General features: G+C 40.9%; 9 protein-coding genes across 13 annotated transcripts; 5 read left to right on the forward strand and 4 right to left on the reverse strand.

The window, feature by feature from the left end:
* Window positions 1-2,409: 2,409 nt before the first annotated feature.
* On the reverse strand, window positions 2,410-7,701 carry LOC120740146 (ubiquitin carboxyl-terminal hydrolase 42-like). Its single transcript, XM_040042286.1, has 10 exons — window positions 6,875-7,701; window positions 6,083-6,289; window positions 5,891-5,980; window positions 5,536-5,635; window positions 3,636-3,703; window positions 3,466-3,536; window positions 3,292-3,374; window positions 3,095-3,206; window positions 2,838-2,978; window positions 2,410-2,600 (listed from the first exon to the last, which is right to left on the reverse strand). The coding sequence occupies exons 1-10, from the start codon at window positions 7,107-7,109 to the stop codon at window positions 2,496-2,498; spliced, it is 1,212 nt and encodes a 403-aa protein (XP_039898220.1). The 5' UTR covers window positions 7,110-7,701; the 3' UTR covers window positions 2,410-2,495.
* Window positions 7,702-7,781: 80 nt separating this feature from the next.
* Window positions 7,782-16,825, forward strand: ivd (isovaleryl-CoA dehydrogenase). Of its 2 annotated transcripts, XM_040042285.1 has the most exons (14): window positions 7,782-7,978; window positions 8,104-8,152; window positions 8,306-8,441; window positions 9,199-9,288; window positions 10,323-10,374; window positions 10,539-10,708; window positions 10,807-10,900; window positions 13,025-13,155; window positions 13,233-13,329; window positions 13,434-13,527; window positions 14,519-14,600; window positions 14,730-14,834; window positions 15,097-15,169; window positions 15,969-16,825. In XM_040042285.1, the coding sequence occupies exons 3-14, from the start codon at window positions 8,310-8,312 to the stop codon at window positions 16,100-16,102; spliced, it is 1,254 nt and encodes a 417-aa protein (XP_039898219.1). In that variant the 5' UTR covers window positions 7,782-7,978; window positions 8,104-8,152; window positions 8,306-8,309; the 3' UTR covers window positions 16,103-16,825. The 2 variants fall into 2 exon arrangements, with proteins under 2 accessions (XP_039898219.1, XP_039898218.1); XM_040042284.1 differs by lacking the exon at window positions 7,782-7,978 and having other exon boundaries at window positions 8,098-8,152.
* An 8,075-nt stretch (window positions 16,826-24,900) lies between these two features.
* bahd1 (bromo adjacent homology domain containing 1) lies at window positions 24,901-59,004 on the forward strand. 2 transcript variants are annotated; one of them, XM_040041816.1, is made up of 7 exons: window positions 24,901-25,325; window positions 44,122-45,879; window positions 49,872-50,281; window positions 50,590-50,749; window positions 50,874-50,953; window positions 53,791-53,882; window positions 53,995-59,004. In XM_040041816.1, exons 2-7 carry the CDS (start codon window positions 44,253-44,255, stop codon window positions 54,185-54,187), a joined length of 2,562 nt encoding a protein of 853 aa, XP_039897750.1. In that variant the 5' UTR covers window positions 24,901-25,325; window positions 44,122-44,252; the 3' UTR covers window positions 54,188-59,004. The 2 variants fall into 2 exon arrangements, with proteins under 2 accessions (XP_039897750.1, XP_039897751.1); XM_040041817.1 differs by lacking the exon at window positions 24,901-25,325 and adding an exon at window positions 34,756-35,767.
* Window positions 59,005-64,617: 5,613 nt separating this feature from the next.
* Window positions 64,618-67,237, reverse strand: prlh2r (prolactin releasing hormone 2 receptor). Its single transcript, XM_040042714.1, has 2 exons — window positions 66,009-67,237; window positions 64,618-65,562 (listed from the first exon to the last, which is right to left on the reverse strand). The coding sequence occupies exons 1-2, from the start codon at window positions 66,948-66,950 to the stop codon at window positions 65,236-65,238; spliced, it is 1,269 nt and encodes a 422-aa protein (XP_039898648.1). The 5' UTR covers window positions 66,951-67,237; the 3' UTR covers window positions 64,618-65,235.
* Window positions 67,238-73,787: 6,550 nt separating this feature from the next.
* ccdc32 (coiled-coil domain containing 32) lies at window positions 73,788-77,014 on the reverse strand. 2 transcript variants are annotated; one of them, XM_040042072.1, is made up of 4 exons: window positions 76,897-77,014; window positions 76,389-76,624; window positions 74,886-75,039; window positions 73,788-74,479 (listed from the first exon to the last, which is right to left on the reverse strand). In XM_040042072.1, the coding sequence occupies exons 2-4, from the start codon at window positions 76,621-76,623 to the stop codon at window positions 74,296-74,298; spliced, it is 573 nt and encodes a 190-aa protein (XP_039898006.1). In that variant the 5' UTR covers window position 76,624; window positions 76,897-77,014; the 3' UTR covers window positions 73,788-74,295. The 2 variants fall into 2 exon arrangements, with proteins under 2 accessions (XP_039898006.1, XP_039898005.1); XM_040042071.1 differs by having other exon boundaries at window positions 76,389-76,636; window positions 76,897-77,010.
* A 70-nt stretch (window positions 77,015-77,084) lies between these two features.
* Window positions 77,085-79,852, forward strand: pcmtl (l-isoaspartyl protein carboxyl methyltransferase, like). 2 transcript variants are annotated; one of them, XM_040042070.1, is made up of 9 exons: window positions 77,085-77,199; window positions 77,514-77,681; window positions 77,850-77,954; window positions 78,113-78,144; window positions 78,232-78,336; window positions 78,453-78,573; window positions 78,679-78,764; window positions 79,060-79,229; window positions 79,322-79,852. In XM_040042070.1, the coding sequence occupies exons 2-9, from the start codon at window positions 77,564-77,566 to the stop codon at window positions 79,332-79,334; spliced, it is 750 nt and encodes a 249-aa protein (XP_039898004.1). In that variant the 5' UTR covers window positions 77,085-77,199; window positions 77,514-77,563; the 3' UTR covers window positions 79,335-79,852. The 2 variants fall into 2 exon arrangements, with proteins under 2 accessions (XP_039898004.1, XP_039898003.1); XM_040042069.1 differs by having other exon boundaries at window positions 79,358-79,852.
* A 317-nt stretch (window positions 79,853-80,169) lies between these two features.
* On the forward strand, window positions 80,170-83,465 carry rpusd2 (RNA pseudouridine synthase domain containing 2). Its single transcript, XM_040042067.1, has 3 exons — window positions 80,170-81,358; window positions 81,848-82,144; window positions 82,229-83,465. Exons 1-3 carry the CDS (start codon window positions 80,732-80,734, stop codon window positions 83,033-83,035), a joined length of 1,731 nt encoding a protein of 576 aa, XP_039898001.1. The 5' UTR covers window positions 80,170-80,731; the 3' UTR covers window positions 83,036-83,465.
* Window positions 83,466-83,686: 221 nt separating this feature from the next.
* On the reverse strand, window positions 83,687-97,571 carry disp2 (dispatched homolog 2 (Drosophila)). The gene is made up of 10 exons (XM_040042066.1): window positions 97,214-97,571; window positions 93,552-93,690; window positions 93,201-93,454; window positions 92,380-92,409; window positions 92,126-92,249; window positions 90,726-90,841; window positions 90,012-90,127; window positions 89,181-89,278; window positions 88,790-88,948; window positions 83,687-88,158 (listed from the first exon to the last, which is right to left on the reverse strand). The coding sequence occupies exons 1-10, from the start codon at window positions 97,306-97,308 to the stop codon at window positions 84,826-84,828; spliced, it is 4,464 nt and encodes a 1,487-aa protein (XP_039898000.1). The 5' UTR covers window positions 97,309-97,571; the 3' UTR covers window positions 83,687-84,825.
* Window positions 97,572-100,464: 2,893 nt separating this feature from the next.
* On the forward strand, window positions 100,465-114,942 carry pkdccb (protein kinase domain containing, cytoplasmic b). The gene is made up of 7 exons (XM_040042444.1): window positions 100,465-101,165; window positions 101,900-102,031; window positions 103,700-103,971; window positions 104,298-104,377; window positions 104,686-104,793; window positions 108,964-109,140; window positions 109,432-114,942. The coding sequence occupies exons 1-7, from the start codon at window positions 100,563-100,565 to the stop codon at window positions 109,536-109,538; spliced, it is 1,479 nt and encodes a 492-aa protein (XP_039898378.1). The 5' UTR covers window positions 100,465-100,562; the 3' UTR covers window positions 109,539-114,942.
* Window positions 114,943-115,544: the final 602 nt, after the last annotated feature.

The following is a 115,544-nucleotide window of genomic DNA, read 5'->3' on the forward strand; positions in this document are numbered from 1 at the left end:
ATGTGGCACTTGGTTGTTTAGGAAGAAGGGGACGTTTTAGGAGTGACACCCGCGACGGAAAGCGGGCGAGCAAAAGAAAGAGAGCGCGAGTTTTCATATGTGAGACATTAGTGACGTTTAGCATGTTTGGAGGCTATAGTTAGTGTGTTGTGTAGTTATTGTTTTGTATTGTGTGTCAGTTATACTGCTGAATGTCACATTTGCTTCAAAAAAAGCCATCAAAAGCAGATTCCAGTGTAAACGCTGTTCCCACATGGAAAACAGAACTGATGCACCTCCTGTTGTCAGACCTGCAGGGTTTAGGCCTTTGGTGTTCTCCTCTGTCTTATACTGAACACAAACTATTTTTTTTTTTGGACTGGCACAAATAATTTGTGTGCCTTCTTATTTGATGCAGAACACCTGATTGTTCTGTAAATAGATTTAAATGGTTATATAAAAAACGCCTGAGGCCTTGGCTGCATTTTTAGGTAAATAGTACCATATAACTTTGTTTGCAAAACTTGTGCATGAAGTTCCCAAATTGATATAAAATTGTTAGATTTCAAAAAGTGTGTCCTCCTGAATGGGATTATAAGCTAACAAGCAGCGCTGTGTGTTTGGCAGATGGCAGGTCATGACGGAGAGTTCAACTCTCATCCCACTTTTTGTTATAAATGCATTCAAAAAATGTTGTCATAAGTGTGCTACATTGGTTGTGCATCAAAATTACTTTAAAAACACTGACAAAACCATGAGCAATTATCTGGAATAACTAATTTTAACATCTTATTTCTTAAGGCTGTATTTTTAGCAACAACACTTAATGTGTTTTAAAAACAAAATGGTAGGTTTATAAATGAGACTGAGTCTTATTTGATTTCCTTGTTTTAGGTCTCAAACATAGTCCAGCATCAACGAACCATCAGTTTGGAAGGGTTACTGATATTTGTTCGCGACGACGAGACCAAACTCTTCTTAACATGTCTGGTGAGTATGCAAATCTACTCAATCTTCAGTTTTGGTTTACAGAGACTTATATGTACTGTTGTTAATTTTGCATAGGATACAGATCCAGTTGAGAGGGCAACCTGAGGTGTTACGGTGGGCATCCTCACTGTTCTGGAGGACTACGTGGGACCCAACTCACAGTCCACAGGGGTCAACACTGCCATTGTTTTGGAAGAGGACATTATTCTTGATGATCTGCCAGACCTTCCCACTGCCTTTGCCTACCTGGCCTACTTTATGGACTCAACATGGAGTTTCCCAAAGAACTCAAGTACACATTTGTTTGCTGTATGGAAACCAGATAGAAGAGTTCACATCCTGCCATCTGATGTTTTGAATCTGTTTGTTAGCATTCTGTCTGACAATACCACACCTTTAAAATTGTAACATTTATTACAAAAATTTGACCTTTTTTTTTTTTTTTTCCCTTTGGGAAAAGGACTTTATTTGTGGCTGAATGTTGTCAGTATGTTAAAAATGGCTCATCTCAAAACATTGTCAGTGGTGCAGTTGTGTTTGAATACAATAAAGTTATTTGAAAATCAACATTGTGTAAACATTCATTAATACAACAGGGAAACTATAAAGGATACTTTTTCTAGACTTTAGGAAATTGATTGGCAAAACAAAAAAATGTTGCGTAAACTAAAACTAATACCTTGTGTAAACTTTAGGAAATACATTGCTTAAAACAATAAAATATGAGAAGAAAAAGCACAGTTATTAATCTTGTAAACACAAAAACATTAGTTGAAGCAACTTTTCTCCTAAACTTGAAATTATAAGTGATCCATCAGAACCTCCATCCATCCATTCGCTTCCGCTTATCCTTTTCAGGGTCGCGGGGGGCGCTGGAGCCTATCCCAGCTGTCATAGGGCGAGAGGCGGGGTACGCTCTGGACAGGTCGCCAGTCTGTCACAGAGCCAACACACAGGGACAGACAACCATTCGCACTCACATTCATTCACACATTCACACCTAGTGGCAATTTGGATTATCCAATTAACCTATCCCCACAAGCTGCATGTCTTTGGACGGTGGGAGGAAGCCGGAGTACCCGGAGGGAACCCACGCAAACACGGGGAGAACATGCAAACTCCACACAGAAAGACCCCGGCCTGATGGTGGAATTGAACTCAGGACCTTCTTGCTGTGCGGCAACGGTGCTAACCACCGTGCCACCGTGCTGCCCCATCCATCAGAACCTAAAAACGTAAATGCAGTGGGTTGCCTTGAGTTAAGTTTTTGCAACTTTGTTTAAAAAAAAAAAAAAAAAAAAAATGTCTTTGCTGAGAGTCCTCTTGCGATTTTGATCCTCTTTGTCTGGAGAGGAAAGGCGAGCCCGTGGTGGGGAGCCCTTGAACTTATAAAAATAAAGACAAGATTTACCTTGTCAGGGCCGCTGTGTCCATTCACTTTGTGATGACCATTGTGGTGCCCATTTTGGCTGGATTTGAAGTCTCCATACGCTAAGCCTAGAATGTTTAAAAATACCGATGTTTACTCACTTGATGTAGAAGAGGACATATGCCTCCTGCTTGAGAACGGTCCTAATGTCACTGACTGACACGGATGAGTCATTCATCTGAAACCACTGCAAATTGCTGGCCTGTGAGACAGAATGAGAGAGATGTGACACAGCAGATTCAGTTTCTGAATTGAATTTGAGCAAAAAAGAAGAATCTTATGGTTATATAGGGGTCTTTTTTTTTTTTTTTCTTTCAATGCATACAAAGTATTTTTCTCTGTTTGCATTCAGTTTTCTGCTGAAATGTGTTGTTTATGGTGTGTGTTTGTTTGTACTAAGCAACAGCAGCATTCAAACAGATTCGGGCACAGCCAGTACCTTAATATAGCAGAAATAGTGTCCAGCATGACAACTCAATCCAGAGTGAACCAGCACAGCATACAGCCTGTAGAGCCGGGGCTCCCCGTGGGACTGAGACATGAAGGGCTGCAGATCCAGATGCTCCAAATACTTCACATCCTGATGACCACCAAACAAAAAATTTCAAACATTTCATGCAAATATCCTGTTTTATAATAAAACAAAGCATCTGTCATGTATCTTTATGACTTAAGCAGACACTATTGGCCATTTGCCTTTGTGATTTTGCCTCCACTGAAGTCTGCAAAGCGTTTGAGTGAGAGGGTGAGCACATTGGCGCTGCGATGGATTGTGAATCTTTTTGAGGCCGTTACCATTTTGTTGCACCTGAAGGAAACAAACATTCAGCTTGTTGACAAAAATCACACCTAAACACTAAAACTCATCATGGTTTGGCATCTCTTTGACTTACTTGGTGCATTTGTAAGTATTTTCGCCACCCAGCTGTTCTGGCTTGACAAACTGCTTCAGAGCTTTGGAGACATTTGGAGCAGTCTATATGAACAGAGAGAGAGAGGAAAAACCTCACACTCCATAATGCAGAGAATACATAGTAGCAACGTCACTTTGAATGTTGTCCAATTACCTTAATTTCCAGAGTGATATCCAAAAAAGGGTCAAATGTATCTGAGACAGCTTTGCAGTTTAAACGTTTAACTGAAACAGAAATCAGTGCTATGAGTATCACACAAGCTGTAAGACATAAAAAGACAAATAAAAGAAAAATAAATCAAACCTTAAAAAACAGTGATTTACCTCTGGATCTTAGGTACCCGCCAAACACTTGATGGATGAAAGAGGTTGCCTGCGTTTGCCTGTCCAATCTATAATAAAAAGATAAAGCACAAAAGTTAACTAATAAGGACAGTGCAACAATTAACTGACTGACCGTTTATTTTTTAGCATTTTGGAACCAGACGATCACTTTACAGTATTCAAGTAGCAGAAAAGACAATAGGAGGAATTGGAGCACGATTAATTACTTAAGAGGCCACCTGCTGCTACACGGGAAGAATTGATTTGATGAGAATTGACACTTTAGGTTCTTAAAAAAATAAATGAATTAATAAATTATTTTTAGGAGTCTAACAAGAAGCACAACACTCAGCCCAGTGCATCTGTTAAACGTGTAGTTTTGGTTAAATGTGCACATAGACTTCGAAGGTCTATAGTAACACATAGAAAAACCTGGATTTTCTGAATTTTGCTGCTGCAATAATAGCACTAATGCCATTAGGGTGAATAAGAGATGAGCTGAGGGGTTGAGTGCTCCTGCTCACACTGCTTACCCTGTTGCCTCAGAAGAAATCTATCCGATTGTTAAGTGATGACGTGACGAATCCTACTTCCGGGCCTAAAGTAGTCTGCGTTTAATATGGCTTTTGTGTTGTTAACATGTTTAATGTTATGTATTTTCTTCTATTTAATCTCAAAAAGCTCCTAAAACAGTCAGTGATCCCTGTTGACCTCCCTCGGCTTTTATTACCGCTAATCATTTATTTAAGCTCAGTTTTTAAAACCTTAGGATGTAACTACAGCCCAGCCCATGCAGCAGTATATGAATGACTAACCTCGTATTGTGGATGGATTATCTCAGTTGTTCTCCTGGCTGAAGTTTGGTCCTTTTACAGCATCCTGCCATGCGATTACATTTGTTCCTGACCACCCAGAACACTCACGTTAACTTTTATCGAGTGCAAAAAAAAGTTAGCTTGTTTATATTATGCTAACATAGCTGTGTCGCTAGCGGTCACGTAGCACATCATTATACCAGCTAGCCAAACTTCAGTAACCCTACAAACGTCACTGCTGTTTAGTTTTCTGTCTTCATTTATGTTGGAAGTGATAACAGAGCTGTACGTTTTAATTTGTTTCCAAAACCCCGCAGTCAGGACATGCTATATTGTATTTAGATAGAAGCTAGCGAGCTAACTCCCTGCTAACTTTAACTCCGTTAAATGTCATAAATTCCGTTTTCATGGATGCCTGGATGTTAAACTCAATTGTTACACCTGGTAGAGCAGAACGCTGATAATTTTATTAAAGATGAAAGACTTTAGACAGTGTTTCAACTCTCAGTAATGCCATAGTGATCGTTTGATATATGGACCTGCAGCGGAGTTTAGGCCCAGACACGGCTAGTGACGTCAGACTGAACAACCGGATACTAGACACTAAGTCTGGCAGCTCTCCCCCATAATCCCAGACACCTGTTTTACTACACGTTTAAGCTGCTTCTGATCTTTTCAAGCCCTGTTACCAAAACAAGCTACCACACCCAGTGTAAGAATACTTTCTGTGTTGGAGCAGTCAAGTTTATTAAAAAACTTGATATAATAATGAGGTATTATATCAAGTGGCTTGCCTAGTATGTAAACTGAGGTGTCAGTCAGGCAAGAGACTGAGGAATCTGCATTTCTGAAAAATACTCTCAGCAATTGAAGCATTAATAGTTAAAAGGAACTAGTATAAACTGCACTTCCTGAAAAACAGGATAAAGGATTTATTTCATATTCTCCTACTGTCACGGTGTTACCTCTACGTAGCTAATTATGGATCTTACTACATAATAAAGTGCAAACACTGTCAAGCCCAAGTAAAACATTTTTGTGTGTTTAATTTGTTTAGAATGCATGCAATGTAAAATGACACTCACTTGGTTCCAGGTAAGCAGGACTTTTGCATAGCATCCACTGTGCACCGCAGGAATTCATGAGCATCTTCCTGGCTTCCATAGCGGAAGTGGTTTGCAATCCCTGTGTGAGGGGAACGAGGAAAAACAGAACCAAAAAACAAAGCAGGAGGTGAATTATTGTAAAGGATAGCACAGTTAAATGCAAGTTTACACTTATTTAAAAACAGAATTCAAAACCCCTCCAGATTATTTCCCTCCAAAATTACAAAAGGTAAACAGACACACAGCGCCTCCTATCATTAAAATATAGGTAAACACTTTGCACAGAGCACAGCATCAACAGTCATCCACTTACTCTTAAGCTCATTGACTACACCAATGGGCTTAATGACATTCCCAGAGTTGGCAAAAACCTGAATGATGTGGTTTTGCATGGTACACATCATACAGAACCCTGGCTCATGACCTGCAGCAGAGACAGAGACAAAATACTGAGTGAGTAAGGAGTGATACAATGTGAGAATCAGCGCAGGACGGCGTAACACCACTGTTGGTGAAATAAACTTACATGTTTTGGAGTGCTCCCGCGTCAGCATGTAGTTTGCTAAAGGAGGGGTGTAGCTGAGACACTGCAGGGCTGAGTTGAGGAAGCAGGTGTTCCCCATGTTCTGGAGGCCTGCACCAATGCGGTGAACCTTGGCCCACTTTAGGCTGAGCCGATCTGGTGAGAACAGCACCTTCTGGGGCAAGTCAATTCCATCGCTACTGCTCATCACTGACACACAGAGCCACAATTATTACTAAAAATCTGTTTCAATACATTTTAAAAAGGACATAATTTAATGCTACCTTACTTATACAACCACACACTGGCACATGGCAAAGTCATGTCAGGACATCACAGTAATAGCTACAACTATTAACAGTTATATAATGTGATTCTGGCCACTGTGAACAACTCCCAAACAGGCTCAGGAAGAAAGACAGGATAGTTTGCCTTCTCCTTTGTTTCTGCTAAACAAGTTGGGCTGCTGGTCTTTATATAAAAACAGCAATTGCATCACGAGCTGAAGTGACTGATCATGCAAAGCTGGATGCATTACATAACTGGATGAATGAACGGAGAAGGGAAGCAGCAACACAACACCCACAAAAGCAGTTGTCAAACTTGTGTGAAAGCAGAAGCAAAAAGATTAGCTGCATGTTACTAAAACCAATTCTGACAAATATGGGTAAATAATGGCTAAAAAGTGTGGTTCCATATTTGCTAAAACAGGTTGGAAAACTATTCTGTCTGACAATAAAAATCTTCAAACAGCTTAAAAAGACATTTTGAAAAAAAGCCAGGCTTTGCTCTGACCTTGGTCCTTGGGCCGGTCCACAGAGGAGGGTGTACTGTTGTACACAGCAGCTCCAGGAGTGGGGGCCAGGCAGCCTACTGGAGAGTCTGGAGAGTCACTGGGTACAGTGGGGCCCACTGCCCAGCTGCTGGAACAACTGCCGTCCATCCCCACGTCTCCACTGGTGAAGGAGGATCGGTTACATCCGGCTGACTCGTGGTCAGACTTTTCTGAAGATCTGTCAACTATGGTCATTGTTCATAGCTGCATTAGGAACAAAGACACATACGTTTATGAACTGAAAACAAAACAAACAAAAAAACAAAGTCGTTGCTAGGTTTGAATTTTCTCATTGTTATTTTGGAAAAAGGGAAAGGGAAAGAAAACTTAAATACTACATCAATCCTACACTGGTTAGGTAGCAGTACAGTGAGTTTGGACAACAACAACTAAATACAAAAGCCACATTAACAGATTATACCCAATTTCGCTGTGCAAGAAACTGCACAATGACAATAAAAAGCTCTAAGTCTCTTATAGCTTATAGTTAAATAACGCTATATTAAACACTGCCCTCATACCATCGACTAAACTTTCAGCAAACAAGTATCAGAAATTGTGTTACATTCACAAACAGACTAGCATAAGTGAGGACCAAATATTTGTTTTTGACACTTTGTTTTTATTTGAATCATCTTGTCAGATTCCTTTTAAATAACAAACACCAGGAGACAAGAGTAACTTTCGACATCTAATTTAACTCTGTCCAACTAACAAACTTAAAATATCGACAAAAATTAGTGTTTAGAAAACTCAAGAGGGGAAATGCCAGATAACCCACTCGACCGAGGAAGTTTCCAAGTCGGAAGCACGTTTACAACAGAAGCAGCTGTTCCCTCCCACCTGCTCTTACAGAGTGGCTCACATTGGCTAAATGACGGCTGCTAGGCCTTTAACACGCAGCGTCGCAAAACCTCAAGAAAACACACAAAAAACCCTGATCATATCAGACGGAGAGCAAGTTGAGAGCTTACCAGTCTTGTCGAATTCCGAGATGTAATGACGTGCACTTAAAGAAGATGCAAAAACCATGGAAACGCCAAACGCAACGTAGCCAGTGGTTTGTAAGTTATAGGTATCGTTATATATTGTATTTACTGGATATCTGATCGATACCAAAATTTGCAGTATCGCACTAGAAGAAGACGAAGTGGAAGATATGATGTGGTTTTATTTTTCACCGGTTCAGGGGGCGGCGGGGTACTTAAGCGCACTCCTGTGCCTGCGCGACCCTTCAGGTAAGAAGAACGACAGCGTGGACTACTTTTGTAGGACTAGGAAATATTGGCGGAGTGAGACCTCTTCCGTTTTATCTGCTACAAGACAGCCAGGCAGGAGACCTCAGACGTTCATCCGTGGTCTAACCTTCGTCCTTGTTATTCTGCAAGCAGCACCATGTTTGCTGTCAGAAATGCACTTCGCCTCGGCTCCAGGTTATTCATCCCTGCGGTGACAAGAAGAGGCTGTGCCGGAGCTGCCATCCCCATAGACGACGTAGTGAACGGACTCACAGAGGAGCAGATACAGGTTAGCCACACTAGCTAGCTAATGCTAGCAAAACAAAGTGCACACTTGTGTCTGTGCGTGTCAACCGCAGGCATTAAAACAATAACATACACTCAGAGACCAACATTTTTAGTGTGTTGTATAGTTTTGTGAATTTTAAGGGCAATAAAAGAAGACAGTTTTGCGAGGACACCGTCCCCCATTACGTGATGACATAAGTTAGCTAACAGCTACAAATGAAATGAAAAAAATCAAAAGCTACCGACTAATACTCGATTAATTTATCTAATTACATTTATCTAATTAGAAAATGGTCTATTTAACTAATTTTACTAGTTACATTATTAAACAATTTTATTAAATTTCCACGTATGACTTTACAAAGTAGGTTGTGGTAATAAATGGTAGTAATGGAGTGACTGATTGTTTACAGTCGATATTAAATCAAATCAAAGGTGACTGCAGGCCGGGTATATTTTTGCGCAAAGTGAAGGAGACTGGACCCGAGGCTGCAAGGAGAGCAGGGGGTGGGTGGGGTTCATATACAGGATCTGATTGGATGGAAGGAGTTGTCTCAGATCCCAGACCTTTTATAAAGTCAAATATACATGCAATGCAGTTAAAACATTTCAGTATGATTGGGCAAACAACACACTTACCTCCATCTCCAGGCAGGTGAAAAGCTTTCTCAAGCCATCACTTTATGATCTTCATCCTCCCAGCACAGTCATTACAGGTATGGTTTTTGCTAAGTAATTGTTTTACGTCCTTTCCACAGCTGAGGCAAACAGTTCGCAAATTCTTTGTAGAAAAACTTGCACCTCATGCCGACGAGATCGATAAGAAGAACGAGTTCCCAGGAATGCGGGTGAGTTGAAATGCACAAGTGACAAAATTCAGAAAGTTGTAGCTGATGTACCAAGTAGTAATGGAACTTGGGGACAGTACTTCTAGGTGGTAAAAGAAAACAACACATTGTTGATACATCTGTTGACATTCTTTACTTGCTGTATCCTGCACCATCACTTCTGAGTATCATAAGCAATCCAGTGAGCTCAGCTGGCTTTTCTAAAGGAATCAGCATTGCTTTTTGAGCTTTAAAAAAGCACTTTTATATCTAATCATATCGGAAAATGTGGTTGTCAAAAGCTTACTGTACTTTTAACGATTTCTTTAAGCTGTTCTTTTTCCAGGGTGGAGCGATTGTAAAGCATACATCTTTAATAACTTTAAAAAACAAGAATTTGGCTCACAAGTTTGAATTTATTTTGGATTTTCTCTAATCCACACAGGCTCAAAAGTATATGTATAGGCTCAAATATATACATAAACCACTGCTAAAACTTTGTTTGGAGCCGGGGCTTCTTTTCAGGGGATTCCAGTTCAGGCTTGAGCTTTGGTGTTTTCTGGGTTGTTCCTGAACCTCCTAACTAGTTTCCTGTCATCTTGGGTGAGAGTTTGGGTCTTCTTCCAGAACTTGGCAAAGTTGTGACACATCCAATTTACTTCTACCTGCATGCAACTGTGTGAACTGACGAATCTGCAATTACTTACAAGTCATTTCTGAGCATTGGTCAAGCCAATGAGTGGAGAATCAAACAAATCCTCTTTGTGCTGCCACAGGAAAACAACCACTTGTATTTTTTTAAGTCACTAAAGATGCTGTACAAGCATTCCTGGAAAGAGAACAGTTCAAAGAAATCATTAAAAGACCAAATTTGTCGTGACGTTCATGCCCATGATGACTGTATGTAAACATCTGACCACAGCTGCATGACACCAATATATGTATATATAGCCAATATCGGCTGTTACTATTGGTTGAGCTCTAGTAGATATGCATGTTCAACTGTACCGTCAGTGTATTGTTTCTACTAACTTTCTGCTTTCCCTCTTAAACAGGATTTTTGGATAGAAATGGGGACGATGGGACTTCTTGGCGTCACTGCTCCAGGTGTGACAGCTGTGATTTTTATGTAGCAGGCAGTTCATACAGTTACAGTTATGTCTAACACATATTTTATGGTTCATGTCAAGGCATAAAGGTTTCTATTTTTTTTTTTTTTTAGCTGTTATTAGGCGAGTTTACACTCAGCTCACACTGTATATCCCTTTCAGTGGAATGTGGAGGCACAGGATTGGGCTACCTAGATCATATAATTGTGATGGAGGAGCTGTCACGAGTGTCAGCAGCCGTCGGTCTCAGTTATGGCGCCCACTCTAACCTTTGCGTTAACCAGCTGGTACGCCACGCCAATGAAAAGCAGAAGGAGAAGTATATGACAAAGGTCAGGATCAAACAATTCATGTTTAAATATTATCGAAAAACATTGAACGTAATGAGCTTGTTTAATTATTTCATTAATCGTGTTATTTCCTTTGCCAGTTACTGACAGGAGAACATGTTGGAGCCCTGGCAATGAGTGAGCCCAATGCTGGCTCTGATGTTGTGTCAATGAAACTCAGAGCAAAGAAAGAAGGTAAGACGCCCAAACTGTGACTCACTTCTCTGTGGTAATGATAAATGTTCAGCTTAATTATACATCCAGTATGTGGAGCACATAAATAAGATCTGCTTTATTAGCTTTCTTGGTCTTACAGATCTGTTTGTTTGTTTTGTGTTTGTTTGTTTTTTGTACTCTTGGTCCGCTTTGCCAGTGTCACGTAGCTTTATTTGTGTGTTTATTGAGTGTTATTAATATCAAGGACTTTACAAGAAGAAGGATTAATTATTCTATTATTTTGTTCACCTCAAAATGATTAAAATCTGAATGCATTATTACATAAGAACATCTTCTGAAAGCTATTATCATGGTATGTTAATAGATATGTGTTGGACACTCTCTTGATGGGGGGGGAAAAAGAGTTTTTAGGGCTTTATTAGCTCAGGGTTTGACAGAAATGCTATTGGCATTTACCACACTGAAAATGTACAAATGAGTCAGACTCAGCAAGGTGTCGTGTGTGTGCTGCATGGCCAGATTGTGAGTATGAGCTGCTTATAGAGGCATAAAATTTGACTGTGTTGTTTATCTGAAAACATTATTTTGATAGTTAATAAGATGTGACAGCAGCAACAAAAAGTCGGGCTTTTTTAAAATGGAGTTTGTGAGGTTATAGACTGTATTATGTAAGTATTGAAGTTAAAAGCTTTTTTTTTTTTTTTTTTTGCGTATGTCATAAACAAGTTATGAATAGAACTATTTGAGCTGCTGTTTTCGCAGCCTGGTTAGCACCATCAGCTCACAGGAAGACAGTTTTGTACCTGCATCAGATTTCTACCTGGTACTTCCTGCCACAGTGCTTGTTAGTTTAGCTGCTGATTCTAAATTGGCAATAGGTGACTGTGTTGTTCAGGTTCACTGATTCAGCCTCTTGATGGAGTGATAACCTGTACAGGTTGCACCCCACTGCTTGCTCAGGGACTGCTGGGGTGGGTTCAAGCTGTGGTGAAGAACATGGATGAATTACTTTTGCTGCCTGGTGCGACATTCGGGGATGGGGAAAAAATTTTCACTTCTGTGAAGCAAAGTTCTCACATGTCTGTGATAGGTTTGTTTCCTTGCAGTGGATGCAGGCAGTGTTTTTTTTTACATAGACTGTATATAAAAGATCAACATGGCTACCATGAGGTCACTCATTGGTGAAGTGATGAGGGAGTGGTGGATCTGATCAAGACCCCGAGGGAAACATGCACACTAACCCTCATCCTAAAGCATACCCTGTGTTATCTTCCTTCTGGACACAAATGGGGAAGATTATTTGTAAAATGTATCGTATTTTATTCATTAAGACTTGAAACTACAAACTAAGAGCATAAACTCATTATAAAATATTGATAATGAAGTCATGGATCGAGGGAGCCAAAGCACTGTACTCCAATGGGCCTCTGTACAGTCAAAGTCGCTGTCTGCTTGCCATTTGAAATAATGCAGGTTTGAGGCACTTCACTTTTCAAACTCAAATGCCATGTCCATCTTTTATATACAGTCTATTGTGTATATTTGACTGAATGACGAGCAGTTTTTCCACTTCAAACTTCAACATAAATAGAAATATTAGAGGTTGTGTGCATAAAAGTTTTAGGACTGTCCATGAAGAGCTTGGCATAAGCCAAAGGCATCAACAAGACCAAAATGCCAAGCACCTATACTGCCCAAGGCCGGTGAAAACAATTGCAAATATATACAAACATGAATTCCAGCAGGAAAATGTGATGCCTTAACAGCAAAAAGATGTGAAGAGACAGATAGTATCTACTGGCAGGCCTAAGAGAACCAAAATAGTATCAGTGCCTTTTGTTTTTTTTTGTTTTTTTATGACAATATCAAATGTCAAATCCTCAAAATTACCAGCTGCACAGCTCTCTAGTGCTTCCACACATGCGCCACTTGGTGAATGAGTGAGATATATCATTGCCATCAGGTGTAAGCCATGAGGTTTGGAGGCAGCATTCATGCTTTGTAAGTACTGCCTTTCAAGCTGTGGGTGATTGTCAGTATTTTGACAAAGCCCAGAGAGAATTTTTAAGTTGTTGGAAAATGCAGTGCCCTGAAATTGTTATATTACAAAGTAACTACTATATGAACATAATCTTTTCACAGGAGACTATTACGTTCTGAATGGGAACAAGTTCTGGATCACGAATGGCCCGGATGCCGATGTGCTTATTGTGTATGCCAAAACGGATCCCGAGGCCTATCAAAAAGGCATCACAGCTTTCATTGTCGAAAAGGTAAATTCAGTAAAAGAAGGTGTACTAATAATAAACAAGTGTCTTTATTTGTGCATTTATATATACACTTTGTGTAGGGAACACCTGGATTCTCGACCGCACAGAAGCTCGACAAACTCGGCATGAGAGGCTCAAGCACCTGTGAGCTCATCTTTGAAGACTGCAAAATCCCAGGTGTGCCTCACTATGCATTGTTACTTTATGTCATCCTAATGCAAACTGATTGACTTTTATCAGCGTGGAATTTATTTTGTTTTCGTTTCTCCTGTCTTTTATAGCGGAGAACATCCTGGGTCCATTAAACAAAGGCGTGTATGTGATGATGAGCGGCTTAGATCTGGAGCGACTGGTGCTTGCATCTGGACCTATTGGGTAAGGTTCACCAGAAGAGGTTGGCTGGTTGGTTTACACTGTCAAGTTATATCTAATCACATATACATGTTGATTTAATTAGAAATGACCAAGTATTTTAGTACATAAATGCTGTATCCAGTGATTCAGTGAGTGTGTGCTTAAGCTTTGAAAGTTACTGGACTTGGTGTGCGAGAAGTTGGTTTATGTGTTGTTCATTAGCATGCTGAGCCTGGTCTGACACAGCCATTTTCCACTATTACCTGCTCAGGTTGGCTCAGCTCCACTTGGTTTTTAGGGTTTTCCATTAAGTGGTAGCACCTGGTACTAGCCACCTTTTTAGTACCCGCTTGGCTGAGATTCCAAGTGATCTGAGGCAATCCAAAAATGTGACTTCAACTGACTGCATGCCACCGATTGGCTAGTCAGTGGCATCACGTGATGCGGCCATTTTTAAAGCCCAGTAAGAAAGGAAATGGCTGCACAAAAAGCAACACTGTGGCCTGCGAGTTGGACGAAAAGCTATACACCGAGCAGCAGGTATATACCGCTGCCTCAACGCCCTCCTTTGTTGTGGTGTTCATGTCGCACACATATGACGTCACCGGACTTTTGCCCATGTTGCTATAACGACTCCATGCATATTAGGTGTTTGCCCATGCTGACTTTGATGAAGTGATATTTTGTGCCGTTTCAAAGCTGAAATTTCACGTCTCTGTATAGTGGTTAATTTAAGTTCATTTGATTTGCAGTATTTGAGTGGCTAATGCAGGAACTCCTTTTATATCATGAGCCACATACAGCTCACCTTAATCTTCAGTGGCCCAGACCAATGAAACTACATGAAAAACGTATACAATTACAGAAAAGTTCTGGTAGTTCATTGGCCAGACTGTCCTGTAATTTAAATTTAGTTAAACATGTTTAACATATGTATTTTTTGAATGTTGCCCTATAACCTTACAGATGTGATACATTTCATTTAATGTAACATCCTCATATTGTGTTTCAGCATCATGCAGGCGGTTCTGGATGCTGCTATTCCCTATCTGCATGTCAGAGAGGCTTTCGGACAGAAGATCGGACACTTTCAGGTTTTGCCTTCATTTTTCACTTTCCTCAGAGAATAAAAATTCAAATATTTTGACGGCCATTGTGTTTAATGATTTGTTTAATTCACGTTTACTCAAGTCAGACTGACCTGATGTTCATCTGTTTGACAGCTGATGCAAGGGAAGATGGCTGACATGTACACCAGGCTGAGCGCCTGTCGGCAGTATTTGTACAGTGTTGCACGTGCTTGTGACAGAGGACACTTCAGCGCAAAGGTGAGAAGTTTGTAATCACGTCTGCTTCTGCAGCACTCAGTCAGTCACTTTAGCCAAGAAGTTTCCTAAATTCATATCCTGTATAATGGCCCCTTTTAAGCATTAAATAAGAATTTTATAGAAAATGTTGTAATATATGTTTAATCTTTTGTTGGATCCTAAAGGTTCTCACTTTCAAGTCTGCATCCAGTTACTTGTTTTTTCCTTTCCGTAGAGACTTTCTTGTCTAAATCAGTGACTGTGATGCTTTGTGTGTTTGCAGGATTGTGCTGGAGTGATCCTGTATTGTGCTGAGAATGCCACTCAGGTTGCTTTGGATGGGATTCAATGTTTGGGTGAGTGCCAAGGACCAGAGCTGAAATGAAATGAGAGTAGATTCTTAAACTGAGGAAATTGTCATGATTTAATCAATGTACAAACAACATATTTCAGGTTACAACCAACACACAGCTGTTAGGAAGGTCTAGTTAACAGAAAGAAAGTTCATAGTAAAATGAGGGATTTCCCCTAAAGCCGGTTTCACACGTAGACTATAGCTGAGCTTTTCTCGGCTTCACCCAGCAAAACTGCACAAAACAAAGATGTCTGTAGCAGTCAGATTATTCATTAAATGAGTGTAACCTTGTTAGTTTACTTGAAAAAGAGTCGAGTGTAGGTCACATGTCTGACTTCTCGCAAATTATTTGCAGACCCTGTAAAACCAGCTGGAGGATTTCTAGTACTGAGAATGTGCCTGAAACGCATATTTTCCCTGTTGTGAGAGGGCAGCACTGTGATCTGTTACCAGCTTAGTTCGCCCGACAATTTGTGGAGTTCATGTGTAAAAACCTCTTACTAATTAGTTGATGTGATAACCCCTTATCCATTACACTGATTCTTTCCTAATAAACAGCAACAACAGTCTGACTTGTTTTAATCCGTTCTGCTCTGACGGTCACTGGCTGCTGGAGCTGACGTAGATCTGTAGAGCGTATTTGCTGAGGTGCCTATATGAAGTCACTTTTTCATTCATTTTGTTTTGGAGACATAGATATCTGATATTCCAACATGGTTTTTGTTGATTAACAGATGGCCACCCTTGAGCTCTGTTACTACTCGGTAACTTTGCACTAACATCTTTATGTCCTTTGTCAGGTGGCAATGGCTACATCAATGACTACCCACTGGGGCGATTTCTGCGTGACGCAAAGCTGTATGAAATTGGTGCCGGGACAAGTGAAGTTCGCAGACTCATCATTGGACGAGCCTTCAACTCCTTGTTCAAATAAAGCTGAGGGGGTGATCACCAAAAGACTGCGAGTGGTTTGCTGTGGATGATAAAAGTTATTCACACACACAAGGCCTTACTGTACAAAAGAACTTGTCACCAAGGATTTTGATTAGTTTCAGTCAAAACAGATCATTATGAAATTGTGATATTAGAACTCGACATAATGAAAAGCAATTTTAACTACATTAAGTGGCCTTTATGTGACTTTTTTTTAGCTACAGTACGAAAATGTTCGTATTCTCCAACCAGGTAGCAAGAAGTTGCTGTGAAATCTGTTGATAAAGGCCCAATCATTTTGGTGATTGGTCACTGAAATGTGTATTCCTTGTGTGGTTGCTGGAGGTTACTGGCAGTCGCTGGTCACAGAGAGGTATACACTAAAAACCCTTCAGCCAACATGTTTCAAATTGTGCAACTTTTACACTCACTGGCTGCATTGAAGAACCGTGTATCATATAGGGGCTCAGTGTTACCTCACTTATTATCACTACAGTTTAAAAAACAAGTCTGATGACGTTGCCGCCATCATTGTCTGAATTTTCTTGATTTGTAAGTGTGAAATCGAATCTAACTGTAGTTCAGATCTTCAGAAACATGATTTCAAAACAAACTGAAATATGTGAAAAGGGCAAATGTCTGTGAATGCTCTGCTAGCATTTGTTTCTTTTTGGGAGCATATGTCACTGTTTGTATACAATAAAAATCAGTCTGTAGAAATCTCTCAGATTTGTCTTCCTTTCTGCAAAGAATTATGTAGTTGTACATTGTGAACGTGTATGAAATGAAATCTTATAAAATAAAAATTGTAATTTTCTATTTCTGTCTGTGTTTATTGCACACATTTATGAAAGATTTGTAATCCACGTTCCATGAACGTTTTTTCTCCTTGCGTTTTGCACTGATTGAGAATTACAGCTGCTGTGAATTATGAGATTAGTCAGGTTTATATGGGTGGGAGAAATATTGCAGGGAAAATAAATCTGCTGTCGAGCTCCATACCTCAATCCATGAAGCCCGGATAAATTTGGTTTAATTCCATTTTATTTCAATTTTGGGGAGAATTATTGTGATATATCTCCTGTGACGCTGGAACAGCATCCTGTCTGTAAAATGCAAGACCTCCAGTTTGCACTGCATAACCTACGATATGTGTTAACTTAACCCCCTGTCCTACATGTTAGAGTAGCCTTAAAACAACCGAGATGAATATTGGATAAGGTTTAGGGATGATTTACATGCCCTAAATTAAAATATAAGTTATAAAAGTCAAATTCATAATCGAGGCTATCAAATGTTAAACTATGAGGACAACGTGTTAGCATAGTTTTGCATTTTTTACATTTTAATCGTTTGAGGGGGAACTCGTTTATTACAGCCTATTATATCTGAACACATCATGAGGTACTCCTGACAGTTACTTTGTTGAAGTTAAATGTGTAATTATACATCTGAACTTTAGAAGCATATAAAACAGCAATAAAAAAAATTTACCTCTTATTTCTGGGTCATCTTACTAAATCTTTAATGATTTCTCTGTGATCCCTGTGGCTTTCCAATCCCTCTCAGTAACTTGTGGCTGAAACTTCTCCATCACCTGTTAACATGATATCATATCTGCTGTATATATATATATATATATATATATATATATATATGTATATATGGAGAGAGAGAGAGATATTTGGATTCAACAAGGTGCAAACATGAACAGTACTTATGAAGACTGTGACGTTTAAACTGTGCTCAAGGGTGCTAGGGGGCTCAAGGTATCCCAAGAAAGGATCTCCCACACTCCACATTGATATTGAGTTCTGACCATCTGGATGTCACAGCAGAAATAAAGTACATGTGGTCTTGAGCTACCCCTCGTTGTCTTGTAATTCTGTAGAAAATGGGAAATATGAGACTTAATGGAAACATAAATGGAAATACAGTATTTATGGGAAAAATCACTTGTACGATTGAGGCCATTTCTGACAAGGCTTTGGAGAAAATTAGATGCTTCAGCTCATGGTTGAATGCGTCTCTCAGGTGCTGTGCCTTTTTAATACTATATGCCGGTAAGCACAAATGATGTATTTTTATGACAAGCTGTTGCTAATAACGTGCCTAAAGCAGGGGTGTCCAACTCCAGGCCTCAAGGGCCGGGAACATCAAGACATGTTGAGGAGGTGGTTTAGCCATTTAAATTAGCTGTGTTGGATCAAGGACACATCTAAAACCTGCAGGACACCGGCCCTTGAAGCCTGAGTTGGACACCCCTGGCCTAAAGATACAATTTAAAATGGATTCTTTTCCAAGTTGTCATCTGTCTGTAAACGTGACATTTTTTTATGGTTAAGTGATTCATAGTTAAAGTAGATCAAAAGCATTCCTCTGAAAATGGTCAGGTACAAGGACTGGACTGAAAATGAGTAAAAGCAGCCAATGTCTGAGGAAAAACTTTAAAAGATCTTCAGAAAACCTGGAGAACTATTGCTCCAGACATTTTGCCTCAAGACTTTTGTACGGTACTGTACCCGGACCAGCCCATCTGGCACCAACAACAATGCCAAAGTCCCTTAAACTACGTTTCTTCCTAGTTCGGATGCTTGGTTTGTAATTTCATAGTTTTCAGTTAAATAATTCTGCAACTGAGGCGGCAACACTGGGACTGTTTGTTTATTCCTGGCAGAACAAGCAAAATTTATGGTCGAAACCACATACTAAACCATTTGAGGAAAAAAATGCTAAATTCAATCCACAAAACTAGAAATATTGGCAGTTAAATGGATACGCTCATTAGTATCAAGCAGGATATAAATTCACACATTCGCCATGTGTATCTGTCCATCCACTCCAATAACTTTGATACTGGGCTAGTAAGTCAGGCAAAAAGATAAAAGATTTTTAGGAAATGTTTGATACTTTGATGTAGTCCTCCTAGCAGGTTGACCACATCCACTTCAAATGAGGTCAGAAGAACTGTCACACTTCCGTGCTGCTTTCGTGTGAATGCGCCGAGTTTTCAGTTTGGCGACATGATAAATCACCTCTGACACGAGGTTGTTGTTGAGGGACTAGGGATGCTTGAACATCTATGACACCTAGCGCACACCTCGTTCATGGTAATACATTTCATATTGCATGTAGTTGAAAAACGTCTTTTTTTTTTTGTCTTCAGTTGTTTTTGCAGTTTTCAGCCATTGTACTTTAAGTCACCCAGAAAAATGTACTGGATTTTTTTTTTTTACCAGAATTGTTCTCCATAATGCTAAATTATGAGGCTTTTTCTGATAAAGAGCACATCTGGGGGAGCACGTGAGTTGTTTCGCTATGGCACACGAAGTTGTTATAACTCAAATAGCCCAAGAATTCACAGCCTTTACAAGTATTCATGTCTGCAGACATTTACATGGCAGACGTGAGTGGGAAGTGAGCTTTGTGCGTTCTAATCATGATATACTACATCAACATGGTGTTTAATTTACAGGTCTTCTCTAACCACATAGTTAGTGCAGGAATTTACACGTTAACTCTGTGTACATCAGTCAATAACAGTCGAGGCCTTAGGAAATCCACATGTCTGTACAAAACACAGTGCCCTCAACCAAACAGGAAATCCGTGATTTTCCACTTTACAGATTTCATCATTTTCAGGCTTTCTATCTTAATGACATCCTCCATATTTGGTCAGTTTAGTCTAAAGACCTCGGGGAAGCTAAATTGCGAGTTTCTGAGTTTTCATTGAAAGGCGTGTCGATGGAACTGTGGTGAATTATGGTGTTTTGTCAAGAAACCTTAACGTGTAATTAACCAGACTTGTAGCATGGAATTAAAACTTCTAGCATGAGGCCACACTCCAAAAAAAACAAAACAAAAAAACATCCCTGACCCTCAGTAAACATGAAGCAATATTTTAAAAAAAGGCGACTGAAATATGAAATGAAAGATTTATTTTTTCAAATAATTGATCACTAAGGAAAATGTGCTTGGTGTAAACTGAATGTGCACCTGTCAAGTGAATTTCAAATAACCAGATTCCATTAAATTTAACATTTTATATTGTACTTATGAAACAATATTACACACATTTTTTTTTAGCGCATATGGATGTGTGGATTTCGATTCAGACCCTCCTCTGTACTGGTGACTAAAACCTACAGATCATGATGATGCAAACGTTTTTCATGCTATGTTTAATAGCATCGCCATCATGTGTCATTACGTACAATACAACTTGAAGATCACAGTGATCCTCATGCCTGAAACACATTTATTACAATTTTCCAAATTTAAGGACTAGCATGGTTGTGTGTTGTTCCTACACAGAAAACACTGAGTCATAATAGACAAAGACCTTCTTTGTAATGAAGTTACACTGTGTGCTTCTCAGGCATAGTGTCATCACCACAGGGCTATGGGTTGTTGGTATTTTTTGGAGGACCGCATGCAAGTATATGTCGTAAGTATGATATAAGCAGTCTGAAGCCATTGAGTTTTGATCATTAGTTCACCCATTGTGACATTTTAGCTCCTTATGGAGAAGAACCAAAATGCAGACACAACCTAAATGACATAAATAACAAAGTACATAAACAAAAATAACCCTTTAATGACTGATTTCCCCCTAAAAAGAAAAGAAAAAATAGGAGAGGATAACAAATAGAAGTAAACACGGGAGATAAAAGGAATGTGTTAAGACAAGGAAGGATTGGATCAGATCAGGGAACTCCTCCTTAGTTTGAATGCTGGTCTCAGCTGTGTCTTCAAAGTTATACACAAAAATGCAAAATTAGCAAATATATGTTGACACTATTACTGTCTATATCGTTACAATGGTAGTCAGTTATGTCTGTAATGCTATTAGTTGCTATAAACACAGTGGTTTTGTTAAACGGTGCTCAGGTAGACTATAAGCTGACACAGTGAACTACCTGACTTAGACAAATTTCTCTATCTTTAGACCTTTTCACTATTTCTTATGTTATTGTATGCAGGGATAGAAGATATTGTTTGATCAGCAAAGCTTCACAGGACACATGGACAATGAGCCAAAATATTTGGGGAAATCAACCCACAGGTTTCTGGGAGGAAACAAGTGAGAGCTGATGGAGCTCCATTTAACTGATGTGTAGCCAGCGGCGGTGAGTTCGGAGTACAGGTAACCCCGGGATTCCAGAATACCCCAGAAAGGAGCGCCTTGAGAACGCCACGGTTTCTAGGGGAACGATGCAGAACGAGCTCATGAGATACTTGTTTTCTCTCGTGAGGGAGGACGTCATCAGCCCCGAGCAGAGCAGGGCTGTTGTGTCAGTCCAGACAGATGAGATCATGGATATTGCCACACAGTACCTGCTTGTGCTTGCGCTGTGTTACGTTGATTGTGAAGGGGAGAATTTTGAGCTCATCCCTCTGTAGTCACCTACAGCTGATTCCATTGCTACAGTGCTAACGGGCTCCATACCGCCATCCTTCTGAGAATAAGAACAATGTGCTCACCTGTGTACCTACAAGGACACTGAGAATTCTGCAGAAATTATTGAAATGTATTTTCCTTAAGCCTTTGAATTTAAACAGAAAGACAGATATACTTATTATATTATTCAATCTTTAATTTTATTTCAGCAGACAGCTAAAATGCAAAGACATTTCCAAACAACCTACTGCAGTAAACACACTCACCGTCGTGCCCAAAGCTTGCTGACACATGCAGAACTTCAAGCTGCTGGACAGCATTGTCTCGTTTCTCCTTTCCTATTGGGCAGCTCCCTTTGGATGAGGGTAAGCCTCTGTTTAGCAGCACGTCTCAGGCATACCTGCTCGACAAGGACCTCACGTTGACCTGAAAGCACCTGCCATTGTAGAGACACGTGACAAAGCAATTCAGCAACCGTGCCCAAGTTTAAAAGGTCTTTTTTTTTTCTTTTTGGATATTCTGAAGTATTACTAATATGAAGCATTTAACACTATGTCCCAAATTTTGTTAAAACTATCACAAATAAATAGAAATGAATTTCAATTTAAAACATTTGATATCAAAAAGCAGTAAAATGGTCAGGGATGGCCTGATCACATCACTGGTGTTATTGGACAGGTCACCAGCCTATCACAGGGTAACTAAAGCTTAGTTAAAAACCTACTGTCTTGACTCGGAGTGATTGCAGTCATCTCCATCTTAACATCGCAAAAACCAATGAGATGGTTTTAGACTTCAGGTGAGGTTGGAGGAGGACCCAACCAACACCTATAACCACCATTAATGTGGTGTTCAGCCACAGATACCTTGATGTGCAGTTGCACATTAAGTTGGACTGGAAGAGCCATATGGAAGCAGTGTACACTGAGGGACAAAGACTATTTAATTTCCTAAGGAGGCTAACATCTGTCAACCTTTGCTCCACAGTGTCTACCACATGGTGGTGATTTGTTTGATGCTGTGGCCTGCTGGGGAGAAAGGGGTCCACACAGCACACAGGAACAGAGTAAACAAACTTATCAAGCAGGTCGGCTCTGTGCTCGGGTCTGAACTTGAGAAAGTCCAGCAGGTGGCAGAGAGAAGGATGCTCTCGAAGCTGAAATCAGTTACCATCAACCCTGCCCACCCTCTTCATGCTCCGGAGGTTATCGACAGTAGCATCTTCACTCAAACACTGATTGCACCAAAGTGCAAGCCTGAGCATCTCAGGAGGTCCTTTATACCCGCTGCTACAGGACTGTTTAATGCACAGTAATGATAAGATGATTTTATCTGCATGTTTGCATATTTGCACATTGGTTATTGGCCAATTTAATTATTTTTATGTTATTAACTGTATTTGGAATTGATATTGTTTAGCTGTTTGGGATGCGTCGACTGTATTAAAGCTGCAGTGGCAATGCAATTTCCTGTGTGAGCACCAGGTTTTATTCCCCTCTTTTGTGCTACTTCTTTTAAAAATCGTAGAATACAAATAAAATAAATTCCATATGTTATACTACCGTTGAGGTCTGGATTGAAAATTGAAAAATATGCCATTCTCTTGAAATAGCGCTGCACAACGCACATTAAATCAGTTTACACAACAATACAAAGAACAAAAAACAAAACATGAGCAAGTCTATCAGCAGTAGGCAGTTTAAATGTTAGTGCAGGTGTGTCAAGGAAGCGAAAACATAAACTACAGAATTATTTTTTGGCTTAAAATTGTAGAAATTACTTTTTAAATGTTAGCCAAAGGCCACAATATAATGCCTGTTTTATTAAGTCAAAGCACTGGGAAGCAGACGTTTAATTAAATTGAATCCATTCATAAATTTTAGAACTGAGCTAACCTTTTTCTCTTCTCTCTCACATTTGCTGAAAGCAAAGACATTTGAGGGGCATTGCTTTTTACACCAAATGAAATCAGCGTCTCGTTAAAAAGCAGTCACATGCTGCTGTAAAGTGAGGTGAAACGGGAGATGAATTGACAAAAGTGTCTGGTTATGAAGGATTCAGTAGCTTAAGTCAAGTCAGAAAGGATTTTGAGTCCATCCCAGGTCACTCTGTTCACACAAAACACTAGAAATGAGCTGCCAACGGTGGCTGGGCTTTCCTTAAGACACAAGAAGAGGAGCTTGGTCAGTCGTGCGCCGGGGGCTCGGGGGGTGTCAGAGTAGAGCCGCTACTCCTTCCACATCAAAAGGAGCTAGTTGAGATGGCTAGACATGTGACTGGGAATGGATGATGATGTGATACTGCGGTATTATGGAGCCTTCTGGTGATGGTATTATTTGACTACATGAAATATTCCAATTCCAGGGGTGAAATTAATGAGTCAAAACATATAGCCTCTGTTGCTCTACACAAATAATTTCCCCAACAAGTGACCAAAATTATTTTTAAAAAATCTATTATCAGTGCTTAAAAACTCATGAAATTTTGCACATCTATCTGAAGTGGTGACAGTTTAATTACTGATCTTGCATGTTGGTATGGCGATGTGGTTCTAACGATGCAATTTTGAGGGATGCTTTTGCCATTTTCAGGTGTTGTATTGTATTTTAATGAACTCTTTCTAGGGCTTATTCTTTTGGAGTTTCTTGATCCACTGGCAATCTGCTACCCTGCCTTTTGAGTTATGATAGCTGGGATAGGCCCCAGCTACCCTGCAACCCTGAATTGTATAAGCAGAAGAAAATCATTGGCTGAATGGATGGATGGGTTTCCTTGAAGAGGAATGTCATTGTGTTATTGTAGATCTGCAGGGTTAGCAGCAACGTGAGGTATAATTAGTGGGTATTCCCCTGATACCTAGTGGGGCTAAAAAGCCATATTGGTGCACCAATCAATAAGAGTCTAGGGCTAAAAACACACCCACATGAAAACCCACAACCACAGCACGTGATTACACATTGCAGATTTTCAAATGTAGTTTACTTGCTGCAAGGTTTTGCTCATTTCTTACAACTTTTTTTTAAAAAAAAAATAGAAGCTTAATTTTACTTTAGAAATTACTCGTTTGTTTAGCTTAAGTCAGTTCATCTAAATTAATCATAACCTTTGTTATTGTTTCCGCGATCACATTCAAATGCTAAAATACTACCCGACGACCAATTTCTGCAAACAAGCCATTTTAAATATCATCGCAAACAAAAGCACAATATAAAAAAAGGGAGACCATAAACTCCATAAATTCTTCACTCAGTGTTCAGCAGCAGAGCCCGACCCTCTCCCCTCAATCCCCCCGCCAGGGTTAAGTTAATACACCCGTCAAAAGGAAAGGGCTTAAATACATTAACTGGGTGAAACCCATCTGTCAGCCACAGCGGGGGCTGCTGGGGACGGTGACATGTGGACGATGCGTCCGTGGCCCTTTAAGAAACTCCATGTTTTCTCTAGGCTACATGATGCGTCAACACAAAAAGCGGATGATGCTGTTATGTAAAAACATGCCAAAGTGAGCCGTAGTTTGCAGGATTTCTGCAGAGTGCCGAGTGCGCCTCGCTCCGTCTTATTAACCTCTGCTTTAGTTCTAAGTTTACCGAGTGGCGATTTTTACGCGTAGAGCGTGGAGCGGCGCAGATCGGAGCAGGAGAGAGGAGAAGAAGAAGAAAAAAAGGCTTCAGCCGATCAACTCAACATGAGTCGCCCTCCGCACGGTTTTCCTCCTTCACTTGCGGGAAGCGTACACCTGACGCATCACTCTCTCTTGCCGTGGAACTGATCTTCCTCTCCAACATATCGACTCCCGCTGGGTTATTTTCCACTTTGCGAAACGGTAAGACGCGAAAGCGTTTCAACTCTTATCGCATTCGAGGCAAAACTGAAAGTGTCAGGCAGGACAGGATCGAGAGAGAGGAGGCAGCTCGGGTTGGAATAATGTGTCAGCTATTGACAGATAGCAGATCCTTCTTGTTGCCGGGGGTCTGTAAAACCCTCGGAGGTAACTTTCGGAGACATCTGTTGTCAGTGGTGTCACTTGTGCAGGTGGCAAAGCTGCCTCTTTTTTTTTAATCGGCCAAACGCTGGGTAGCAAGGCTCGATCGGCTGAGACTCCCAGCTCGTGATCGCAGAAAATGTCACGCAAGCAGCTTCTGTTAGAGTCAAGTTTGAGGCTCGGCTGTGTTGGAGTTTGTATTTGTGGGTTTGTAAGAGCAGGGGGGGACGTGGAGATCCTCTTGGAACATGTAAGGGGTTGTTTTTTTGTTTTTCTAAAGACACGGCTAAAGCATGCCGATTAGTCGAATCTGAGGGGTTAATTAATCTTTTATACACTTTCAAGCTAATGATGCCACCAAAGTAAACATTTAGTGGCGTTTTGGACGGTTTAAACGTTGATTTACTCAGGAAAGATAAAAAAAACTGATGTTAGAGTTTTATGTGGTTTAATCCATCTACTCCAAACAGTTGAAAGTTCTCTGCAGGTTACTTATTTAACAGCCGTAGTTTCTATAGAAGATTATTAATGCTTTGTTCGCCCACTTGTGTGCCTTTTCACTGCGGTTTTGGCACTTTTACTCAGGTAAAACATCTGAATACGTCTTGCATTACCGCTGGTTTGACAGAATAAGCAATCTGAAGGTTTAACTTGGACTGTTTTGCACTTTCCCCTGACATTTCATAGACTAAACAATCAGTAAGTCAAGGAAATGAAATGCCATAATCTGGGAAGAATCATCTCCTGCTGTTAAAGGCCACTGGAAAGTGCAGGCTTTTCATATGACATGAGCTTTATAACACAAGTTGCCTGGTGAGTTCCTGGGCATAATAGTGTTTGTAAAGGCTCTTGTGAGCAGAAGAGCCTGACAATAGAGCGCCAGCTTTGGAGGTCGTGGTAGATTTGTGTCTGGTCGGTTCTCCAGCGTTACCTTGACAGGCTTGCCATAGCAGCATGTTGAAGAGCGTTGCGCTGCCCACACGTGAGCCATAAAGCTGGATATCAATCCAGGACTTAATCCCATTATTGCTGAAGAACTGCCCTGATGTGGCCACGGAGGAAAGACGCACTGACCTCCCAGATGTCCCAGAGGAGACGAATACCTCCAGCCTGCAGTCGGGACACATGTGGTCAGAAGAAGAAGGAGGAGGAGGAGGAGGAGGAGAGGGCAGAAATGAAAAGAATAGCTGTTAGCAGACTAACTGAAACAGTGGCTGTGTTGTCGCCCTGTTATCATCTTTAAAAATATATTTCACTTGTTGAAAAGATCATCTGAAAGTGAAACAATTTCCGCCTACAGCTGCGTAGGAAAAGCACACTGACAAGTCCCAATTTTCCAAAACATCACTGTGTGGTTGTCATCACACTGTAATTCCCCAGAGAGTGATGTTAAATATTGTCTAATAGAAACACCACTTTGGGCTGTTTTTTGGGGTTTTTTTTGTAACGGTTTAGTTTTTTTAATTTGCTTTTTAATCTAATATCTGTTGTTACATTTTCAAGATTTGTTTTCTAGCAGAGAAACTTGTATTTCTAAAGAATTATTTAGGGAGAACATTAGAGAAATCCATTTCCTGTATTTACTTACTTATTTACTAAGTGAAGAACACAAGTCGTTTCTTCATGATCACAGTGCTGTCCAAACCAGCTGAGTTTAAAGAGCACTTTATGTTAAAAATAATCATGCTTATCTGAGTTGCCTTCATGCGCTGAGCTCAGTAAGTGAGCTTTTTTGTTTCTAATACCAAACTTACTTCTTATAAAGCCCTAAAATTAACTTTACATAAAGCAAGAACCAGATATGTTTTCATATAATACATCTAAAGGAACCAGCTGACACACGGAGCTACCTGGGAGCTTTATCCTTAAACCCTGACCCAGCAAAGTTACGAAACCTCAGAGCAGGTGCCCACTGTCCTCTGCAGGTAACCCAGCCTCAGCTGAGATGTGGGTGTATGATGGGATTCCAAAGAAATGCACGTGGAACAGAAAGTAACATCATTATTTTATTTTGTACAAAGCCACAGGTTAGTTGGCCTTATTGGGAAGAAAATAGGGCAAATAGTGAAGTTTAACCCCCAACCACAGCGTTGCACATAGCCAGGCTGACCTGTAATTATGTCTTCATTGACATTATAATGAGGTCAATTGCTGCGATCGTAGATTTCAGCTGTTACTTGACTAAATGCCATCATAACCACAAAAGAAGTGCTTGTTACAGGTTAACATACAATTTACAGAACTTTGCACCTTTTTTTTTTAAATGTTTTACAATGCTAATGAGTTTCCTTCTTATCCCTGTTCACTGGTATGAATATTTCTCTGCACTGAATGAGCAGCGAACCTCGGGATTAGCAAAGCTGCTCTGTAGCCCTTAGTTGTCTAAAAGCCATTAGCCAGCCCATACTGCTCTGCGCTCTCTTTCCCCGACTCACGCTGGCTCAGTTCCAAGACACAGCTGTGAAAATTACAGGCCTGCTTCATGGAAACATAGAAGAAGAGGAGGCAGGGCTGGTGTGGACGGGAGGAGAAGTGGAGCAGAGATCCACAGACTGCTGTCAGCTGTCCACTGGTCCACAGCTGCAGTGGAGATTTTAGAGATGGGGTCTCACTCACTTCTACTTCTGACACACACTGGGATTGTTTACATGTGTGTGTGTGTGTGTGTGTGTGTGTGTGTGTGTGTGTGTGTGTGTGTGTGTGTGTGTGTGTGTGTGTGTGTGTGGGTTTTGATGGAGGCATTACAGTAAATCCTGTTTGGCCGCGACTAAACAGAACAGAAGTCCTCCCTGTGACTGACAAACGTCAGGCTCCTTCAGCGAAAAGCACATGGCACCAAGCGTCCTTCAGTTTGGCAGATGCTAAAAGCATGACTGAGACCCTGGCAGGTGGGCAGGCGGGCACCCCCACCCCCTCCTCACTCACTCCTCAGCTCCTCAGGCCTCCTCTATCAGAGAGTCATTGTTCATGATGATGATGACAATCTCTCACTGTCTCCATTCACCGTGCTATCTCAATCCATCACTCTCTTGTCTCTTGCCTCCTCCCTCCATCGCTGTCTCACACACATTCTCTTAAATATCCCCCCCCCCCCCCCTCTTGTTTTCCCCTGCTCTCTCACAAAGTCTGTGTCAAACGCCTGTATCTCTGAAGAGCTGTCAGGCAAAGAAAAACAGGAAGCTGAATGTGAAAGGAAAAAAAGCCTCTCTGACTTCTACTGAGTTTGACTTTTCTTCTGCTCAGTGAGATGTAAGAGGTGAGATTCTCTCCTCTCCTCTCCTCTCCTCTCCTCTCCTCTCCTCTCCTCTCCTCTCCTCTCCTCTCCTCTCTGTTGCTTCACTTCGATCTTCATCAGTATCTCTCCATCTACTTCTCTTTTTTCCCCCTCTCTCCTCCCCTTTTGCTAGTCAGGCAGCCTGGCATCTTGCCCCGTCTCTTTGAAGCAGAACAGTAGAAGCAGATAATTACACTTCCTGTCCTGTATCTGCTCTGCGTTGCTCAACTGTCATCTTTACATCGGTAGGCTACACGTTGAAGACGATAAACAGCTTACAACCAGTTTTGAGCTCGAAGCGCTGCACTGTGTGCATGACACATTCTCTTTTGAAGCTGCGTTTTGCCTCTGCACGTGTGCAATTAAGATGCTTTTCGTCTATCATGTTTATCAGTTTCTTGGCTGTTTTTTAAAAGCTTCATTGACTGCTCCGTGTATACCCCCCCCCCCGCCTGCGTCAGACTGAATTGTGCACCCTGTCTTCCTATTTCTAACAGAAATGGTCAGATTAAGTTAAAATTGAGTTTAAGATTAGGCTTTAAAATCTTTCCTAACCCATGCAAACACAATCACGTGATAACCAGCTATTTGTCACATTGCTCCTATCAGCCAAGACTGACACAAACACTTCTCTCGCACACACGCTCCCTTTAGAAAGCCCCTGGTAAACAAACAGTCTGCAGCCAAACAATGACAGGTTGTTAAAGTGGTTAGAGAGATATGCCCTGCTGAAAAAGTCCATTTTGTTTTAATGACAGGAGACTGGTGTACACGGCACTTCCTCTTCTGTTCTTAAACTGACTCTTCCCATTCATTAGCACTGCTGGTACTTTTTTATTTTAATCTCTAGGGTGTCACCCAGCTGTTTTATGTGGAGCTTTGTGCGGTTGTATGTGATTTTCATTACATCATTGTTGCATTCAGGCTTTGCTGGTGTGTGTAACAGTCACATTATCTGCTGTGGGTATCACTGTCAGGCTCCGAGCTGCTGTGCAGCCAAAGCACTGTAGGGAAAATGACAAACTGACCATTAGTCTCAAATCAGCCACTTGTAGCTAGCCTGAGAGTGAGGACACCTCGGCTAAGAGTCATAAGAGCTGCAGCGAATAATACCACAAGCAGGTTTTGAGCAACAGTAGAAACTGTATTTGCATCAGCTCCACTGGTACACGATGTTTCAGTCAGTTTGAGCAGGCAAAGCGAGTTGTGGACACAAAACCAGCATTGCGTAGTCAGGCAGCTGGGCAAAGAGCACATGACCGATCTGAATCAAATGCCCCCCCACGGACTGTGTTGAACCCATGTGGTGACATAATAGGTTGAGTGCATAGTTCAACTCAAAAGGCCTAAATCGTACATTTCTGTATCCTGTTTTTTTGCTGCAAGTTCATTCTTAAAGATCTGACCTGAAGGTATTATTTGTGCCTGTGTCACTGTTGTTAGGCAGTGCATTCACATCTAAGTGTGGCTTCCTAACTGCGCTGGCCTTGCCTTGCCAGTCCGCCACAGCAAAGCTTGAGATGTGAAAATCTTCCACAGCCCACCCAAACCTTTAGTCACAACCAACTCAAGTGATTTTATTTTTAAATTCCCAAAGTATTTGATCATATAGAATTTATAACTTAAAACTTTTAATTCTGATTAAATATTCAGTTAAGAGTTTTCTAACTGAATGTTTTAGTGTGTTGTGTGTGTTTATGAGAAATGACCTCTCAGCCCACCTGCAGTACCTTCGCTGCATGATGTCTCATCAGGGCTTCACTCCCTGAACATATTGATGCCTGTCACAAATATTTAGTCTCCTGGTGTAGTGATGTTTTAGTTTGGGGATTTAAAAAAAAAAATAAAAAATTCACATTTGGGTTGCTTCACACTGGTTATATAAAAATATGGCTGTAGGACTGAAGGTGTTGGCTCACAGTTAGTGGGACATGATTGAAAATCTCATAACAATTATTCCAGTCATTAACTAGCTCTTTAAAGCAGCCATAATTAATATTTTTGTTGTAACAACAACAAGTGGCTCAAATGACTGTGTGCAGCCTAACTGCACTGGGACATTATTCTTAGTTTCTAGTATTTATCTGCTAGAAAATGACTCCTCTGAGGACTTGTTGGAGACCAGAAAAGAACAAATAAATGATTTTTTTTGTTTGTTTCAGGCCAGTTTTTTTTTAGAACTGACTAAAAACTCATCTCCAGTGAATGAGTGCTCTGTAAGTACTTTGTGTCTGCTGAGGGTATAAATAAACATTTGGCATGAAAAAAAACCAGTTTGAATTCCAAACTCTTCTTTAAAGAGTTGCTTCAGTTCATTGAGGTTTGTTGGCGTTGGTATATCTTTGTTGTCATTTGGCATTATATAAGTACAATTGAACTGATTCATACGCAGCTCTATTAAGATCCTGTCAAAGCATTTCAGTTGGGCTGAAGTTTGGACTTTCATTGGGCCATTGCAACATCTTGATTATTTAAAGGAGCCGGTCTACAAGAGAATGGCTGTTGGCCTCACATTTGACTCTGTAAATACTTTGGTATACGGAACCATTCAAGGTCAATTCAAAGACTGCGAGATAACCAAGTCCTGCGACTGCAAAACGAGCCTAAACCATCACCCCTCCACCACCATAGTTTTATGAGGTGTTCGTGCTGATATGCTGCGTTAGGTTTTCGTCAAACGTGCTGTGCAATCTTCCGCTTACTGGCAAATGCCTTTAATGTTTTCTACTTGTGAATAATCTTTTGTTTCACTTCAAATTGTTTGTAAATGGTTTTACATCCATTCCCAGATTAACTTTAGATCATCAATCGATCAACGTCTTAACGAGGAAAGACATTAGCCTTTCCAATCTTAGTGAAGCTGACTGACTTTCTGTTGCTGAAAGCACCAGACCTGCAAACTGCCAGAACATCTGCTTTCATAGAGTTGTTCACTTGCTGATGATCAGTTAAATAAGTGCATTTGATTAAGAGTCTGGATGCTACTTATCCAATAATTCCTACAAAAGCAGGAAGGGTGTACTTAGTTTCCACACACTGCTTCTTCTTCATTTTGCTAAATAAGTAATGACACGGTGTAGTATGTCATGTTGTGGTTCATCTGAGGTTGAGTTTACATCATTTCAGATCCTGCTAAGGACCAAATGATTTGTTTGTTTTTTTTGTTTTTTTTAAATTATCTCCTAATATATAAAAGCCTAGTAGTGGAAAAGGATGTACTTCCTCTTTCACATTACAAACGTCTCTTCTGGTAAAATGTTTTGGTGGGTTTGTTTTGTTTTGTTTCTCCTGAAATGATTGAGATGTTTGCTGTATGTCTATAGATCAGCACTGAGCGGGTAAGTGAGTGCATCCTGCATGTAGGAAGCATTTAGCCCTCTAAGTTGTTGCCCTGCACCTCTCCGCAGTGTGTTGCAGCGTGTTTATTGCAGCGCAGGTCACCTCTCAGCAGTCCATTCTCCCTCAGCTCCCCCCGGTGCTCACGCCTCATTAGCTCAACACACTCAGGTCCTTTGCAGCTGTTAATTACACACTGTAAAGCTGATATCAGCGAGGACAGCATTTATCCCAGTTAAGCTTGATTCTGACTTGTCAGTAACTTGACAACATGGTGGCTTTCCAATCAGGCTGTTGTGGAAAAACAAAACTGAACCGTCCGTTAAGCTTTTCTTTAACTTGAACGCCCACTGAGTGAGTCCAGCAGCCGTCGGTGATAGTCCGTAATTTGTGTGTATCGCAACGGGCCGATCTTATCTGTGTTAAGAGGTAATAAATGATGAGCAGCAAATGATCAGTCATGTTTAGATTGAATGTCTCATTAAGAGCAGAGGATACAGTAAATTAGCCTAATTAAGAGGGATACATGCTTCTATTTTTTTGATGTTATTCATGAGAAAAACATTACTAACCTACTACATTAGGCATTAACATGATGGATTTATAGCTCATTGCATAGTCGTCATTACATAATATATCGTATTATTTAGTGTTTTTTCCTGGGGCTCTATGTAAATGTTATCAATGTTGATTAAAATGTCTCTTCTTCTCTAACGAGATCTGTTCAGATGACTTATTTTGTCAACACATGGATGGAAGTTGTGATATTTTGTAGCTTTTACTTAAATGAATACAGTTTAACATGAATGCATTTAATGCAATTCATCTTTGTGCTTCTTTACAGATAAACTGTGCTTCGTATAAAGTCACAGCCACTTTATTAGGCACATCTTGCTCGTGCTGGGTTTTGCATTTAGAACTGCTTTAATTCTTTGTGGTACAGATTGAACAAGGTGCTGGAAACATTCCTGAGAGATTTGGGTCCATATTGTTGCTGTAGATTTGTCGGCTACATATCCAGGACGCGAATTTCCTGTTTCCCCCACATCTCAAAGGTGGTCTATTAGACGGAGAGCTGCTGGTTTTGAAGGCCGCTTGAATACAGTGAACTCATTGTTATATTCATATATTCACATTTGTGACATGGTGTGTCATCCTGCTGGAAGTGGCAAACAGACGATGGGTACACTGTGGTCATAAAGGGATGGGCATGGCCATCAACGATACTGCTCGCTGTGGTGTTGGTCAGTTGGTACTGAGGGGCCCAAAGTGTAACAGGAAAATGTCCCCTACATCATTACACCACCAGCATCGGCCTAAGTTTTGAAACAAGGCAGGATGAAGCCATGCTTTTATGTTGTTTACTTCTAATTCGACCTTAACATTTTAATGAAAGAGAAATCAAGACTCATGAGACAGGAAACATATTTCCGGTCTTCTGCTGTCTAATTTTGACATTTCCTGTTCTTAGCTGACAGGAGTTGCACCTGGTGTGGTCTTCTGCTGCTGTAGCCCACTTGCTTCAAGGCTGGACACGTGATGCGTTCAGAGATGTTTGTCTGCACACTTTGGTTGTATTATAAATGATTTGAGTTAGAATCTGATTCATCTTCATTTGGTTAAGTTTGTTTACACAAACAAAGTTCTTTGCTCTCTGTATAAGAAAATAAATATTTTAAAAACAGACATTTTTTAATAAGCAGATATAAATGGAGACCATAAATACGAAGAGTAGATGAAAAGTAAGAAAAATACAAGTTACAAATTCTTAATCTATACAAACTATAACAAATTACAGCTGGGCCTGAATGATGGATATAAATAGGCTGAACATAAAGCAACGTGGACGAACCCTAGACATTTATTTTAATAGTGCACGCTGTTACTTTCCTACCAGTTGAAGCCGTCTGACTCTCTTCTGTCCTCTGGCATCAACACAGCATTTTCACCCAGAGAACTGCTACTCACTGAATGTTTTCTATTTTCCTGAAGTTCTCTCTAAACTCTAGAGATGGTTACGTGAGAAAATCCCAGGAGATGAACAGTTTTGTGAAATACTTAAACCAGACAACCAACAACCATTCCACACTCAGACTGACTTAAATCACTTTTATTCCCCATTCTAAAGCTTGGCTAGAAGTTTGTCATCTTCAGGTCATCTCAAACAAATCTGTATGACTAAACACGGTGAGTTGCTGCCATGTGATTGGCTGATTCGATATTTGCATTAACAAGCAGTTGAACTGAATGTATCCCTATTTTATTATTAAAAGAAAACCAGAACATAATCCAACCTATAGCAGGGCTGCATGTTAGAATATTCCTGTGCCTTTTGCACCCAAGAAAGTTTTAGTTACTGTAGTTTTATTTTGTTTTATACGCAATGAGTTGTTAAAGCTATTGTAATAAGCATTCTTCTGTATTTGAACAAAGGCTTGTTAAAAATTCAATGAATAGTACCTATTGGCATTATGTGCCTGTATAGAAGCTGTGGGAACATTAAGATGAAACATTTAGATGGACGTATACTTGTATTTTCAGCTGGTTTTAAAACAATTATTCAAATAGTCGTTTGAAACTTGAAATCCTTTATATAGTAAACTACACAAAGGATTTAGTTTGTAGTTGAATTGGGTGATGATATGGTCTTTATGGCTAGAATATTTTAATATTCCACATCTTTTATTCATGCCCACTTGCTTTTATTATGTTTAACTTGCGCTTTTTGTGGATGTGCGGCTTCAAGTTGACCATCTAATGGCTGAAAGTCAGTCAGGTTTCAGTACATTCACTCTTGCTTTGCAGCCAATGAGGCAGAGGGGAAAACTTACTTATCAATAACTCTATTTATTTATTTTTGGGACATAAAATAGAGCTGGTTTCATTTGGTACAAATGCATCATAAAACAGACCGACGTTTGGGAAATGGGGAAATTGCACTTGTCTTTGGCGCATATGCACAGAAGATTTAAAGAATTAAAAAGCAAAGAAAAACCACGAGGAAGTGTGGAAAAAACTGTCACGATGACACCGTTTAGTCCCTGTAGGAATATTACAGTAACGTGACCGTGATTTTACACGGGGATGTCCCGGTGCAACGGCGAATGCGAATGCAGGCAGCGCATGAATATTATCTCCAGCTTGCCACTTCGGAAGTAGGTCACCGCTCACCGATTTGTTCACCATGTCTCCAGCTACTGTGGGCTGTTTGGTCCACGGATCGCTCCCCGGGTCCGCAGCTCTACCGAGTAGAAACTGATCATCGGGAAAAGAAACAAACATCACGGACGGGAGATTTTTATTGTTGTTATTTTATTTAATTTTTTTCAAATTGAGTGGGTGATTATTTCCAACGGGACACGCGAGGTAATGGTGAATCGCTGCTGTGTTTCGGTCACAGTTGGAGATGACAGGGTCGGTGGTTAGGCTGCTTCTAACAACTCGGCTGTAATACGAGCCTCCTAATGATACTGATATTAACTAGCAGCTCCGAAAAAGCCCGATTGAGCGAGGATGGTCGGGTGTTTTCCACTCGTTTCCCCGCTGAGGATCTCTCCTTTTATTTCCTACTTCTCATATCGCAGCCTGCACTCCTGCTACGGCATGCTGTCAGATTAACACTGTCCACCACCACCACCGTGGCCAACTACGATCTTCAAGAGGCGAGTCATTTGTATGTATTTTCTTTATTTTTTTGGACAGTGTGATTATAACGTTAATCGTTTTTTCCTACCCAATATATTCGCGAAACAGTAGTGGATGTGGGTGTTTGTGTAACTGCTGGAGCCCGAACCTGCGTGTAGGAGAAGCGAGGTGTTGGTGTTGGTGGAGGATGGTTAGCGTTTGTTTGGTTGGTGGTGTAAGACTGTGGAACTGCTGATTTGCTCCAGGAAAGTGGAGCTTGGTTATATGCACTATCTGAACCACAGCAGCTTAGGTCCCCGAGAGCTCCAGCCTCGGGGCTGTTTCCCTCATGGTGACAGCGCTACACCATGTCCTTCTTCTGAATGAGCCTGTGAGACAGCCAGGCAGAGCCGCCTCCTCCTTCTCCTAATCCTGTATCTATCGGACTTCTGATGTAGATGAAACTACAGTCTCTTAATGTGCCATCGGCAGGAAAGAGAGTCAAATCAATGGCAAGTAGGTCTGATGTGTGAACTATGCTCCATTTACTTTAAAGATTCACACAGTAGAGCTGCACTGGCATTTGATCATCTGCCGACTAATCTCAGGGTCAAAAGGGAGTCTCAAGATATTTAAAAGGATTTAAAAGGAAAAAAATGACTATATTTTTACTCACTTTTTCTTTATGTTTTCTTTTTCTTGATATTTCTTCACTGCATCAACCAAAGTACTTGATGAAGTACTTGAATAATTCAGTTTTAGTACTTTACATTTAAATATTGAGCTCTTTCCTTTCCTACATTTATTTGGTTGGCGATTTGTGTGCAAATTAAGGTTTTTCTACACAGTAATACTAACAGCTTCTATTGTGTGATGTGTTCCTGCAGGACAAACTGCCTAAAAGCAGATAAATGTGTTGAATCCCAGCAGCAGGTAAATGCAGCTTAGATGTTGGGAGATTAGTAGTAAAACACAGCACTAAACAATATGATATTATGAATGCACCCTTTTACTTTTGAAACTTCGTACTGCAAGATACTAGTTTTAATAGTGTTACTTATGTAACACTTGGAAAGAAGGACTTTAAAATGAATAAATGTTAACATTGCAGCATTTTCAGCTTTTTTAATACTATAAAAATGAAATAGCGTATACTGTATATTCACACTGACACTGTATTCTATAGGTTTGCACATTGAAAATAGTCACCGCCAAAAAAAGGATTACTTAAAATCATCAAATCCTCCTTTTTTGGGCTAAGGAGTCCTTAAAAAAGCATTATAACTGTATAAGAATATAACAGTGTAATACAATATAGCAGTGTATCACATTAAGGAGGTTTTAAAAGATGAAATATTTTTGTAAATGCAGTATGTCGTGGAAAGAGCCTTTAATTCTCAGCTATGGGACACATTTATTTAAAAAACGACAACAAAAGTAATGAGAAAAGCAAAGAAGGCAAAAATGGATTTCCGCCTTTAGTCACTCGATGGCCTTTGACCTCTTTGGATTCATCTGTTAAATCCTTGACCTTTCAAAGTAAACAGATTTAGTCACAGAGATTTGTACTCGGCATGTCTACTGTTGTCTTAAAGTCAGATAGTGGAGAAAAAGGCTTCCTGTGTAAAATAAAGATAAACAGGGTTTAAACATCCTTCACTGTATATAAAGACTCAGTGTTCTCTGTGAATGGGTTATATGGACACGGGGGATGTTAGAAAAAAAAACAAACTGTTGCTAACAGGGATTTTCAAGACTTATGTTTAATGTTCCCTCAAAGAGTCGTAATACAAATGTTAATATTTTCAAACTGTGTGTGTGTGGGTGGCTTTATGCAGCCTACTGGCATTGCTGCTGTGCATAAGGCGGTGTGAGCAAAGCTCATCTAAACTGGCAACGTGTTTTAGTTTGATTTTCGCAACAGCACGAAAGAAAAGTGACCGTAATACTCTGGCATTAATTCCCTCCGCTGAAAGGCCGCGTTCTTTGTTGTGGTCAGCGTGGCGATGCTTTAGCCAGGGGAAACGATGATGCTCTTCAATGAGCTCCTGTCCTTCCACTGTGCACGCTTGTCTTATTCAAATGAAGTAACTTGATTTGATATCCACAGACAGAAACTCAATGTGAGGCTCCCTCTGTCCTCTTGTTATCTGAAAATTAAATTTCTCCCTCATGGATTGCATTTCACGGTTCACCGACTCATCCGCCAATAAGGGCCGTAAGACCGAGCTATGAGATGGTTTCAAAAACGTCCGGGCGGAGTTGTCCGCTCCGGATCTAAGTGGGTTTACATTCGTTTGCCTGGTTAAGCCCGAGTATGTTCCGTGTCGTTATTCATTTTAATGCACTGTGGCTTATAAAAAAATTGTACTCAGGTTTTAGCGCAGAAAGTCTTGCACATATTTTATATTAGCAGACGGGGGGAAAATGACTGGAAAAGCAGAATAAAACTATTCACACTATAATTAAAGAACTCCGAAAGGAGCTACACAAGGTTTTGGTTTAATCAACCTTTCATTAAGTGGGACCTGAGAGCAAGCTGACATAGTAAAAAAATGCACTTTGTTGCACACTTGCTGATAAGGTCAACTCGTGTAAATACTAGAGTGCCTTATGGTTTTTTTAAATATTATTTTACACCATTTATTGTGGGCAATACAGCCTTAAAATGATATTAAAATATTTCAAGATGATGTGCAATGATATTTCTCATGACATAGAAAAAATAGCAAGCTACATTTCAGTGATGCTTGCAGTCAGTGTAAGTAAATAGGGGGATTTTCCTTTTTTTCCAGTGAGCTGCTGTCACTGATGGCACACCTTCTAAATCAAAGTGTGAATCTACTGAAACAAGGTGCCAGCAGAAGCAGCATCAGCAGTATAGTGTGATAGTAGTGGCACAGCAGTATATCCAGTGACATGGCAGAAGTCAAATGTAAGCACAAAAGTGTCCCAGCTAGCTTTTTCCTGGAATTTCTAAGTAAAAATATAGAATAACTGCTTAAAACTTTAGTATATTAAGTTAACCTTAACTTTTTAACCAGCTGCTTAAAGCACTGATTTTCCACCGTGTAACCACATCAGTAATTTCCATCCACCGTTTGCTCTTCCTGCCATATGGAGTGCAACTAGCAGCCGGCGATGCTTGGTTTGAGTCATTTGTTTACTTTTGGGTTGCACATCACCAGCTGCTAGTATCTACTCCTTTGTAGCCCGGTTATAGTTGACGATGTTTTCAGCCTCGAGTGGGAAACTAGTTTGTTGTTTCCACCTTCGGCAGGAACAGTGTTCTTGTTTATTTTGCAAAGCATCGTGCTTTGTTGGAGGTTGCTAAAGTAGCTCGCCTTTTTTAGGTGCATGCCCGGGTTTGTCTCATTATTATGCACACTAAGAACGTGTGGCGTTGCTATAACAGCAATATCACAATGTCGTGGACGATGTTATACGGCACAGCCCTATATGTAGTTTTTTTTTCTTTTAGACTTGTGCTGCCTAATTGTAAAATTTTAAAAATTTAAATCCATAATTAAAGGCAAAATTCAAAGAGACAGCTCATAGTGTGCAGTGTATGAGATCCTTGTTTTGTTTCTCATAACCCTCTCCGGCGCACACACGCATACACTCTCCTTGAATGCCCCCATCACAGCCATTAAAGCCCTGTTGGAACTCCTAAGTGGTTCACTTTAAAAACAGGACAACGGGCAAAAAAGATTACAGCATGATGTGATGCGCTTTGATTTATAGAAAGCCAACATGAGTACAGATAATAAACATCACTTACTGTGGGCTTGTAAGAGCGTTTCACAATACCATCAGCTCCAATCAGTTGTTGTCAATCGTAGCCTTTAGAAAGATGGCAGGCGGTTGTTGCTCGGTGTTCAAAGGGTGAAAGGTTTTTTGTTTTTTCTGGTGATTTATAGGATTTTTTTTTTTCATTAAAGTAAATGAGATAATATGCATATTTCAAATTATTATTAATGTCTCAACAGGGGCATTCTGGACGTAAAAATCCCACTCATATTCTCCATAGAGAGTTTGATGATGAGCCATAATGTTTTAACCATCTAAAGCAGACTTACTGCGACCTAAGACATTGTTAAACGATGGCATGTGCTCCTATCCGGTCGTTAAGTGATGACGTGACGAATCCTACTTCCGGGTCTAAAGTAGTCTGCGTTTAATATGGCTTTTGTGTTTGTTAACATGTTTAATGTTTTGTATTTTCTTCTATTTGATCTCAAAAAGCTCCTGAAACAGTCAGTGATCACTGTTGACCTCCCTCGGCTTTTATTACCGCTAATCATTTATTTAAGCTCAGTTTTTAAAACCTTAGGATGTAACTACAGCCCAGCCCATGCAGCAGTATATGAATGACTAACCTCGTATTGTGGATGGATTATCTCAGTTGTTCTCCTGGCTGAAGTTTGGTCCTTTTACAGCATCCTGCCATGCGATTACAGTTGTTCCTGACCACCGAGAACACTCACGTTAACTTTTATCGAGTGGAAAAAAAGTTAGCTTGTTTATATTATGCTAACATAGCTGTGTCGCTAGCGGTCACGTAGCACATCATTATATACCGGCTAGCCCAACTTCAGTAACCCTACAAACGTCACTGCTGTTTAGTTTTCTGTCTTCATTTATGTTGGAAGTGATAACAGAGCTGTACGTTTTAATTTGTTTCCAAAACTCCGCAATCAGGACATGCTATATTGTATTTAGATGGAAGCTAGCGAGCTAACTTCCTGCTAACTTCTAACTCCGTTAAATGTCATAAATTCCGTTTTCATGGATGCCTGGATGTTAAACTCAATTGTTACACCTGGTAGAGCAGAATGCTGATCATTTTATTAAAGATGAAAGACTTTAGACAGTTTTTCAACTCTCAGTAATGCCATAGTGATCGTTTGATATATGGACCTGCAGCGGAGTTTAGGCCCAGACACGGCTAGTGACGTCAGACTGAACAACCGGATAGAAACCATCAGTCTACATGATATTAACCTTTTTTAACAAGAATACATTTGTTCATGTAAAGAACTACTCTACCTACAACCCTTAATTTAAATGACCTGTGAAAATGTTTCGACCCACTAATGTTAAGACATTCGAGGTGTGATTAATTATACATGCACAGTACAAAAAAAATTATTTAAATAACTATTAACATACAACACTGTTAATAACCATATAAATACTACAGTAAAAATTCAAAGCATTACATTTGAGAAGAAGAAAGGAAGTTGCAAAGTCGCTTGTGGAATCTGGGATTTGTAGTTGTGTATGACATGAGTAGTTCCTTCAACATTAAAAGTAATTGTGCACATTTTTTGTCATTTTCCTTTATTTCTTTTGCCCATATGTCTGTGCCTAAGATCGTAAAAAACAACTTATGCCACATTTACTCTATTTATATGTATATACCCTAAATCTGAAACCTAGCAGTGTTTTGAAGTGAAGAGTTTTTTAGACTCACATTAAATACTGAACAGACCTTTACTAGTGTGGAAATGAAATAGGCTTCCATGATTGGCTGAAATATAGTGATTGAAATGTAGTATCGTTAGCCTCTTAACTCATATCATACACTTACACTGAATCTATTAATAAGAAGCGTGCTCAGAACTTGATCATTTGTGTATGTTTGTGAAAGCTCAGGGATTTTCTCGCTGGAGAGTCACTTATAATAAAAGGACCCATGTTGACTTACTCCTTGGAGGTCAAGTAGCATAATTGTGTTCCAGGGCTGTAGCAAGAAGCACGATCCATCTCCTTCTGCTGCACACACGAGTGTCATTACATAAAGGTCGCTGGAGTTGAGTCATCAGGATATCTAAAGGCTTCTCCTAAGTGAGGTGTTTTTTCCCGTTGAGGGAGCAGAAAGCCGTGAGTTACGGAGGGCCGTAAGTCTTGTTATGCATCGTTTGTTCTAAAGTTACTGGAGCTGCTTTGGTATCAGCCTGTTGACATGGAAACTGAAGAGGCTATTGTGTGACAAGTGTTTCTGCCACCAGTTTTTTTCCCTTTCTTTTCTTTTTTTGTAGAATCGGGATCGATTCATGAGTCATTTGTTCGTGGTACTGTTTGTTTTGTGCCTCTAAGTGTCAGACAATCATTGCTTAATTTCATATCTTACAGTGAATTGAAAGAGTTTGTTGTGTCGTTGACACTATAAATGAGAATATGAGAAGCGAGTGTCTGAGCATCCATCGTATCAAATATTAAACGCATCACTCAAATGCCTCACCTTTTTCTGGTTTTTGGCTTCTGTGTTTTAGCAGTGAGTGGGTGCTTGCAACCCAACAGGCTCTCAGTGACTTGCTTGAGTCATTAATCTGCTTCAATGCGACTTCAAGGCAAAATGGTCTTTTAATACAAAGGATCAAAAGCCAACAGTTCTCTTTTAAAACTCGAATCAAAACAAAAACCGAAACGTGGAAGCTACAGCACATTAAACTAAACATACACTGATCAGCTACAACATTAAAAGAACTTGTGGAATATTGTGCAAGCCTCCCTTGTGCGGCTAAAACAGCTCAGACCCATCAGGGCATGGACACACGGGTCCTCTGGGAGCATCCAGTGCATTCTCATCCCAGGGCATCAAATGCTGCCATTCAGTCAGGTGCAGTGGGGCCACAGTGATACGAACAAGGTGCCCTTTAGCACTGGTGCCTGAACACAACAGCCACAGCAGTATTGGATCCAGAGGCACTGGTTTGTCTGCCAAGAGACCGCAGTTCAAATCATATTTGGGAGCTTTGTGTTTTGCACAGCTTGCTGCTTGTTTAGGTTAAGCAAAAACGGCTTTTACTGCACTGCGGCTCAGAGGTTAGCCACAGTGCTTGCCTAACAGCAACAGGATCCCGGGTTCAAACCAGGACAAACACTTATGTGTGGAGTTTTGTTTTTTTCTTCCTGTGCTTCTGCAGGTTTTCTAGAGGCGCTCTGGTTTCTCCTGCCATATAACATGCTAGGCTAATGCTGCCTATCTTGGCCCAGGATACTCCTGTAAATGTAAATGGCAAGAGTTTCACTTCCTGTTTTGTTTTGTTTTTTTATAAAAAAGGAAATTTGGGTCAGTTTGGCAAATGGACTGGTTTTTAAATAGGGCATTTCTATGTTAACCGAGTTCTCAAAACACTTTACACTTTCTCCCTCATTTATACAAACAGTTCTTTTTCAATGCTTATGTGTTTTCTGTGTAACATTCACATTGTGATGGATGCATCAGGGAGCAGCTTAGGGTTCGGATCTTGCCCAAGGATATTTGGCATGCAGGCAGGAGCAGCCAGGGATCAAACCACAAACCTTCCGATTTGTAGATGATCTGCTCTACCTCCTGAGCTACAACCACCTCTTGTCCTTTTTGTGCATCTTATTTAGGACAAGATGGTGGGTTAGGTCAAAATTCAGCCCTTCTCAATATTAAACCTAAATGTTAAAGTGCCAGCTCAGGAGGCAAAGCAGGTCATCTACTGATCAGAAGATCTACAGTTCAATTCCAGGAGGCTCCAGTCCTCATTGCAATCTGTGCTTTGGCCAAGGAACTGAACTCCATGGATGGATGGATGTACGCCAGGCATAGAATAAAGTGCTGTGTGAGAGTAAAAAAATTTAAAAGGCACTAAGTAAGTATGTGTGCATTTTCTACAAAGGACTGATTTATCTATATGAGCATTTTATGTGAAGAGTTGGCTGTGTGCCCTTTCTCACTGTTGTCATGATCCTGCACATCATGTCACAGATACCACAGTGACCGCTTTTGCAGCATTTTTGTTGTGTTCCTGTTTTTTGTGGGGGGGCTGGCCGCATTGTTCAGCCAGAGGAAAACCACTGCTGTCGAGGTGTGTTGTTCCCATACTACAGGTGTGATGGCAACAGCACACCTGTTGCTCTGGAACAATAAGTTAACAATCAAGAACAGGTTTAGGTAGGCGGTACGTGTCAAAGTAAGATTCACATGAATGGCTAGACCCAAAGTTTCTCAGCTTAACAGTGTATTAATTAATGATACTTAATTATAGTGGTCTTAATGTTGTGGTTATCAGCGTGCTGTGATCAAGATAGTGTAAAAGGAGAAAAATTAAATCTAAAATGCATCTAAAAGAAAAAGGGAGAGCAGTCTGAATGCATAATGTGCGTGCAGCGTGTGATGTGCTTTTGGTGTCTGATCCTCTGTCTTGAGCATGAAGCGTATTTGCATGTTAAGGAGAGGGGTTTCCTAAGTGCTCCTATTCTCTGTGAATGTGGAAAATTGACAGCAAACGGAGTAAAACTGGTTGCTACATAATGCATCAGAAGATCCTGTCTGTTACATTAAGTCACTTTCAGGTTCTGCATGAGTAACATCTGTGTGTGGCTTAAGCTTTAATGTTGAATGTCTGATCTGTGTCTTCTCAGAGAGCCATATGGACCCAGATGATGATCCATGATGATATCCACTGAAAGCCCAGTCTGAGCTGAAACCCTCCACCAATCAGAAACCCGTGGATGAAGACAGTTTAGTGAATCTGCTCCCAGACGCTGAGAATATGGTGAAAGCTCAGCGGTGCCAGACGGCGAAATGCGGAAAGCCCAAGAAGGAGAGGGGAAGTAAGGAAAAGCAAGATGGTGTGAAGAAAGGGAGAGGGGGGATGATTGAGCTGAAAAGGAAGAAAAAGAGGGACAAGAAAGACTTGCACCGAAATAAAAAGAAGAAACTAGCCGTGAGTGATGGGGATGCGTTGGACTGTTGCGTGTTGCTCACCCGTCTGGAGGAGAAAGGAGCTGCTGGTAAAGAGAAGAATGCACTAAAAGCTGGGAAGAAAAGGAGTGTAAAAGTTAAAAAGAAGCAACACTCCATCCAAAGAGGGACCAAACATAGACTCAAGAAAACCTCTGCCGCCAATCAGCAAGCACTGGAACCAAAAAACAACCAATCTGACGCCTTACTCATGATGCCCTCAGCTATGTTTGAGCCCCGCAGAAGGAGAATGGCTTCTCTTAACGCTGAGGCTGTCAACAGCTTGCTGCTCTACAAAGACGACTCACTCATGGCGAATAACGCAAAGAAATGTCAGCCATCCAACGAAGAGCCAGCGAAAGAGCTCACTAAAACTGAACACGGAGATCAGAAAACCAAAAAAGGTTCTTTGGAAGGGAAAGCAGTCCAAAAAGAGAGACCGAAAAAACAAAAGCGTTCCACAGCTGAGGCTCAGAACATCGACTGGTTGAGTTTGCTTGCACCGACACCTCGGCGTCAAGCAGGCCTCACCGCTGCGACGCTGCTCAAACTCACCAGTGCCCCATATGGGGCCAAACGGCAAAGGAAGGTGGAGTCCAAGCCAGGGAGTAGAAGTGAAGCTGCAGCTACGACTCAGGATGGAATGAGTGGTAAGCCTGTGTGCAAAGGAACAACACACACCAAACGAAGAACACATCCCAAACATGAGGGGCAACTAAAGCACAGAAAACAGGGCACAGAAGATCCAGTCCATTCCCAGGTGAGCCCCGCCATCCAGGAATGCTGCAGTTTGTGTAAGACGGAGACTTTGGATCCAGAATGGAAGGGTGCCACAGGGGGGCAGGAGTGTGTCAAGCATCCTCTCCACTGTGGCTCTTCTCTGGGATTCTCCTTAAAAACAATCAAAGAGGAGCAGGTGGAGACGGAGGTGTCTTCCTGTTACTGCTGCTCCCAGGAGAGATGTGTCGAGTACTTTCACAGGCTGGCCCTCTTCCTGGATGACAAAACCTTCAAGGAACCAGAGGACGGCTCACTGTCTGAGGTGTTCCACCACCACCATCATCATCACCACCACCATCACCACCACCATTCTGTCGGCCACCCGGCAGCCATAACCATCAGCCCGCACACGTACACCTGTTTCCCAGGCTACTACGTCCATTTCAGCCACCCGGACAACTCCGCCTCCACCATATCACCCCTCGCTTTATGCCCAAGCGGCAGCAAGAGGCCGAAGCTGCTCCCCAGCACGGGTCCCCAACCCTCAGGGATTAGCCATCCAGTGTACTGCTGCACCTCAGTGAAACCGTGCTACGGAGAGCCCTGCAGGATCAACGGCTACTCTGCTTATACCAGTGTGATTCCAGCAATTAACAGAGGAGCGTGCTCCTCTGGCCCCACAGACTGCATCAAATGTAACCACAGCGTAAAAAGAGGTAAGCGGAGATCACACGGTTTAATTTGCAAGAATTCATTTAGTAGAAATTCCAAGTTAATGAGTTACTTATGGCATTTGTGCAACCAGAATGACATTTTCCTGTCAAAGTTTGCATCAGTATTCTGTTTCCAAATACAAACTGAGATCAGATTTCTTTTAGGCTTCAGAAAGTGCCCTCAAGATTCATAAATGACATTAAAACAGCTGTTTTCACAAGTGGAGTCGTATTTCTGTGACGGGCTCCTTTTATCTAAGTAAGCGTTTTGAAGAAGTATTAAATGTTCGTCAGCACAGTATGGGTATATTATTTTGCATGCAGAGCCCCGCTCATCCAGCTGCCAAAGGAGTACAATGTGCTGAGAATAGCTATTATATGAGCCATTTATATTCTCCCACTTTGGCATGTCACTTGAGTGGGAAGTTGGAAAAAAAAAAAAATCAGATAAAGGGCAAGACCCCTTTTGTCTCCGTTTGAATAAAAGTCATTGGACGGTGAACACGAGGCCTGTGCGGCTGAATACAATTGAGCTGTACGGGCTCGAGTGTCTGCTGTGAGTTTCTGTGTTCAAAGTGAGCGATGTGAGCCTGAACAGGAAAGCACGCTGGGGTTAAACAGTGTCTGAATATGTGGGGGTATGGTTAGAAACACCTGAATGCGATCTCAAAATAACACTAGTTTCACACACGCACTCTCTCTCTGCCACTCTTTGGTCTCTAGCAGTCACAACCAGGTCACGCTGTCTGTGAGGACTTACGCTTTTATCTGCTAGAGAACCAAGTTTAATCTCAGTGGAAATGTTAACTTGGAAAAGAACAGACGTACATAATATAATAAATAATGGCTGAATTTCATTTGGCTGCTTACTTACTGGCTGCTGGTATTGTGTGTGGGGTGTGTTTGTGTCATACTGTCATGGCTTACTAGGAGACCTAAATAGAACAGAGCCATTGTTAATGTCATTAGTACACTTGTGCTTTTCCTGTTGTGACAAGTATGCTGTCAAAGAGGTCTGTGGTCCACCCACACAGGTGTTGCCACTTTTCTGCCTGAACAGACCTCATTACTGTTTGGGTGTATACACCTCCGGTTTTATTGACAGCTTCCTCGCTCTCTTGCTCATTTTGTGGCATCTTTCGAGGTGTGTACAGCTTAAGCTGCATTTCATTTGGCTAATGGGCCCTCTCGCTTCCCTCACTCGTCTCTTCCTCGAATCTCGGCTTCGCCCAGCGGGGGATGCGAGGAAGGAAATGAGGAAGAAGTGCAAGGATGGAGGAAATGCACGTCTCGAAGTGCTCATTCACCCAAGCATCAGTTTTTAAGAAAAGATGGCAATACCTCATGATTCAGAGTCTCAGCAAATGTGCAGGAGGACCTGCTGTTCATCACATAATGCATGAAAAATACAGATGTCTTATCACTATTATAAATAATACAGACATAAATGTATGTAAGTGCAAGAAAAAGGGCTGGTTGGATGTTTGAACGTCTGAAAATTTTACCTTCTTACTATAAAAAATGAATCAGGATTAGTAATTTGGGACACAACCAGTGTTGGTCAAGTTACTTGAAAAAAGTAATCAGTAACTAATTACTGATTACTTCAGCAAAAAAGTAATCCCGTTACTTTACTGATTACTTATTTAGGTAATTAATTACTTAGTTACTTAGTTACTTTTTAAAAACACGATTTACAACCTGAATAGGTAATAAATCGATAGATCTTTCAGCCCAATTCTACTTTTTCTGCATAATCCATCATACAAAATGTAATCAAATGGAAAAGTCTCTTTTTAAAACTTGTTTTATCAGTTTTAATCTTTTAACTTTATGCATCAAGCAAAGATTTAATTATATGCAACATTCTCTGACTTGAATAAATTAGTTTAACATTTAAACCTATTTTCTGCACATTCCAGCACATAAAATAAAATATTTTTTGCGTTTACACTCAGTCTTTCAAATAGATGCAAGTAAAACACAGCAGAAAATAAATAAAGTCAAAGACTAGTGGTCCTGTTGCTCTATTTTCACCTGTAAAGCAGGACCGGAGGTAGGCGGAGGTTTACCCTGGTGCAGGTGTGCCGCGGTCAGTTGAAGAATCCGCGAGTTTCTTTGTGAATTTCCCATTACGTCATAGCTACTCGGTGCTTGTTTGGAAGTTTAGGGGGTTTTTTCGCTGTAAAAAGAAGTTTTCTTCCCACGCACAACGGACACTAATGTTTTTGTCACTTTTTATGGAATCAAACTCAAAGTAAGGTCAGTACTTCCACGCTTTAAACGCTGCACGCTCATACTCTCTCCCACAATCGATATATGATCCATTGTTGATCTGCACACAGCTGTTGTCACCAACGTCGCACTTGCTTACGTCACTGTCATGAGACATTCTCGTAAAAAATCACGGTTTTAGTAACGCAGTAACGCCGCGTAATCTAATTACCGTTTTTGCAATAGTAATCCCTTACTTTACTTGTTAGCTGAAAAAAGTTACTGCCCATCTCTGGACACAACGTCAAATCTTTTTATTGGCTGGTGAAAATATGATAAATAAATTCAAGCAGTCTTTGTAAAGTCCCATTCTTGAGCACACAATAAAACTCATCAGATTGCAGAGGACAGCTTGTGACAATTACTGATTGGTATACAGTTGTATTTCACAATAACTTAAAGTAAAACGTGCAGAATACTAGTTGGATCACAAAAACAGTATATATGAGTAGTAGTTTAATCCGAATGGAACAAAATGATGGACTTTCCAGTAAAAATTCAGGCAAGCAGGATCAGGCAATCTTTGTCTGAAATTTTACTGGGTAGAATTATTAGGACAGCAAAAAAAAAGTGTTAATGTACTCTCAGGGATTCAATGAATGCAGCAGATGAGGTTCAGATTCAGAAAGCCAACAAATAGGTCGGTCAGCAGAGATTTTGACTTGCCATAGCAGGAAAAGCACAGGTGTAATTGACAACATTAAAAATGACTGGATTCTATTTAGGTGAGCGAGCTTGAAGGATCCTGGTAATCTAATCCTCAGCTGTGGCTTCCTGCCTGGGACAGGGACTGCAGCTGAGCCACTGTTAAGAATATTTCCTGCTATGACAAGTGCACAAATCTGCTGTGAAATGGGTTCATTGATCATCACTTCACCTTAATGTCACCACTGCAGCTGTGGCATGGGAGTGTGCACAACCCCCCTCTCACACAGCAGAATGCTTGTCTTGTTTTTCAGTGCCACTGTAGGAGAAACGTCTAGTTTGTGTGCATGGTAAAGACTATAATTGATCTTAATTGAGGCTCTGCCTGTTTGGTTTTTTTGCTACTTCAGCATAAATATTAAGAAACGAAGTATTTGTTGTGCCTCTCATACTGCTCCCCCTGCAATTTATAAGAGAAAAAAAATAAATAAATACTGTCAAAAATTTGCCTGTGACCTCATCATGATGGACCGAAATCTAACTTAATTTATTTTCTTTTTTTTCACAATCACTGTTCAAACATCTTTCAGAGTGAGTGTAAAGGAATAAGTGTCCTTGGTGTCTCCTTACCCATGAAATACCTGTAAAGTACCTGGAAGTTAGACAAGGTTAAGTTACTCCATAATACAGCACGCACCCCGAAAGGTACAGCATACTTACAGTGAAATGATCAGTTACGGCGCCATCAGAAAAGTAGGGCTACCATCTTGCAATGTGACAAATAAACAAAATAAACTAGATTAGGTTGAAGTAAAATAGCTAAAGAAATTTTTTGTCATTCCAGCCAAGCAGAAACTCTGCTTATGTTGCAGCTGAAGCTTGGTTGCGTGATGTTTCCTGCAGATGTTCATCAGCCACGTGAAAGAGGGCGTAGCATGAAAACAAATGGCGAAGAATAAACTGTTTGTCTTGGCTGCGATTCAATAGCTGTTATTGCTCTGAAATCTGCACGCAGGGCTCGTTTCAGTACTCTGTATTCATTTCACATTATCGTACCTTTTCTGTTCCTTCCTCAGATGACTACCCAGCAACCATCAATGACCACCACAGCCCCTCCTCTATCCCCATTTGTCCCAGCCCTCGAATCCTTACTGGCTGCCCCGTTCCCACTGTGCCTCCAGCCGGCCAATCAGTGCCCCACATCCAGACTCCGCTGTCTGACCCCAGCCAACCGCAGCCTCCGCTGAAGGTGGCAAAGGAGTGTCCACAGAGTGCCAAGCAGCCCAGCGGGTCAAGGTCTGGCGCGCGCAGCACCGGCAGCATCAGCTCGGCTGTCTGCCCTCTCAACAGGAACAAGAAACAGAAGCTCAGCTGTGCCAGCGACGGAGGGCAAACGGTTGCCAAGCAGCCGAAGAATGGCCGCCAAAAATCCACCAACGGCTGGAGGCCATTTGGCCTGTCCTTTGAGAAGGAGGTTTTCTCTGTGGTATGTAGAGAAAGTCATTTTGGTGCTTTTTGACACAGCCACAATGGCACCACTTTTAATTAGAGCTGATGTAATTTTACTGAAGTGTCCTGAGAGAGTATGGGGGGTGATTCATAACACCTGTTTCACTGTTGGATCAGGGCTTATTCACTATTTTTTACTACATTTTATCCAGCAACCCCGACAACCAAGGCGCAGAAGCCATTCAATACAAATCACATCCTGCAGCTTTTTACTCCACAGCCTCTCAAAGCTTATCAGTTTCTGACTGCTAGAGGAGTCAGTATTTCCTGCTGCTGTGTTCCCAGGGAGAGGACACTCTGGTGCTGAGGAAGTGCTTTGAGGGAGTCCACAGGGACGGGGAGCTGATTAGAGTCAGAGACACTGTTCTGCTGAAATCTGGACCTAGAAAAAAGTCTCTGCCTTACGTGGCTAAGGTCTCAGCTCTGTGGGAAGAGCCAGAGTCAGGTAGTACGCTCGCTGTACGCAGCATTTACTCAGACCACACGAGAAGACGCATTTATGTGGTAATAACTGGTTTGAGAAGTGAAGTTAAAGACGTGCTATGTTTTACTTTTTTTCTTTCCTTCAGGAGAGCTGATGATGAGTTTGTTTTGGTACTACCGTCCAGAACACACACAGGGAGGACGCAACCCCAGCGTACATTGTGAGGTGAGAAGGCTGACGTGTGTTTCTGAAATGCTTTTTTTTAAACCACGGCTTTCTAATAACTGTCAGGGGTAATTATAGACCAGCAAATCTAAAATATAGCTTGTGTCAACTGCAGCATATTCAGCGCCTGTAATCACGGCTATTAGTGATGCACAGGTCGAGCCAGTTCACGTACGCTTAATAGAAAGCATCACCGGTTCTGGCGCGAGGAGTTAAATAACTCACAGAAACACTGTGTGCAATATGCCAGGCTCTGATTACTACCTTCGTGTCTCCTTTATCTGCATATCTCTCCTTCTCTGAGACATACACTGAAAGGCTCAAGTCCTCCTATGGCCTAACAAAGCTATAAAGTAGCCCAAATGTCTATTAAGATGGGAGAATAAGAGGATCAAAGAGACTCTCTGATACCTTAAGTGCTCATATAATATCCTTTTAATGCTGCTATGATCATTCAGCGCTGCTGAAATTGCACCAGAGGCCAAGCCGCTGCCTCTATAACAAAGTATTTTAGGGGAAACTTGACTTTAGGTCCACATTTTACTGTTTGGTGAAACACACTCTACTCAGAAGCTACAGCGATATATAATTCGAGGTCATGTAACTGCTTTGTAGTGCACTGCGAGGAAGTTTGGAAAATCCTGCCTGCTGCATGTAATTTCCATGTAATTTTTACTCGCCTCTTTGATGCAGTTCTAGTAGCTGGATCAAATGGAATTGTAAAATTAGTGTTGGCGCGGTTAAGGTTACGGCACGGTTCAAGGTGGATCCAGGTGTTTGACTGACACATATTATTGTGGGTTTCCACACTCTCACAACAAGCAGGTTGAGTGCTGTGATTTAAAAAAAAAAAAAGGGGGAAAAAAATTGTAATCCATGCTTAACTAATGGCTGTAATGTGTGCTTCGTGCTGGCTTTCTAAACCAGAAGAGATTTTAGATACTGTTAATGAATATAATGACTCTTATTATAGCGTTAAATGTGTTTTCTATTGTCAACAACACATGTTATGTAAACTTTAAAACACAGAAAGAAAGGGAACACGCTAAAATGCTTCTCTAATTATCCAAAACCTGATGATGTAGTTTATTTTAAATCCTGCTGATTTAATATTTTAAAAATGCACTAAATGTGTATTAATCCAGGGCTGCAGATTGTTCCCAAAAAGTATGCTGTCTACTTCTGTTAAACCACCAGCTGCTTACAAAGTACAGTGAACGGTGTTTTAGGAAAAATTCAGCAGTGTATTTATAGCAGGCTGTAAGCTGTTTCTCACTCAAATACCAGTGTAAGGTGTTCACCTTCACTCTCATTGGCTCATTGTCTTGCCCAAGGACATTAAGTATATTTCTTTGTATTGGGACGCCTTGAACTGTGTTACAGAATAAGAATAACCATTGTATCAAAGCAATGAATGCACAGTTGTACAGTACAGTGCAAAAGTCTTAAATCATCACTATTTTTTGTAAAATTTTTGCTATGAAATTATTTATCACTGCAAAGATTTCTTATGCAAACTTACATGGAAATACAACATATAAGGAAAAAATATAGTTTGGATAATTTTAACAAGCTTTAAAGTCAATATTTGGAACTCTCTTATCCAAGCTTTCCTGTCATTTCTTTAGGAATAGTTCTCCAGGCGTCTTGAAGAACATTCAAAGCTCTTTTTTGTATGTTTGCTGCCTTTTGTTCCGTTACAGATGGCTCTTTTCTCTTTTGGCCTTTTCCTTCTGTTTCCCCGTCTTAAGACTGGCTTCTTGACAGCCACCGTTCCCCTGAGACTATTTCTGATGAGGCTTCAGTGAACAGTAAAGCAACTGTGGGGCCAGATTAATCTCTGAGGTCCTGGGTCAGGTCCTTGCTTTTTTTCCTTTTTCTTTAGGACTTTCAGAGACTGTTCACCTCCTACCACTTTTTCCTTTGTCCTCCAATTGTGCAATTTACTCAGATTTTTTTTAAGGACACATTGCACTGCACCGAGCAGAGGCACATCAAGTTTTTGGCTAATAGCTCTTTGGAAATCACCTTGTTGGTGCAGAAGCACTATTTTTATACCTGTCAGTGTAAGTTATTCTTGGCTTTTTTCACATCTTCAACTAAGAAAATTGGAACAAATTATATGTTTTTGCAATAAGCAGATAGTAACAAAGTGACTGAAGATAACATTTAAAGCGAGTCTTTGTTAACTTTCTGTTATGTGTAAACACAACAATGGTGTATCTCTTGAGTTAGAAGTCTTTTTATTGCAGTGTTAAGTAACTCATCAAACAACAACAACAAAAATTCCTCTGTAAATGGTCAAGTGAAAAAGCAGCTGATGTACAAAGAAAAACTTTGGAAGACCTTCATAAAGCCTGGAAAACCTTTGCTGAAGATAAATCTGACTCCTTAGAAGCAAAAGATAAAGAAATGAAAGGTGGTTTAACACTTTTGCACAGCACTGTACGCTCGCGGACGGAACGCGTCTCTATTGCGTTCACGTCCTGATGTCAGTAATCTCCCAGAGGAACGAGTTCAATTCACTGTCTAGAAACATTAAACCACATGAAGTCTGTCGACTCTCAGCGTGCACTGACAGACAACAAACACATCAGAGCAGCAGTGTGAGAACGGGAACACGGCTTTGTCACAGAGGATGACGTAAAGCATCTTTCTCTGCAAATCGGTTTACGTATCTGGAAGCGAGGGTGAGGCAGGAGGGATTGTTTAAAATTTAGAAGAGAGATTTAGTTTTTAAAGTCCCACCCGCTACTTCTACATGTAAGAGGATATCATGATGGGGTTTGTTTGTTTGGGCTTTTTTGTATGGATCTAACCCGAGTGTCTTTCTCTAGAATGAGGTCTTTGCATCCCGTCACCAGGATGTGAACAGTGTGGCCTGTATTGAAGACAAATGCTATGTCCTAACACTGGCACAGTATTGTCGGTAAGCAGGAAAGCATTTTTACTTTCTGTCGTGTTCTTGATTTCAGGCAGTTTTGAGCCATTAGGGGTGTTTTTGAGGTTAGTTTCTCATGTTGTGTTTGTTTCCTGTCCAGATTTTGTGCCTTGGTAAAACGCCGTAGAGAAGGCGTCAGCGACAGCGCCGCCTCCCTTGTAGTGCCCCCTGTTGTTGGAAACGCCATGCCCACCCACCACTGTGTGCCCGATGACACTGACCCAGAGCTGGTGTTTTTCTGTCGACACGTCTACGACTTCCGCTACGGACGCCTCCTCAAGAACCTGCAGTAGTATCTGACGAGGCATGACATCACATTACACCCCGGTTTCATCTGCCACAGATTCTCACCGGCTGCCTCCGTGAGAGAGGAACTGGAGTTTCGGACGACGGCTTCACAGCTTATTTTCTTTTCAGTCTCACATTCATGCTTACATGTCGCGCATTTATTAAGTAAACTAATGGTCTGACGTAATATATAAGAGTTGCTATGGCAGTGTAAATCTTTTTCTTTTATCATACATGGCTCTCTGGTGTTGTAGCAGCTGTGTGAAGAACCTGGAACGTACTCTGCTGTAGAAAATGCTACTGTAGCTCTTAGAAATGTGAAATTTGATTAGATTGCCGAGAACTCGATGTTTCATGTGAATAATGCTACTATCTGCCTGACAGACAACAGATAACGCAAAGTATCTTGATATGCCATAGATAATGAAAATATGTGGCATATTGTGCCACACCGGATGGTGCAGCTGAAGACTTAATCACATCTTTTTTTCACTCAGTTTATTTCTGCTGCTTTGAGCTGCACTGAGTCCATTTGATAGTGAAAACGTGGCGTTTTCTACTGACACGGCATATAGAAATCTTACTGTAATGCAGCTGTGTTCATGCTGTTCTGAGAAATAGTGATAGTCTGGGAAATGTGCTTGCTTGTGATAAATAAGAAGGAATCAGTTTCATGTCTGTTTAATCAAAATGAAATAATCACCAGCAGCTGGTTAGTATAGCTTAGCATAAAGTCTAAGTCTGACTCTCGGGGCAATGGTCGGATACTATATATGTAATTAGCAGCTGTCAAGGGCAAGAACGCCTGTTCTGTCAGAGGTTTATCGACTGCATGTGACTACAGATCAGTTTTAAAGAAGCTAGGTGTGTTTCAGTAAATCAGCAATCCCTATTTTTCCCCCTCTAAATGCATGCAGTCGAAGCATGCTCAAACATGATTGGTTGATAGAACGTGGGCTACAAGCAGACTACAAATATCTGCATACATATCTTTTTGGAGCGATTGTGCTAAGCTAAGCTTAATTAGCTGCTGGCTCCAGCTGTGTGCTTACAACGTATACAGAGAGTGTTCTCATCCAAATCTCAGCAAGCAAGCATGTGAGGAAGTTTCCCAAATATTGAAATTGACATTTTTGTCTAATGGTGATTGATTTTGGAGAGCTTTGCAGCACGCCCCAAAGACAGCCATGAAAGACATTCTCAGTCAAACGGTTTGATTGAATCTAATTAGCAGTGAAAAAGTATAACAAGAGCAAGCAATTAAAGGTTTTTTGGCTTCTTCTCTACTTAAGTTTTGAGAGAGATGCAGGTTTTATTCCGTATCTGTATCTGTAGTGAAGACTTTCACACGGGCATGCTAACCGCTAAAAGACAGCGAGAGTTCAGTTTGCTTGCTTTCACATTGCGAGGATCAGCCGAGCATTAAAGGGGATTTTTGTTATGCCAATGCCGAGGAATATTTAACTTTTTCAAAGCTGTTTACCAGAGGTGTGATTTGACTCCGGTGTCAGCGTACTGTATATTTGCATTTAAATATCTGGATGGGTGTCTGTTAGTGGCAGATGGCATCAGTTAGTCACGTATATTCTTGTTTCTTCTGATGAGCTGGTGAATAATGTAGTCAGTGTAGCATTTAGATCTGTGATGATGATTCGTTCCTATGTTTGAGAAAAGATATGTATTTATTTCTGTACTGAGAAAATATATAATTTATTTTCAAAAGATCATTTTAAAGAGTTTTAGATGAGTGGCTTGCATTCCTGATTAGAAAGGAGGCTGAAGATGTCTCTCCGTAGCTGCACTGTCTAAGTGTGAGAGTCTTTGCAGCAGTATTTCTGTGTTTCAGCTCGCTTACCCAATACAAGCTCGTGCAATTTTGCTTTGAGACACTGAAGTAGGCAATAGGCAGATTTGAGGACACATATGGAGTATTTGGAAGGATCTCAGATGCGGTTTGAAGGACATGCGCTAACATGTGACCAGAGATGCTAAACCTTGCAGGACCAAAATGTACCCTGGCCTTTTCCAGCTTCCTGTCATCCTCCTTTTCATTTCCCCTGAGATGGTGAAGCTTTGCCTCTTCACCTTTAAATGCCGATTGCTTCACTGATTTTAACTTACCATTAGCCTGTGCCCTGGATCTTTGCTGCCTTATAGAACATTCCCAGCCTTTTATTTAGTAACGTGTATTGATCTCAGTCTGGAGTTATGAAGCTTGTAAGTGTGCTGATCTTGATTCCTAGATGCTTGACATGTATTTCAGTGTTACCTGTGATCTTATATGACCTGAAAGTCCATCTTAATCAACATTTTTATTGAGAGTGATGTTTGGTATCAAACTACTTAACTAGTTGAGAGTAGATGAGGATTTTTTTTTCTTTTTTTGGAGAAACTAACTTTTTACAGAGTGTGGTATTACAATACTGACAATGCTTTCATATCAGTACTTTAAATATAAAGCAGAAGCTAGTTAGCTTAGCGATCTATAACGCTTGGAAGTGGGAGCGGGCGGTAGAAAGCCAGATCCACCCTTATCATCTGTGAGCATAATAGGTAACATTGTGTATGTAATTTGTTTAGTCTGTATAAATCAAAGTGTTATAACAAATTTCTTGTTAGCAAATTTTGTGTAGTTTTTGGTTTTATGCTAGGCTAAGCTAAGCTAAGCTAACCAGCTGGTTACGGATTCATTTCTTACATGCAGACCTTAGAGCATTCTGCCATGGAAAAAAAAATGTTTTTTTGCCATCCATAAGTCACAATTTGGGGTTATTATGCCATTCAATCCAATTCAAGTTAAGAATCTTAACATTTTAATTTATTAATTCAAAAAATATCAGAAAATAACTCAAAATAATTATAAAAAACACCTTCAAACTTGAAGTTAGGTCAAAACTTTGAGATAATAATCCACTTTTTTTTGTACTTATGGATAGCCAAAAATATATATTTTTAAGTGGCATAAACAAGCTTCCATACTGTTTTTTTTCTGTTTGTTTGTTTGTTTTTTGGTAACTCTCCACAAGAAAGCTTTGTTCACAAAATGTCAATCACCTGGGGCCAAGCAGCAATGCAAAATTTGGCACATTGATTGGTGTCACTGATTGTTTTATTCTTTTCATATCACAGCCCATTATTGACTATTTGTGCATTATATTATATATACCTGTTTTTTGTATTTTTTTTGTTTGTTTTTTTAGATTTATGGTCTTTATGAAAAGCCAAGCAGGATATCTTACCATAACTTTGATTTATCCATGCAAAGATCAGTATGTGGATTTGGGATCCCATTTGAAAAAAAAACAACTTGCCCATTGATCATTGGAAGCATTCTAATTAAATAAATTCTTCTTTCTCTTGCAAGTCCCAAAGCTAACCATTTTACTGGAATTTTTCCCAGGTACAAATTCTTTGCAATCCTAACCAAAATTGTCAGTCTTCAGACCGAATATCAAAAAATTTACTAGATGGATTTTCAATTTCTCAAACTGCTTTTCTGACAGAAAGTGGAATCTCATCTCAGCTACTGTTTCATATAATGACACGAAATTTCATTTGGGGACTTTTCATGATTTTTGCTACAATAAGAAAAAGAAAAAAGCCACGTTTTATACTCATATCAAGAGGTTGTTGTGACTTTGTCCTGCTAAACCGCTTGGCTCCCTCCTCACTGCTTTAACTTGGTAATTTAAGCCTTCCTGAAAAACATAATAGTTAGCTTGATTTGTATCATTTCTTATAAACATTAAATGATGCAAGTCATCATGGTGAATAAACTGTGTCAAAATGTCCAGAGAAGCTTCCCTAAACCACGTTATCATAATAAACCTCTCAGTGTATGTTTAATAAGTTCCATAAATACAGATAAAAAGACATTCGGACAAACATACTCAACACGATAACACAAGGACATATGAGCTGACTACAGCTGCTGATCTACATGAAGGAGGCGTTACACCTGACCAACAAGCACAGTTGTATTTGATAGTCAAAATTTTAGGTGGGGTATCACTTTAAAATGCCCACATCCCGCCTACATCTCCTTTGCTCCTTATCCTCTGTAAATGGCATAGACATTTTTTGTTTGTTTGAATTCAGAAATAATTTAAATAGATGTCTCATATTCATTTATTTCTGTTTATTTCAATTCATCTGAATTTAAAACTATTCCATGCTGTTTTAATATGTCCCGATGACTTAAATATTATCATGTCTTTATTCAACAAACGTTTTAAAAAAAATCCTGAATATTGCTTGATGGTGTATGAAGTATAGCCAACTTGAATCAGGTGAAAATATTTGGTTTGATTTGGTTCAACAACTTAAATCCAGAATTAGAAAACCACACCACGCACATTTTATGGCCTTAGGGATCACTCAGCAAACTAATTATGTTTATTCAAGATGTGTGATGCTTGTGTCTTAATTGGTCCTCTGTGCCTGTTCCCATTATCCTGTATTACATGTATTCCAAGAATTTTCCACAAAGAAAAGTACAAATAGTTACTGTAGTTTTTGCGTACCTTTCAAATGCCTTTCACTTTTCATCAGATGACACAGTTCTTGGTATTGAGCTTGAATCACCACAAAGAAATGCTTTCACCAAAAAGACTAAGACTAAAAGAGGGCAGAGGATTAAACCATGAATTGAACTCCATTCCCAGGTGTACTTCTTATGTGAATTTGTTTGTTTCTTTGCATGGCTTTTTTTTTGGAAATATCTTGGAAATATTAATCACAGCACAGATTATTTGTATGGTTTCAAATGGACCTGTAATATAAGAAAAATATTTAATTGTAATAAATAATATATGAGTTTGAACAAGCTTCTGAGTTTTTATTACCTACACGTATGTTATTATGGATGCAGTAATGCTTCTTGCCCACATGGTGGCCCACTTGGACAATTTATTTTTTAAATATCTGATTTGTTTTTTAATAAATTAAAAAGTCATTGCAATAATCAAAGCACAGACTTACTAAAAGGTTTCAGAGATAAATATTAATGTGTAACATGCATATGTGGAAAAAGGTAAACACACAAACCTACATAATCATGGCTGATCTCGTCTCTTTCAGTCTTTTTTTTTTCTTTACTTCAGTTTTTATTGCGTATTTGATTTGATTTGATTGGAAATCACAAGTAAAATATTTTTTACCATGCATAAAAATAATTTAGCCTCAAATCTTTCTCTTTTGTTTGTGCTTTTTGTTTCATTCAATCCCCTTTTTCAACTGAACTGGATACAAGCCCTTTTGTCTGTTGTGCTGCATAGATCATGATGGAAAAGACAAGAGAGGCAGCATCTCGAAAGGAGCCATGAGGAGATATCAGTCATCTAACTTCGATAATTAGGCTTGTGATGAATATGCATGATGCCTCTGGCACAGCTAAATTCGGTTCTGAGATTTTAAATGGCATGAGCAGGTAAGTGATTTGCATCTGTAACAGCAAGCATGTGTGAGTCAGAAAGCTCATCTGCTTCAGCTCACACACTGGGCTATTTAGTGTGATTACATGTCTGTGTGAATGGCATTTATATAGTCATCAGTCTGTATATGATGTGAATTCTCAGTGGTTGTGCAGCAAATTCCTGTTATGACTATGTTACTGTCTTTACTGAATATCTGGACTGACTGTCAGTACAAGATTTATGGTTCCCAAATAAGGCTTAATGCAGTTAGGGAGAGAAATCAGTGGATCTGAAGCAGTTAAATATTAGGAATAAATAGTTTTAGTTTCAAATACACACACAGAGTCAGAAAGGTTTGAAAGGTAATGGATAGACACTTATTGGGTTAAAGCAGCTACAAGTACTAAATTACCAGTTAAATTGCTTTGCAAATAGCACTAGAAATGATTTAGTCAAATGCGAAGCAGTCGAAACAAAAGGGATAAATATAGCTGAACAATTATATGGTGAAAATGTCTAAAATTGACACATTACCAGTTAAAATAGAAGTAGAAAAGGCACTAATTAAATAGGAATGAGAAAATCTGTGGACTCATGGGTCTCTTTCAAGAAACAACTAAAAACCCATCTTTGTAGACTAGCATTTAGTTAACTCTTTTTTTACTGCTCTGGCATTTTGTTGTGAAGCACTTTGTGATCTTTGACTTGAAAGTTGCTATACAAATAAAATTTTACTTGGTGTTAGCTCCCGCTGAGATATCGTATCACTTCCTGTTCCTATTACAGCGCACAGTGGTGTTTTGTGTAGCCTGTTTAATTAAAAAAAAACTTTAGATAACAACATAGTGTCATATCCAGGTGCTTTGTTTAGAGCACACTCTGCTGAATCACCTGCTATTTATATTCACAGTATTCTGTCTGTAAGAATTCGATAGCTTAGCTTAGCTTGTAGCTAAGTCACTAGCAACATGGTTTTTTCACCTGTCCCTTACACACTTTCCTGTTTAGTAGCAGCTGTTAAGCTTATTGTTGTTGTTAAGCTTCCTTATTACAAGCGTCATGTTAGTTATAAATGTAGCCTGTTTACCGTTCTGGAGGACAGGCTCTGTACTCTGGAAAATTCTGAAGCTAGCCACCAACGATAGCAGATTGTCTGGGCCAGGTAGATTTCTTTAAATAACAATTTACGTTAGGGTATTGACACCCAGTTACGTCAGTCGGAGGTCACTAAAATTCATAGTGAACAGGTGTGTAGTTTTGCCAAAACAATGTCTCTCGGACTGTAGTTTTCTCTGGTTTTCTCTGAGTGGTGTCCAAGAAAACACTTTAGAGATAACTGAAAGATTTTCTGGGAAAAAACAGGTCATGTTATGAGAGATGTCAGCCATAACATTTTGGATGCAGCACTCATTTGTAGAAATCTGACTAAATTTGATGACCCCCCAAAAACATGACTATCAAGAGTTGGGACCAGAAAGCAGAGTTGATCCAAAATGCTGCAGCAAGAGTACTGACAGGGACTAGAAAGAGAGAGCATAATCTCCCAGTTGGCTTTTCTTCATTGGCTCCCTGTTAAATCCACTCAAATTTCAAATCCTCTTCTTCACATACAAGGTCTTGAATAATCATAACAATAATAATTCGGCATTTAATCATTAGTAATTATTCATCTCTGGTTGTCTTATGTCTTTTGTCCTGTCTTTCTCATAGTGGACATTTATTTGTTGGGGTATTCTCTGTATTATTATAGGGTCCTGAAATACAGTATAAAGCACCTTGAGGCGACTGTTGTTGTGATTTGGCGCTATATAAGTAAAATTTAACTGAACTGAAAGAAAGTGAAAATTGGAAGGGCAAAAAGTTGAAAGAGTCAAACGCATGTTGGCAGTATTTAATTTATAGAAGCTGACAAAACTCCGTAATAAAAGGTTGTGTGTTAAAACAGTTTAATCATAATGGATCGAGTACCATGCAAAAGTCTTGATCTGCCTATTTTGTGCTAGGACAATAAAAAATAGGCTCATGATTTATTGAAACATGTAAAAACATACATAGAAATGCAGTATATGAGCAAAAACTGAGTTTGTACAGCTCTACTGAGTTTGAACTTTAGTGTGACCATCTTTATTCTTCAACACAGCCTGAACACCTTTAGGTAAGTTTTCTTGTCATTTCTTCAGTGGTCTTCAGGAATAGTTATCTGGGACTTTCAAGCTCTTCTTTGGAAGTTGTTTGTTCCTTTCTCTGTCTGATCCCACAGCACTTCAAAAACATTGACATCTGGGCCCCAGGTGAAGTCAGTCCAAGAATGATACTACTCCACTGTGTATTTTTCTATTCAGGTGTCCTTGCACTGCACTGGCAGTGTGTCTGCGTTCATTGTCATGCTGAAAAATGAAGCTATTGTCAACCAGGCGCTTTCCATGTGGTATTGCATGGTGAGTCAAAATCTGACAAAGACAATGGATAAAATTGTTCTCCAATAATTTGAACTTTTTTGCTTAAAAATCGTCACATTAAACTAATTTACTATGCTTAAATGTCTTTTTCCCCCCGGCTATTTGAATCACAAAAATATTTTAAAAACTAAATCTTAGTGAGTAGTTGAAATTGTTCAAAATGTACAGTTGAACTTGATATTTTGCCAAAGTAGCTGTAAGTTAGTACAAATGTAAACTTTACAAACCCAGTCTAATTATTTAAATGAAAAAAAGGACTTGAGTATAGGTATAAATTAGTACGTAGATGAATCAAAGCTTGGTACAGCCTGACTTAGTCACACCTTTTACGATAACAGGCTGTAGTCAATCACAAAAATGGCCATTTAAGGAACAAGATCAAAGTAAAAAAATGCTTTTTTCTCTAAATTTTCTCCAACAAAAGATTTCCCCTCGTCCCAAAACTGTCCAGAAAGGTAAAGCAATTGCCTCAAATGGGATTTCCTTACTATATATCTTGTCAGATAGCTGCAAGAAATGTGGTAAGAGCAAGTGGATTTTGCTCGAGGTCCTGAGGTGTTTAAATTACACACCTGTAAGGCTTTCCGCTGCCTGACTCAATCCAATTTTGCACTGCTGTCGTGTCTTTTGAACCTTTGTAGTGTTCTGCACTCTGATGTACTGACTCACAGGCACAGGGGCTTCATCTTCTGGAAAGTTCCAGATTATTGTGGCAATTGGTCTTGAGTTGATTCTGCTGAGGGGCAGATTCTCCCAGAATTTATTCAGAGCCTGTTTTTCCTGCTGCTGTTATATCTCTGCAAAATCCTCTTCTAATGGTTACAGAAGCTGCTACTTCTCTGCTCTTCAGCATTTTCTTGCTCCCTAAAAATGCTCAGTGATTCTTTTTTTAAAAAAAACTACTCTCAACATTGCACCCTCCAGGTAAGGATTGTTTTGTTTTGTTTTTTCTCTCTCTCTTTTTTCTAAGAGTCTTGTAAGTCTAGAGAGAAAAAAAGCACAATACAGTAGAAAGTGAAAGCCTGTAAATTGTTTTCTTCAGTTTAAAATGCCCCGAAAGGTTATTTCAGAGTTGTGTCATTTGTTGTATGCTGCTTTTTTTCTTTCTTTCAGTAAGAGCAGACATCAGAACCATATCCTAAAGTCTTTTATAAACCAATTTCTGTTTTCTCTGCATTATTATAGGTCTCAGGATGCAGCTGCTTCATTTTTATTCTGAATATTTCAAATGTATAGAGTTCATTGTAACAATCTTCAGATCATAAGCATGAAAGGGGACCCGGAAATTATAAACACAGTCGATCAATGTCAACAACATGACAAAGATGATTGTAAGGGCAGCACACATTTACATTCAGATGAAGGTCGTCCTTGACACTTCAAGGCTAAGCAGGAAGCACAAAGTTGCAGTGTGCTGCATGTGGACAGTTGTTGCCATTAGCAGAGATGACCACTGTTGTGTTTCTGTGATAAGATGAAAAGCTGTCTCCTCTTTATCTTCACTTGTCAACTCATATATTCACACAGCAGTCTGCTCTTGACATCAGCTGCTAAAATATACACTTTGTGCTCTGCAAATTGCTCTTGAAAAGCACTGTGTAAAGTGTCTAATCAGCCGCTGCACCACCACGAATTGCAAGGCGCTTTTTTTTTTTGTGAGATAAAATCTGAGAAAATGATCTCAAGAAAAGAAGCCATTTAGTTAGTTTTAAATGAGACGCATTAGATGGTTTTCCTTCAATAATCTTGTTTTCAAAAAATCTTTTTAGCTTGGTAAAAGAATATGTGGAAACAAAGAAACTATGTTTGATTAACTTTTCCTTTTGCAGATACCAGTCTGGATAATTGACTGTGCTATTTTCTGATATAATTTCACATTAAAGGCTTTAGACACCAGACACAGTCACAAACACTGCTAATGCTTTTCAGTTGTGTCGGAGGTTTTTTTTTAACAGAAATGTCTTTGTGATGAGACAAAAATCCTTTCTCAAACAATCTTTCAAAAACACGATTTATATTTAATGGCGTTGCTCTTTTTATGAAACATATTTGTTTCATAAACAGTAACTTGGGTGATGAGTAGCATTGCAGTTTTATTATTTTTAATCTAAATAAAAACTCTGTTTCTTTGCTTGATAGGTGATCTCAAAAGCTGTTTGAGAGAAAAGTAAATCAATATTTACCCAATAATGAATTTGGAGCTTCATTTGTGCCAACATTCACACTTTTTATAAGCGGACATCTCTTAAGTAGTCGAGGTGGCAAAAGGCAGTCAACAAACAAGGTCGGAAAATGCAAACGCGTTTATTTTAGGCGGGATTTCCAAACTTCCTGTTCTATAGTTATCTATGGAAGGTCTCTGTTGTGTCTTTATTGCAGTTGTGTAATGACCAGCACACATTATGCCTTTTCTCGCTCCCTCTCTCTCTGGCTCTCTCGCTCATCGGTTCGGCTTTGACATTTAAAAGTGCTGCAGATCTCGCGCACACGTAGTGTTTGCCAAATGCCACAGCTATAGTTGAACATTTGAAAAGCGCTCAACGATTCAAGGCCAGAAACGAATGATGGAAATACGGTATTATTTATTTCAGAACCGCTTCGTGTTCCTTAACAAAATGGAAATGAATGAATGAGGAAAAGATGGTTTGAATTACCCTCTTTACTGAGCAAAATCCAACAAAGCATATTTACTACTACACGTGAAGTATGCACAGAAATAACCTAATGCACAGTCTTTCAAGGTGGAGGTGAATAAACATTTACATTAGTTCATCCCAGATCCTGTAAGGTTGGTGTTAAAATGCACAAGAATCTAATTATGGAGAACCATTACACAAAACACTTGCAACAACAAAAGCAAAGTCAAAGCTAAAAGTGGCTTTTTAAGCAAACAGTAGCATATTATTCAGGTTAATAAGCATCATCTACACTTGAATCCCCCCATAGCCAGCGGCACAGCAGTGTGGCTGTTGTATGTGAAAGCCTTACACCCCCATGTTGTGGGTTTTGGTGTTTTAACAATGACTTATCGTTTTACTCCTTTTGTCTGTCAGCATGAACGCTGACAAGATTAAATCTGAAGTGCAGAAGAAGATTCACTGGATCACGTCTGGCTTCTTTGGCCTCATACATTCGACTGAGCTTCATATCATTCTTGTGCCCGTTTGTCCACAAAGTCACTTATGTGTAGTTTTCTTGAGGATCGGCATTATTTGCAACAACACCCGGCAAATCTGCCGCAATGGTGGAGGTGTAAAGGCGCGGCATTCTGTGAGACACCGTCAGGACGCTTGACCCTTGTCGCCTGTCTTTCGCTTTTCCTTTTCTCCAGGGCAGGAAGTGGAGACACAGGTAAGAGAGGAATTTGTTATGCAGCGAAGCATAAATGAATGGGTTGTAGCAAGCGGAGCTCATGGCAAAGAGGTGACTGGACACCTGGATGACGTTGATATAGTTCTTCCCCAGGATGGAGAAGTCTGTGTCCAGGTCACGGATCAGGTTCACCACCTGTGGAGTAAACATCGGTATCCAAAACATTAATTCAAGGGACAATTGCCATTTTTCTACTGCCAACAGATAGACTAGCAAAGAAATACAAATTAGAAAAAGTAAAATTGCTAAATTGGCACAAAAAAAACCCCAAAAGAAAAGAAAAGAAAATGCCAATTTCTTCACCATATACAGAGTCTTTCCTGGCTGACTTGAAAACTCTAAACATCAAGTCACTGTACCCAATTGAACTGTCAGTTTGTGTGCAGACTGAGATGTGTTTATTGCTGAGGCAGACTGTGTTTCCTCTGTACAAAGGCAGGCTGGTTGATTCTCCCTGTTTTATCCCTCCCTCAAAGTTAAGATGACCTGCTAAGATCTGATTCATAAGGTGAAACCTCTCCTAATTTAGATTCCCATATATTTGCATATTCTTCAAACCAGCAATCTCATGTTTTGTTCACCTGTAAAGGAAGCCAGGAGAAGGCAAAGCAGAGGACGGACACCAGCAGCAGGCAGAAGGTCTTCTTCCTCCGTCTGCTCCAGGTGGCCCGTGCAGATCTCAGCTCCGTGCATGCTGTCAAGCTCGAAGTCATCCTGTGTTTCAGCTGATAGGAAATGGCACAGTAGGAAATGGAGACAGCAACCAGTGGGACAAAGTAGGAGAAGAAGAGAATGAAACAGGAGTAAATGAGGCGACCCTGCTCCTGGCCATCCCAGAACTCCTCACACACAGCCATCTGCAGGCCTGCCGCCTGGAGGTCCAGGTAGACAGTGTGCAGTGCCGTAGGCGTGGATAAAGCCAGAGAGGAGAGCCAGATCAGGACTACAAGAACCCAGCAGAAGCGGTAGCCTGCTCTCTTTCGGATGGGATAAGCCACAACTACGTAACGATCCACCGCAATGGCCATGAGGGAGAGGACGGCCGCGTAAACAGCTGCGGATTGCATGACGGTGACAAAGTGGCACATGTGGGATCCAAACACCCATCCGCGCTTATCAAATGCATAGGACGCTGTCAAAGGGACGCAGAAGACGCACATCACCAGGTCGACGAGTGCCAGGTTGCTGATGAGAAAATTGGTCGTGTTGTGTCTTTTCTTATTGTGCCAGATGAGGAAGAGCAGGAGGAGGTTGCCAGAGCACGCAACCAGGACCACAGCAGAGTAGAGAGGGATGAAGATGAGCTTCAGGTTAAACAGGAGGTCGAGCCCAGAGAAAGAGGGGGCTGAGAACTGGGAGGCTGAGAAGATGGAGCGAGAAGAGTTGCAGCAGGAAGAGGAGGAGGACGAGGAGTCAGGCAAGAGCGAAGATGAAGAGGAGGCTGGAGTAGAAAAGTTCACCTTGGTTCGATTCAGTGATCTTTCCCAGTCCATAGCTGCGGAAATAACAAGCATATTTTGCATGACTCAATTAATATTTCTGTGTAATTTATTAATCAATATTTTGATTGAAGCCAGTATGGCAGCGTCTGGGTGTTTGAACATTTTAAAAGGCTAATTGAAGCTCATCTTCAAAACTCTCAGCACACATTTCTCTCTTTACTTCTCCAAAAGACTTTCCAATTATCTTTGATCCATTATCTAAAGTATTGAAAAAAGGAAGAAAGCTCACATTGACTGGACGGATGATTTCTGGTTATGAAAAGCAGAAATCATCCTCGAAATCATAGTAACTTCTCAGAGGCGGTCATCCCACACATCTGCTGGAACATCTGCACTTATTAATCTAGGCTGACGTCAGTGATTTTTATTGTCGCTCAGAAATAAGAAATATTCATCAACGGGCATCACACAATCAGATGTTATGCAAGAGTGTGAAAATGGGCATGAATGCAGATTCGTTTCACATTCTGTGACTGCTGAATGAGAGACTTGGCTGTGAGAGAAGAAAAGAAAAAAAATCACTGAATAAAATGAGAGTGAAACCATAGAAAATTGTAAGATCAGAGGAGGAGTCTATGAATAACACCTGTAGTCAAAAGTGGGCTGAATGGTGTAATTTTGGCGTGAGCACTGGCTACAGTTTCAACTTTCATTGACATGAAAAAACGGCTACAAATATTGTTTCATCTAAAAAACTCACACAACCAAGAAAAGAAGATATTTATGCCCAAAATCCAGACTTTAAGTCATTTAATAACATGTACATTTTTCATGTAATTTTGTTACAATTTAATGTCTTTGATTTGGTATACATTAAGTTTATACCCAACACATTTTCCTTAATGATTCATTTTGTTTTGTTTTGCATTTTTATATATTAAGCTGCTGTTTTAATTTAAAAATATTGCATATTGCATTACATTAAGCAAATAATAGTAATAATAAAAATAATAATTAATGGGCCGACCGCCTCATTATGCGTTCATCATACTGAATGTGAACAATCATAAAAGTGTAATTTCCCAAGGAAGCTAATTAAATCATGATCAGAGCAGATATTCTTCCCTTACTGACTCAACCAAGTTCCTTATTGACCTTTTCTGATCAGGCCGCTCAGAATGATTCATGCAACCACATCTTCTCTAAGATACAAAAGGGATCCAAAATCATTCATAAACATGAATAGGATCAACCTATTTTTAACCTGAAGTGGTCGACCTCGGATTGAAAATTTATTTCCTCAAAAGGAAGAAGATCTGAGTCAAATTTCGCAATCAGCCACTTGGCAATTTTTCTGAAGTGCAGAGTAAATGAAAAAGTACCTGTTGGAGATATCAGATGCACCTGTTTGAGTCCTTTTCCTGCAGGGAGTCCTGCTGTTGTGCAGCCGCACTCATTTGCTGCAGCTTGCTCTGCTTCAGAATAAAGAGGTGTGCTCTTTCTCTCTCTTTCTCGCGCTCTCTCTCCCTCCAACAAGGGATACAGTAAAGGCTGAAGTGAGTGAGTGAGTCACCTCCAGTAAAATCATTCTAATCTCCTATAATGTTTCTCTTGGGGAGTGCATCTCAGCTAGAAAATGACAAATTTATGATGACTTTGAGCCTCTTTATGGTATAATATCGCTCATGACATCATTATCATTTTTCTAGTGGGACTTACATTATGTCTGAGATTTTATATACTCAAATTATGCCCTTTATGTTAACATTCCTACAGCATTCTCACTCGTGTTATCCCAAGTTTGGTCAGAAACAGGCATTGGGATAGAAACACCAAAGAGGTCCAAAATTATTATTTTGAATATGTTGTGCACCCCCGCCCTCCACGGAGCGCCATGAATGAAGGATCCTGCTGTGAGGTTCTCCACAAAGCGGACACTTTCTAGACAAAGCATTTAGGAAACAGAATACAAATTGAACAATTAAGATGTTTCTCCAGCAGTTCGCATTCATTATTCATAATCTCAAAACTAATTTGAAAAAAATTGTCTCAGTCTCAGTTTAAACCAGCATGATCGAATGATTCATCAAGGGCGATACCGAATGGCATTCATTGCTTGACTGTTTCGCTGCTTGAAGGGAGCACAGATCTCATTGTGAAGATAATTAAGATGCCCAAAAGTTCCAGTTAATCATATTCATGTGCAGAAACCACGTAGTCTCCAGATTTTCATCAAATTCAGAGCAGAAAGTGTCGCCACTATTTTAAAGAACTTGTTAGTATGAACTTCTTACCATGACATTTTAAGGCTCGAAATCTTCTAACATAAAGGTACGATATCATTAGTGTTTCAATTTCAATGGAGCTCTGGTAAGTGTTGCTTTGAAATGCTGCTTTTAATTAATACAGATATTTACATGGCATTCACATTTTAATATTGATTGCTACAACATGGTAAACGATGAGGACATGGCCGTTTTTCCTCCCTTTAAGAGTAAATTTAGCACTGTTGGGAGAAGCTTAAATCTGGGTTGTTTGGAGAGAAGACTCAAAGCACTGAACATACAGTTTTCTGTCTGTTGCTCATTTTTCTGTGTGATGTTTACTGTTAGGACACATCAGAACAGTTTAAAATAGCACAGACTGGTCTGCTTTAGAGCACACAGCCTCTCCTTCCACAGAGCACTTTTTCCCACTTTGATTTAACTTGGACACTGATGTGGACAGGGCTGTCGAGCTGGCCTTTCTTCAGTCTGATAAGTTCCTGTGGTGAAGGTAACAGTTTGTTCTAGCAGCATCCACGAAGTAATCAAATGGTGTACCACCTCAGAGTCTTCCTTTACGGTGACCACTCTAGTTCTGAATCACTTGTACATGTCATGTATACTATGTCCAAGTGTGGGAGACGTGACAGCTACAGGTGTTTAGCTATTTTCGGCTAATTGCTCTCTTTTTTTCACTGTGCCACCAGAAAGCACACAGCAAAACCTCACGTGTGTCACAAAAAGCAAGCGGCCCCATTACGTGTCCTCCAGATGGAGCCTTTGTGGTGGGCTTATTTTCAGGTCCTAGACAGGGGTTCTGCTTGTTTGATGACTGAGTGCCAATTTAGGGAGACAGCATTCAGCTGAGGGCTGCAGAAGAAAAATGCACCCATCAAACAAACTAAGTGCAAATGTAATAATTCATGTATTAAATACTGAGCAGCCAGAAGTCTGTTCAGATTTGCTATTTTAGGTAATCTTGGAAATGTGTTGGTTGAAAGGATGGTGGTGGGTTATGGTGGTTTCGTCACACCAGTCATCACCAGTCATCACCAGTCATCACCAGTTGTATTTGGAAATACTTTTTTTTAAACAGTTCATCTAGTTTGCACTGGATTAAATGTGCAGTAGTTCCTGCTGTCATTAGGTCTGTACAGAATGCTACCGAAGGCCACACTCTGACATTGAATACATTAAATACACAAGCAAACCACTGCTCCCCAGTGGGACACGGGAAACATACATACATGGATAAATATACATATTTGCTACAATCTAATCTGACGTCCTTTTCAGCGCTTGAGTGACTGTCAAATGTACAAATTTATACAATTAATATTTAATTCTGTAAATACTGAAGATATTGGCACAGTTTCTTATGCAACATTTCATCAAGATCTGTCCACTAATCTAGGAAAAGATCAGAAACATACAATCATTTATAGATAAAATACGATCATTACAGTATGGTGATGATGTTCAGTTCCCACATATCCACGCTTTACTGTGGAACTTACCAAATCATAAGCTAGTCCACCTCAGAGAAAGCTGCACTGAAAATATATCCCCCCAAAATGACAAACTTGCTTGTGTTGATATTAGCAAAGAGATGCTTTTTTTCCTTCAGAGATTTTCTTTCTTCACCACATCCTGTTTATAGGAGCTCCACTAAGATGTAGCTGCTGCTACTGGGATTTAGTTCATTAACAAGGGACCTTGCTGGGAGGAATTTACTTCAGCTGTCTCAGTGTTGGGACTGTGACCATAGATCCCAATGCAGATTGTACTGAAGGTCTGCAGATTTGGATATGTAAGTTATATGCGACTAGGAATGGGTTTATAGTTGAGAGAGCCTCTGCTATATGCAGAGGTAGAGTAGGAGGCATCCCACTGAGAAGCTGCAGCAGATAAAATGAGAGCAATGTAAATTAAAAATTAAATTATAAAGTATTCATTTTTGTACTTTCTGTGCAAGGGAATCAATCCATGGGCTCTCATTTGAAGCATTTCATTGAAAGTTGTGACAGATATTTTTGGAACATAATATATAATATATAATAATTAATAAACAAAGACATGAAAGATCAAGTTTTTTTGGGGGTTAGCTATTTTTTAGCTATTTTTATTTTTAACGGACTGATCTTTGGGGCTAAATGGCTTTCTGAAACTCTCTTTCTATGTGGACGTCAAAGTAGATTTCATTATTAACCTACTCCAGTGATGAAAATGTCATTTTAATTACTGCTGAGCCCGAGCCAGATTTTAGTTTCTTCCCACTCAGAGCTTCATAGTGTCTATTATCCCAGTCCAACCTATTACCACAAACCACGTCTCTGTGAGACCTACAGCTGGTCCCTAAGTATTATTAATAATGGTAAGGATGTTCTAGAAAAAGCTAAATAAAGTCTACTTTATTAAATCAAGGTAACTGTCAGAATATGTTCTCCACTTGAATGAGAAATGAGGACAAAGACTGTTTTGTTGAGATGCTTTTTCTGATCTCACTCTCTCAGCCGTTTAGATCCAAGAGTAATCTAATTCAAGGGACATCCAAAGGTTTTCATGTCAAGGACCCCCCAATTGAATTAAGTCCTATTAAATAATGATGCCATGGCTGCTGTTACTCAAATGAACACAATTTGATTCAGTTTATTTAATTCAGAATTACACTTGGATGCCAATCAATAAATCATCTGTATGCTGTAATACATATTACCTTTAAGAAGTTTATAATGCCCTTTTTCGAGCTGTACCACTTTAAAGCGTTGTTGTAACTTTGGTTATTTTGTAGGGATTCATTTGTAGCTCCGAGAGGAATCACTAGAATTTTCTACATATAAACTGAATATATACAATATAACCATCCAATGAATCGCTTTCAATGAGGACAATGAAATAGTCTCACAGAATTGACAAATGAAATATAAACAACAGCCAATACTGACCAATACTGCCTTCGAGTTCCTAGCTTCCACGCACAAAAAGCCTAAACTACTTGTAATTTGAGCAGCCCTGCCTAATTAAAGCCCACAGCTTCCACTTGTCCTTTCACAACTTGCAGTCTTCGAGTTCAAGCAGAGATACCAGTGTGATATCATGAGTCATTTCCTTTCAAGAGTTAAAGAGCTCTTCTCTCGAAAATGTGTTTTTCTTGCTCCTACTTGATTCAAATGTGTGACCTTCATTGTGGAGAATGATTCGCTACTTGATTCGCTGAAGGAGGCCAACTTTCTCTCTGTGCTGCTTTGATTTCAGCTACCCTGAAATTTTGGAATGAAGATATTTACATTTTCATCCATTTTTTTTAGGATATGTCTGTTTCAAAACATGTTCACTGTGCACCATTTCAGACACAAATTATTATTCCAAACCAAGCGGAGCATTTTATCATGTCTGGTGGTCTTTGCTTTATGTCATTCAGAGCCACGAGGGACTTTGTAAAACAGGCTGTGGACTCGCTGTGACTGCTAAAGTCGCTGGCTTGTAAAATGGTGAATGAATCAAACTCGGTTCTTTGCTGCCTTCCATAGGCATTAAGAGGCCAAATAGTTGCCGTGTACTGCTAATCAAATGCACTTGATTATTTGATCTTCAGTAAGTGTGAGCATTTGGGTTTTATCACAAAGCCAATAAGAAAAGACATCAGCATTGATCTTCAGGAAGCAATTGTTGCTCCCTATCAATCTGGGAAGAGTTTTCAGGCCATTTCCAAACAGTTTGAAGTCCATCATTCTACAGCAAGGACTGTTCAGAAGTGGAAGACAGTTAAGGGAGTTACCAGTCTTCCCAGGAGTGGATGTCCCAGCCAATTCAGACCATGGTCAGACCATGTAATGTTCAGAGAAACTGCAAAAAAACGAAAACAAAACAGGGATGCATCTCAAACTCTACAGGCCTCAGTTGGCATGTTAAAATTTAAAGTTCTTAACAGGGTGATCATTTTGGCTTGCTTTACAGCCACAGGACAAGAGCACCTTGCTGCCACAGAGTCACCATAACCTCCTTTGTAAAAAGTATTCTAGAGTAATGTGAAGCTGAGAGCTTAAGAATATGGGTCAACCAACAGGACAATGATCCCTAGTACAGCAGCAACTTTACATCAAAGTCCAGACCTCAACCTGATTGAACCTTAAGAGAGCTGCACATAAAGAATGCCTGCAAATCTCACTGAAGCAACACTTTATCAGTCTCTCATATCCTGGAGAGAATGATAAAGCAATTTAAAAAAACGAACAAAAAAAAACATTTTTTGTACCACTAAAGATGATTCTGCAAGCTACTGAATAATGTGGTGTACTTCACACACACATTTTGACATAGCTTGGTTTAAAAAGTAATGAAAAAGTCTTATATGTTGCGTGCTGTTGCTCATTTAAAGTTACATTTAAATGATTTAACTTGGTTAGGATCAGATGATTTTTTTTTTATTTTTTTTTTTTTTATGTCCTGGTTTAAAATCTCAGAACTGAAAGAGAGTGCCCTTCATCTGTCACCATATTGCATGTCTAAGCCCTAAAATACCCCCTTGATGACACGCCATATTGTACCAGACCCAACGTTTTCACTCCCAAAATCTAAAGCAATTCAACAACACTGTCCTTGGAGTTACAAGCAGACAAATGAACACAATACCATTTACCATTTTTTTTTTTTTTATATTTTATTGAAACATCATTAAAAACTTCTACATGAAATTAATAAAATGTTACACAGTATGTTACAATCACAGCCATTCTAATTTATGATGTCAGCCTTTTAATGACAGAAAAATAACATTTTGACAAATGAATGCATCGTTAACATCACTTCTCATGTGACGCTACATATGGTCCTCAATGAACATCTGTATATGTAGTTAAGAGCCATTCTCGTAAACATAGGAGACACGGATTACAGCTAGAGGACAAAAAGGTATCATTTCACGTTCTTTATTAGGTGTTCTCAAGGTGCAGTGTCATTGAATAGAGAGGACAAAATGCATGTGAGTTAATAAGTGTTTAACACTCAGTTGCTGGGGATACAGACAGTGATGAGAGGCTATAATCACTGATAACAAAGGCTATAGCCAAAACACTGCAATGACACAATATGAGAGCAGGAAGTCACGTTTACCGACTATATAGGAAGTAAGTTCTTCTTTCCATGTTACCATTTTAATTCACTCATTTCTCTGGCTGGTGAGTGTCATCTTCATCCGGTTTCTGCATCTCTGCGTCCTCTCCGTTTTGCATTTGGTCCGACTCTGCTGATTCCTTATTCTGAGAGGGCCTCAGGAGATATTCCAGCTCTTCTGCACTGATGGCCACCTTCTCTGGAATCAACCACCTCTTGAAGTGTTCGAGAGCACTGCAAAGGGATGAAGGGCACGAATAGTTTAGGGTGTTAACCTCTTAAGCCCCAACGCCCCCTGATGCGGGGGCAAAAGGCAGGAGATCAGTTAGGCTTGGGGCTTAAGAGGTTACGATAAGAAGCAGGCCATCTCCAGATAACTACTAGACACTTTGAAAGATAAAGATTAAAGTAATTTTGTATTGGATGAGTAAATGCCACATAAGTCTCTTGAATTTAAGGAAAAGTGGAAACAGTGAGATGATGAGTTATTGCTGTAATATGTTAAGTTAGAAAGACATAGGAAAGAAATGCGCAAATGATACAATCACATCTAAAGATGCAATGACTATTTAAAAAAAAAAAAAAAAAAAAAAAATCCTCCTCCAACAGGATGATTTTTCACATCATGTCCATGTCCTACCTCTCATCCATGTCGCCCCCTTGGAAGAGCTCTGAGGTCTGGGTATCGTGTAGGAACCTATCCCAGCATTCCTTCTTGGCTTGAGACAAGGAGTGCAGCATGTCCCTGGAGGTCACATCACTGGACTGGCCCTTTATCTTCTTCAGGCGGTTTTCTGGAGCGAAATGTAGCCAAAAATGTCAGTTTTATAGCTTGGATCAAAGTTCCGACAGATTTTGAATTAAGAATCAAAGAAGAGTGTGAGTTTTGGTACAATGTGTCATATAAAGGCCAGCAAAGATCGCAGATATGCAAAATAACCATTTAGGGGTTAAAGGACTGGTTAGGCTGTAACGGATGTAATGAATTTATTTAAGATGAAAATTAAGAACACCTACTGAACAAATAAAACATTTAACTCATGAGAAATAAATAAGTGCTGATCTTTCTTTGATTAGGAAAAAACACCTTCTGCAGCAATCTTGTCTTTTTTAATCATGTGTGAGTACATACTGTCAAGTGTTTTGTAACAACATTATAGTTTTGTATTTTTATTGGTTGTCATTTTTTAAATTTTTGTTTCTGGTTCAGTTTTTTTTTTCCCCATGAAGTTTTATTTCTATCGCTTTAAGGTACACAGAGGGACTATCGAGAGCGTCCTGAGCAGCTGCATCACTGTCTGGTATGGTAACTGCACCGTATCGGAGCGCAATACCCTACAACAGATAGTGAGAACAGCTGAGAAGACCATTGGAGCCTCTCCTCCCTCCATCACAGACACCTCCACTAGTATTGTGGAGGACCCCATACACCCCTCACACACACACTCTTCACCCTGCTGCATTTGGCAAGAGGTAACAGGCCCTCACTGGAAGAATGAAACAGTTCCATCCACCCAGACGTCAGACTCCTGAACACTGACTGACACACTACCACACACACCTCGCTGTCATTGTTGTGCTTTTCTATTGCATTGTTGTGTCTGCACTGTCTTGTGCCTGTATCGTTCTGTTCTGTCTGGTGTTGCACTGTCTTTGTTTAGTTTTTTGCAGTTTTTGCACACTTGCACTTTATGTAGTCCTGTATTGATTGTCTTTTATATGTTATACGTAGCACCATGGTATGGGGCAGAACATTAAACAGTGGAAGGGTGTAATAAAATAATTGACAGATGACGCATCTGTGACACATGCCATATTTTTGGAACGCCCTTATTCACAAAAGGTCGCCACAGGATATTTGATCAGCAGTTTTTACACCGGATGCCCTTCCTGGCCCAACCCCAGAGGGATCCGTGTCTCCTTCTGGGATCAAACCAGGGATCCGTCACTTGTTAGGCAAATGTGTCAGCCACTACAAAAACATGGAGAATAAATAGGCAATTCAAGCCAGCTATGCTGAAGAAAACTATCTGGTTTCATTTTGCGGGAATTTAGCATCTTATCATTTCCATGCCTCTTGCTGACAGACAGCGAGGAGACAGGAAGTCTGTAGTCTTGAAAAGCTTTTAAAAAAAGGAAATACCTAGAGTGGCTATGTAAATCTCAGAATCCTCCATGGGTTCCCATTTGGCACTAGATGGACTGGTATCTGTCCCATTTGCTTGTCCATTAACCTGCACAGGCGGGTGAAATGAGTCTTTGAAGTCTGTGCTGCTCTCCGGGGTCGCCTCAGTCTGCACCTCCGGCAGGCTGGAGCAGATCTCGGACCAAAGCTCCCCGCTTGACCGAACCTCCTGTTTCTCGAAGTCGTCTATCATTCTGGTGCAGCCAGTGGGTAAAAGAGATGCTGACATCACGGTTTAAAACACACACACACAGTGTTACTCTGTTTTTGGACTAAGACCCTTTTCTTTCAGTGACACTTGCGTGAGATGTTTGGAAGGTACATACAATTAAGACAAATCAGAAAGCTGATGGTACGGTTTACATTTACGGCTAAGCTGGTTGCTGACCAACTACATGGATAATTACTGTGCATTTAAACGTTTTTCGAGCAGTTTGTTACCATAAAGAATAGAAACATAACTTACCTGTGTGGGAAAAACCTCAAAAGGCTAGAAATTAATAACGCAGATATATTATTTTAATGATTAAAGTTTAGCGTTGCTAGCTAAACATATCCATGATCTACAACCTTAAACGACCGACAGCCCACTTCCTCTTTCAGATATATTTGATTAGACGCTGTATCCGCCCGTCAAGCAATTTTGAGAGCTGATTGGTTAGTTTGGGCTTCACATATAAAAGGTTAGTTTCTCATTGGGCTGTGGTTTGCTGAGGAGGGGATTAGGAAATGTGTCTCAGCTGGAAGTGACCGCGGCTGAGCTACCGAGGTAAACAAGGGCTACCGACCTCTACGGAATTTGTTTATATGGGGGTATTTACTATTTTAAAAAGTGCAATAATCATTTGCAACGGTATAATGATAGTATCCGCTTATAGTGTAACGTAAACTTGCTGTTATAGCCGTTACATGTGCTGCTGTACCGCTCGCTGTCTGTCTGTCAAGTTTACTGTAATTAGTGAATTTGCACTGCCACATTTGGACATCTTACAAATGACCTAAACTGCCCTCTCGATTACCACACGGAGAATACAGCCAGGCCGTTGAATGCATTTTACAGTAATCTGTGTGTCGTGTACTCAGGGTTACAAGCGCTGATCATCGCGTCCCTGCAGAGAGATTCGGTGTAGGAGATGCGAGCGGCGCTGCGCCTGGCAGTAGTGGCAGTCCCCATGGGTGTGCTGCTGTCCCGGACAATGGCGTGGATGTCCAGCGGCAAAACAAATCCAGAGCTTATCAGCAGGCTAAGGGGTAAAGGGTTTGAGCTTTGATATCTTTGTTGTTGTTTGTGACCTTTCTTGACCTTTCTAAACGAGGGTTGGGACTGTAGTTACATGTTGCACAGGTTGGTTTGGAATCATCATCTCCATTCATTCAACTCAGTATCAATACCTCTTTTTTTTCTTCTTTTTCTGCCAGACCATGGCGTGATCCAGAGTGACAGAGTGTTCAATGCCATGCTGGCTACTGATAGAGGACTCTACTCGAGAGACTATCCATATGCAGACTCTCCCCAATCCATAGGTATTTATTTCAGAAGCACTTTCTAAACACATAAATGCATGTTACTGTCAATGCAATAACAAGAGCCTGGGTTTTTTCATCACATTGCATTGTTGAATAATAGCTGTTTTATAGAGAAAGATCTGCTACAACTTTGTTATGAAACGTTGTAATTACAGGCTACAGGGCAACCATCAGTGCACCACACATGGTGAGTAACAAACACTGAACAGTGCTGGGAGGACTAAATGGTTAAACAAAACTTAACAGAAGTTTTCCTGCTGGCTTTACTCGACAGCATGCTCATGCTTTGGAGCTACTAAGTGACAAACTAACTGAAGGAGCGTCGGCACTGGATGTAGGCTCAGGAAGTGGATATCTCACCGCCTGCTTTGCAAGAATGGTAAATTCTGTTAAAAATTTGAAAAGTTTCTTTCTAAATCTTACCACTAGCTAGATGGTTTCACCCATGTATCATGTAACAGAGGTTAAACAGCTGCTTTTTACCATCATATGCAGACAGGGCCCACGGGTAGAGTGGTTGGCATTGAACACATCGACGAACTGGTTCAGATGTCAATCAAAAATGTTCAAGCTGACGACCCGGAGCTGCTGTCCTCTGGACGCATCAAACTAGTTGGTGAGTCAGGAGACGTCAAACTTAAAGTCATGCCACTTTTATCTATTGAGATTTAAAGCACATGGCTGCAAAAAAAATACAATTCATATCTGGGTATGCCCACAGTGGGAGATGGAAGACTCGGCTACCCAGATGGAGCGCCGTATGATGCCATTCATGTTGGTGCAGCTGCAGCCACTGTTCCTAAGGCTGTAAGGACACAGACTTTACTCTTGTCAGAATAAAATGCAATAAAAATAGGCATAAGGCACTCATTCAGCTATAACTGAAGCCTGCAAACAAGGCACAGAAGGCTGTGGTGTATCTACAGCTATATTAAAGTCATTATAACCCAATCAGTTGTCTCTAAAATAACTTTATCAAGTATGTTAAGCTTCGAAGGTACTTGAAATGCATTCTAAAGACAGACTGCGCTGAATTAATGCCATGAATAAAGTGAAAAAGTATGAAACCCTTTTTTTAAAATCCTGTCTTTCCTTATGGAAGCTCTTGGAGCAGCTGAAACCAGGTGGGCGGTTGGTTCTCCCAGTGGGCCCTGATGGTGGCAGTCAGGTGCTAGAGCAGTATGATCGGCAGAGTGATGGGAGCTTCCTCAAGAAAGCTTTGATGGGAGTGGTTTATGTCCCCTTGACTGACAAGAGGCACCAGTGGCCTGGGTAAGAAAAGAAAAAAAGCCTTAAACCCCTTGAACTCTTACACAAAAAATGAGGAAGTCACCTGTGCCTGCTATCCTTCCTTCTCTCCCCAGAGGTGAGCTCTGACTGCAGTGTGGTTGCCCTTGCAGGAGGTGGCGTTGGTGCTGCGTCTCCGGGGCCCTGTAACACCTCTTATAGTTCAACTGAGCTTCTGTCTTAAGGACCACCTGCTCTGCTAGGTTGTCACCTAGCAACATGAAAGGAGGATATTGCTCTGTTTGCCTGGCCAGATTGTCTTCCAAGGGCGATAAAACAATGAGTGACTAAATAAGTCTTCAGCGGTCTACTGATTAGCCTCTTCCCAGAATCCTGTGATTCATTTAGAGTGATGCAAGTACAGTAGATCACAGTGGGGGGAAAAAAGGGCTGTACGCAGTATTATTTCTGGGGAAGTTTGTGAAGTGTAATAATGGGTTTGTTGAGATTACAGCATGAAAAGCTCTAAGATATGTGAATGCTTGTGCTGATTTCAGATGGATGGTAAAATTGTGTGTGGGGGGAATTATTTGGATACATATGCAGTAATACTTGCAAAAGTTCAAACCTGGGAATTTTAATAAATGTTTAGCAAATTGACAAAGTAATATATTTTTGTGGGAAGAATGCTTCTTACTCATTTAACAATATGTGTGTGCAGAATAAATCACATGTGACACTGTAAATATAGAGCAGGGTTAGGAAGTTGTGCCAAAACATAATAATCTGATACATTTTTGGAATCCTATAAGTAACGTAATCATATGTAAATATTGGATTTAATAATAAAACCAAGTAAATGAATATTTTAGTGACTGCTGTTATTCCAAAAAGACTGAAAATAAACACATAACTGGGGTAAACAAGCCTTTTTTGAGATGCTGTGCCATAAAGTGATTTCCTGTATTTAAACTATTTTAAATGTCTTTTAGGCCTATAATCTGTCATGAATTATACATTAATTGAGCCAAGAAAACCATTTGAAGGGTAAAAACGAACTCGTATCACTATAATGTAGGTGCAGTAACACAGAGTTTTAAAGACACTTGCAAAACAGGTAATTTCTTTATTTTATATATAACTTCATAAATCTATTTAATTACAGTCTATTAAATATAGGCAAACATTATACATTAAGAAACACATCAAAAATCACTTTGTGGCACAAAGAAGTATTAAGGGAATTGGTATCGTGAGAAGCTACAAGGACTAGAGCATAAAAACATGATCATGAACAAACACAAACATACTGTCATTTATATTTCGTGTGAATAGAACTTAATTTGTAACAAAAATACATTTCATGGCAAAAATAATACATTAAAACACATAAATAACAACAAACGGTCTACTTTTAATGGTTAAGTGCAAAATGGGATGCAGGATTGGGTTTGATAGTTTGGTTTAAACTTCAGAGAGCGCCGATTGGACTACAAACGTCATCACGGCGCGCGCGTGTGGCGAGAAGGACCTCTAGCTAACGAGCGATGCACGTGAGGGTGCCGTTTGGAAGCTTATTATCTTTCTTTCTGAGTCAGTGTGACGTTCATCGTCGCGGAGTTTATTTTGTTTCTGCCTGCGAGAAAGCGAATCGGTGTCTGAGTTTTCTTAATTCTCCACAGTGTAGAAAGAGCAGCTGGGCTATGGAGCGGGCGGGTATTGAGTCGGGAACACCGGGAAATGTAAACACGCCGGTGCCCTTGGAGCAAACTACGGCGGTAGAGGCGTCAGAAACCGGCAAACGCAAAAACGACGACACGGACGACAAAGAGACAAGCGGCAGAGGTAAGAGACGGAGAGGAGCCGGTGGGAAGAAGCTCCGTCCGGGGGAGAGATATATCCCCCCACCGCAGAAACGCAACCCAGGTGTGAGCTTTAGCCAAGAGCATTTCAACGAGACGTCATACTACTTCGAAGCTGGGCTTCGTAAAGTCTATCCGTATTACTTTGACTTTAAGACCTACTGCAAAGGTCGGTGGATTGGAACGAGCCTTTTGGATGTGTTTAAGAATGAGTTCAGAGCTGAGTCCATTGAGTATTATCAGAAGGCCGCTAAAGAGGGTCGCATCCGCCTCAACGAGACACCAGTGGAGGATCTATCTGTGGTGCTCAGGGTAAGTCTCATAAGTCCATAGTATAACCTATATAGGGGAGGTAAACGGGATCTAGTTAGCACTGACAGTTGCCTCTGTCAGTGCGCCCCAGGACAGCTGTGGCTACAATGTAGCTGCCATCACCAGTGTGTGAATGTGTGTGTGAATGGGTGGATGACTGGTTGTGTAAAGCGCTATATAAATACAGGCCATTTACCATTTGTGGGATACTAATACAAGGTATTGACTTTATGCCATGGCTACATTATTCACCAAATTCATGTTGCCAAATGATCAGTCAGTAAAATCTGATTACTTTTGTTCAATATTGTAGCTTGCATTGAAAGGATCAAATATTTGACATGTGGTAGCTGTAAAGAACAACCCTTCATGTCATTAAATTGGTAGCTATCCAAATCTTGATACTCTGATTTCTAAAATTCACCTGATGGTATTGGATGGCCTTGTTTGAGGTGGGCAAACACTTAAATTTTCCCTCACCATGCACAGAATAATGATCACTTGAGGAACACTGTACACCGCCACGAGCCCCCTGTAGTTGGCAGACCACTGGAGATTCTGGTAGATGATGGCGAAGTGCTTGTGGTCGATAAGCCTGCCTCCATCCCTGTGCACCCTTGTGGCCGATTCCGCCACAACACGGTGATTTTCATTCTGGGGAAGGAGTTTGGCATCTCTGAGCTGCATACAGTCCACAGGCTGGACAGGCTCACCTCTGGAGTCTTGCTGTTTGCCAGGACGCTTGAGACCTCTAAGAAACTGGACCAGATGGTGAGAGACAGACAGGTATGTTGAGCACGTTTTGCACTTTTGTGCGAGTCGGTTTTCAAAACGTCTCCACGGGTTTCTTACATCTTCTGTCTCTTTCAGCTTGAAAAGGAGTATGTCTGCCGAGTGGAGGGGGAGTTTCCACAGGATGAGGTGATCTGTGAAGAACCCATCCTGGTTGTTTCTTTCAAAATCGGCCTCTGTCGTGTTGACCCAAAAGGAAAGGAGTGCCGGACCGTCTTCCAGAGGCTTAGCTTTAATGGAAAAACAAGTGTGGTCCGCTGTTTACCCCTTACTGGTCGGACACACCAGATCAGGGTCCACCTTCAGTACCTGGGTTTTCCCATCCTTAATGATCCCGTCTATGGGTCATCAGCCTGGGGTCCTCACAGAGGGAAGGGGGGACTTGTGGGGAAGAGTGATGAAGAGCTTCTGCAGGCGCTGGTAGAAGAACATCGCTCTCAGGAAAATTTTAACATGCTGGATATTGCAGATGACTGCATTGGCATTGCACACAAGGCAGACAAAAATAAAGCCTCTGAGAAAATGGACAAATCAGCTGGAACCGCTGAATCTGACAAAAGCGGAGAAAGTTGTCCAGTACAGGTAGATGGTTGTGGCAGTGACAAGAAGTTAGATTGCATCGAGGCAGTAAATGACAACAACACCGTTAAAGACTGTCAGAACCCTCAACCAGTCAAATCACATGGAAATGAAACTGGGGCAAATGATTCTAGTCAGAAAACTCCCCCAGACCACCTATGTAGTGAATGTAAACTAGTGCGGCCAGACCCCACAGAGAAGGAACTCATCATGTATCTTCACGCTTTATGCTACAAAGGACCTGACTTCGAATATTCCACACAATTACCTGACTGGGCAAAAGAGGACTGGGTGGAGGCAGATTAGAACAGACCAGATGAACGCTGCTGACGGCTTTGACATTTAATCTTCAGACAATCATTAATCCTCAAAGAGATTTTGGTTTTTAATTTTTTTGATTTGGAACCAAAAACAAAAATGTTTTGCTGCTTTGAAAGCAAATATGAGTTAAGATTGGAGTGGTTCTCATTTCACCTTGAGGTCTATTTTAATTTAACATTATCCACAAAGTCTGTAATCTGTCTTGTACCACAGCGAACATTTGAAATAAATCGAAAGCCAGTCTGCAGGAAAATAAAATGTTTTATTTCATTTTTGTGAAAAATCAACATTGACAGCTATAAATAAGAGTGGTGGTGACCTTTATCTTTTTGTTTATAGAAAGCCAGTGATTGATTACCTTTGTCTATAAGGCAAGGTTATTCTGCTGAGTGACCCAAAGTGAAGGCTGGTTAAAGATGTTTGATTATACAGTCAAGATATCAAGTGACAAAAACACCTCTGCAATGAAAAGTCTTGAAAATAACCTCGCTCATAGGCACATTTTATGGCAAATCTTTCTTCTTAAGGTCCTCGCTGAATCACAGCCACTGCACCTTCAATACTTCTTTGTTTTATACATATAAAGGACCATAAACATATCAAATTTTACTCTTAGGACACTTTTTTTTTTTTTTGCACATCACAAAATTTCAGCTGCTTTGAAACAACCGTTTGAAAGACATTTGACACATGCTGTTCATGTCATAAATACTGTTAAATGCTTTGCAGTGTGGATAAAGGTCGCCTGTCAGGAGTTTCTCTTAACACTGCAGCCAGATCTGTATGGGAAATTGACTGTTGATGCAGCTGCTTGTGATGGTACAATTACTGCATTTAAAACAGAAATTCAAGCTCCTCCTAATTCTGCTAAGGCTTACTGACATCTGTGGATCCTGAATAGTATGCACCTTAAGTGTATAAACCTTAGTGTTAAGTCTGTTAGACACCACTTTGCCCCTTGGAAATCAGCACGAGTGAACATTACATTGTTTTGGCACTGACACTAGAATAAACAGCATGACCGTTAATTTGAAAGTGAAACATTAAAAGCAAGCCAAGACACCACACATGATACACACTGCGAACTGTAGGTTAGTGATTCTCTACATTATCATCACAAAAGACATACTGTACATGTTATCCCCACAGAGTGCAGAACCCACTGACAGTTGTCTGCTTCTCTAAACGTGATAATGATTGAGTCATGCTCATAAACTGTTTGCGGCTTTGCGCGCAGGCACACCCCACGCGGCTCTGTCTCTTTATATCTCACATTTAAATCTATGAGTGCATATGGCTCATAGGGGTCAATCCCAGCTTGGAGAAACCCAGTCTGTGCAGAGCGTCCAGGTTCAGAAGTTAAAAAGTTCCAGGCACAAAGTAAGTTCCGCAGGCAGCAGGTGCAGCACTCGGATAGTTTCTGTGTCGATGACGAGCTGCAGTTAATATTCAAATGTGGCATTTGTTTAAAACTGTGGCTGGATACAAAGCTTCATCTTTTGCTGTCATGCTTTCAGTTTTAACCTTTAGCTGAAGACACGCTCATGCTCTGACCTCATTTGTAACAAACGATGAAACAACACTGGACAAACATGCTGTCGTGTTACATTTGCAGTTGGCTTGTATTTCCTTTGTGTAATATACAAATGTAACAATGTATGCTCCTTTTTCATCAACTGTGATTGTATAAGTTCAGTGGTTTTGGTTTTAATTTTTTTATATGTATAAATTAAGAGTCAGATCCACAGTGTTTTCAAGATTTTCTCCAGCTTTCTTTAACAAGTATCTTCCCGCTGTCCGTCTCTCTTTATCCAAACATCTGGTAAGTCTGGCTTACTGTTGGGTAAAATCACCACTTCCTCGCTGTGGCTGGTGCGACCCTTGCCACAAGTCTCATAAACGATTTCTTTCAGTGAGAGACGAAGTGCATCTCTCCTCCCATTAAGGTGTCCTGGCTGTAAGTGGACCTCCGCCTCTCCTTCTTGCTGCTGTGTGTTCGAAGATCCTGGTTCGATGTCACTGAGGCACGTTTCGCAGGACTCCTCCAGACCCTCACAGGAGCTCTGAGACAGGGAGAGGTGACGTCCTTTATGTGAGCGATGAGGGTGACAGCACCTCTCCCCTAAGGTATTTTCATCCTTGCAGAGTGATGACTGGTCAGTAGTCTCCAGTGTATGGCTGATGATGGTCTCCTCCATGCTTGACGATGAGGATGATGTATTGCTCCAGTGTTTCACCCTGACAGACTGACTCCTGCAGGTTTTACACAGCAACTTGTCCTTAGCTACATCTTCTTCAGCCAGGCCTGGTGGGCATAGAGTGTTTTCTTTGTAAGGAGATGAGGTCTGGACGGCTGGTGGTGGTTGGCAGATTTTCTGTTGATGGCTACATGTCTCCTCACTCTCCCCATCCATGGTATTCCTTGCCACATCTCCCTCACAGTACTCAATCTCATCAGAAAGCACAGAGGGCCGGTTTGACAGTTTACTGGTGCAGGTGCTGTTCTCAAAGCTGTCACTCAGGCGATAGGCCAATGGCTGCAGCTCGTACTGCTCGGGCCCTCGATTCCCGCAGCCACTTCCTGCAGTCTGTTTCTGCCTGTGCTGACGATGGTTGGGATAGAGATAACCGCCTGCTTCTTTGTCATAACTCCTCCTCACTCTAGATTTACCAAATGCCCCGTTAGCCGCAGAAGTCGACAAAGAGCCAGGCTCAGAACAAGAAGAAAGCATACCGTCCGTTTGGTCGGAAAAACACGGCAGCGTGATCCTTCCACAGTTTTTCTGGGGTCCACAAAAACAGCACAGGGACTGGAAAAAGAAGGTTGCAAATCCACACGCTACACATTTGACCAAAAACAGAAAAATCCCAAGCTTTCTGAAGAACAAGGCCGTGGCAGGTAACATGATGATCCCTATGAAGAAAAAAGCACCAGAAACTATTGCTACAGGACATCCCATCCTTTTAGTGGCATGTGCTACTTTCCCAATTTTATCTGAATGTGGAGCTAAGCTGTAGGATATGCAATAGTTGGCAATAAAATCGACTGACAGCCCTGCGGCAGATGATATAAACAGAGCCTCTGTGCCACACAGCTGCCATTCAAGAAGAACAAGGAGGCCGACAGTGACAAACACACTGCCTCCTACAGCTATTGTTCCATATATGCTCAGTGGAATATTCCATGTGGTTAAAAGAAGCAAAGCACATGTGAGTGCTACTGAAAAGCCAGCTACTACTAGAGTCTCTGAGCTTAAAGACTGCTGCAGGTCAAAAAGAGACAGCTGACTGATGAACCAGCCGTTCTCCAGCCCTTGTGGTGCTCCTGATATCTCTCTGTTAAACCATGTCAGGATTTCTCTGTAAAAAACACTGGTTCTGCTAAAGTTGAAGCTGTAGAAGTATGTAGTTTTGAATGCCAGCACGAGGGCAGCAACCCTGCCATCTGGCTGGAAGTACACCCCTCCGCTGTGTGCCAGATGGCCCTCGGCATACCTCTCTGCCAGCATCATGCTTAGGCAGTTCTCAAAAACGCTGGGAGGGTAGGGGAATGGGATGTCATTACAGCAGAAATGAAGGGCGTCATCGCTCTCTGAGCACCTCCTGACAGATATCCAGTGTATTAGCTGCTCTACGAGGCAGATATTATCTGTCATTGCATCTTTATCTTCAGGTGATGAAGGAGAGTGAAAGCTTTGGTTCTGAACCCGTCCACACAGCTCCCGCAACCAAACCTGAGCATCAGGTCGGCTCATGTTAAAGTCAGGGTCAAGAACTAAAGAGCCATTGCTTCTTGGGTTAAAGTGGTCTCCGTTGTCAGTCGGTTTGATGCCCCAAACAAGCATCAACGTAACAGGCTTATCCTCTCCATTTCTCTGCCTCTCAAACATGAACATGTGATGGTACTCTGCGTCATATCGCTCAAATGGGTGACTGGAGCGGAACAGTTGGGTGACCCTGCTCTCAAGAGCTGGCAGCTTCATGCCCGGGTCTATGCATGACATGTACATGCCTCCAGCAGCGAGCACTGCAAACCAGCAAACCCAAATGTATCTAAACTTTACAACTCCACAGGGCAGGATTTTCAGAAATAATAAATTGGAGGTGTCAGTGAGACCACGATTTAATTCTCTCAGCTTCTGCCCAAGGCTGAAGAGGCATCTCTTGCGTGAACTCGTGTCCCAAAAGCCACCAGTGCTTTTGGAGCAGCAGGGGTTCCATCCTTGCGCTGCCGCAGATGCAGAAGACATTTTTGTGTAGCGCTCACGCAGGATGAACGAACACGGCAGCCACACCAATGCCAAGAGGGAGCTGATTAAAGAGGCAGTTCCGAGATAAATGGAGAAGCATCTGATTGCTGTGATGCTGCTGAGATAACCAGAGAAAAAAGCTGCACTGGAGGTCAGCCCTGATGCTAAAATCAAATAGCCTACTTCCTGCAAAGCTCTGTTTACTCTCTTTTCCAGGGAAGCTGAAGGATTTTGGGATAGCTGCAGATTCCAAAAGTCAGTAAAGATGAAAACCTGATTGGAGCAGCTTCCCAAGAGAATAAGAGCTGCTGACAGGTTGACCAGAGGAAAGAAAGTCAGACGAAATGCTACTTTGTAGAAAAAATAGGATGTTAGAAGGGAGCCGGTGATCGCTATTACAGATAGCGCTACTATGAAGAGCGAGTGGAGGTATAGAGCCATAGTGAACAGAAGTGATACAACAGCTAGGAAAGGGTAAACTGAATCTCTTGTCAGGTAATACTCAAACAGAGCCTGCTTAATGCCAAAGTCTATGCCAGTAATAGTCGTATTATTGTAGGTTAGATCCCTGCCTTCAAGGCTATTCATGTATATCTCCATCATATGTTCTCCTTTGTCTACAGGTAGGAAAAGAAGACTGTACTTCAGTGTGGGAATTTGGTATTCAACAGTCTGCGGTCCAAGAAAGTCTTTGTCAACCAGAAAGTGCAGGATTTGGAACACCACGCGGGATTGTTTGCAGCGGGAGGGAACCGAGGAACAGCTGCCATGTTTGGGTCTCTGGGCACAGGCTTCAACTAGATGTCCTTCATGATAGTATGGCGCACATTTCCGCAGAAGGTTCAGAGACTCAGAAACCTGGTATGAGAGAAAGACAATGGAAAATAAAACCACAAGATAACACAACAGAACTGAGGTATAATTAAGTGCTTACTGAGTTTGCATTGCTCACACATATCCATGCTCCTTTAACCTTTTGTAAAATAAGCACATTTTATTTCTGAAAGAAAATTAAATGCCACGTCACAGGGATATCTGCATAATAATGCTTTACCAGCTGATGTCCTCAGTTGGACAACAGTCGACTGACCAACTACACTCACTACAGACGAACAGCAGCCAGAGTTGTTTGCCCTGCAGCGGCCTCCGTAGCTACGATTATGCACTTGATTGCAATCTACTGACATCTAAAGGTGAGATTTCACACACAGTATATTTAAACTGAACATGGTTTAATTTGATTTTTGCTCATTATGACTGGAGGTGCAGTTAAAAGCTTGTAATGGTCAACTTTCTGCTTGGGTTACTTTACCAAACAACTCTGAGGACAAGATCAGGTTTTCAAATGTCTTCTTGAACGTGACAAGACATCCTCCTACAAAGTACAATATACAAAATAAAAAGGACTGGTCTGATGAGCTGATATCCCTTTGCCTGTTTTATTTTGTTTTGTTTTGTAATTTTGAAAATGAGAAGAAAGCTTCAGTACTTGCTGTGAGGTGAGGCTGAGGCAGCGGGAGGCATTAGTAAGGACTGCCAAGTAATTCCCCAGAGACCAGCTTGGACAACAGCCGCTCTTGGACATTCCCTCAGCCTTCACCCTCACATGCTGCTGGCACAGGTCCTGGAACTGGGCCTGGGAGCGAATCTGTTTCAGAGGAGGCAAAGGTTTTTTTGAATGCATGCCCAGATTTAAAGCTATTTCATAAAAAAAAAAGAACTAATTTCACACAAGATGATGTAGAGTGATTTTTATTGGAGGAGATGGATTAAAATGTGGAACACAGCCACTGTATTAAACTGAAAAAGTGAGAGAGAGGAGACGATGACTAAATGTTTCAGCAAAGTTGACAGAGAGGAGTGAGTAGAACATGACGAACCCTGGATTGTTCCATCTCACACATGGCGTGGATCGCCTTCAGACTCCAGAGACTGGCTGAGTTTTCTGATCGAAACACCAGCTGGGCAAAACGCTCGCCTGTGTGGAGAGAGACAGATGGAGTCTCCATACAGGAACAAGATGACCAGCCGTGATTCCTCAGTTCACAGGGGTGGTCAGAAATGCTCAGAATGTTTGCAGACCCTTGTCAAGGGCTCTGAGGTATGAATCCTTAGGGATGAAAGCAAGCAAACTACATATTTTGTGTGTTTTATCCTGGCGTCAGTGTTGGATGTGAATAGAAATTAGCCAACTTCAATAAAATGCAAACCTCAGGGCTTGGGATTGCTAATAAATCTATTTAGGGAGCTTTCCGTATTTTAAAAAGAAGTCTTTGATCTAACAGAAAACTATATCAAAGCAGAGCTTAAAGAAGAAAATCAGGAATAGCTCTCAAAAAACTTCTTTGATCTGCAACTTTTCTTTGTGAACTTGTATTTAAGTGGTCACTTTTATGTTGTGCTTTCATTCTAAGTTTGCAGAGACCACTAATGACTCTTTACTAAGCTCCAGTGTTTTTCCCAACATTCACAGTTTTTAAATACAGTTTATAGAGGTGGATTAAATTGAAATGAATCAGCTGCATTCACACATGCATAGTTATCTCCTTTTAATTTTCTAACGTTTAGTTTGTCATGGCCAGCAGAGATACATATTACTCTTAACCCTTGTAGATCTACAGTGTGAAAACAACGAGATTTCATTCGTTTAAGTTTTAAAAACATAAAAGTTTATTTTACTGAAAAGCTTAAACTGATCAGGGTTTTCTCACCTGGAGAATCGCAGAGGAAGGTGTCTAGAGTGGAGTCCCTGGCCAGCATCCTTTTCATTCGAGCTTTGGAGGTGTCGTGGCCACTGCTACTTTCTCTGCTGATAGTTCCTCCAAATCTAACACATATAAAACCAGACAGATGTCCTTTTTAGTGTTTTGATTTTAACATTTTTTAATTTGCAATATTTTTTTTAGCACTTGGGATAAGCACAATAGACACTAGCTGTTTGTTTTTCCATTATTATTCATGCTGCTTATTTATAAATTCAGTGGGAATACTGCAAAGTTAGGATTCAGTTAAAGTCCAACATTCAGTCTTCCTCTGTCTTGGATTTCTCTTCCATAAACTTCCATAAGAGGCAGATGTGAGAGTGTGAATGGTTGTCTACCACTCTGTGTTAGCCCTGTGTTACACACTGTTCAGGTTGTGCTCTGCCTTAAGGATCCAACACAACTTAGTAAGGCCCAAATTAATTATTGTTTTAATATTTCCCAATACAGAAACCAGAACTTGAAAGAGGGTGTGCATTCTTTTTGTAATGACTGTGTGTAGTGTGTCTGCATACAGTCACTATTGCCAAAGCTTTTACTGCAAGTAATTATAATAATATGTTATCAGTCTTCAGGTTGCTCAAATCCATTTCTACAGCAGCACATCTGTGCGTCTGTCAGTGGTGCAGTCTGTGCTTCACTCCGCGAAAACCTTCTGCTGACCTTTTACTGAGCTGCTGTGGTAAAAGAGACAGTTTTTTCCCAGGGCCAGTGTTCTCCTGCAGCTTGGACAAGCTCGACATGCGAACTCCGATGTATGTTCCTCGTGGCTGAAAGCCCTGTAGAAAGAGAGCACTTTGAAACACAAGCAGACATCACAGTGAAAGGCAGTATAGATGCTGTTACCATTTAACACAATGCATCCACTGATATAATCAGCATCAAGCAAATTAAATGCTGTCTAATAAACATGTATATACGCAGCCTGTATTTGCTTATATTTTTACTGAGTGGTGTTTATAAAAAAGAAAGCAGCACTCTTATCATTCTTCTTTTCTTATGTAAATCATTTTTAGCTTTGTCGTCCATGATTCATTGTTGTGAGTCGCTTGTTGAGACTTGAGAATGATTTCTTAATCAGTGTTTATCCTGTAAACATGCATCTCAAAGGTGAGAAGGTGTATTTAATTAAGATGACAGCAAGTGTGATCTAATTCAGAGCGGCTCATTGAATCTGAGATTAGACTGAAGTAAAAGGATATGGCTGAAATCATGAGTCATTAGCAGAACAGTAATTAACCACACTCAGCCTAAGGTGGTGAAGGATGTTTGTGTTGTTGATTTAACAGAACCTGACAGTAGAGATACATGTGCTGCAGCAAGAAAATTAGGATTAAAATTTGAAGATTGCTTGTGTGTACAGGCTTGAGTGTTCTTGTTTTCATGGCCCAGTGGGGACTTTAAACCAATTGTAAAGCAAACCATGGGGGCCTTCTCTGAACATAAGGACCAAACTGCTTTTTGAAGATTGGAATTAGACTAAATTTTGACATAAAGGATGTACACTCTGGAAGAGACTACTAGCAATGTGGAAGGCATAGATCACGAAGTCACAGTTAAATTCATCAACTTGAAGTAATGACAGACGTAACTTTAGTGCTCTAAAGTTTGCGGATCTTGTGCTAACCTTATTTCAACTTTGAGAACACTTCCAATGCGTGCAAAGAAAACTGGTGACCAACAGCATGAAATCGCGGGAAACAGAGGGCTAACTATGCATCCGGAGACTACAATGTCCTCTTGCAATCAGCTGTAGCTAATGAAGTGTTACACAAATCACTCCATATAACCAAAACGTGATTATATATGTGTTCATGTTTCATGTGTTCAGAATGCATGCTATAAATAAGTCACCTTTTTGCATTCAGTGGTATGTTAGTATGTTTCCTCTGTGAACCCTGCATCCCAATGGGAATAAAAATCGTTGTCCCCATGGGTTCAAACTTCTTTTAAAGAGTTAAGATTTTAGGCTAAGGTCAGAAATAGGTTTAAGTAGTTGGAGCTAGGGAATGCATTTAATGAATATTAAAATGTGTGAGTGTGCACATGTATTTGAGACTAACCAGTAATGGGTCAGAGAAGTCTGGCAGTGGGCCAATCAAGAATGCAGCCAGTGAGCATCCCAGCAACAGCACAGCGCAACCAATCAGAACCGCCAACGGGTAGTCCACTATCACCTGGGAATAACTGTTAAATAAAATACCGCAAAAGAATCAGGCTGTGTCGCTGAAGAAAAGAGAATCATCATGATGAAATTAAAAGAGACCTGCAGTACTTTGGGGCTTTTAAGATTTAAAAAAAGGGTTTTCACACTTACTTTCTAAGGATACAGTACAGTCCCCCATCCCTGTTCACAAAAGAAAACTGTTATCAGTAACAAAAAAAATAATTATTCTCATTATAATGACTCTGTGCACATGTGGGAAAAAACAAGCAAATTTGTTGATTCATTTTCTTCTATAAGAGCTCTGACCTCATCTAACCAGCAGCTCTTACACGAGCCTAAAACCAGATTAAAACAGAGAGGTGATCGAGCTTTTGCAGAATCAGCAACACATCTATGGGATAATCTACCTATCTTCATATCCACACAGCTCCGGCGGTACACATTTAAATCTTTATTATAAACACATTTATTCTCCTTGGCAGTGTGACATCCACTTAAAGGATTGCATTTTATGGTCTGTTTTTATTTTGATTTCATTTTATTGTTATCTTATTTTATTTATTGTCCTTTAATGTTATGTATTGCTTTCAATTTTTTCTGGATTTCAGTGTAGTTTTCTTGGGGCAATATGCTTTTAATGTACAGTGCTTTGGTCAACTCTATTGTTTTAAATGTGTCATATAAATAAATGTGACTTTTGACCTCTTCCCACAAGGTAGTTGAGACATGTATTAAGTATGAAGCTATGGCCAAGCACAAGTAAGCCGAAAAGGAACGAAACAGCAGATTTGTCTCTCTTTTTTTTTTTCTTTAATGTAATCAAATCCGACTGTCGGCACCACTGAAGCTCATTAATTCTCCAGTTTGTTGAATACACACACAAAAAATTGAAATGCAGACAATGACTTTTGAACTATCTACTTTCAGGTAAAACAGCCAAAAAAAGCCAAAGTATATTTTCCAAAACACACCTTACTGTCACCACATGTTGCTGCTTTGGTTTCTGTGTCCCGCCTTCATTTGACCCGTGCAGCCAGTGACATCTCACCGGTCCATGGCAGGATGACTGATGGGCAGAACCACAGCTGTGTCCCACTTTTACAACAATTCCTCCTTCATCATTAGGAACGCTGGTGTTTGAATGACAGCTGTGGCAGGCATTTGATTTGATTGGCCCACAGTGACTGCAGTGTGGACATTTTAGAAGCTGGGGACTCTGGGGAACCTAAAGGAGGAAGGAAGATAACAATATGACTGTTGATGTCACTGCCTCCCAAATCCACCACCTTATTTAATGCATCCCTATATATGCTAAGGTATACTTGGTGATAGAGCTGAAAGGAAGAAGAGGGTCTGCCAAGGCTGCTGCAGCTGTCACATAGCTCCCCTTCAGGCTGGATGACAGTCAACTGGGCCTCAGCAGAGCTGTCAGGGGGGCACAGAGAAACTGTCGGAATCTCACTAAGGAGAGACGTCGGATGGGGAGAAGAGGAAGACAATGAAAATATAAAAATATGGAAATATATTAACAGGAGAGAGGGTATGATTGACAGTGGTAGCAGTGAAAGAAGCAGCAGCTCTTTTCAAATGAAGGTGCAAAAGTTCAGCTTGTAAACAGTGACTGACAACTCAGTTTCTTGAATGCACTTCTTGCCTTACTTCATCTGATTTTCAACGGCGAATTGAGCAGCCCAGCTGAGCTAATGAGGTAAGGAATGGATTTCTGGATAACATGCTGTAGCCACTGGAAGGAAGAAGGGCCAATTAAAACGGAAGGTAGGAGGAAGGAGAAGGAATCGAGAATGAGCGAGAGAGTGAGACTTTTTTCACTTCATGTCACCATCATTGGGGTAGGTGGTTATTTAGGATGGCACACAAGACAAGACTGAGGGATGGTTCGTGGCTAACGGCAGCATTCAGTAGTTGTTTTTATATTTTTCTAATTTTGCAGCTCTTGTGAAAACTGTCTGTCTTTGGTCATGTTAAAAGCATTCTTCTGTGGATAGCTGTGTCGGTTTATTGCATTCACCACTTTAGCCCACACAGTTATGGAAAGGCTCACATGACCGCTTGTTTAGTTCCCTGAAGATGAGTCCTACTGACTTCCGTGATCCTTTGAGTTTTTTTTCAATGACATTCACTTAAGCCACTTTTTTTTTCTTTTCTTTCCATTTCTATTTTTATTGGGCATCATGGTTCTAATCTGGGACCTCCCCAGCAGCAAGGCCTGACTACAAAGCAAAGCAGAACAGAGCAGGCTGTAATGACAATGGACAATGACAGAGATGATAGGGATTAACTTAGACTCATGAAAAAAAAGGAGTAGCTAGGAAAAAAGTGGGTTGCAAAGCGGCTTGTAATGGGATTCTTGGCTGTGCTTGACCTTATAGCCTGCCTGCACTAAGGCTCTGTGTTATTCTATGGATTGTCATGAAATATAAAGACAGTGTTCACAAAAAACAACAACTAAACTAATTACACAGTGTGGCTGTAGACTCTTGTTTTATATTTCATTCCTCCTCTATCACATGTCCTTAAAATCATTCATTCATTTAGTTTTATTTCACTTTCTACCCCCAAAATTACGTTACATAAAAACAACAGAAAATAAAGAGACCTAACAGGATAGCTGCGTATTCCTTTGGCTGTAGCTCAGGAAAGTGGGCATGAGCTCCTTAAAGTCAACCACATGCTTGTTTTTCCACGCAAGACTGGATGCAACCGCACTTCCTGCCTAGTCACCATGGCGACAGAGTAAGTCAACAGAGCTTAATTGACCTCACAAGGTTTTATTTGCATCTCATAATAAGGAGAACAAATGATGATGAGCAGTCTGCTGAATTGGTAAACATAAGCAGAGGGATTATGGAGTTTATTAGTGGAGCCAAGTGAAGAAGAAAACCTCAGAGTTTTGTCTTCATGTTACAATAAAATTGTGTTATGACCTAAATAATAAATACCCCGCAAAGTCCTCAGAAGCTCTTAATCGCAAAGCATTTGTTCATCTACTAGTTTGACTTATTTAGACGCTGACGTGAGTGAATAAACAAACAAAATGAAGCTACTTCAGAGTGTAAACACTTTATTTTCACCGTAATCACAAGAAACTCAGTCCATCCAGTGTTTCACTACAGCTTAGAATTGATGCAGGAATATAATTAAAGATACTAGGAGACACTGCCTGGCTGCCTCTTGACCACAGGGTGTGGGATATCAGTGTTTGACCCTGAGTTTTCATCTTAATGGTTTCCACAGAGCCGGCCAACCCAGGCAAACACACTAACAAAGGAACTCAATTCTGGAGCTTATCAATAATTCAGCGGACGAATACAAAAATACATCCAAAAAGGTGTCACCAAGCTACTCCCGACACCTAGGACAAAAATGGGAAACTGGCAGCGTGCCCTGAAATCAAAATGACCTCATAAATCAGAGTTTACATCAGAACAGCAGAGTGCACAGCTGAAACAAAAGCTGCTCGTTTTTCACCGTGCACACACTCTGTTGCCAGATTATTAGTCCTCTTAAAATAATGAAGTCTCATATAACAACTATAAATAATCAGTGATGCTAGACCATGTCATTAATTATTAGAAACCCCTCTTATTATTACATCTCAGACTCATCGGAAAATACAGCCAGCACCAAGCAGTTTCAGCAAAAACTGATAACTGTGACTTGAGGAAGGTGCTGGGTATTTCTGGGCTGTTATTAGACTTCCATTACAATGACATACGAATGAATAGTTTAAATTAGAGTTTATTAATTTTTCAAGCTTCTAATTTATCATGTTAATTTTTTTTAAAAACGTAGAGTTGAAATTGTAATGTTTCGCCCTCTGAATGAAGTGGAAAAGAAGCACAAATCAGGTTTGCGCTTCTGTACAGTCCTTCATACGACTGCTGAGTGTGTGATATTGAGTTGGAAACTGAGTGTATAAAATCACCTTAAAGTTGTTCAAAGGTGGTCCCGGGAGGAACCAGAATATCTCTAAGGCTTAAAGGCTGTCAGCTGTACTTTCTGTCTCTCTCTCCAAACATTTCCCTTTAGATCTTTGTCTGTTTTCTTGTCTACAGCACGCTTCGTGCATCAACTGTCTGGATGTCAGTCAATGTCATGTCTCTCAAAATTTCCTAACCTGACAATCACGCATATAGACACGCTGAAGAACTGCGCAAAAGCACACTCTGTATGCAGAGTGCTGACTGTTAACCTTTAAAAGCCTGAGGTGTCATTAGAGTAAAAATGTGATGCTCTGTCTCTGCATATAGGTGACAAAACCAAGTGAGGAGTGTTCATGGAGAGAGAAATAATAATAATAATACTAATAATGTGGCCTGTTGCTGAGCTGAAGGGTGACAGGTCTCAGCTGTTTCCAGCCCTGCTTTCATGTTTGAAGCCTCTTATCCATTAGATTTTTTTACAGGCTGAGAACAAAGTGAGTGACAGGGTGACATCAGTGACCCAAAGAACCAGTTTGACTAAAGCAGCAGGATGACACTGAACAGATCGCAAAGAGCTCCAGCCAACTATTTACGAGCTGCTCACTGAATCCTGCAAATCTGTCAGAAGCAGAAAGGGAACGGTCTTTTGTATGGTGGTAAATTAAAGTAGGCACTCAGGGTACTAGCTCTGAGTATCATAAAGCACTTATATAGAGTGTGCTATCACTGAAAACGCAGTGATTCAATATAAATTCTTAAAACTAAGACAGCAGCATATATGTTGTTGCAGTAATGTTGAAACACAAGAACAACAACAGCAGCAGCAGGAATCCTGTCGTGTACCGTTCCCACTGTCTACAGCAGAAACAGCTGGGTTCAGTAACCCACCATTCAGCGAAACTAGCAGCAGCCAGGGGGGTAAAAAACACACACACACCTTCATGTCTGCTTTTAACATCCATTCATTTTCGCTACTGATCAAGTTACACAGTAAGCTTTTGGACGTTTCCACAAACAAGAAAGAAAAAACAACAACCCACCTTTTACAAGCCTCCCGAATTTCCTTTTCATCTACAGGAGAATCAACCATTACTATCGCGTCCGTGCTTTCTCCTATTATTGAGCAAGCATCCATCCTCCTCCCGATCCGCCTTTTTCTTTCTGATTATTTAAAAAAAAAATTATAAATCCCTTCTAATATCAGATCGGGTTGACTAAACAGTTAATTTTCTATCTGCCAGGACTGAGTCCACGAGGATCAAATGCTTGTTTCTGGGGCTTCTACTACAGAGCAGCACTAGGGCTGTTTGGGTTAATCTGCCCCGAGCTGCGCTCTGATTGGCGGAGCCCCGGTGATGCTGAGGAGGCTGTATGGTCGCTGTCCAACTGGCCGCGGTGCTGGAGCACCGAGTGAAGGGTGGTGAGCCTCGGTGGCTGATTAAGCGGCTCAGACAGGAGCTACAGCTGCTCATTATGAAGGTGCACAGGCAGAGATGCTGCACTCAATTAAAACAATAGCTAACTGCTGCTGATCACAGCAAAGCTGAGCATAAATCACCGCCGGGTGAAATACTCTCCTCCTTAACGATTTAAAAGGAAGGGACTAAGACAATCAGTACATTATTCATTAATTTTAAATAATGACGTGCTTTAGTTAGAGGAAAACACTCAAATGCATGTTTTTACTAGAAATGTAAGTGGAAATTGCACCAGTCAGTTAGAATGTATAAAAAAGATTTAAGCCCTGTCCCTTCATTGTCTTTGCTGCATTACAGTAATCAAGGATGCTTTCATAAATTATGTATGAAGAGGTTTGCAACCAGCGGTTACATTAATACCATTTGGGAGAGTGATGATTCATAGATCAGTAATTAGCCGTTAATAACAGCACCTTTCATTCTTGCCAGATTTTGTGAAATCTCTTTTAGTGGTTTGATACCAATGCTAACTTGATGTATCAAATTGCTCCAAATAATGAATTATTAAAACATCCAGATGTTTATGCCTCATCGGAATGAAAGAAAAGCGTTGTGGCATAACGTATGCAATCATTATCACTGAAATTAAAAATAAATAAATACATGTGAATAATATTCCTAAAGATTAGGCTTAGCTCCTACTTTTAGGTTCGGTTTAAATAAACCTGTGACTCTGTCTGTCCTTTAAATTATCTTCATATCAGTCTCGTGGAGTCTTTCAAATACCTGGAAGGTATTTTGCTTGATACCTGACTCTCTTTTAAGATTCAGTTTCAGCATCTGGCCCAAAAGTTAAAAATGAAATTAGGATTTTTGTTCAGAATAGCAGGAAAATGTCTGACTTCCTTTGTCTTTGGCAATAACAATTCAACACTATGATACTGCTCTAAAGACGTTTACCAGTTGAACCCTATTTACTTCCTTAAAGTTAAGAAGAAACATCCATCTAGAGCTCCTCTTTCACAACTCTCAATTAAGTCTTATAACAACAATTCAAGACAACAGCTCAATTTATAGGTCTGGTTTTTGACCTGGTGTTCTTTTAAATATCTGTGTTGTTGCCTGTAAAGGACTCACCGGCTTTGCTCTATCATCATTACACACTGTTATCAGAATAACCTGCACCAGGTCATCCTGATTAGTGTGCCGTAAAATCCTGAAGACTTTTGCAAATGAAGACTTCCTAAATAAGAATAATCATAGCTGAGTAAGTAGGAAGTGCAGCTATATACGTTGTGTAGAATGTAAAAATCAGTATTTGGTGTGGATTTTACATACCTCAGTCTGTGGAACTGTTATTGATTAGAGAGAAGAGAAGAGAAGAGAAGAGAAGAGAAGAGAAGAGAAGAGAAGAGAAGAGAAGAGAAGAGAAGAGAAGAGAACTAGCCAAAGCCCAGCAGACTAAAAAGAAAGGAGTGACTGACACAGCAGATCTGTGTGAAAGTGTGCTAATGAGGCGGCCGCTGGTCTGGATCTGGTTATAAATATGAATCATGGCAGTGGGTGCTTGTCTGTGAGAGGCCACCACTGAGAGGGGAGAAGGGAATAATTTATTGAAAGAAAGCCAAAGATCAAGAAAAGGAGGCTGTGAGAAAGTTTTGTAGGAGAGATGAAAAGTCTCGTTTTACGGCTTTAAATCTGAAAGCGTGGCCCAATTTATGTCTGTTATAAGTGATTCATGATGGTCAGCACTGATTCATACTAGGTTAAACAAACTGTGAAAGTCATAGATGAGGGGTGTGGCTGTTTAAATCTGATCTGACTTAAGATCTGTCTTTAAAAACTTAGTGTTCAGGTTTGTGTTTGTGAATCGCTGGCCTCACATTGAACAAAAGCCCGCCGGCGTGGAGTTTTCTGATCCACCTGTGTGGCAGCTGACATTGCTAATGCCTTGTTGACTTCAGGCACTGATTAACTTACTGTTTAACTGCTCAGCATGGCACAAAAACACACACACACACACACACACTTTCTTTCTCTCTCTCTCTCTCTCTCTCTCTCTCTCTCTCTCACACACACACACAATGGGGTGGGGTGGGGGGAAAGCCACACAAATACCCACATAATGCAGAGCCTGACAGACTTGTACTGGATACCAGACGCACATGTATAATGAGAGGGTTTGGCTTGAGGCTGGTACTGAGGTGACAGCCATGGTAATTTCCTGTGGCAGATTTCTGCCAGTGAACGGGGACGGGAAGGGAAACGCTTCATTAAAGCTTCAGTGCTGTTTCGAGATCTGTTGCCCAAACACATTCGGCTCAAAACAGAGATGCAAGCAGAAATATGGCTTAAAATATGGCGTGGAAACAAAGAGCGAAGAAGAAAATAGTGCGTGTCTGTTTATTTTCATCGTCGAGTTGATAGAAACACGTTGTTTTTTTTCTGTGAGTAGGAACACAAAGGTGTTTTGCTGCCACCTATTGGGCAGATTGTGTAAGTGTTTGAATTGTTTTTACCTTTATAATGAAAATAAATCAATCAATAAATAAGCCTATAGTACCCTACGCGTTGTCTGTTTATTTGAGGTATATGCTTTAGTGCCATTCCATACATAAAATCTACGCGTTTCAATACTCTGTACTCTCAACTTGTTTTCTTTTCTTGTGTCTTTTAAGTAAATATTTTCATTACTTTTCATGACTTTCTTCAGATTAACTCCATGACTGCTGCTGTAAAACCAGCCACACTGTGTGACAACGCGAGGTCGAGCTCTCCTGCAAAGCTGTCCGGCGGGTGTAAAGTTACGAGCCGGCAGGACACACCTCTAGAGGGAGTTCCCGGGGAGGTGGAAACAAGGAGCCGATCGTTCCTTCCTGCAGAAAGTCAGGAGCCCTCTCACTTGAGAGGGCGATTACCTCCGCCGGCAGCTGTGCGTCTTGGCAGCTGTAGCCGTGCCATCAGAGTGAAAATGCCCGGGATGGGCAACTCTTTACGCGCGGCTGCCCTCCTGGCTTTCGTGGTTCTTTCAGTTCTGGTGACGCTCCTGATCAGCAGCGTGCAGCAGTTTGGAGCAAGAATCTCGCACTTTTCCACCGCACCTTCTGGTGATGACGAGGAGTTAGCCTCGCTCCGCGAGGCGCTGATTCAGCAGCTCAACGAGAGGCGAAAAGAAATTATTCCGCTGCTTTCACCTGGTGTTGGTGATGATGATGAAAACGGACTGTTAGGAGAAAGTTTTTCCCAGCGTGACTCGACTTTGGATTACAGTCTGTGGAATGAGATCACAGTTGGCTCCGGGAAAGCGCATCTGGATGAAATGGGTTGTGATTCCCTGGCCGACATGCAGGCGGTGGAGATCCTCGGATCGGGATACACCAAGCTGGTTGTCAAAGTGAATCTAGCCGGGGAATCTGAGCCTGTGGCGCTGAAACTCGTCAACGAGCAGGGCATAGACATGGGGAAGTGCGTGGAGGACTTTAAAGATCCTCGGGGATGTCGCGAACTCGTTTCATTCAAGCTGAGGAAAGAAATGGTCCTTCTCCAAAGACTCCAGCATCCGAACGTCATTAAGGTAAAGTTTCCTCTCCCTCTGCTTTGAGGGTTTGTTTTTTTAATCAGTTTAAATTGTTAAGTTGCGAGTTCAAATGCTAAAACAGCGTTTAGTCTGCGTCTTTCTCAGTGTTTATTTAAGGGCCATGAAGTTTCAGAGGCTACTGTTGACTTCTGAGCGTTCCAGCTGGGGAAACTGGATAAAGTGAAGATTTTCCATAATCCTCGTAATACAGCTCACATTTTCCTTTGTTTCACACACACTGAGCTGCGTGAAAGGTTGCTGCAGGGCCTTCCCATCTAATTAAATTAAATTCGGTGACCCTCCTCTGACCTTTGGGTCCAGTTTAGCGAGAGCAGACAATGTGACTCTGTCCTCCTCTACTATCCATGGTTTCATCTGAAACCCCCTGGCGCTTATTCACTCAAACCATTACAGCCCAATTTAGAAGAAGTTTGAGCTAAACCCAGGGGTTTCTTTCTCGTGTCCTGCAGTCGTGTGACAGCCCAGTTGATTCATTTCAGAGATGTGCTGGATTCTCTTGGCTATAATGTAATTTTTCAAATTTTTATCACAAGTCATAACTGCTAGAGCGAGCTTGATGACACATTGTATGCAATCTTTGCTCAAAACCTTAAAGAGACTTTAACCTGTTGCTTTCTCTGAATTAAAATGTAAAAAACAAACAGTAGCATGATCTACCCTGCTTTTCTGTATTGTACTGTGGCTTAACCTAGTTATTTTCCACTCTGCAGCTGAAGGGTCACTGTGCTGGGGGCCCAGGAGGAAGAGAAGGCGAGGCCGAAAGAGTCACAGTCATTCTGGAGCAGGGGAACCCTCTCCAGATGATCCAGCTGCTCCAGAGCTCCTGGGAGGACAGATTCAGAGTAAGCACCACGGCGTGTTTTGTCATTTATCTCATACACTGCAGACGCACTGGGAAGTTAGAGGTATCTGTTTCACACTTACTGTGCACAGAGCATGTGCAGGCCATTGTTCAAGTCTGCAGAAAAGGTGAAGGTTGAAAAATGACAGAGGCCGATGTTGGAAACTCCTGGAGGTCGGGCATCTGTCCCTCGGTACATTTGATCAGGCCGAGGTTTTGAGTCGTGATGGGTTCTGGAGTTAATCCACTTATGGCTGGGAATGTCATTTCATCCCAGACACACACTCTTAGATGCACACATACAGCTTTAGCGCAACCCCCCTCCGATCACAGGTATGCTCCACAGTGGAAGCCAACAAAGGCTGAATTTACACTCCAGGGATTCAGATATGCTCGCCTTCGCGCATGGATGTGTTTGAAAAGGAGAGTGGTTGGAAAGGGGGGGGAATGCCTGAGCATGCATGTTTTGTTTTTGGACTGGCAAAAAGTACTTTGGCATTCTGCACGTATCATCTCAACAGTGGGCAACTTTTTGCTGCATCACCAAAATAGCGGTTCATAATAACCCTCCCCTTGAGCTGCTTGGCCACTTTCAGCTACATCGCATCTGTGCAAGCTTCAGTAATCCAGGGGTGTTTGGTTTCAGCCAGCCCCGTTTTTGCCATGCCCCCGATTCCACCAAGCGACGTCCAAGAGACTCGGAGCATTACCTAACACTGCAGCTATGTTTGTAGTGTGACAGAAGCATTTCATGCACTTTTAGCACATGGCTAATGCTTTAATTTTGCTTTTGGTAGCCTTACTTATTCCCTCTCTCTGTGTTTTTATTATAGGATTTAAAGAGTACTATAAAAACAGTGTCAGGAAATGGTTTGCAAATGTGGTTGGTGAGCCGTCTTTAAAGGGAAGGCTTTTGCATGGCTTCCAGTTTTAACCATTTTTAGCCATTTAATTAAACCTAATTAAATTGTCCAATGTTCTGAGTTTTTAGAGGATAAAACAAGTCAGTTTTTAACTTGAAAACAAGTCAAATAATAATATTTTTAACAGGTTTTTGTTGGCCAAATGACATTTTTCACTAACATGATAATTACTTATGATTATGATTTTTTTTTTTTTTTTTTTATATTATAAATTATGGTTGAAAAAAATAAAATGAGAGAGAGAGAGAATGGAAATAAATTTAAAGTCATTGTTAAAAAATACTTTTAGGTTCTGCAAAAAAAAAAATCTAGTATTTTTCTTTTATTGTAGAAAATGTAGTATTTTTGGATTTTGTTGGTATGACACAACAATCACTCTGAACACTGCAGCCTGGTTTTTCATCAGTTTCAGGCCAAACCATGTGCAACACGCCTAAAAATGATATATGAAAATCAAGAAAAAGCTTTGACGCCTGTAATTATATTTGTGTTTGATACATTTTTTAAAAACATTTCTTGACATTTGATCACAAATATTAACATTAAAGAAAAAATAAGCATATTCTCACGTCAGACAGCTGAGTACATACTTGATGAATGACTTCAACGGTTATCTGGTTATAAACCGTAACTGGCTTCAGTGACAATGCATTTAGCGCTTCAAGGCCAACGTGAAATATTCCTGAGCAATATTTCACCACTGTCACGAGTCCAGCTGATCAGACTTTGTCGTTTCTAATCTCCAGGTGTGTCTGGACCTGGTCCGGCTCCTCCACTTCCTCTCTCGGTCGCCTCTGGGCTCCGTGGCCCTGTTGGACTTCCAGCCTCGGCAGTTTGTCACAGTGTCCGGCTCGCTGAAGCTCACGGACCTGGATGATGCCAGCGCGGAGGAGACCACCTGTCACACAGACGCAGACTGCACTCTCCAGTTTCCACACAGAAACTTCACTCTGCCCTGCTCAGCTCGGGGTGTGTGTGAGGGGCTAAACGAGAAGAGGAACATTTACAACGCCTACAGGTAAAAAAAAAAAAAAAAGTGACAGTTTTACTGCGTGATAGATAGGAGGAGCACCGGCTACACGGATAACTGCATAAATATAGAACAAGCTGACACCTAAAGTGTTGACAGTGGAGACGTGCAGCTGGAAATTTGCAGTTTGATGGGGAAAGTGTAATGAATGCATTGTTAGTTTCAGTGGGGGGAAAAAAGAGCAATTTCCTTTTAAAAATGGTTCCGATTTTTTTGACAGCTTTACGATCTTTACGTGTGAGACGGAGCGAGACGGCTATGCGATAGGGCTTGCCCAACTTTCTCTCTGAATGAGTGTCTTTGCCCGACCTTAGGTATTTTTTCACCTACCTGCTGCCTCACCAGGCCCCGCCCAGCCTCACACACCTGGTAGACCGCATCATGAACGCCACAGGTGAGGATGAGAGTCGTCCCGACATGACGGGGGACGCTCGCTACTAAAGATCAGAAGGCAAATCTTTCCATTACGGCAGTCGTGTAATGACATGCCTCTGCCTAAGTGCTTCTTTTAATGAGCAAGACAAGATGCTTCATGACATGTAACGCAGTAATGAATACAAGTAGTTATTTGTTGAGATCACACAACTGGGAGTAGACAGCATAGTGTAAAAAAAAACAAACATCCATAATGCCTGACTTTATGCCTGTAGTCACTTAAATCTTTAACCAGATTGAATTCATTGTGCGTGCGTGTGTGTCCAGGGGAGCTGAAAGCTGACATCAATCAGACGCTGGAGGCCTTTGAACACATCCTCCACCTCTATAAGTCTGGCCTACACCTGGAGAACCTGCCTCCATCAATAATCAGAGGTAAGCGCTCGTGGAATGAAGGCTGCTTTATATAAAAGCACACTGGGCTCTCTTGTGGACCTGTTTCCTTTTTTTTTTTTTGTGAGCATGAAGAGAATGCTTGGCTTTTTTTAATCTACTTGTAGAGAAAAGCAGACAGTCTACACCTGTGTTTTCATTTTCTACTTAAGAAGGGAAAAAACTGAAAAAGAAGGGGCTGTTTTGACAGGTTTATTAGGCAGCTGGAATGAGGGGACGAGACCAACAAAGTGAGATTAATCTCGTATGTCTTTTGTTTAGAGAGTGCAGTTGGCGTTCATTTTTAAAAAGAAGTGTTTTTTTACTTCATTACATTTAAAATTCCTCGCTTTTTGCTGTGCAGAACGGCCACGTAAACAGTTTTTCAAAATCTTTGTCCTACTTGTTTCTGTGTTCGCCCAGCCTAAGCGCTGAACGTCCTTCACTTTTCTTCTCTCCAACTCGCTTCCACCACGCCCCCCCCCCTCCTGCCCCGCTCCGCTCAGCCGTATGAAATATTAATAACAGAATGACTGGCTGCGTTCCTGTGGTGAGATTTTCCGTCCCCCCAGATGCTGGACTGTTTATATAGCAGCACTTTGTGAATTTAATCACAGATTCAGGGTAAAGAGGCCCTGGTGCCGAGGCTGACACCGGGAGGGAATGTTTCAGCTTAACAAGGAGGTGCCAGGAGACAACTGCTGCTGCTGCTGCTGAGTGTGTGTGATAAGACTGTGGGGGGAAAAAATGCGTGTGTTTATTAATTCAGCATATTAGCTGAAGCAGAGGTATTTGTGGGTGGAGGAAAAGCCTGTGCTCAGCACCAGCTTGGCTTATCCGTTTCACATATTGGGGGAAATAAAGCTCGTGGCTCAATCATGTTGAGAATTCAACTCCATCCAGTAAATTACCAGCATCTGGTTAGCCTAATTTCCTATATTGGGGAAATGGCCAGCTTTATCGAAGCTTAAAAAATCTCCTTGTTTAAAGTCGGTCCTGATTGCTTGCACACTTCAGATTTTACACAGATTTAACAAAAAGGGAGATAAGTAGTAAGCGTATGAAGGGCTGGTGGGCATATTTTTCCATATTTCCCTTATTCCAGTTGCTAAGCTAAGGTGGTTAGCTGCATGCTCACTGCACTAACATGAAAAAGGTATTAAACTTCTCGTCCAGTTCTCACCAAATTAGTCATTTTTACAAACTGGAAACAAAGCTGCATTTTTGTCGCACACGTGTAACATGCCGCACTCTCCTCACATTATATACCAAGCACGCCCTCCCCGGTTTGAGGCAGGGGCAGTAGTTAAGCTGCAAAATTTCTACCATCACCCTCTCACATATGTCAGTGCCCCTAATGCTTCAACCCTGCTCCACCTCCCCAGCACACTCACCTGCACACTCCAAGGGGCGATATTTACTCATCGCTAACCAATTTTATATGGAACACGTTTTAGCTCAGAGCACAGAAACCAAACTCTGTTCGGCTGCTGTAATAAATCATTTCCAATGTGACTTATCTGACAGAACTGTCTTTTTAAATGATTAAACAGCCTGAGGGGGGGGAAAAACTGAGTAATTGTGGGATTGTATATTAAAAGCCACATGAATTAAAATGTTTTCCCTCAAAGGAAATTTAAAAAAGAGAGAGAAAACATAACTGCAGCCAAAGTCCCAACTTATCTTTATAAAAGAAGCCAAATGGCAACAGAGCTAAAGCTTGTGTAATAGTGTGTGTGTGAGAGAGAGAGAGAGGGAGGGAGGGAGACTCATCAGGTCCAGAGTCTTAATTTGAAATTGTTGACAGATGCAGATTCATAGGTAATGTGGATGTAAGCTGTCCGCAGCTGAGATCATCTCTGATGTGATGGAGGGAAACCTGATGAAGATTTACTGTAGTTTCCTAAAAACTGCTGCAACTATAAATCCAGCTGTGTACAGAACTGTAGAGACCGCATAGGCCGGGCCGTAAATTCACCTTTAAATGATATTCTATATATTAAAGGAAAACGAGGTCCTTTCTCCCATTCTTCATCTTAAACACTGAGACTTGTATGTCTTTGTCTCTTTAACAGCTGAGGTCTGCCACCCCAACAGGCCTCATTTTTTTTCTCCCCAGAGAAGGATCCTCCAAACACTCCTTCTCCTTGTTCCCTTTTCTCAGAGCCAGAAGGCAGATCCTCGTGTCTTTTTCCTCGTAACAATACTCCCCCACACACACCGCCTCCTGCCATTTAGGAAGGTTAACAGTTTGTAACAGTGAGCCTCCTCCGTACGGGCTCACAGACGAGGCTTTTGTCCATTTCTGGTGTGTGTGTAAGTGTGTGTGTGCAGGCATATGTGAGCATGCCTTCCTCTCATGGCTCCTGCTAATGTGTAGCAGATGATTTAAGGCCAGATCCACAAGACGTCTGACAGGAAGAATTATAATGATGGATGTACGGCAAATGTTTGGAAAGTGGACGATGAGGTCGATTGTCTGTGTGTGTGTGTGTGTGTGTGTGTGTGTGTGTGTGTGTGTGTGTGTGTGTGTGTGTGTGTGTGTGTGTGTGTGCAAAAAATCTCTGGTGTCAAATGAAACGTTTGACACATAATTAGAGACGATGACAGACGCAGAAGGTCCTGCTTTGGCGTTTCGAACAAAAACATTGCTGAAAACAATTTGTCGCCTAATAAGTTAGTTGAGTAACTCCAAAATAAGAAATCATTTTTCAAGCAAAAAGCATTTTGTGATTCCTGCTTGGCAGCTCTGTTCTTTGATCCCATGTTTAAAAAAGAAATAAAAAGAAATTAAGACATTGGCTTGTATTTTTTTAAAAGTATTTCCTAGTATTTTACCGACTAAATTATTGTTTTCATTTAAGAAAAATATTGCAAATTAATTAATAATTTAAAGTAATACTTTACCGCTGGCTAGTTTATTATAAATAATACATATTAATGTATGTCAGCACTTTGAGGTAATTCCAGACCATCGGCACATTTTAAATCCTGTTCTGCCAGCAGTAGATTTACATTTTCACACTAAACTAACTAAATTGGTTCTCAATGCTGAAAAGACAAAGCTAATGTTGTTTTCAAACACGAAGAGATTTCCTCAAACTGTCCCTTTGGTCTCCACTCTTGAGGGAAACCTCATAGAAGTGGTGCACACGTATAAATATCTTGGCTTTTTAATTGATGATTCTCTGACCTTTTAAATCTCACATAGACAATCTTGTGAAAAAACTCAAACAAAAATTGGGATTTTTCTTTCGAAACAAACTTTGCTTTTCTTTTGAGACAAAAAAGCGTCTTGTAAATGCCACATTTTTATCTGTTTTAGATTATGGTGATCTGCTGTACATGAATGCTTCCGCCCAGTGTCTTCATAAGATTGACTCAGTATATCGTGCCTCTTTACGGTTTATTACAAACTGTAGGGCCTTGACCCATTGTTGTGATTCGTATGCTCGAGTGGGATGGCCTTCGTTGTCCTCCAGGAGGTTTGATCACTGGTGCATCTTTATTTATAAGGCCCTGCTTGGACAAATGCCCACTTACATTTGCGATCTGCTCGCACGGAGGAGTACTGTTTCTTACAGCCTGCGTTCAAGCGATCTTTTTTTGCTCAATGTTCCATTTGTCAGAACTGAACTGGGAAAGAGGGCTTTTACTTATGCTGCCCCTTTCACATGGAACATGATGCAAAAGGACTGGAAGATAGCAGATCTTATTTCATTAAATGCTTTTAAGTCCAGATTGAGAGAGCCAGAGAAAAATGTTTTTAAAATGTAATTGTTACTTATAATATGTATGTAACTTTGTAATTTTAACATGTTGTCGCCTCTTGGCCAGGACTCCCTTGAAAAAGAGGTTTTTAATCTCAATGGGACTTTTCCTGGTTAAATAAAGGTAAAAAAAAACAAAAACATTTTTGTGTCATTTTTATCATAAGAATATCTGTTCTTTAAATATCTCCCAACCAAAACCAGAGTCTGTGTTTCTATGAGACGTAGTCTTACATTTAGGGATCCCTTATTTTATTTTCATTAGCATTCTTTTCTTTCAGTGCTCCAGCGTGTTTGTTTTCCCTCCAGGGATTACTAAACTTCCGTGTTTATGCCTGGAGAGCATTTCAGAATCTTTCAGCAGCCTCACGTACTGAAGTGGCGTCTCTTCTTCTGTGGTTAGATTACACTGTGATGCGAGGGATGGGCACTTCTGGGAACGTGGAGTACCGCTGCTGGCCATCCTACAGCCAGCAGGGCTGCGTGCTGTCAGTCCACAGTGCTCGAGAGGCAGCGTACATCTGTAACTCCCACTCTCAGTGCAACAGCTTCACTCTGACGGGGCAGAAGACTTGGACGGGTTAGTAAAGCCTCCTCTACTGGTTCTACTGGTACATAGTTCCCCATCTCCCATTATCAAGTAGACATGGAAAAGCACCAGTTGTATGACTTTCCACAAAACCACACCTGCCACATGACTAGAAGTGCTAAGCATACAATTGCTGCTCCTTTTAATCTTCCAGTGAAGCTTTTTTAAAGTTTAAATACACAGTTTAGATTTTCGAGTCAGGACATGTCACTTTCTTGATATTGCCGGTTTGTTTAACGTGGATCTGCTTTTCTGTCTCTCTCTTTGTTTTCTACTCTGTAGGCCGCCTCCTAGCCTCTTTCAGGAGTGGATTCAGTCACCTGGTGCCTGATGGGACGTCAGAAGTTTATGTAAAGAAGACAAAAGTTGTCGAAAAATCAAGCGCCTGACGTCCGAGCGAGTTTCTGTCGAAATGGGAGTTGCCAAGAGATGGCACACAGCGGGGCGATGGGAACTGATGCAAGACGTGGCACTCGAGAACCGCGTCCTCCTGTTTAACAAGTCGAACGCAGCACGGCTCTGTGGATCTGCAGGAGCAGCGTGGAGACCAGGCTGACGAGGAGGCGTTTGAAGCCAGCAACTGAATGTGATGTATTTATGGGGCTTCTTGCTCTGTGACTGTTTGATCTGCCTGCCAGCTCACTCCCCTCTGCCAGCTACTATTTAAAGGGATTTCCCTTCAGGTACAATTAAGCAGGGAGAGCCTCATGCCCTTGACATTTTTTTTTCTTTTTACCTTTCCTTTATTTGCCGTGTGAGTCAGCTTTCACTGTGAGGTCGGGTCCCTGTTGCTAGATTTTTTTTATTTATTTTTTTTAAACCAAAGAAGTAAGAAGTATAGTCGCTGAGCGTTTGAAGCCCGAGGACGAGAAAGGAAAACAAGCTCTTATACAAATACACTTTGATGTTAATGCGCAGAGGTTGTGGCTGTATTTTCGTGGTTCCCTGGCTTAGCTGCACCGCCGTATGAGACGGCAACAACCATGTAAGCGTTTACACATCAACAATGAGCAAAGATGATCAAAACCATTCCAGAGCAGTCTTTTTTGTTTGCTTTAGATACTTTTGTGCACTTGGTTATAGTGTTTCATTCCTAAATATTTATATGATTAAATGGACTGTAATTGTTCTTACATGTTTGTGCATTACAGCTTTCATGCACCTTGTGGGTGATACTTTTATTTTCAATGAAAAATTATTCATTTGGTTTTTTTTTTTTTGGTTTTTTTTAATACTTCCCTTGTTGTTACTGTGCAGTTTTTTAGTTTGTACAGATATATAAATATGTTTCTACTGTTTGTTTGTTTTTTAAGTTGTGTTCATTTGCATTTTTATTGTATTCAGTGTAACTGCAACTAACAGCCTGTTTACTTCTCATTAACACCTTCGTGTGTGTTTCAGTGGGGGGAGGGGGGCCTAGAATGTGTGTGCTGACCTGGTTTTCTGTGTGTTTTTTAAGCCCTTTATCTTCTCACATGCCCCCACATCCACTATCTGCAGCCCATCTGAATGGCTCAGAGGAAAGGAGCTCCACAGAGTTTGCATAATACCAGAAGAATGCATTCAAATGCCCCACCACGCTGAGCTCATTATGAGCCTTAATTAATACATGTAAATTGGCTTACTTGCCAGCCCTTTCTCATGGTGAGAGAGGGTGCATTACTGTAAGACAAAGGCAGACATCAGGACAATCAGAGCTCAGTTTGTGGTTAGCACACGAATGGGCTGCCATCTGTGCCTGCCAGAAGTAACCTGGCGAGGTTGAGATAAGGGCAGGTCTGCAGGGTGGAGGGATTTGTAAAGTCAGATTCAGAAACTACTGAGTTTATGCTAGGAGAGGGTTAAACAAATACCTGGTGTGATACGAACAGGAGATCTCTGCCACATGCCATCAACGGCTCTTCATCTATTATCTTCTGAGGTAAAACGCGAATGTTGATGCACACACACGGTTTAAGAAGCGATAAAAATCTGTTTAATTTCTCAAGAAGGCACGCCTACGTCACGCCGGAAAACGCCACTCAAACAAAAATGGAAGCAGCAAATTCCAGATAGCTCTGCGGTGAGTCTTTACCGTTCAGCCATACCAGTGCCACTGACTTGAAAGGGCATGTCCCTGTCTACAAATAATTGTCTTTGCCTTAGGTTGGCCCCTTGTTGTCTGGACAAAGCCGGCTGATTAGAGTCCAGATGATAAAGATAAGGAGTCTGACTCAGATTAGATAAGGCAAAACCAAAAGCCACGTTAACTAGAAGGACTGGTTTCCTGGTGGGAAAATTTTCCCAACACATAACATGACTTATAGTCAGAGAAGAGCAGAAGAAAAATGATCACAGTTTGATTTGTGTGCTGTTTTGTAAAAAGTTTTATTTATTCACACAAAAAAACATGGGAAATTTACACATAATCAAATAATTTAAAGCCAGCATTTTGGGCATAAATATATGGGGTAAAAATTAAACACAACAGCTTAGCTTAGCCTGGCAAATATGTCACAGTACAGAAAAGCTATATGCTATATGACACATAGCTTCCCTATACTACACAAGTCCTTTTCATGCCATTTTAAAACATGTCTTCCCCATTATTAATATTTACAGGCTATCCAAGTTTGTGTCCATTTTGTTCTTTGATGAGGTAAATTCTAACACTAATTACAAACTAGCATGCATTACACCAATCAAGCTAGCTAGTGCTAGCTATCAGCTAGATCCATACATAGTCACTTTGGGTGGTGTTGTATGGTTTCAAACACTATTTAAGAAGGTAGTTTGTTACTCCTTGTCATGAAATGGTGTGACGGGACATTCCCTTCTAGAAAAAAGAGCCATTTATACATCTGAGTATACATTTAATAGCAGTAGGGTAGCTTTTTCTAAGGTTTGTGCTAAGCTAACTGGCCTAGCTTTGAAGTGGCAGTTTCCTAGTCTTCATTCCAATATGCCTGTGGTATTCTCATTAATCGATTGGTGTCGTATAAATACACACACATGCAGGTCGGGACACACAAATCACATCTCAGGAATTTGGAGAGGCACCAACAACGAATTGCTGACTCTGTAAGCTCATCGCAGGATTTATCCTGAGATGAGGTCTTTACCTCGATAATGCAGTGAAACAATCCCTCAAGTGATAAGCTGTAATTTAGTGAAATGTACAGCTGTGGTTCATCCTTCTCCACGTCAGCTCAAAGAGGAAAACTTCTGGCGTCACATTGGGTTTGTCTTGGCAGTCTTTTTGACAGAGCTAATGGATGTTTTGGCCTCGCGCAAAGGTTGCACATGTTGTTTTATGCTTAAATGTTTTGAAAGACATTAAAAATGCAGAATGTTGATAGATTAATTAGGTTATTCAGTTGGATGCAGCGAAGGAACAACAATGAGTCTTTCTTTATGCTCAGGGTTTGCTGGAGAGCCTAGGGGGTGGGGGGGTTAGTGAACCCCCGAGTAGATCTTCACAGCATGTTCAGTGAGTCTAAAAATAATCGCTTTTCCCCTTAACTCTGTTTTTGGCGGAAACCAAGGACAGAGTTTTGAAGATTGAGGGTTTTTTTTTTCCCATAAGTTGTTTTTGTTTACAGATGTTTTCACTGCAGTGAAACATTTCAAACACAGCGTTCCCGTCCATGTGTTCCTGTGTGGCACACTGTTCCTCTGTTTTTTAAGGCGTGTAATTGACAAGTTGGTCTTTTTGAAAGGCTCGGGGAATGAGCGGGGGAGGAGAATGATTGTTTTTTTTACCCAGCTCCATACCCCTCCATTTTTGTTTTTTCAAGTTTCCAGTTTCACCGACTTGTTTCCGTCAGGTTTTATTCATGACCTCCATCTGGAAATAATATAACTTCATGAAAACACGCCATCAGCAATTTTTTTCGAGAACACTAGTGCGTGCATGTGCGTGCATATGTGCAGGGAAGGCGACATTAGGGCTTCTTCTGCTGGGTTCAGGCTCTACTGATGCGACGGTGTTAGTTCAGTGAAAAACACGTCTGTGACTAAGCTAAGAACCAAAGCCTCCATCATCCCCACTTAAAATCCTAGCGCGATGCATTTGTGGTCTGGCCAAAAGTCTTTGATTCAAATGCAAAGTTAGTCATCAAATGTCAGAAACCACAGCTGCTGGGAGAAATTACGTGTCAGGAAAGGTCTCTGGCGAAATGTTTGACCTTGGCTCAGACTAAAAATATGCATTAACTGAGTGAAAGCCTGCATAGTTCTGCAGGAAAGAAGATCTGGCTTGTGTTTGAGTTGCTCGCCGGAGCATATGCTTGCCCGTGACTGGGAAGATAGAGTGGACTCTCACTCGACTCCGGGCTCACAGAAACGCCTCTGTGTCTGTCTGCCATTTTGGCCGTGGTACACACAAGACTGGCCGGTCACACCTGAGAGCCTCTGAAGAGTAGCCAGACATTTAGTCGGCCTGTCCCGAGCACAGAGGCGTCTTAGTTTGCAGGCATATCTAACTGTCGAGCTAACTATTTGTCTGTCTGCCTGGAGCCGATATGATCTCTTTTAGAGCCATAATGGCTTTAGCAGGCCCTAAAGGAGAGAGAGCAAGTAGGTGTGTGTGAGGAGAGGTTTTCATTTCTGCCTGTCTGCATTGGAAGGGGGTGTGTGGCTGGATCATGTTTTAAAAGCCCCGAAGTTAACCCCAGTCAAAAGGTTTATGCCTACCACTAAAGCCACAGAGACATCTTGAAAGCTCTAATAGCTTCGTGTTGTATCCAGTGACATCTCCACAGACCTGCTGCACAGCTTTCAGGAGCGTAGCAGAAGTGCTGGATTTGTTTGTTTCACGATGGGTAGCTGACTTTAATCAGCGTCTGTCCATATTTATTTAAGGTCTCCGAATGTTTGCATCAGTGTGGTGCTATCACAAAACCCTGCTTCATTATGAGAACCCCACATGTTTCCCTGCCCTGCATTCCCTCCTGCTATATCACAGCAGCAGTCTGGGTCATTTTTCTTTTGAACTCCCCCACACCCCCACCCTCCTCTCTTCCTCACCAGTCCATCCATCATACAGAGTCTGTGGAGCCTCCTTCCACTCCACCCGTCCCCCTTTTCTGTTGCTGCCCCTGCTTTCTCTCTTTCTCTCTGTGTTTGAAACGCTCCTTCGGGCCACAACCTCCACAGCTTTGCTATTAATTTAGGCCTCCGCCGCTGTTGTTAAATTGTTCCACTTCATAGCCAACATAACTCCAACCCTGCATCAGTGTCCTCCTCCTCCTGCCAGTCTTCCACGGCAACCGTCTTCTACCAAGTCGCAGCCCACAACTGCTGCGAAGCATCTGGAGTTTCTGCCGTCTTTCAGCCTGGCTGGAACCTGAGGGCAGGGCTGCTCAGGATCAGGAACTGTGGTTTGTGTATATGTGTGTGTGTTTCTGACTACCACTGCTGTTCAAATCAAAGTGTCTGCCTTTTGTTACTTGCTCTGGAATCCCCTCCGTCACATGTCGGCTGTTTCTCGGCGGGGGGGCTGCTGCCCCCAGGCAGAGGAAGACTTCCTTCTCCTCAGTTAATCTTCCACCACAAATACACTGTGGACCCCCTCTGAGTCACAGGATTATAGACAAATTCAATTAATTAGCACATTCAGGACTTTTAATTTGTGTTCTGTTTTTCTTGTAAACTACAAACAAGGTTAGCCACTGACATGTCTCCATCTGAGATGCGAGGAATAGGGTTTAAAAGATGAAGATAAAATATTAAAAGTAGCACTCTTTCTATCTAACTGTTGTAGGATTAATTTTTTTGTGTTTTTGTTGCATAAATAAACATATATATAAGTGATGTCTTTCATTTAGCTTTGTATGTGTCTTGGATTCTTTAGGATGTGTCACAATGGTTCGGAGACAAAACCGGAAAGTAATTAAAATGCGTTTTTACAGAAATACGCTATGAAATGAATCAATTATAAATTAAAATTATGATGGGAAATAGAAGTGATTGTTCTCTGTGTTCAGCGCCGTGGAGAACAGGTTTTGTTTCCGAGCGCAGGTCGTTAAGAGAGCTGTGAATCCACAAGTCCCCAATTAGGGTTCTGCCCACACGGCCATAAAACAGTTAGTGGAATCATTTGGAGGCTGTTAGATTTAACACTATTAAGAGTTCATTAGTACCTGCACTCACAGCTACTGTAGCTATTGAAGCATCATTAACAGAGACACATTAAAGTAGGCTAGAGGGCCTTTTCGCTCAGGCCACCTTTATATCGACACCTGCGATAGTTCAAAAATGCCATTTATTTTGAGATACAGTCGCAGTTTATTTTACTCTAACGTGCTGTTTTTAAACATACACTTACAGTGTGGTGTATTATAACACACATACTAAAGGGTTAAATATCAGACGTCACAATTAATAAGCAGTTCAGCAAGTAAAAAATGTAATTG

The sequence above is a fragment of the Simochromis diagramma genome, unplaced genomic scaffold, assembly GCF_900408965.1.
Source record: "Simochromis diagramma unplaced genomic scaffold, fSimDia1.1 OVJJ01000304.1, whole genome shotgun sequence".
NCBI classification, from domain to species: Eukaryota; Metazoa; Chordata; class Actinopteri; order Cichliformes; family Cichlidae; genus Simochromis; species Simochromis diagramma.

Coding starts and splice junctions, on each gene's coding strand:
- pcmtl (XM_040042069.1), top strand. CDS start 77,564: ATGCGAGCGGCGCTGCGCCTGGCAGTAGTGGCAGTCCCCATGGGTGTG. Junction 78,765..79,059: donor CAGCCACTGTTCCTAAGGCT/GTAAGGACACAG, acceptor TCCTTATGGAAG/CTCTTGGAGCAGCTGAAACC. Junction 79,230..79,357: donor AAGAGGCACCAGTGGCCTGG/GTAAGAAAAGAA, acceptor TTGCCCTTGCAG/GAGGTGGCGTTGGTGCTGCG.
- prlh2r (XM_040042714.1), bottom strand. CDS start 66,950: ATGCAAAATATGCTTGTTATTTCCGCAGCTATGGACTGGGAAAGATCA. Junction 65,563..66,008: donor TCTCCTGGCTTCCTTTACAG/GTGAACAAAACA, acceptor TTTACTCCACAG/GTGGTGAACCTGATCCGTGA.
- rpusd2 (XM_040042067.1), top strand. CDS start 80,732: ATGCACGTGAGGGTGCCGTTTGGAAGCTTATTATCTTTCTTTCTGAGT. Junction 81,359..81,847: donor ATCTATCTGTGGTGCTCAGG/GTAAGTCTCATA, acceptor CACCATGCACAG/AATAATGATCACTTGAGGAA. Junction 82,145..82,228: donor AGATGGTGAGAGACAGACAG/GTATGTTGAGCA, acceptor TGTCTCTTTCAG/CTTGAAAAGGAGTATGTCTG.
- ivd (XM_040042285.1), top strand. CDS start 8,310: ATGTTTGCTGTCAGAAATGCACTTCGCCTCGGCTCCAGGTTATTCATC. Junction 13,156..13,232: donor CAGCTTTCATTGTCGAAAAG/GTAAATTCAGTA, acceptor CACTTTGTGTAG/GGAACACCTGGATTCTCGAC. Junction 13,330..13,433: donor TGAAGACTGCAAAATCCCAG/GTGTGCCTCACT, acceptor TGTCTTTTATAG/CGGAGAACATCCTGGGTCCA.
- disp2 (XM_040042066.1), bottom strand. CDS start 97,308: ATGGATGCTTGCTCAATAATAGGAGAAAGCACGGACGCGATAGTAATG. Junction 92,410..93,200: donor CAACATGTGGTGACAGTAAG/GTGTGTTTTGGA, acceptor TTTTGTGAACAG/GGATGGGGGACTGTACTGTA. Junction 92,250..92,379: donor CTGTACTGTATCCTTAGAAA/GTAAGTGTGAAA, acceptor TTTATTTAACAG/TTATTCCCAGGTGATAGTGG.
- bahd1 (XM_040041816.1), top strand. CDS start 44,253: ATGGTGAAAGCTCAGCGGTGCCAGACGGCGAAATGCGGAAAGCCCAAG. Junction 50,282..50,589: donor AGAAGGAGGTTTTCTCTGTG/GTATGTAGAGAA, acceptor CTGTGTTCCCAG/GGAGAGGACACTCTGGTGCT. Junction 53,883..53,994: donor ACACTGGCACAGTATTGTCG/GTAAGCAGGAAA, acceptor TTTCCTGTCCAG/ATTTTGTGCCTTGGTAAAAC.
- pkdccb (XM_040042444.1), top strand. CDS start 100,563: ATGCCCGGGATGGGCAACTCTTTACGCGCGGCTGCCCTCCTGGCTTTC. Junction 102,032..103,699: donor CCTGGGAGGACAGATTCAGA/GTAAGCACCACG, acceptor TCTAATCTCCAG/GTGTGTCTGGACCTGGTCCG. Junction 104,794..108,963: donor GCCTCCATCAATAATCAGAG/GTAAGCGCTCGT, acceptor TTCTGTGGTTAG/ATTACACTGTGATGCGAGGG.
- LOC120740146 (XM_040042286.1), bottom strand. CDS start 7,109: ATGACCATAGTTGACAGATCTTCAGAAAAGTCTGACCACGAGTCAGCC. Junction 5,981..6,082: donor GCGGGAGCACTCCAAAACAT/GTAAGTTTATTT, acceptor TCTCTGCTGCAG/GTCATGAGCCAGGGTTCTGT. Junction 5,636..5,890: donor GAATGTCATTAAGCCCATTG/GTGTAGTCAATG, acceptor CCCCTCACACAG/GGATTGCAAACCACTTCCGC.
- ccdc32 (XM_040042072.1), bottom strand. CDS start 76,623: ATGATAGACGACTTCGAGAAACAGGAGGTTCGGTCAAGCGGGGAGCTT. Junction 75,040..76,388: donor GATTTACATAGCCACTCTAG/GTATTTCCTTTT, acceptor ATTTCGCTCCAG/AAAACCGCCTGAAGAAGATA. Junction 74,480..74,885: donor GGGGGCGACATGGATGAGAG/GTAGGACATGGA, acceptor ATCCCTTTGCAG/TGCTCTCGAACACTTCAAGA.